The sequence below is a fragment of the Odocoileus virginianus genome, chromosome 3, assembly GCF_023699985.2.
Source record: "Odocoileus virginianus isolate 20LAN1187 ecotype Illinois chromosome 3, Ovbor_1.2, whole genome shotgun sequence".
Classification (NCBI taxonomy): Eukaryota; Metazoa; Chordata; class Mammalia; order Artiodactyla; family Cervidae; genus Odocoileus; species Odocoileus virginianus.
The window spans coordinates 65,004,853-65,149,031 of NC_069676.1; the positions used below are offsets into that span (position 1 = coordinate 65,004,853).

The window sequence follows — 144,179 nt, forward strand, 5'->3', positions numbered from 1 at the left end:
AAACCTCCAAGTGGTTTGATATTTCAGATCCACTTGTTTATCACTAAAGTGAAGTTGTTTAAATCCACTTGTTTATGGAAAAGACAAAAAACAAAGTTTTTTTTAAAGAAATAAAGCAGTTTTTCTATAAGAATGAAGTAAAGTTGTGTCAGGATGTCATTATCTCATCTGTTGTGATCAAGAAGCAATCAATAGCTCAGCTGCCGAGGGGCCCCACTTGGGATTTATTAATAAAAATAGACTAAAAAGCAACTATTGTGAGGAAAAATACAGACAGTAAGTACCTAGAGTTTGTGAGGATTGTCCAAGAGTTTCCACCTGGGCATGGTGAGTCTTCACTGACCTAAACAATTCTCTGAAGACCCTGGGGCATTATGCTCCTGCTGGGGTAAAAGTGACTCTCACCACAGTGGTGAAAGCTGTGCAGCAGCCTCACAAAGATCACTTTGCCCCTCACACTGGGCTTCATTCCCTCACAACATACTCTATCATCAGGGGACTTCTTACTTTCCTTTAGTTACCAGCTAGACATCAGCTGGTGGTTGGCTAAGCCAACTCTCTTGAGAACCAACCTCATAGGAAAGATACACTTCAACTGAATTTGGACTTTATGTCTCCTATCTCCCTTTGCCTGGAACAACAGTGTAATCAATCTATCATTTACAGTAGGTTATTTCTTTATTGGCTTATTAAGAGACACATCCTGTATGCTATTGGCTTGTGAAATTATAATTCTCAGTAAACCTAGATGTCTATCTCTGTGTCCATCTCTCTCTCAATATCTCTTCCTGAATGGGTACACAAGAAATTGGTACCAGTAATTGCTTAAAGTACAGAGTTAGGGGTCAGTGAGAGATTTACTTTTCACTATTTATGTTTTTATATTGTTTGAATAGTATTTTCTTAGGGTATATATATGTAATGAATTCCAAAACGCTTTATAAATCATACAGCATTCTACAATTATTAGGGTTTTACTATTACTAGTATTTACTAAGGCTTCCCAGGTGACACTAGTAGTAAAGAACCCGCCTGCCAATGCAGGAGACATAAGAGACACAACGATTCCTTCCATCCCTGGGTTGGGAAGAGTCCCCTGGAGGAAGGCATGGCAACCTACTCCAGTATTCTTGCCTGGAGCATCCCATGGACAGAGGAGCCTGGTAAGCTATAGTCCATAGGGTCACAAGGAGTTGGACAGGACTGAAGCAACTTGGCATGCTGGCAAGCACCAGCAACAACATCTCAAACATTTAGTCTTTGTGAAAATTTGAATGAGTTAACTTAGTACTACATATGTTAGAATATGAGGCCTTTTTTTTCTTTTTAAAGTCACTCTGGCATATTTAACGACGTTGGAAAAATACTCAAGGTGAAAAATATAAAAATTGTACAAGTGTCTGATTCTAATTTTGTGTGTTCCCCGTGTAAACATAATATATAAAGAGACCGGAAAGAACCATCCACAATGCTTTGGTGGGGAGAAGGGAGACATCGTGTTGATTTTCCTAATTATATTTTCCGATATATACCACATTTTTTACAGCAAATTAACAAATGCTATTTGGAAAGAAAAAAAATCACAATTAAACCTTAAAACTTGGCCAGAAATGAATTTTTTTAAATTTCGTGAGAATGACTTGTTGCAGACCGGAAGGACATATGGCAGCAATCAAGAATAGTACTAAGGGAAGACTGGAACCCTCTTTCCAGGCCCGGAAGTCCATTACAAACTACAAGGAGAGGCAAGCGAGATGCTGGCCTCCACTACGGCTAGAGCGACCACGAAAAGACGCAGGAACTTCCGGGGCGGAGCTCTCTGTCCCTTTCCCTTCCTTGAGGGAAATGTGGGCTGCTGGCACATTGAAAGTTCGCGATTGCTTGGCTGCTACTTCCGTCACTCTGAGACGGTGCTTGAAATTGGGAGCGACTATGGCAAAGAGCAAATTCGAGTACGTGCGGGACTTCGAGGCTGACGACACATGCCTGCCCCACTGCTGGGTGGTGGTACGGCTGGACGGCAGGAATTTCCATCGGTGAGCGAGCTCTGCCCGGGGCTGCGTGCTTCGCAGGCGTTTCCGGTGAACCCGGCCCCTCGGTAGCAGCCCGCAGCTCGTGGTTACCGTGGTAACGCGGCAGCCAATGACTGCGCGGCTTTAAGCATCACGCTATGTGCTGTCTACAACTGGCTTGAACGCGAGTAGTCCGGATAGTTAAAAATGAGACAGGGTGCTCCCCTGGTGAGGAGCTGGCCTGAGGTGTCCATTGGCAAGGCTGTAGTGGAAGAAGTCACTCTTGGGCGCATTATTTCAGCTCTTCAACCGATAGCCAAACTGGTTGTTAGGTATCTTTGAGGGCTTACTGTTCAGCGGCCTGTTTAGGGCTTGCTGTGGGCAACGCTATGCAGAGTATATTCTTGTTTCATTATAAGTAACAGAGCACATGGACTGGATTTAGAGAGAAAAAGTCAGAAAAAAACAAAGTAACAGAAAGATGGGAATTTCTTTAAAAATGCTGCTTTGGTAATGATTACTGTAGTTAAAATTTATTGAGCAGTCCAAGGAACCAGGCATAGTTATGTTTGTTACCTCCCTCTAACCTTCAGGACAATCCTATGAAGTAAATTTATCCCCATTTCACAGAAAAGGGAGTGGAGGATTAGTATATATGTTCTTTTTTCTCAGTTGATCAGAGCTAAAAAAAAAAAAAAAACCCTGGAGTTCTTAACGAAATGGGTTGGGTTGTGGCTCCTAGAATGTTTGGACTCGCAGCACTATTACAGTGTCTTCCTGTATGAACAGCCTGTTTAATCTGTGGTATTACTGACAAGGTCTCTTGCAGCCATGCCCTTTTCCCTTTTCTTTTTCCCATATGAAGGTTTGCTGAGAAACACAGCTTTATAAAACCTAATGACAGCCGTGCTCTTCATCTAATGACCAAATGTGCCCAAACTGTAATGAACGAACTGGAGGATATTGTGATTGCATATGGACAGAGTGATGAGTACAGCTTTGTGTTCAAGCGAAAAAGCAATTGGTTTAAAAGAAGAGCCAGGTAATTCTGTGGCCTAGCTCCTTCAGAAAATTTCCTGCCGGCATCTGGCTTCTGCTTGGGCTTCCCTGGTGGCTCAGCTGGTAAAGAATCTGCCTGCAATGCGGGATACCTGGGTTCAATCCCTGGGTCGGGAAGATCCCCTGGAGAAGGGAAAGGCTAACACTCCAGTATTCTGGCCTGGAGAATTCCTTGGACTATATAGTCTATGAGGTCGCAAAGAGTCGGACAGGACTTGAGTGTCTTTCACTTTCAAGTTTTAATCATAAACTTGCAGACTGTAGTATTTGCAACTGCAGAGTGTGTGTGTGTGTGTCTATATGTGTATATGTACACACACGCACACACATCGATACGCTGATAATGTGTATAGAAGTTTAGACTTGTACTTCCATCTTATGTGGGCATTCTATATGCTTCTTTATTCTTTTTCTTCCATTTCACATCACCTTAGCTTCTAAACTGAACATTAAAACTAGAAACAGAAACTAAACTTTTAAGTAAGGAGGATCTCAATACAAATTAGACAAATCTCATATTTAATTTGGCAGTATGTTGAAACTCTCACAGAAAACAGGTCATGTAATGAATTGGTGTGTTTTTAAAACAGTGGTTCCCCCTCCTCCCAAGACCTGAAGAAAATCCTCTTGAACCTTCAGTTCACATCACATCCTATAGAAAAACATTTGATAATAGTATAACTACTTTATAGGACTAGAAAGAGAGGCAGACTGCATTTTAAATATATAACAAATATTAAAATAGTTTTTCTTGACTCAATTTATATTATCTCTTGGCTCTCCAGACAGTTTGTGTTATCACTGTGTTGCACCCACATACCCTGTCATGGCGTTGAATTAATATCATGTATTTTTTCTTTTCTTGCTCTACCCAACCTACCTTCTGCAAGTAAGTTTATGACTCACGTGGTTTCCCAGTTCGCCTCCAGCTATGTGTTTTATTGGCGGGATTATTTTGAGGACCAGCCCCTTCTGTATCCCCCAGGCTTTGATGGAAGAGTCGTGGTGTATCCTAGCAACCAGACTCTAAAGGACTATCTCAGCTGGCGGCAAGCAGATTGTAAGTGAAACCAAATAAACAGATGTATTAATGGTTACATCACTAGTTTCATTGTATTAGAGGTGATGCTCTGAAATAGTTTTGGTTCATGTGTATTTTGTTTGGAATGCAGTATTTCAGGTTTTTAAAATTAATTGAAAATGTTTGAAAAATTGGGTATTTTATTTAAATATTCCTTATTTTTAGCTTTTTTTTTTTTAATCAGAAGATCTGGCAATACTAAGTCTGTATTTCCACTTAGTATTGGTCAGACCCTGCATAGTGACTTCTGCCTTTATATACACATACACACACACACACATGTGCACACACATGTGCGTGTACACAGGAGCCAGTGTGCCTCAGCCTCTGCTTCTCTGTTTTCCTCTGGTCACCTGCTCTGCTTTCCACACTTAGGTTCATGCTGGCTTTAGTGGGTATTTGAGTTGTGACCTTGCCTTACATGATGAAATATTTGTGAGACTTTTACTCATTTGATGTGTCTTGATTTTTCCAGAAGAATTGGAAAAGAGGTGGGACTAATACAAATCAAATAACTTTGAAAGTATTCCTTAGCTTAATGCACAAGTTAACAGACTTGTGTGAAGCACAGCTGAAACAACAGGATAAAACTGTTAGAAAATAAGTTTTTTTTTCCTGCTTCACTGCTTCCTTGTATATTCCCTGTGTGTGACTTTTGGCAGGCAACTAAATGTTTCTGAGGTCTCTCTACTTTAAAGAGGAGAGAAATTGGGCTCCAGTACTCTTTGAAGGGTGAATATTAAAAAAAGGTTGTATATCCCTACACAGTGTTACTCTGTTTTCCTTGCAGGTCACATCAATAATCTTTATAACACGGTGTTCTGGGCACTTGTGCAGCAGTCTGGCTTAACACCATTACAAGCCCAAGAGAGATTACAGGTATATTGATCTTACTGCATTAAGACTTCAGGGCAGATAGTTAATGATCTCTCGTGACATTTTGCCTTCTTTTTAAGCTCTTAAGTTTTTATAGCTTTGTTTTGAAAAGATAGAAAGATCCCAATAGTAGCATGTCTTCTGCTTGCTTGCTCTGTGACTGTGGGTAAGTTGTTAACCACTCCCTGAGCCTTGGCATCCTCTGCTGGAAAATGGAATTAATGGCTCTGCACTCCCCACACGGTGATGCTTGACTGGAACTGCAATCGGCTGCCCTCTCTACAGGGCACATGGCTCCTCTTTTCTGTCAGCCCCACCTGGCTGCTTCATCATTGTCATTCCCTGCTGGGGACCTGGAGTTTGGGGTTAGGACTCTTGTGTATCAACAAGACTTCAGACTCCGGGGAGTCAAATAATTGTACTCAGATGTTTTTGTTTAATTTTACCTCTCTGCCTTAGTTTTTCATAGGTAGAATGTGGAAAGTAATAGTTCCTACCTTACAGGTTTATAGTGAGAATTTTAAGTGGCATGAGGCATGTAAAACACAGATAGACTAGTGCAAAGCACACTGTAAGTAACTAGTAAATACTTTTATTATTAGATGCTATTTTATTATTAGATGCTACTTGCAGGTAAACTGAAATGAGATGATGTGTTGTAATAACTCCTAATACAATGCCTGGTACATTATAATGACTCAGTAAGTGGTTGTCATTATTAACAACAGTGATAAAGATGTGTAGCAATAATAGGAAGACTGGTAGATGTAGCCTGAGTTTGGAAGCACTGAATTTAGATTTTGATTCTTATTCTTAAGTATAAGAGCACCATTGGCCTTGGAAAATTTACATAATCTTTCTAAGCTTCTGAGCTCTCATCTCTAAAATGGAGATGGTTATGAGGGTCAAATAAAATATACAAACTATCCAGTACACAATCAGTACTCTTAACTATTAGTGCCTGTCTCCATCACAATAGTGATTGACAAAGCCAGTTACTTGCTACAGAAGAGAACTTTATGGATTTTTGTATTTAAATAAGATTTGAACTGCTCTTAAAATTCATTAATACCTATATGATATTTGATGAAATGCTTCCACTTCTTGATTTGTTGCTAGAAGTTTAGATAAGAGAGTGGAATGGATAGGTGGGGCTAGGGGAGAGAAGAGACCTACAAAGCTTTTTATATTTGTTTTTATTTCTTCAGGGAACTCTTGCAGCAGACAAGAATGAGATTTTATTTTCTGAATTCAACATCAACTACAATAATGAGCCACTGATGTATAGGAAGGGGACTGTGTTGATATGGCAGAAGGTAATGCTGTTATGTCTAAGGGAAAACGAAGGTCAGAAAGAAAGCCTGCGCCCAGCCCACACTTTGTCTTTCCTGCTGTCCGTGTGATGATGTGACTCCAGTCACTCGCACAGATTAGACCTTTGCCAAAACGAGATGCTATAGATTATTATTATGGATAATGGCTTTGTCAGTTCATCAGTCAAGTTTGTGATGTGGACTCCCCCCTTCTATAAGTAGAATTGCAGAATTTTAGAATTTATTTTTTTGTGTCATAAACTCTCCCCAAATAAAATCAAACCCCTTTAACAGGTACAGTGCTGATAAGAGAATTTTTGCATTCAAAGAACATTTTTAAAAAATCCCACACTGGACCATTAAATGGCTCACCCATCCCGAGAACTATAATTTGAGGAACTGATGTTGTATGTGAAGGTTCTTTCCCTTACAGAATGTTCGAGAGATTCTCTAGACAGTCATAGTTAACTTAATATTCTGTCTCCTTTCATCTAAATCCTTAATTCTACCAATATTTTCTCTCTGATCCAGCTCCTGGGCATAATGATGTCTCTAAATTTATTTCCTTCTGTCTAAAGTATTTTTTTCTGAAATGAATGTTTTTAAGTATTACGGGAGTAAGTATCCTAAGAGCTCAGGATCTCACTGGCAACTTCAGCTCTTTTATTAGTATTTTTAAAGTATTTGTTCTTTGGACTCGAAGGTGGGAAAGCAGAAATATCTTTAATTCTATGGTTATTGCTCACAAGGAACATAGAGTCCCTTCTGTGTTCCTAAGATCTCCTCTCAAAATAGAGCAGCATAACTGTTTAAAAAGTATTTTTAGTTGTAAAGAAATTCAGGTATGGTAAGATATGTATCTGCCTGAAAATATATATTTGTCAGAGGTATTGGATTGGCTAAAAGTTTATTTGGGTTTTTCGAAAAACCCAAATGGATGTTTTGGCCAACCAAATATATAGCTCACTTCTCCGTCTTCAGTGTCCCAAAGCTACTGTCGAGTGAACAATGTCAATATTTTAACGTTACCTATAGGTGGAGGAAATCACAACAAAAGAAGTTAAGCTGCCAGCAGAAATGGAAGGAAAAAAGATGGCGGTGACCCGGACCAGGACTGTGGTGGTGCCCTTACACTGCAATATCATTGGGGATGCTTTCTGGAAGGAACATCCAGAGATCCTAGATGAAGACAGCTGACCCTTTGCTTTTCAGTCCTGGCGTGCTTAACCATCTCGGCCCCCAAGTCTCCTGACTTTTGGTGGCCCTAGCATCTGTGCCATGCAGGTGTCCCGGGAGTGACATGACTCTGGTTGGGAGGGGAGCGGAGAGAAAAGGGTTGGATGTGGGTGGTATATCTTATTCTGCTTTAAGTGGAACACCTTTTTTGCAGTGTTGAAACATGGTTCCTTTGGTAGAAGTGCATTTTAAAAAAAAATTGCGGTACTATTTTTATAAAGCAAGAACTATGTTATGCCTTGTAGATGAATCATTTTTAGATTGTGGCATGGGTCTTACAAAAACCTGTCAAGCTTTTTTCACCTCTTCTAGAAGATGAGCCCAAACTTCACTGTCGCCGGCTTGTTCTTTACCACAGAATCCAGTGACCTCGGTAACCTCACCTTTAAAGATGAATTGCATTCATCTTTGGCAGACCTGGAGCTAGTATAGGTTGATGCCTTCCCAGTGCCTCTGAATGCAGGAATTCCAGGGCAAACTCAGGGCTTTGTGCCATTATCCAAGTTGGCAACCTGGGCTGAACTAACGAGTTGTAGCTTGGGTGTCCTTGCATAAATATTTTGTGGACTGATTTTGTGGAGTTGTCAGCATGATCCTCATCATCTCACCAGGGGCAGTGATCACAAGGCTGCTTACTCTTTCTCAGGAGAAAGAGAGTTACATGTCTATATGGGAGAAGGAAAACGTGAGAATGAATGAACCAGGAGGAAGATACTCTCTGTCGTCTTGGCACTTCAGTTTTGAACGTCACCTTCCTGTTGGACGTCCTGAAAAAGATTCTCAGGTAGCCTCTGTACAGTAAAACGACGACATTTGACCTGGAGAGCAGAGGGACCAACACTCATCTTTGGGTCACAGGCAGTAGAGGAGCCCTAATGGTTCTACCTGCTGATGTGCAGCCGGGTGAGGAGCCACAGGAAGCGCGTGTTGCTCGTGGCCTCCGAAGTGAGGAGGCAGTGGGGACGGGGTAGAGAACTCACATTTCCTTTTATGTTCATTCCATATTTTAGAGGAAAAAGATTAATTTGGCTCTGTAAAGAATTAATTAAAAGCCCACATCACAGTGCCTGGTCTCACACTGTAGAATTTACAGCCAAGAAAATGTATTTTTGAAAGAGCGATGGCTGGTCTCATCTCACTAATTGACACCCCATCTGTTGATGCCTTTTTTCCCCTCCCTGTTCTCACTCCACGGGAATTGGAGACACGGTTTACAATTGGTAATTGATAAAATTTCTTTGAGAAGAAAAAAAAATAAAGGTTTCAACTCCCTTGGCCTAAATTTTCAGTTTTTTTTTTCATACAAATGCAGTATATGAGTCCAACTTTAATGTGTGAACGTCCTTACATAAGCCAGGCTCACATCCCTTCATCACAGTGGTGGTTCACAGACTTCTGGATGCAAAAATTTACTTGAAATGCTCATTTAAAATGCCAGTTCCAAGCTCTCTCCCCATGAAGTTTGGGATTCAAAGACTTTTGATGGGTGTGGTCAATATGCCACACTTTGGGTAACTAGTCTATACCAAAACCTAGACTCGTACATCGAGGTACACTGTGATAGGCCAAGTGAGGCAGTGAGAGTGTAGCTCTTGATTGGCAAACATAACGGTAAATAAATTACAGCATCCTATATCAAAACAAGTATAGATAAGTAGGTGTTTGTACGAATTTTTTAGACGCCACCCAAGAAAGTTTTGTGTTTTCTGTTGGTGTTATGTGATACTACAAAGGTATCACTTGATATTGTTAGAAGATAGGAGGACATGTGCTTGCTGGTTTGCAGCAGTTTGCAAGAGTGAGGTTTGTCTTGGGGAGGGTGGTTTTGAGCAAAGGAATATCCTGGGTTTAATATTTACACTGTAATCATACCTATTAAGTAATGCTGTCAGAAGCAGTGTTGGATGGGACTTCCCTGGCTGTCCAGTGGTTAAGACTCTGGGTTCCCAGGGCAGAGGACACGTGTTTGATCTTGCATGCTACATGGCCTGCCCCCTTCCCACCCACCCCCCAAGTACTGTTGGCTGGTTTGTCATCTTTATTTTGCAGTATGTCTTTATTCTAAAGTATACTTCACAGTTGTATATTAATTTTCATCCTCTCTTAAGAGACTAGTATTTTCTTGGACTTCCTTTCCAAAGCTTAAGGAAACTTTAAAATATACACGGAAGCCACTAGTATAGAGTTTATGCCAGTGGATTGCCCTTTGGGAGAGTGGTGACAGGAAAGGGATTCTTGTGACCTCTAGGTGACTGGAGACATCTTGGTTCTACTGGTTGAGGGCCTTTGATGTAGACTACACTATTATTTTAACATCAAGAAACAAGGTTCTGCTAAACAGAGGCTCTAAAGTACAGCCAGGTTTTATAAATTTGCCATCCCAGTTGTGGGATCCTCCTTTCCTCCAGGTGCTTAGCAATACTTAGAAGAACAGTGATGGGGAATTTTCTTTAATACTAGCATCTTTCTGGTGTATGTGTAAATTTCTTTTTGCCTAGGTGTAAGAAATACAGTACTAGGGTCCACTCATCATCCTTCACTTTCATTGTACACTTAATGTTAACATTCGTAGAGCATTTATTACACCCCATATGCATATGCATATCTTTCGCTCTTCAGACAGTTTCTTGAAACCGTTTCTAGCAGAGGCAGACACGACTGAATGAACTGAACTGATCATATCTCAAAAGAGAATGTAAAGCTCAGAGAAGCGAAATAGTTGGAGCCCAGGCGTCTGAACTCCAGTGATAATGAGCATAAGAACAAATTGGGACATTCCTTGCCCTCTTCCTGGGCTTCCCTGATAGCTCAGTTGGTAAAGAATCCACCTACAATGCAGGAGACCCCCGTTGGATTCCTGGGTTGGGAAGATTCTCTGCAGAAGGGATAGGCTACCCACTCCAGCATTCTTGGGTTTCCCTTGTGGCTCAGCTGGTAAGGAATCTGCCCACAATGAGGGAGGCCTGGGTTCGATCCCTGGGTTGGGAAGATCCTCTGGAGAAGGGAAAGGCTACCCACTCCAGTATTCTGGCCTGGAGAATTCAGTCCGTGGGGTCGCAAAGTGTCGGACGCGACGCAGCGACTTTCACTTTCACTTTGCCCTCTTGCCACTGCTTCCCGCCAGCTCAAGCTACTAGTAGACCATAATTCCAGAGAACGGAGAAACACCTGGGGAGCTTGTCAAGCTGACGGTCCCGGGCTCCATCCCCACCTGGACTACCAGCAAACACCTAAAGTGATAATGATATTGATGGGAAAACGTGCGTTAACGCAAATGAACCTCTTCCCCCGAACGCTGTTGCGCTCCGAGCCCCGGGCGAAGAGCTGCCGCGCACCACACCCCTGGCGGCGCAGAGCGCAGGCAGACGCTGCCCCCTGGCGGCCGCCCCAGCGCAGTGAGACCCTGCGCCGCGGCTGCGCAGTGACGCCCTCTGGCGGCCCCGCTCCTTCTTCCCATCGGCCTCGGCTTGCGGGCCTTTCAAACATGGAGGAGCGGGAGCGGGGGGCGAGGTCGGCTCGCGCTGGGAGCCCCGCGCGCCCGCCCAGCCCGCGGCTGGATGTCAGCTCTGACAGCTTCGACCCGCTGCTGGCCCTGTATGCGCCCCGCCTGCCTCCCATTCCCTACCCCAACGCGCCCTGCTTCAACAACGTGGCCGAGTACGAGAGCTTCCTCAGGACCGGGTTACGGAGCGGCGGGCGCGGGCGGGCGCGGGGCGCGGCCGCTGGCTCAGGGGGGCCCGCTGCGGCCGCCGGGCCCTCGGGCCGGACCCGCCGCCGCCCGGACGCCCCCGCCCCGGACCCCGAGCGCATCCAGCGCCTCCGCCGCCTCATGGTGGCCAAAGAGGAAGGGGACGAGGCCGCCGAGACGCGGCGGCGGGGTCCGGGTCGGAGCAGGAAGGCGCCGCGCAACGTGCTCACGAGAATGCCCTGTGAGTCCCGCGGGCGGGGCGGGGGCCGGGCCGGCTGTCCGGAAGGCGGCGGCCCTGCAGGCGTGTGCCGGCTGACAGCCGCTCGGCGCGGACCTGTGTGTGTATCAGGGGGAGGGTCTTGGTGAAGGCTGAAGAGATAACCAGCGACCGTGGGGAGGTCAGCTTGAGGAATTCACGGTCTGTATGGGCAGTGAGCGAAGAGTGGCAAGGCTCTAGAGGTAATAAGTAGCCATGGGTAGCGTCTGCTTGGATAACATGCATAAAGGTGATGGGGGCCACAGAAGTGGCCATAGAGGTGATGAGGAACCTGCTGAAATCGGTCTGCAGGAGTGACTGGGGGGTGGGGGGTGCCCGGGGGATTCTGGAGAGGTGGTGAGCCTGGAGACGGGACATCATGGGGAGGATTTGCAGAGGTGATGAAGTCTTGGGGCCACTCATGGTGAGAAGAGGAAGGGCACAGCCAGTATTAGGGGAGGGAGAGTGGTTTGGTCAGTGAGATTTGTGGGTGATGGGACGCAGTATGAGGAAATTGTTCAGATAGCACAGGAGACATAATCTCATGACCTCTGCACATTAAGTGACAGCTTCGTTCTCAGTGCTGTAAGCAGGAAGGGCTGCAGGGTCTTGACATACATATGTTCACTGGAATGCAGCAGGCGCAGAAGGCCACTAAAGGGCAGACACTTTTACAGCCTCTCTGCCGGCTGAGTGCAGGGACTTTTGTCTGTCAGGCTCCTATTACCATATGCACAGGTTATTTTGAGTTCTGAAGGTGTAAATGGCACGAGGGGATTTCTTGCAGCCTCCTAATAGTTCCTTAGAGTAAAGCTATAAATAGCAGAGATTGCTAACGTGTGAATTAGGTCTTGTATAAACGGAATAGAAACAGCCCAGGGTCATATCTTCGTTGTCTGGCAAGCAGTTCTGACATCTGCCCCATGAACACAATGACCTACTTAGCCATTCAGAGCATCTGTATCCTGATAGCTAAATTGTGGCATTATTAAGTCACTGCCTTTGGAATGGAGGGTTTTGCTAAATAAAGGAATATTTTGTTTCTTTCCTAGAAGTGTGTTAAGAGAGCAACATCCTGAAAACCTGGGTGCTGTTAGCGGTGCCTTTGTGATTACAGTGCCAGAGCATCACTGCCTAAGCTAGGGTTTACTCCAGTTTGCTTGCCCAGCAGTGACACAGATTATGCATGTGCCTAAATTAAGAGCAGTTTGGGGGAGCTTATTTTGCCCATAGTTTTTGCCACTATCAGATATTTGAAATGCCTTCCGAGTCTCAGATTGTAACATTTATTTCCATTTTGCCAATTATTGCTTTGCTGCCAAGATTTTCAAGACAAAAGAAGTATTTCTATGTGGTGAGTGGTTTTGGCTTTACCGGTGGAGCACTTTGCCATATTATTAGGATGAAAGAGTGTGAAAGCCAGCTTTATCAACTTTCCACAATTAAATGTATGCCTAGAATCAAAGTCTCAAAATGTGCTCTAGGCACTAAAAATTTTAACCCCACCATTGGAAACATGGTAGAGATGAGTAGATATCATAAAAAATTGATGATCTTCAGGAAGCAAAAAACGTATAGAAGCAGGGGTGAGGATTAGATTTTTTCCACAAAAGAATTCATATAGAAGTCAGCTTTAGGTCTTGCGGTTAAGGAAGGGCATGCTTGACGATAACAGTAATTATTTAAAAATTAGGCTGTTGAGCATGTAATAGATGCTAAATAAGCATGTAATATATGCTAAATTACATATAGCAAAATTCACTCCTCAGGTGAGTAAAATGGTTATGAATTCATCACCACAATCAAGGTATAAATCAAGGAGTTCCCCAGTGATCTAGTGGTTAAGATGCTGCACTTCCTATGCAGGGGACGCAGGTTCAAACCCTGATCAGGAAACTAAGATCCCACATGCTGTGTGGCAAAAAAAATAAAATAGCATGTAAAGTTAAACTTACCATAGGGCCTGGCCCATACTGAGGGCTCAGTAATTGGTGATGATATTGGTGACAGTGATGCTGCTGCTATTGTTGATGTGAAGGAGAGGAGCTTGGAGACTCTTGAAGTGAACCAATAGTATGATGAGGCTCTGGACTGTATTGTTGGTTGTGGAAATAGAAAAGAAAGGTCAGGTCTTAGTTATTGAGAATCTCTTGTCTGGACTTAGTATTGGCTATATGAAGGGAAAAATAAAAGAGTGGGGTTAAAAATGACCTGGATTTGGAAGGCTGTGGCTCAAGGGTAATGGCAGTGGAGAGCGGGATTTGGAAGAATAACTTCTTCAAAGATAAGGCATAGATATAGTTTTAGAAGCCTGGCTCATATCCATTTGGAGTTTGTCACAAATACTGCTGAGAAGAGATTCAGAATGTGCCTTGTGATTCTGAGTGTGGAACTTTTTTTATCTCTTGGGATTTTGCTCTGATAGGTGGTGCCAGTGTTGTATTTTTGATCACATGAGAGGAATATTCCCTGGAGTTACACCTTGTTAAATCTTTGGAAGAAAAAAAAATCAAAAAAGGTACAGATATGAAGGTTGAAAACCTGAGTTTACCATTTGTTTAATTAGAACAAGAGGTTTTTGTTAAGGCATGCTTGTCCATTCTCCCTAATTTGGGGGTGTGTGGGGAGTAATGCCCCTGTTTTCTTCCAAGTTGGAAAAGGAGTGGCCTTTCTAGCCTTTGTGGGACATATGTGTATAGTGGGAAAGAAGAGTGAATGTGGAAGGCAAGTAGAGTAATCTAGGCATTGTGACCAGTTTCTAAGAAATTTAATTATAGGAACTTATTCATTACATGAAACTAGAAGTTACCTAGTCTAATCTCATCTTATGAATGGGGAAACTTGGACTTGTAGAGAAAAAGCTGCTAAGTTCATACAACTAGTTATAATGACCTAAATGTTGTTTATAGTGCTTGATTTGACACCATCTATAACACATATCCAGATGTGTGTATATATACATACTTTAGTATGTCAGAGGTTCAGAGAATTTTAAAATATGGCTAGAGGAGGGATGGATAGTGAAGGTCAGGCCAAAGTTCTCATGTTCCTTTCCAAGGCCACTGTTTCTGACCTCTGCCTTCTTGCTGAATCTTCAATCTGACAAGCTCCTATTTCTCATCTACAAAGTCACTTAATCCAGGAGTATCTTCTTTTATTAACTTATCCCTGCCATCATTTATAAGCCAGTCCATGAGTGAGGGGTAAGGAGGTTAAGAGTAACCACCTTAGGTATCCAAATTGAAGTGCAAGACACTTGTTCTCTTTTATGCTTATACTAAAAATAAGACAGAGATGTTTTTCTTTGTTTACTATCAATGACAATAACTTCCAAAGAACTGTGCTTTTCAGACTTGAGGGGAAGAGTGAGATTGTGTAAATGTGAGTGTGTGTGTATGCATGCATGTGCAGTTTTCTTTAGGGAGGTTTTATGTAGTACAGTCACCATACTGTGATGGCTAAATTAACATGAAATAATAAAAATAAAACTCAGCCTTGCTTTCAAGCTCTGAAAAAAAAAAAAAGAATCCATCATAATAAAGGCTGCAGTTTATAGTCCCAGCATTCCTCACATGAATTGTTACATCTCTTTTTGTATGATGCTTATCAGAGATTTCATAGGAGTCAGCTACTCAGCAGGTGCCTTTACATCAGTGAGGCCTGGAACATAACCAGGCCTCTTCCTCCTCATGTGAAGATGATGTTCGCTGAAACGCTAGTGGCCTAAGAGCATGAGCTTCTGCGTGATGTAGCTTAGACCGAGAGGGCCAAAAAGCCATTCTGTCTTAGACGATTGCATGTGTTTCAGGGCGGATGAGTCACACGGTTCATTTCCCTTAAACCTATGACCAAAGTTCTTGGTTCTTTGGAAGGCTCAAACTGGATATGCAGTTCATGAGATTTATCCTGAAAAAGGTTGTTATACAAGGCAGAGAACTGAGAAGAATCTAGCTGCTGATGTGCACATTTAGTATAGTGTTTTTTTGCCCCCAAAAGTTTTTAAATGATGCTGCCTCTTAGAATCAGAGACATCATAGAAATAGGACATGGAGATAGTGAGACATTTGGTAGCCACGCGGGGGGTTTATGCATGTTCCGGGGGTCTTGTCTCATTTCAGTGCACATTGCCTACCCCTGACATGCTGCCCCCGGACCTTCCTGCTCCTGTGGCGTGGTTGCCAGAGCCATACCATGTTGCCTTGTGTTGCTGGAGATGCTTGGGTGGTCTTGGCTGTTAGTTCTGGGAATGAGAGCAGGTATTCATTCTGTGCTGACGGTTCTTCTTGTTTCAGTGCACGAAGGCAGCCCTCTGGGTGAACTCCATCGCTGTATCCGGGAGGGGGTGAAGGTGAATGTTCACATCCGCACTTTCAAGGGACTTCGGGGCGTCTGTACCGGCTTCCTCGTTGCATTTGACAAGTTCTGGAATATGGTAATTAAGCCTTCCTCAAGGAACTGGAGCACCTCCTAAGGATTAAATCTTTTATATATCTCAAGGACTTTATTCAGCAAAACCTCCAGAATAACTTCCTGGAAGCCCTAGAATCTTTGAACTCGCTAGGACAACAACAAAAAAGTTATTTTTATTGTTTTCCCTGAAGGCAGTGGCTTTCACCTGGGATGATTTTACCTATGCCTCCTTCCCAGGGATATTTGGTAATGTCAGTTTCTGATTGTCACGACTGTGGGATGGAGTACCACCGGCATCTAGTGGGTAGAGGCCAGGGCTGCTGCTGCGCACCCTACAGTCCACAGACTATCGTGCCAACAACAGAGAATTATCTGGTCCAGAATGTTACTAGTGCCAGGGTTGAGAAATCTAGCCTTAAGGAATAATTACTTATTACATCTTTTAGTAATTTTATATTGATTTCTTACCAGTTATTTTTCATTCGTTTAAAAATATTTATTGACTTTCTACTTTGGCTGGGCACATTGTTAGGTACAGAAATTTCAGGAAGGAACTTAAACTACAACTTTTGGAAAGATAGATGAGGATAGAGGGGAAGCAGCCACATTAATAAGCCAGACACTTTGCACGGTGTTCGCTTATGAAGGAGTGTGCCATGCCCCCTCAGTCTTCTAGAGGCTTACTGTCTATTCACGAGACATTTGGAAGAGAAAAAGGACACAGAGCACAACTCCGATACGAGACAGTTCAAATAGGAGCCACCGGGGCTTTGTAGTGTTTCTTTCCATATGATCTTCCGTCGCCAGTTTTTCTTCTCTTTGTGCTTTATCTTCATCTGTGCATGCCCCTTGATTATAGTAGTAGTTGCTAATACTTATTAAGCACTTGCGATATGCCAGATCCTGTACAAAGAACTTTATATATAATAACTCAGTAAATGAGTTGTAAGTCTGTCACTGTTCTATTTCACAAATGAAGTAACTGAGGCTAGTGATTTTGGAAGGTTGGTCCCAAATCACACTCTTAGTAAGTGAAAGGGACTGTAACTTTATCTGTTCTGGCTTCTGAGACTGTGTTTTAAACTGTATGGAGTCATAAAACTTGGATTCAAATCCTAGCTTAACATTTGGTAGTTGTGTAACTCTAGGCAAAGTAATTTCTCTGAGCCTCAGTTTTCTCATTTCTAAAATGTAGGGGGGAAAATGTTTTATTATTGTAAGTTTGCCTTTGAAGGGAAAGATTTAAGAGAATATATTTGACAGTGGTGGCAATAACAATACTGTCAGCTTATGTTTGTAAGATGATTCACACTTTTCAAAGTAATTTCTCATACATGATCTCATTTGATTCTAATGGCTGTCCTCTAAGGTTGATCTTTCATCAATAAGAATTCACCAGCATTTCTGTGTATTACCTTGGTTAGTCGCTTCATTGCTGTCATAAGGCAGAGAGACTGAAAAGGGAAAATCGGGAGTAGTGTTTCTTAAGGTGTGGTCTGAGGCTGTCCTGCATCAAAATCATGGGGTTTCTGGTTAAAACAGAAAGTTCCCAGGTGTACAGAATCAGACTATCTTGGAGAATAGCCTTAGATTTATATTTTGTCACATTATTGACAGGAAGATTTTTTCAGAAATTAATGCCTGTGGTGTTAATACATCTCTGGTCAGTAATGTGTTAATAAGCTTCCTAGATTATTCATGCTCCCTGAAATTTAAGAGCCTCTACCCTGAGTTTGCGATGGACCCTTACCATAAGAGAACCCCATCTTACATGGTCGTAACAGCTTGGTGTTCCTATTCAGAGGGGACCATGTATTACCATTTGTTCCTGCCCAAGAGCTGAGTCACCTGTTTAGTCTGGTATAATTAGATGGTATTCTGCCTTTTAAATTTTTTCCTGAAAGCTATAAAAATAATATTTTGAATGATACCATATTTTTCCTTCCTTTGGTCTCTTTTTCTCTAGGCACTTACTGATGTGGATGAGACCTACCGAAAACCTGTTCTAGGCAAAGCATATGAACGGGATTCTTCATTGACTCTCACCAGGGTAAGCAGTTTCCCCTGACTTTGAGTACCCAGTGTGTTCTCAAGCTAAGGAATTAAGATCATTGAGCCTAGGGATCAGGGTTTCCCAGCAGTAAAGCCCTGTTGCTGTCAACCAGGCATGCTTGGACCAAGATCCTCATTAGTCTGTTCTCATGGATCCAGTGAGCAAAAAATGAGTCTGTATTTCTTACTCGCATATTGTTTGAGCAACAAATTACCTCATCAGGTCTGAATGTCTTTCAGTTTTATACCATAGAAAAAGTGGGTACCTTTTCTCTTGACATACTTACTGATTTATCTGAGTTATGGCTAGAAATAGAAAATTTGTTACTAACTTTTTTAAAATTGCAAAGCAAACAGTCTACAGAGCATGATTAAGGAATCTAGTCTTTCTTTTGTATATTGAAAAAAAGAGATGTTGAAAACTGAAGAGAAGGCTAATACTTGTCATTGCTTTCCTTGCAGCTCTTTGATCGACTAAAACTGCAAGATTCTTCCAAGAAGGAAACAGATTCTAAGTCTGCAGTTGAAGACTCCACTCTCTCCAGATACTCCCAGACATCCACATGGAAGGTGGCCTCGGTGTGGGGAAGAGGAGACACCGACCGGAGTTCACGCAGGCGTTCCCGCTCCATCCCTTCTTCCCTGCAGGCGTCTGCAAGGGAAGAGTCCAGGTCAGAGCTGTCAGGGAGGACTACACGGACAGAAGGGTCCAGTGCGGGGGGTACCTTTTCCAGGGCTACCACCCTTTCCAGGGGCCAGTCCCGTAAGAAAAAGAGAAAGCCCAAAGTGGATTACCAGCAGGTTTTCACTCGACATATAAATCAGATTTTCATTCGAGGCGAGAACGTCCTGCTGGTTCATCTTGCACAGTGACTGGCTCAGCCTCACTTGAGCTTTGGTTTTAGAAATACAATGCATGAATTGCTGCTATGCTGTATCCTAGTATCCCAGTGTAACTCTGAGTTGGAGTGATCCCTCTGGTCCAGCATGTGCAGAGCATAGAGCCAGGCTCGGGCCCTCTGGGAGATGAGGTCCTAAAGGGAAAACAGGGCTTGAGAGGGTGGTGGGTGTTTGCATTAATATCACAGCAAAAGCTGTACAGAGCATGGTATATGCATCTGATTTGGTATTATGGTCTACTGCATACACTCAAACCAAATATAAGATCTTGAATTGGGGAGCATGGTATGAACTGAATTAACTTCACAGACACTATAGCATGGGAAGGAGAAAGCCTCCGCAGGAAGAATGATCTCATTTCTAGAAGCTAGTGCCCTGAGTACTCATGAACTTGTATCTAAGAGTAGCAGTATAAATCACCCCGAGCCCTGCATCCGCACCTTGTAACTAACCTTTAAGTTTCTTTCTTGATCGAGGAATGTACTTTGCTATCTCTTAATATCTGTAAGATATAAGAAGGCTACGCATTTATGTAAGAGTGAAATCTGGGTGGGTGGCATGCTCCAATGAATGATGTGTCTTCATCCCGCTCCATGTTATGGGAAGAAATAGGGGACCTTGTTGTTGGTTTTCCTCTTGCCAGAGGGAGTTTCTGCAGATGGTGTACCAGTTGGGACTGTAGGATGCTCTTGTCCTTCTCTTCTTTCACTTTTGTGGCATGGTGCTAGTGCATGTACCTGCGTATTGCTCCTCTGTGTATAGTGTGACCTGTCCTTTGAGCTTTATAGCAGGAGGCTGTGACTTTCATGACTGGCTGCAAAGAGTTCTGCATGAACTCAAGCATACACACACATCATGTGGCTGAGAGTACCCTTTCTGGGCAGGGCTGGCCCTGTCCTGAGTGTCTTTCAGGATGGTTTTCCATGAAACCGGGGTGGAGTTTTATTCCCTTGTGTCAGGCCAAAGAGGTTCTCACAAAGTACAACAGCGGTGTCTCTAAGGGACACGTTACTCAGCCCGGCTTGAGTAACCGAACACCAGACCACCTGCTACTATTTCTACTTGAATTATATGCTTTTTCAATCACCAGTGCAAAGTAGACTATATCTCGACACAGACTGTTAGGCAATATTGACCTTTTGTTTTGTTAGTTTATGTTAGGTTTTATTTTAGATATCTTACATTCAAAGTGAGAATGAGAAATAGCTCACTAGTTAAAATGTTTGAAAAGAAAAACTTCTTCTGCTGTATTTGTTGTGTAACTTAAATGAGCCTTCTGAGAAGCAGGTGAGTCACGCTCAGAGAGTTGGGCTGGGACTCCTGGGCCTTCATCTGGCTGGGCCTCTGGCTCTTCATGGAGTGAGAGGAGAGCAGAGTAACCCCTCTGTGCCTCAGGTTTTCCCCACCAGACACCTACCTCACAGGGGTACTGAGGAAAAGACTCTGGGGAAGGCGTTTTACAGTCTTTTAGCATATGTAAGTGCCATGAGTAATCTTTACTCACTCTGTTTCATTGCTTGCTAGAAGTTCACTGTCTCATGAGCAGAGTAGGTGCTATATAGTATAAGAACATAATCTCTGTAGGTGTTAACAGTTATGATCTTCTTGTCATCAGAAGGCAGTGACATCTTCAGGAACTACTTTCCATGTTCCATTCCTTTCTTCTAAGGGACAATGGAAGTTCTCAGAAGAATATCTTTAGTGAAAGAAAAGTAACAATTTTTTTGCTGCTCTCCCACATCCCAGCCCCCACTCTTTTCTGGTTGTGATGAGAGGGAATTCCCCTGCACTTTTTGGGGGGTTTATATGCCAGCACTGAAGGAAGGATGTGAATCTAAAAATAGCACATCCTTGAAAGGGAATCTGTGGAAGTTGTTTTATTTGATTTTGTTTCAAAGTGGGTTTTAAATATACTCTTTAGAACCAGATGAGATGCACTAAACATTTAGAAAGGTTCTAGTTTACACATGCAAGTGAACACTTATCTTTGGACACTGCCAGTCTGAATCTTTTTAAGTAGTATGTTCTAAAATCAGTCATCTTGTTAATCGTCAGGTACCCCACCTTTACCGGTCTCCCCTGTTTGACTGTCCCCATCTGTCTGTCTGTTATGTCCCTCAGCTGGAAGCTGTAATAGTTACTAGATGTTCGCAATAAAGGAGAAATTAATCAGTGTCCATTGATTGTAGTGCCTGATTAAATCTAACCTTATTTTAAACACATGCCTATTTCCTTGTTTACATATGATTTTCATGTATCCACATAACGATTGATTTACTGCTTTTCTGCCCAACAATTATGGCTCTAAAAATTATTTTAAACCTGTGTGCGATCTGTCTTGCGTGCCCATACCCACCCCCCCATTTATTGGTTTGGACAGTGATTCTGGGATGAGTACTGTCTAGTAAATGTGATGTTTTGTACAAAACATGATAATCATTATTTTAGAGAAGTAAATTTTAAAAATTATTGCCTTTTCTTTATTATTGGAGAAATTTTTCAAAACGAAGGAAAAATATATTCTAAAAATGTGTATGCTGCTCAAAAATGTGATCATCTAGGACATTTTTAACAAATTGCTATGGAAATAACTGAAGTCTTCCTCAGGAGAAGGCAAGGAAAGAAAAAGGGGAAGTAACAACCAGAACGGTAGATTTCTGGAGGCCCCCCATCAGCTCACCAAGGGGGCCCTAAACAGCTGATATACACCACAACTGGCTTCTGGTATTCTCCAGGGATTTGAGATTGAGTCTCTAGTTCTTATTTTTTTTAACATTGAACTGAAGTTCTTCAGAGTAATCTCTAGAGAAGTGTTCCTGTTTTCAGGGCAGACCTATGAACTTGTTGAGGTCTTCTCAGGGGTATCCAAGTTTGTTAGAAAGTAACACGGGACTGAGAGATGGAAGGTGTGGCTTCACCCCCAGGACGATTTCATGGGCCATTATTTGTACACAGAGTTGGTTCTACTGCTTCACCACTAGGAGAGGCTGCACTTTAGGTTGTTTGTGCTGGTATTTAGGAAGTATTTCTGCTTTCTTTCAGAGACCAGTTATGATAGAGGTGGGCTGTTTGTGAGATGGTTAGCTAGAGTTGTCAGTGGCAGGTGGCCTTAGACCAGTTGATTCCTCCTTCTGCATGGTGCATGTCAAGTCAGAAAACCTAGAAGCTGTTATCATTAAGGTCAAGATGCATAGGAGTCCTTGCTAGAGTCGTTAGTGAATGAAGAAGGGCTTTACCTATCCTCATGGTGAAAAGGTCCAGGAGTACCTTTAGAGAGTATCAGTCCCAGCCTCAGAAGCCTTATACAAACCTAGGTGTACTGCTTGTACCCCTTGAGAAGGAACCTAACGATGCAGAATGGATATTTGTATTTCTGTTTGTACTATTTTCATAGCAGCAGACATGGGCAAAATCATGAAATAGAATCTGTTCTGTAAATTAGTTTTTTAAATTTTCTCCTATTTTTGCCTTTAGGAACAAATTTAAATTATTCAAAGACAGCTAGCTGTCACTGGTGCTGCCCCAAAGCTTTCTAATCCTTTATATATTTTTATGAATGAAATGGTTGCTGTGGGAAGACCAAGATTCATCTAAGAGTGTCATGGTATAAACAGAATGGTTTGCAGTTGTTTGAATTTTACTTTTCCTATGCCAGATATAGAATGCAGTCGACCCCTTTTCAGTAGCTTCTGTTCATCAGCTTGTGTGTTTCTGGGTAGCAACTCCCAGAAGGCTTTTCTTAGTGTTTGTGAAGAAAGAAAATCTCATTGAGGCCTGTGTTGCAAAGGTGGGTGGTCTGTCATTACTTCCCGGCAAATTGAGTTGATGGATTTAAGATAAGCCTTTTGGGGTTCCTCCATCGTTTCCTGGGCTTTGAGGAAAGGGTGGGCCTCCTTTACTCATGGTGTTTTGAGTGTGTTTCAAATGTTTGTAAGTTCTCTTGCACGCCTCTAATAAAAATGAAAGCTGTCTGTCAAGACATGGCTTTGGATGGTTTGGAGATCTAGGAGGGGAAAAAAGAAGTACACCTGAGACCTTCAGTTGGTCTTTTATTTATTTAGAATAAAAAGTAGTTTGATAAGCTACCAGAGCTAGTGCTTCTTTAGAAACATTCTCTGAAGAGATAGGAACTGTCCCACAGGAAAGCTATAAAAGCTATTCCCAGTACATTGCAATTGCTTTTGATTTTTAATCCTTTGGAGCAAATGTCTGATGTTATGTTTTTAGAGCTGTGGGGGGAAAATGTTCTTTAACAAAAATTTAGGGGTGTTACTGAAACAATGACTGGCTGAATTATGTGTGAGCTAAGCTCTAGGGCAGCTGTCCAGTTCTTTTTCTGTTGTCCTGACAGTAAAGCAGATAGTAAGCGATGTCTTGAAAAGTGATTTGCTTATTCCAACCTGACATCTAAAGGCATTAGCCTCCTATTTGGCAGCCCTGGGGAAACCCCTCCACACCATGACTTATTACCTTGTTTTTTAGACAAGACTAAACCTGGATGACTCTGTGTATTAATAGTTTCACTCTTCATATACCAGCTGCTACAAGAAAAACCATGACTTTTAATCTTGTCTTAAAATTACTCCTCATTGTTAAATTCACCTAAACCCTTCCTGTGTATGAAGGGTTGCTGCTAGTAATGTCAGTTTGCAATGTTCTGCTTTCGGTATTTGTCATATGGGAGTCTGGAGACTGTAATAAATATGATTATCTTAATAAACTGGCTGCTTTGTCTCTGCTAATTGAGGAGGGATGGGTGGAGAGGAGGTGGCAGGGGAGCCTGTTACCCATGAAGACACCCATCTAGAAAGTTAACACATCACAAGCCTTCTGCAGTCTCATTGTTGTAACCTTGTGCCTTTTCTTTAGTAAAGTACGCATATCTAGATCATTATCCTCCAAGTTTATTTGAAGTTCACACTTAGAAAAGGAACTTGGCCCACGTTTGTGAATTCTCTTCTCTAAGCCCCAAGCAATGGTCATTGCCCTGTGAATTTATCCTACCTAATAGCTCACTGGTGTTAATCCACTCTCTTCACGACCTGCTGAGATCACCATTGACTCAGCTCCCCGTGGAGGATTTTACCACATCTCACTGATTGACACACTTCCAGGAATATCTGAATTTGCCACCGGCTCCTCTGTGCACATACAGAAAGTTGATCTGCCCAGAGATTTGCCACATTGATTACTTGACATCCTCTGTGTGCTTCTAGCCCTGAGTCACCTGAATAAGATGGACAAACAAAAATGACATTGATTCTTAGAGGGGGGAACCTCAAGGTAACTGTCAAGACCCAATTCCCTGCTTTCAAAGGATCCGTTAAGTTGGGCACAGTTGACATACAGGAAGTTTGTAGCCATCACAGTGGAGAAAAGAGAAGCAAGACCCTCAAGCTCCAGTCCTGGCACTTGCTTGTTTGTTTTACATCTCAAAGACTTGTGATTAAATAAAAATGTCCTCATTAATCAAAATAAAGTCAGAAGAGTCTGCTAGCTTGACCTACAAAATGCACAGTGGTGGTTAAATACTGGCAGGGAGTGGAGGCCAGTGGAATGAGATTTATCATGTTACTCTCCTCTTGCTTTCTGGATGGCAGTGGCAAAGAGAAACAAGTGCTTTCTCCAGCCCCGTTTTCTCCTTGGACAGGAGTGAAGGGTATGTCAGTCTGCTCAGCTACCACTAGATGGCAGTAGCTTAAAGAGAACTGCTGAAGTGAAGACTCCTAGAAGGACCTGAGGCTCCGGATCTCCAGTTACTCTACCATTTACTGTTAAACATTCACCAGTCTGAACCGAGATAATCAAGGAAAAGCAAACTGTAATCAACCCAAGTGGCAATACAACCGTCTCTTACCACTGCTGAGTTTCCATAATGTGAAGCTAAGGAAGCCTGACGGCAGCCATCAGCCAGTGAAAGTGCCTAAGGAACGGAGAAACGGCAGAGTGTCCACTATTTTAGGGAGTCTGTTGCTATTCTCACGTGGTGGAGTTCCTCATTTCTTCTCAGACTGCTGTCAACTCCACCTGGCCCCTTCCCGCCTGCTGGCGGGAGATTACTTCAGGAAAACTGACTTGATTCCCCTATTTCTCAGCTGCTGTCTCGCTTTTGGAAACAATTCACTTTCTCCCAGTGTTAATGCCTGATGCTCCTTTATGAGACAGGTTGCATTTCTCTTGTGATTCCACAACCAGAATAAAACCTCCAGACCAAGGCTGCAAGCAAGGAAAATTTCTAATAGACACGGAAAAGTGTGGTGTTTTAGGCTGTGCACTGGGAGCAGGAGAAATAGGTGGGAAGTGCTGGTAAATCTCCCAGCACTTCACATCAGGGCCTTCAAAAGACCACGTTCTCTCTCCATCAAGGAATAATTTCCCAGCAGCCTATGGTGAAGAGGAATATACAAGTGCCAAACCTACTACATACGTTACCTTGTTCAGAAAAAACCACAGCAATGGGGAGATTTTATCCCCAATATGTGTGAGAGGGAACTGGAACAGATTAAATAAGTTACCAACATCTCCCCTGGTAATAAATGGCAAATTTGGGATCTGTCTCTCTGACTCTTAAGTTTGTTGCTAGCCAGTTGTACCTTAAACATATCAAATTTCTCCGGCATTGAATAGGAAGCTTTGAGGACAAGTGGAGTTAATCCCCTTAGATTAATCAGAAACCAGAGAGCTGATTTAAACTAAGAGCTTTTGGTTTTTCACATGTCTAGTTCCTTTTGCCCAGTTCTTTGGCTGAAAGTGGACATGTCCGTGGGGCTTCGTGGCTCGCAGAACAGACTGTGGCGGTGGGCACCCCCAGGGTAGTGGTGCAGCTATGGTAAGAGTGGCTGCCAAATGAGGACCATGTGGTATTTCGTTTCACCTACCAGTTGGTATGGCTCTGGAAGTGCCAAAGGTTTTTATCAACCTTGTTAAAAAGCAGGTGGGGAAGCTAGTGATCTTTCCCAAGTCCTCAGAATGCATGTAGAAAGCCTACCACCCCTTTCTTTCCAGTGTTCTCCAAAACCTGCTAAGAATGCTTTCTGTAGGTCTTGACTTATTCATCTTATTTAAAAACAAAACAAAACAAAACAAAACTTTTCTCAGTGCTAAACTCTGGATGTGCTAAAGCAGGAGAAAAGGATTAGCTGAAGGCCTATAGTATTCCTAGAAAGATTGGCAAGCTGTCTTGTAAAATTTCCCTTCAACTGGATGATGTGTTAAGTTTCCAGAATATGACAATCCTAGAAGGAGCCCTTATCTTAGATGCTCACTAGTGGTTTTTAAACCTCAGTTTCCTCATCTCTAAAATAGGGATAATACCACCTATCTTATAGGGTTGGTGACAAAGTGCTCAGCCCAGACGGCAAGATTTAGTGTCATTTATGCTATGATAAGCTTGCTGTGTGACGCTTAGCTGCTTTGTTCACTTCCCTGTGCTTGTGTTTCTCGTCCTGAGACCAGGCAAACAAGTGGACGCAGCACAATGCTGTCATCCTTTTTTTCCTAGCACACAGACCTTGAAAGATTGTTCCCAGGCTTCCTGAGTTCTCAGCACCTCCTCAGTTGTTTCTCCCTAGATTAAAACTTGAGCATATCATCAACTTCTTCACCGCTGGGAGAGTGTTGTGTTCCCCCAGGAATGACATTGGGCTCCATGGGACATTCATTAGTTGGGGTTACAAGAGAACCACAGGGCACTGGAATGGTAATTTCCTACATGCGACCCCAGTGACCCAGAGGGAGCTAGCTCAGCTGGTCTGAGCATGTGGTTAATGAGGGAAGGGTCATGGTTTCACTCCTGTGTGGGCCAATTAGTGTCACGTGGAAAAGCACACTCTTGGGGCCCCAGGCAGCAGCTTTACACTCTGGCACTGGTCTCCAGGATGACTGTATGGCCATCATCGCTATCAGAAGCCCAACCCCAAACGTACATCTTCCTTATTATTACATAGCCCATGGTTTCCAAGACTTGGGTCATTTGCAGAGCATCTCCATGATTTTTCCATTATCCCAAGCAGACCACTGTATTTTTATTTATCTGATGTTTTTCTACACATTGCCTCACTTTTTAGCTAATACTTAAAAGGAAGCTGTGCGTTACTACCATCAATGCAAATTAGGGAAATTTGCCTTAAATTGAAAGTACACATAAAAATAAATAGGCAGTAATTGAAATTATTATTATTATTTTCCCCCCCACTGGGAATTTTTATTTTTTTATTTTTTTTATTTCTTTTTTTTTTTCCATTTATTTTTATTAGTTGGAGGCTAATTACTTTACAACATTGCAGTGGTTTTTGTCATACATTGAAATGAATTAGCCATGGATTTACATGTATTCCCCATCCCGGTCCCCCCTCCCACCTCCCTCTCCACCCGATCCCTCTGGGTCTTCCCAGTGCACCAGGCCCGAGCACTTGTCTCATGCATCCAACCTGGGCTCAGTAATTGAAATTAAACTGTTTATATTCAGATTATAGGCAAAGACCTCCTGAGCCACAAGTGATCGATATCCTCCCATGTGTTAATAAATGCATGGATATAAACTGCATGTCTTACATAATAAACATATTGTTCTGTAATAAAATGGCCAAGTCAGCCAAAACAATATTCTAACAATTGCTTCCATGGGAAAAGTTGGGATCAGTGACTAGGGAGTTTCATACTTGAAGTGATGAAATTATTCTTGCAGGAATTTCAGCAGCAAAGGTCTTTCTAATAGTCTTTCTAATAGCCATAAATGTGTAACTATAAAATCTATAGTCTGAACCAATCTGGGGTTTAATTTATATCCAGTTCTTGCGCAAAGTCATGGCTTTTGTTCACACTCTCCACTGGCACTATCATTAACACCGTGCTTCTTACACATCCTTATCATTATCACCCGTTTTATGATAAACAAAGCACAAAGCTGCAAAGCAGATGTCTTGACTGCACAACATCTTTCTTCCCCTCCAGTCATGAGCCAGTGCACGCTGATCTCCCCAGTCAGCCAGTTCCTTATGGAGATCAAGATGTAACCAATAGTGGTGCTAGTAATAAAAATGTATTCCTTAATTAATTGAACATGTTACATCCAATCCAGTTATGAAAATGTGCACTGGAGGACAAATACACATAAAAGGACACACAGCAACACACATGGGCCTCTTCAGGGTTGAGAGGGAGCCTGGCCACTTCCATTATTTGAGGCTCCCAATGCATTTAAAAAGTAAAGAAATATCAAAGAGTTGTAAATGTGTACATTTGTAAACTTTGGGTTGAATGATGGACAGCTTCCAGTCCTCTGTGGACCTATGAGAGGGAGCATAGTCTCATTGGGAGAAAATCCCAGTCTGTGTGTGAGTTCTTTGAGTGTGAAGTCCCAAGTCCCTGCCCCAAGGTCCGGAGATGAGCCCCACCAGGAATCTTTTCTCATACAAAGATCTGGGTTCAAATATACCATAAGGCAGAGCATAACATTTTAGCCACGTGGAAACATGAAGCTATCAGGGACATAGAAGGGTTGGAAAGTGAATAGCTTTCTCTTTCTTATATCTTCATTACTTTGTGGATTCTTACTGCGACCACTTGTGTTACTTCAGTGCCATTTGGGTCTTCCCACTTGGGTAGGTTTCTCATCATCCTTAGAAAGCCCTGAATTAGTAGCAAAAGGGCCAGACCATTTTATAAGGGCCAGAAGACTTACTTAGATTTGTTGTTTAGTCACTCAGTCGTATCTGACTCTTTGTGACCACATGGACTGCAGCATACCAGGCTTTCCTGTCCTTCACCATCTCCCAGAGTTTGCTTAAACTCATGTCCATTGAGTTGGTGATGCCATGCAACCATCTCATCCTTGTGCCCTTCTCTTCTTACCTTCAATCTTTCCCTGCATCAAGGTCTCTTCTAATAAGTCAGCTGTGCGCATCAGATGGCCAAAGTATTGGAGCTTCAGCTTCAACATCAGTCCTTCCAATGAATATTCATGACTAATTTCCTTTAGAGTTGACTGGCTTGATCTCCTTGCAGTCCAAGGGACTCTCAAGAGTCTTCTCCAACACCACAGTTCAAAAAACATCAATTCATTTGCAGTCAGCCTTCTTAATGGCCCAACTCTTACATCCATACATGACTACTAGAAAAACTTAGATTAGAAAATCAAAACATAAGAAATGGGAATGCAGTATATCAGCTTTCTTCCACTGTATGTGGATCCACTGACTACTTTAACCACAAGAACTACTTTTAATGACTGCACGTGCACGTACACACACGCACGCGCACACACACACACACACACACACACACACACACGCAGACTCATAGTAAAGAGAAAGTAGACGCCTCCATGCCAGGAACATCTATAAAGTTCTCATTGCATGATTTTTGCCGGATCAGTAAGACTTTGTGACTGGGGAGTGTTACATGAAATAGTGTGAAAATAGTATTTCCTTAAGACTGATCTATTAGGATTCCATTTGTATGGCCTTGTTCTAAGACTGATGCTTGCTATATGCTCATTGTTTCTGAGGGCAGAAAGCAATTAGTTCATTTGAAACTCCATGTTATGCATCTGAGGCCTATGGTCTCTTTCCTACCCTCGCCCGGTCCAGTTGTCTTAGCAAGGCATTTCACTCCTCCTCCCTATCCCCAGAGTTCATCTGAACACAACTGTTGCTCCATGAAAAGTATTTTGGCAGAAGCTGCTCTGTCCTGGGCTGACTAAGAGTCATCTGTCCTGACTGGCTCACAACTATTTTATTTTTAGAAAATTATATATATATATATATATATATATATATATATATATAGAGAGAGAGAGAGAGAGAGAGAGAGAGTCACATTAATATACCCTTAAATATTAATGTATGTCATTTTAATAGAGACCAACATTATGACACCAAACCAAGAGTCAAATGGAGATTCCAACTCTGAAATGGTTGGGAAAAGCTGTTTTAAACCCTCTCATGGCAGAGGAAGCACAGAGAAGGATTCTGAATGTTTACTTCTAGATCTACCATCCATATTATTCCTTCCAGGATGTGACCCTCAGTGATCATACTTCAAATCTAGGCTCTCTTGCATTAAGTGAGTATTCAAAACTGAATGCTAACTCTTTATTTTGAAAAAATTTCAACAAGGGCCTAGAAGATCTATCTCAGGTCACAGATCTTATCAGGAAGTAACATGCCTGGGGACTTTCTGCACAGGACTGCCCAGATGGTAAGCTGTGGCACCTTGACTCATATAATTTGAAGCCTTCTCAGTTCTTGGAACCTGTGGGCCAGTCACTTCCAGCCACAAGCATTAATGGCTCTATCAGGGTGGCTGAATGGAAAAAGGTACAAAGGTGTGGCCCATGGCTATATGAACATCAAATCTGACAGGCCCAGTGACATCTGGATTGTTATGCTCCCCGTCAGGGAGCTGAATGCAGCAACTCAGAGGTGGCTTCACATCTCAAAGCCAGTGGTATCTGTTTGCCACTGCCCATCATGAGGACAAAGGCATAGGTTAGCTACCGAAAGAGTTGGTGTTCCAGGTGTCCCAGATGCCAGCGCCAGCTACATTACTTGAAGGGCTCCCTGAAAAATGAACAAACATGTGGGGCTCCAGATTCAAAATTCATTTCAAGATGGTGACCACAGAGCATTCAACCAAGCACAAGGGCCTTCTAAGTGTGGGGCCCCGTGCAGGGGCACAGGTTGCACGTGAAGCGAGCCCTGAAGGAAGTGGGGCGCCAGGCCAGGGTGGAGACAGCTGGGAGCTCCACAGGAGTGCGGAGGGGCGGGGCCTTCCTGGCAGGCACAGCGCTGCCTCTGTCTTCACACATGTTGGATTCTTTCTTCTGTTGGTAACTGACGTGCCCTTTCAGTGGTATCTAAGCTAGCTGTGCTTAGTAACTATTCTAACTTTGCGTGACTGGTGTACAAATTAAAGCATTATCATTATTTTAAAATACTTTGAGAAAGTTCCTAAAGATTTTAAATTCATTCACACAATCTCAGGGAATTTCGACAGTGCAATTGTCAATGTAAGGGAAAAAACTGTTAGATTCTTTAAATATGACTCAAACGATGTAAAAAAATTTTGGAAGAGTTTCAGAAAGTTTTTTACTTTCATTTATATCACCTGTGTGAACAAAGTTTATTGTTAGTAATGACTACCAAGAATTTGAAGAGACCATGATTAGAAAGTCTTGATTAAATTAAAGTCTTCATCAGGAATTGCTATTTCAAGCATAAAATCTGATATTAAAAAACTATATTCATAAAAAACAAATGCAAAATTTTCATTAAAAATTAAAGAGATTATTTTTTAGAAATTTCACACAAATTCACTATTTAATATCTTCCCTAAATTTTGAATTTTATTTTCTTATAATTATATAGTAAAAAGAGTAATGAAGGCTTTTGCCAAGTCCCATAGAGATGCCCAAGTCTCTCCACATTTACCCTAGGGTGTGCTTTAAAATATTATCATTTCCCCATGTGTGCTATGAAGCAAAAAATGGGAGAAGGGGCAATCTAGCCAGCAGTTCTCTCAAGGAGTCTGAAGCGAGTCATTTGCTTTTGCCCACTGGTGGTAATAGAGGCTATGAGGATTGACTTTAAAAGTCAGGGCATGAAACAGGATCCACACATAGTGACAACCAACAGTAATTCATAGAGCTGTTGAAGACATGAGACACTGCATGTCAGGTGCTCAGAATAGAGCCTGGAACATAGAAAATACTCAGTGAATGGCATTTACTCTTAGCTGGCACCTTAGATAACTAGTAAGTTGACAAATTCTGTTGACTTTGTATCTACAATGCCTTAGCTCTGTTCTTTGTTCTTATTGTACAGTTGCTAAGTCATGTGACTCTGTGACCTCATGGACTGCAGCATACCAGGCTTCCCTGCCTTTCACTATCTCTCAGAGTTTGCTCAAACTCATGTCCATTGAATCGGTGATGCCATCCAACCATCTCATACTCTGTCTCGACTTTCCCCTCCTGCCCTCAATCTTCCCCATAATCAGGATCTTTTCCAATGAATCAACTCTTCGCATCAGATGGCCAAAGTATTGGAGCTTCACTATCAGTCCTTCCAATGAATATTCAAGGTTGATTTCCTTTAGGATTGACTGCTTTGATCTTGCTATCCAGAGGCTTCTAAGGAATCTTCTCTAGCACCACAGTTTGAAAGCATCAGTTCTTCTGTGCTCAACCTTCCTTATGGTCCAATTGTCACATCCATACATGGCTACTGGAAAACCAAAGCTTTTACTAGATGGACCTTTGTTGGCAAAGTGATGTCTCAGCTTTTGAATATACTGTCTAGGTTTGTCATAGTTTTTCTATCAAGGAGCAAGCATCTTTTAATTTTATGGGTGCAGTAACCATCTGCAGTGATTTTGCAGCCCAAGAAAATAAAATCTGTCACTGTTTCCATTTTTTCCCCATCTATTTGCCATGAAGTGATGGGACCAGATGTCATGATCTTCATTTTTTGAATGTTGAGTTTTAAGTTAGCCTTTTCTCTTTCTTGTTTCACCTTCATCAAGAGGTTCCTTTGCTTTCTGTCATTAGGGTGGTATCACCTGCATATCTGAGGTTGTTGATATTTCACATGGCAATCTTGATTCCAGCTTGTGAGTCATCCAGCCTGGCATTTCTCATGATGTATTCTGCATCTAAGTTAAATAAGCAAGGTGATAATATACAGCCTTGATGTACTTATTTCCCAATTCTGAACCAGTCTGTTCCATATCCAGTTCTAACTGTTGATTCTTGACCTGCATACACGTTTCTCAGGAGGCAGGTAAGGTGGTCTGGTATTCCCATCTTTTGAAGAATTTTCCACAGTTTGTTGTGATCCACACGGTCGAAGGCTTTAGTGTAGTCAATGAAGCAGAAGTAGATGTTTTTATGGAATTCTTTTGCTTTTTTCTGTGATCCAAAAAATGTGGCAATTTGATCTCTGCTTTTTCTAAATCCAGCTTGTAGATCTGGAAGTTCTTGGTTCATGCATGTACTGTTGAAACCTAGCTTGAAGGATTTTGAGCATTACCTTTCTAGCATGTGAAATGAGCTAAATAATTGTAGGGTAGTTTGACCATTCTTTGGCATTGCCCTTTTTGGGAGTTGGAATGAAAACTGACCTTTTCCAATACTCCAAAACCTTCCAATACTTCCAAAACTCCAATTGTTTAGTTTCCTAAATTTGCTGGCATATTGAGTGCATCACTTTAACAGCATCATCTTTTAGGATTTGAAATAGCTCAGCTGGAATTCTGTCACGTCCACTAGCTTTGCTTGTAGTAGTGCTTCCTAAGGTCCACTTGACTTCACACTCCAGGATGTCTGGCCTGGGTGACTTTACTTTCCATTTCTCTTGTTCCACAGTACCATGTTCAGCATTTTATCACTGCTCATCTGACAGTTGTATTTGCCTCTTAATTTGTCTTTTAGCTTCCATCATCTTCATTTTTGAACCCTCTGGTTCAGTTAAGACACTTTAAGCAGCAAGTAACAGAATATCCAACTCAAGTGTGTTCTTCCACATATTCAGTTCATTTCAGTCGCTCAGTCGTGTCCAACTCTTTGTGACCCCATGAACTGCAGCACGCCAGGCCTCCCTGTCCATCACCAACTCCCAGAGTCCACCCAAATCCATGTCCATTGAGTTGGTGATGCCATCCAAGCATCTCATACTCTGTCATCCCCTTCTCTTCCTGCCCTCAATCTTTCCCAACATCAGGGTCTTTTTAAATGAGTCAGCTCTTTGCATCAGGTAGCCAAAGTACCAGAGTTTCAGCTTCAACATCAGTCCTTCCAATGAACACCCAGGACTGATCTCCTTTAGGGTGGACTGGTTGGATCTCCTTGCAGTCCATTTTTAAGATGTCCAAAGTTTCCAGAGTCAGTTCAGCAATTCAACAATATTAGGCCTCAGTTTTAGGGAATGTGTTCATGTGTGTGTGTGGCTTTGTTTCTTTTGTCTTTCCCCTCGTGGTCTCAGTTTGGCTGCTATAGCTCCAAGCAGCACCACTACTCATGCTAACATCCAAAAGTATTGTGTACCTCCTTATCCTTTCTGGAAATTTCTTCCAGAAAGGCTCTTCAAGTTCCTCAGAACACATCTACCTTAAACCAATCATAGGCAAAGGGCAATGGGATTGCAGCAATTGGTTTAGATTTCTCATCATTTATCCCTAGGCCTTGGCCTGCTTTCCTTGAGCATAGTACTAGTCCCATACTCAAACAGAACTGGGATTCCGATAGCCAGGAAGGAATGGCAGCTGTTGAGTAAATAACCAGCATTTTCAGCCAGTCCTTCCTACGTGCCTCTGGCAGGTTCATCAGGGATTTCCTGCTTGAACAAGAGCTCCCAGCAGGCCATTTGCCTGGAATTAAGTCTTTGGTCCCTAATCTAGCCGCTGAGGTCAGATGTTACTAGCAAAATGCCCTTGGAGCATCCTATACTTTTCCTTCATAACTCCTTATCACCTATTGTAATTAAACATGAATTTAGGGAAGTTTTTGACTAGTATCTCTGCCCAACTAACTCTAGAATATAAATGCCATTAGGACCAGATGTGTTTTGCTTACCCTTATACTCAATACCTAGCAATTCTTGGACAATTCATTCTTGAGTGAATGAATGCCTATACCTGTCAAAAGGGAGCAAGCAATTTAAACAGCTAGATATTTAGTCTAGCAAAAACAGGTTTCTACCTAGCTATCAAAAGAGGTTGAAAGAATTTGGTACCTCAGCATCACCAACATTTTGTTAAAGGACTAATTGCCAAGCCCCTTGTGCACGTGGGACCATTAGTAATTCTGTGGCTATGCAAATTAAAACAGTGATGTATGATTTATAGCTTTAATAACATTCTGAAGGCTCTTAAATTTTAATCACTTGCAACATCCTTTTTAATATTCAATTACTTTATTAACTAATTAGGTCACTTGCTGAAAAAGCACATAAGGCTTGTGCTATTTTAATATCAGCTGAGCCTCACAAAATACCTTTGAAATGGTGCAAATGGTTTATTTATTTTAAACAGATCATTAAGATGCTATAATTAATAAACCAATTATGAAAAAAGGCCTGATAGTGATAGATGCACAAGTACGATAGCACTGTCCAATGGATTAGTCATTTTTATCCACATACATCAAGGGGCTAAACTTAAATGAAAACCCACTGTAAAAAGTGCCTTCCTAAATAATTAACTGTGCAATGACTGATAACCATATCACGGCAAACCTGACTTGAGGCTTGTTCGTTACACAAACCTGTAATGCGTACTTTGGTTTCATCTAATGACACTTGCGATGGAAAATCCATGGCACGCTAAGCTCGGTGTTTCTTGATTACTTACAAGGGCTTAATTTGCAGACAGAGCTGGGCATTTCACGACTTATCAGTGCTTTGGAGTGAGCTGAGCCTCCCAGAGGAGAATCAGGAGACATATGCAGGTTTGGCGGCATCCCTGGGTATTGATTTCCCAGCACCGTGTTAAGGTCTTCAAAGCAAACAGTGTGAACAAAGAAAGCTGAGGCCATGCCTGTGGGGGTTCTTCACCCAGTATTCTCAAAGGAGACCATGCATGGATCATAGCTCTAAGCCTGCTTGTCAAAGGCACAGAGATGTTGGGGCTATGGCTGAGGACAGGTAGGAAGCAGCTTGGAGGCTTGGAATCAAGTTTTATTTCTAGGATCAGGGTGAGGCAAAAGGAACCAGTTCCTTGAACTGGTTTGGGAAAGCATGCTGGCAAATCCTAGAGACCAGGTGATCTTTCTGACTTGTTGTTGTTTAGTCACTAAGTCGTATCCGACTCTTTGTGATCCCATGCACCGTGGCACGTCAGGCTCCTCTGTCCTTGACTATCTCTCAAAGTTTGTCCAAATTCGTGTCCATTGAGTCGGTGATGCCATCTAGCCATCTCATCCTCTGCCACCTCCTTCTCCTTTTGCCTTCAATCTTTCCCAGCATCAGGGTCTTTTTCCAGCTAACAGCAATATAATAACAAAACCATAATAACCATCATGTACTGAGTCCTTTCTATCTACTTTATAAACACTATTGATTGCCTGTATCATCTGTTGGCTATTTCAGGGTATTTGTTGAGTCAACATTTATTTACTGAGCACCTCCTGGGACCAGGCGCTGTTCTCAGCACTGGAGATCTTGGGATGAACTGGATAGACAAGTCCCTTGCTCTCATGGTGCTCACATTCTATTAGGGAAGAGAAACAAAAACCATACAGCACAAGGAAACAAAGTATAAACAGCCACTTTAGCCAATGCAAAGTGCTAGTGAAAAGGCCAATCAGAAGATGGGAGATAGTAATGGCAGTGACTGAGGCAGCTTCTTGTGACTGATTCGTCAGGGAAGGCCTCTCTGGCAAATGGACGGGAGGGTCTTGGCCAACAGAGTTTGTTCGCTCTCCTCCCCCACCAACTCCCACTCCCAGTTTCACCAGTTGTTAAGGACAATGGGACATGGCATTATTATGCTGCCATCATTAGCATCGCCATTCTTTTTGCAGGTTCAGGCTCTTTTTTGCAGTCAGACCCCAATATGAACTTGTGTGCATTTTATTGTTAGTGTTTATGTTGGTAGGTGAAAACTACAGAGAGAGAGATTTCTCTTCCCTTATGTCTTCCTGCCAATGTCATGCTCTGCAAATGGTTACAGCTATGTTTTATGAATTTCCAGCCTGTTTTAGCACCTATATGATGTGTTGATGAAACTTTAAAATATTCATAAATTTCCACATTGTCCCATGGATGCTAAATTCTTTGGGAAGAGCAACATAGCCCAAACAATGATGTGGGTGCGGCTCAAATACATGGAGGAACTATCATCCTGCCTGGGGCCCTAAGGGAAGACCTCAAAAAGAACCCCTATAATCTCTGTCCATTATAAATTTAAACAGTGTTCTAGCAAAGTGGGATCTTAGCTTGTGAACCACTGGGCTTTTTAAAAATATATATATATCCATGAGGACCAATATGTACCTGACTCCCAGCACCAGCTCAATTTATCTCTTAGAGGTATGTTGAGGACATAATTTTTGAGTAAGATAAGAAGAAGTTTAACATAAGCAGACCCCTATATTAGTGAACAATCACTTTGGTGGGTGAAGTTCTGTTGGAATCAAATGAGACTTTATTCTTTTCCTCTTTTCCAACCCACAAATGGATGCGAATCATGAATATAAGTGAAGGGAGTATACTAGGGATACTCTGTATCAAGGAAGAGAAACTGTGAATTTTGCAATGAACTTGGACAAGAAAAAGCCAGTTCTATATCTCTTTCTTGTCCTTCAAGGAGACTAGAAAGTCTTTTCAGAAGTCTTCACAAAAGTTTCTATTTTACATTCTCATTGATTTCTCTACCTATCACATGGTTCAAAATAATTTTTTAAATTTTTGTTCCATTTAATCACTAGTATTATAACAGCACTATAATCTGTATGTCATCGCAAATGTCTGTGTCTGCCACATTGAGTATTAATAGATCTTTTCTAAGAAAATGGATTACTATAAATTATTTTATAGAAAGATTAACTCTGAGTTATAGATGAATACTAGGAAGATTTGGGAACCCAGTCCATTTGTGGCTTAGGTCTTCTTTCTTTTTTGAAATTTGGAGCTGGAGCAAGATGGTTGCATTTTGAGATCTCCAAAGGACTGTATCAGGGTTTCCCTGGTAACTCAGTAAAGTATCTGCCTGCAATGCAAGAGACCCTGATTTGATTCCTGGGTTGGGAAAGATCCCCTGGAGAAGGGATAGGCTACCCACTCCAATATTCTTGGGTTTGCCTTGTGGCTCAGCTGGTAAAGAATCCGCATGCAATGTGGGAGAGCTGGGTTCGATCCCTGGGTTGAGAAGATCCCCTGGAGAAGGTAAAGGCTACCCTCTCCAGTATTCTGGCCTGGAGACTATATATAGTCCATGGGGTGGCAAAATGTCAGACATGACTGAGTGACTTTCACTTTCACTTTTCAAGGACTGTAAGAAATAGCCTATGATCCTTCCCATGTGAGGGCTGCCTCTTGGACACACATGTTTAATCAAGGGTGGTGTCTTCAGGGTTTTCTACCCTCGTGCACTCAGGGATAGATAGGGGAGAGAGCAAGAGTGCCTAGAGCAAACAGTTCACAAACACACCAGTAGTGCAAGTCTTAGTCTTAACAACCCCTTTATCACATTTGGTAGTAATCACACTTTTTTAATTGAACATCCTATTCATAAATGGTGTTTAGTGTCCCACCCCAAAATATGTACAATTATAAAATAGACATCTGCTCTATTGTCAGTCTACATATTAATCATTAGTAAAATTATTTTTCTATATTTTAGACATGATAAATACAAATAGATACTCCATTCTTGTCATGCCTCACGGATCCTCTGGCATTAACCTGGGCCTGTGTGAACTTACCTTTGAAGATCACTGCTCTGAACAATTGAGGTAACTTTAGGTAAATGAATAAGTGTTCTTGAATACATGTGCCTTATGTTGATGGGGAAGAGATCCACTGCTAGGAGCACCTTAAGAACATTTTGGGCTTTTCTTGCATGAGAATCTGGATGGAAAATGCGTTAAATAGGACACTCTGGCCTTTGACCTTCCCTGGAGTTTCTCTTGGGATCAGTGATCAAAGCTTTGAAAAGAGATGTGCAGTTATTTCATATGCCAATGTCTCCTCGAGTTCTGCCCCACTCATATTACCATCATAATTTTTACCTTGTCAAAGTACCATGGTATTGTTATTTTAGGAATAGTTGTGTTTAAATTTTCTCATTTTCACTTAAATTCAAAAAGATATTTTATATCACTGTCATAAATGGGAAGTCAACTTCACGTGCCATAAATAGTGAGAAATTAAAAAAAGGAAAAAAAAGCATGTAATTATTAAAAGTTTTCAAAACCACAATGAGATATCACCTCACACCTATAAGAATGGCTATTACCAAAATGATACAAGACAACAAGTGTTGTCGAGGATATGGAGAAAAGTGAACCCTTGTGCACCTTTGGTGGGAATGTAAATTGGTATAGCCACTATGGAAAAGAGTATGCAGGTTCCTCAGAAAATTAAGAATAGAACTACTGTACAGAATTCTACTTCTGGTTTATATCCAAAGGAAATGAAAGCAGGATATAAAAGAGATAGCTGCACTCCCAAGTACACTGCAATATTATTTACAATAGCCAAGATATGGAAACAACCTAAGTGTCTGTCAATGGATAAAAGTAGATAAAGATATGGAATATATGTACAACAGAATATTATTCATCCATAAGAAAGATGGAAATCTTGCCATTGGTGAAAGCATGGATGGAGCATAAGGGCATTATGCTAGGTGAAATAAGTCAGACAGAGGAAGACAAATACTGCATGTTATCACTTGTAGTGGAACAAAAAAAAGTCAAACTCATGCAAACAAAAAGTAGAAAAGTGGCTGAAAGGTGAGAGAAATAGGGAAAGATTGGTAAAAGAGTACAAACTTTTGCCTGTAAGATGAATAAGTTCTGAGGATATGATGTAAAACATGGTGACTGCAGTTTATAACTGAAGTTGCTTACACAATACTGAAATATAGTATAACTGAAGTTGCTTACATAGTAAAACTTAAATGGTCTCATCCAAAAAAAAAAGTATATGAGGTGATAGATGTGTTAATGAAGTAGGTGAGGGAATCCTTTCACAATGTAAACGTGTGTCAATCAAATCGTTATAGTGAACATATTAAATATTATACAGTTTTGTCAATTATACCTCAGTAAACCTCTGTTACCTTTTATTACCTCAATAAAGCTGGGGGGAAAGCCTTTAAAAATGTCCCTTCCCCCCAAAGAAGAAAGAATTTCCACATGCTACCCCAAATCACCAAACCAACCCAAACAAACAGAAAATCCAAAGCACCACGTGTTGGGGTATTGCCTTAAGCTATTTAAAAATTAACTGTGAGGGCTTCCCTGGTGGTACAGAGTGCCTGAAGAACTATGGACAGAATTTCATAACATTGTACAGGAGGCAGTGATCAAAATGATCCCTAAGAAAAAGAACTGCAAAAAAGGCAAAATGGGTTAGCTGAGGAGGCCTTACAAATAGCTGAGAAAAGAAGACAAGCAAGAGGCAAAGGAGAAAAGGAAAGATATACCCATCTGAATGCAGAGTTCTGAAGAATAGCAAGGAGAGATAAGAAAGCCTTCTTAAGGCTTTCAATGCAAAGAAATAGAGGAAAACAATAGACTGGGAAAGACTAGAGAGCTCTTCAAGAAAATTAGAGATACCAAGGGAACATTTCATGCAAAGATGGGCACAATAAAGGACAGAAATGGCATGGATCTAACAGAAGCAGAATATATTGAAAAGAGGTGGCAAGAATAAACAGAAGAACTATACAAAAAATATCTTAAAGACCTAGATAACCACAATGGTGTGATCATTCACTTGGAGCCAGACATCTTGGAGTGCAAAATTAAGTGGGCCTTAGGAAGCATCACTATGAACAAAGCTAATGGAGATGATGGAATTCCAGTTGAGCTATTTCAAATCCTAAAAGATAATGCTGTTACAGTGCTGCGCTCAATATGCCAGCAAATTTAGAAAACTCAGCAGTGGCCACAGAACTGGAAAAGGTCAGTTTTCATTCCAATCCCAAAGAAGGGTAATGCCAAAGAATGCCCAAACTGCCACACAATTGCACTCATTTCAGATGCTAACAAAGTAATGCTCAAAATTCTCCAAGTGAGGATTCAACAGTACGTGAACCAAGAAGGTTGAGATGTTACAGCTGGGTTTAGAAAAGTCAGAGGAACCAGAGATCAAATTGCCAACACCTGTTGGATCATAGAAAAAGCAAGAGAATTCCAGAAAAACATCTACTTCAGCTTCATTGACTACCCTAAAGCCTTTGACTGTTGGATCACAATAAACTGTTGAAAATTCTGAAAGAGATGGGAATACCAGACCATCTTACCTGTCTCCTGTGAAACCTGTATGCAGGTCAAGAAGCAACAGTTAGAACTGGACATGGAACAACAGACTGGTTCAAAATTGGGAAAGGAGTTAAGAATTACATCAAGGCTGCATATTTTCACCCTGTTTATTTTATTTATATGCAGAGTACACCATGCGAAATTCTGGACTGGATGAAGCACGAGCTGGAATCAAGGTTGCTGGGAGAAACATCAATAACCTCAGATATGCAGATGACATCACCCTTAGACAGAAAGCAAAGAGGAACTAAAGAACCTCTTGATGAAAGTGAAAGAGGAAAGTGAAAAACTGGTTTAAAATTAACATTCAAAAAACTAAGATCATGGCATCTGGTTCCATCACTTCATGGCAGATGGGGGAAAAATGGAAACAGTGACAGACTTTTTTTCTTGGGCTCCAGAATCACTGCAGATAATGACTGTAGCCATGCAATTAAAAGATGCTTGTTCCTTAGAAAGAAAGCTGTGTCTCATGCATCCAACCTGGGCTGGTGATCTGTTTCACCCTTGATAGTATATTTGTTTCAGTGCTGTTCTCTTTGGTGCACTGGGATGACCCAGAGGGACAGGATGGGGAGGGAGGCGGGAGGGGGGATCGGGATGGGGAACACATGTAAATCCATGGCTGATTCATGTCAATGTATGGCAAAAACCACTACAATATTGTAAAGTAATTAGCCTCCAACTAATAAAAATAAATGAAAAAAAAAAAAAAGAATGAAAGCTATGACCAACCTAGACAGTATATTAAACAGCAGAGACATTACTTTGCTGACAAAGGTCCATTTAGTCAAAGCTATGGTTTTTCCAGTAGTCATGTATGGATGTGATAGTTGGACCATAAAGAAGGCTGACTGCCAAAGAATTGATGCTTTTGAACTGTGGTGTTGGAGAAGATCCTTGAGAGTCCCTTGGACTGCAAGGAGATCAAACCAGTCAATCCTAAAGGAAATCAACCCTGAATATTCATTGGAATGACTGTTGCTGAAGCTGAAGCTCCAATACCTTGGCCACCTGATGTGAAGAGCTGACTCATTGGAAAAGACCCTGATGCTGTGAAGGATTGAAGGCAGGAAGAGAAGGGGACGACAGGGGATGAGATGATTGGATGGCATGACTGACTCAATGGACTTGAGTTTGAGCAAGCTCCAGGAGATGGTGAAGGACAGCCTGGCGTGCTGCAGTCCATGGGGTTGCAAGGAGTCAGACACAGCTGAGCAGCTGAACAACAACAACGATGGATAAGAATCTGCCTGCCAATGTAGCAGACACATGTTCCATCCCTGATCTGAGAAGATCCCACACGCCACAGAGCATCTAAAGCCCGTGAGCCACAACTGCTGAAACTTGTGTGCCAGGAGCCTGAGGTCCACAGCAAGAGAAGGCCATGCACCACAGTGAAGGGTAGCCCCCACTCATTGCAACTAGAAAAACCCTGCACAGCGACGAAAACCCAGTGCAACCAAGAATAAATAAATAATTTTTTTAAAAAACAGTTAATATATTTTGAAGACTTTCCTTTAATTGGTTTTGCTGGCTCTCTTGACATGTGTAATCATGCAACAGATTATATCCTGAGCTCCACGAGATGTTTTCCTCTTCCGTTTGGAAGCTGTGAACTGTGCAGGGTGTAGCACTGTGTGCTGAGGTTCTCAGGCTGCTTCTAGCTCTGCCACTGATTGCTGTGCTGTGTGCCACAGGCCCTCGTTTCCCCAGTCGTCCCCTGACCTGAGTCACTGAGAAGTCTGTGTTCTCAGCTCTGTCAGTGTCAGTGGTTGTCCTCCCATATCATAGGTTTCTGGTGTTTTTTTTTTTTTTAAAAAAGATCTCATCTGGTGTTAGTGGTGTTAACAATTTGAGATTCAAATTGTATGTTCTCTGGAAATACTCAGTCTCAGTTTTTTTCCTAGCTCTGTCAAGAAAGTTATAGGACCTTAGTTTCTCCTTCTGGAAAAGGAAGCTAGCCTAGTGCCACTGAAATATGATGGGCAGAAGAGTCCTTTGTTTTCTGGGTGTGGGGGGGAAGTATGCTGCACAGAGGAGGAAGAACCAACCTGTATAACAACCAACACCCAGATGGCTTGAGTTCTGGCAGCCTAGCTGTGACGTCTCCTCAGGGCTGCGTCCTTAGTGCCCTGGGCAGTGAGTCAGCAGGGCCCGAATGCTCAACACAGCCACTGTTTTGGAGGGAGGACAGCTGATCAAGCACAGGTCAAGGCAGCATGTGGGAAGCAACTTCAAGGGCAGCTCTAAGGGGCCACATGCCACACCTCTAGCAGGCTGGGAGTTAGAACAGCTGCCAGGACCGGGGGCCATTTTCTTCAACTCTGCTGAGCCCCTGTTTGCTCCTAACCTGGAAAATGAGGCCCACACTGTGGATTTGTGTGTTGTTTCCTTAGCACATGATAAAGAGTATGGGCTCTTCTCCGACCCTTTCTTCTTTGAGCATGTTTGGCCTGGAAGAGATGGTGAGAGGCCCAAGTTCGCTGTTTCCTTGGCTGGGTTCAGTTTCCACCTGAATCTTTGAGTGTGTCGTAGTGTTTAAAGACTCAGGTTCACACAATTACACTCCACTTTACATATATTTTATTATGTGCTGTATGTAACTTTACATGTTTATGCATATATAGTTGTGTAGGCTTATATACACAAATCCATGACAACTTAAGGGATTTTCAAGGGCAATTCTAGCACTACCCAATATCTGTCATATTCCTGCTTCTACAATCAAACCCAACACAAGCTGTAACTTCCTTGTATAATAATTTCAACTGACAGGACCTCATGGGAATTCAGTGGGAGAATGCCCCAAAACTTTTTAGCATAATGCCTGGCACATAGATGATCATAAAGGTTAATAGAACCTTGATTGTAATATTATTATTTTCCACCCAGAGAGGGAACTATCAGTTGTAAGTGCCTGCTCTGTTGTTGTTATTGATACAATTATCCAAGGAAAGAGACTGATAACTTCCCCTAAGTTCCTCAGTCTTCACAGAGAAGTATGATGGGTATTTCAAGGTGAAGGCCTCCAGGATCCCAGTTCAGTGATGGGAGAACAGGTGCTGAGTGTGCCTGCACTTCAGAGCGGTTTCCCTTGATTGGTGCATGTGAGCAGAGCAGAGCCAGTTCGCTGTGGATAGAATCTGGAAAGGTAGCCTGTAGTTAGTTAGATGGCCTTGAATATCTAGACTTGATTCCATTGGGAATGTTATGAGTGAAGAAAGATGCATAAGATTTCTGAAATGAAGGGAAGATTAGAAACATAGAAACCAGTTAGGAAACTGTTACAAGGTGTTTGTGAAAGTCCTTTTGAAATCAAATGAGAATGGTGGCAGAGGGAATGGAAAAGATGTTAGTTGCTTCAGAGCCATGTTAATCCCATGTATTTCCTGAGCAGATCTTGTATGTTTTATTGTTCTTTTTAGCTATGGAGAGTTATATAGTCTCATCTTTTCAAAGTTTTTGATGTTTTTTTCCATCCAATAACAAATTTTGAAAATTCCTTTTAAAGTATAAAATACGTAATTTTGAAAGCTACAATAGGAATTTAAATAATGAGTTAGAATTACTGAAGAATTTGATCAACCATAGCACTGATGGCTGATTCCTGAGAATGCACCTGGGAAGCCCATAGAAAAATCCCCAGCATGGGGCCCATACTTGCCAGATAACAATAAAAATATAACATATAGCCTTGGCAGAGAAAAATACCATCCTCTCAGATTGCACTCCTAACTGAAACCAACTGAACCTGTTATCTGCCACCAAACAGTTTTGGAACATGATACGGTAAAGGGGGAAAAAAGAATAGTAAAAGGAGGTTGCCTCACACATATGTTACAAGGGGTGAATGAATATTACTATTTACATGTTCTGAGTTTAAGCTATTTGTTAGTGTTTAAGATATGCAGTTGTACATACGAGATGCATGATAATTTCTTAGGAAAATTTTTCTTTAAAAACAAAAATTTGTTTTGTCATTTTTGTATTGAAAATGCTACAAGTATAATTACATCTGCTTGATAGTATGGCATTAGAATTCCTTCAAATAAATGTCTCCCCTCCCATTCAGAATTAGAGATTATTATTGCATATCCAAATATATGATTTCCTACTAGTTTGTGACATAGAATATTATCATAGTTACATGAACAATACAACCTGTTCTTCCCTTCTAAACCACTTCCCTTTATCACTGAAGTTTTTGGTATTTGCCTTTGCATCTGTAATGTGAACATATTAAATGGGGTGGTAGATGTGGTGTCAATTTTTATTTTAGTTTTGGAGGGAAATGGATCTTACATTCCTACAAATAATGTAATAATTTTTGTGTAAGATTTCAAGGTAATGTTTTATTTAACAAAGGAGTTGCTTGCACAACTGAGAGATTACAGACTTTTACATTTGTATTTGATACTATGGGTTCTTTCAAAGACAACCAAAATTCTTGATTTGTGACAGAATACCTCATTTGTAATAAAACACTTTCCTGGCATAGGGAATGAGTAGGTCTTAATTCCCATTTTTATACTTATTCCCATGGTATGCATTTTCATTTATTTTCCAGTCATGAAATGAGAAAAAAATAAAAATAAACAGAATAAAGTCTAATGGCTTTCTTCTTGAAAAGACCAAGGGCAGAAAATGGAACCCAGTCAAGGGCCCCATATCAAGGTAAGATGAACCAAAATCCAAAATAAACAAAATGACACTTCCTAAAAATTAAACTCAGAATTATTACATGATCCAATAATTTCACTTCTGAGTATATACCTAAAAGAATTGAAAGCAGGAACTCAAACAGATATTTGTGTACCCATGTTCATAGCAGCATTATTCACAACAACCAGTAAGTGGAAACAGTGTATGTTTAACTAACAGGCACAATTTCATTCCATTTAAGGCTGACTAATATTCTATTGTGTATACATACTTTTAGAGCAACAACAACTAAAAGTATGTGCACAAAATAGAATATTATTCAGCCTTGAAAGGAATGAAATTCTGACATACTTTAAACTTTGGATGAACTTTAAGACATGCTGAGTGAAATAAGTCAGACACAAAAGGACACATACTGTATGAATCCATTTATATCAGGTCTCTAGAGTAGTCAAATTCAGACAGAAAATAGAATGGTGGTTTCCAGGGGCTGAGGTAAGGGGCAAGTGGGGAGTTAGTGTTTAATGAATACACAGTTTCAGTTGGGGAAGATGGAAAAGTTCTAGAGATGGATGGTGATGATGGCTGCATGATAATGTGAATGTATCTAAGCCATAGAACTGTACACTTTAAAGTGATGAAAATCACAAATTTGATGTTATTTTACCACATTTATACACATAAGTTCACCACATTATACACATAAAATATATTATGTATTTTTTTTACCACAGTTTAAAAAGATGAGCCAAATAAAATAGAGAAGATAGTTGAATTGAATTTATGAGAATTTCCAATTTTCCTAATTGCCCTTAATATTTTCCCAAATGTATATATAAGCAAGTACTTCAGTGAAAACAGAATGATGGGTAGACATTTAGTTGTGAAAATGCAAGTTCTCTTAGGTCTAATATCCCCTCATCTAGGATATAATCTCAAACAAGTTTTTCATGCATATATCCCTCAAGAAATCTCATTAATAAACTAGGGAAGTATGGTCCTGATCACACAACTATTGGATGGGTGCACCACTTACTTGAGGGTCTCATTTAGATTGGTTATCAATAGCTGACTCCTACCTGCATGGGGAGTGAGGGTTGCCTTTGAGGGATCCAGCAGTTCCCAAGTTACCTGCAGACATATAGCATTTCCATTCTAAATAGTTTCTAATTCACTTGAAGTCCATCTTGTATCAACTTGAGCCTGATATTTCCTGCCTTTCCCATTTGGAAAAGCAAAGGCTTTCCCTGCCTTTCCTTGTTTAATTTTATTTGTTTTTGGCTGTGCTGGGTCTTCATTGCTGTGTGGGCCTTTCTCTAGATGTAGTGAGCAGGGGCTACTCTCTAGCCCCTAGTTGTTTCTTGTTGCAGAACACGGGCATGCGGGCTTCGGTAGTTGCTGGTGTGCAGGCTCAGTAGTCGTGGTTCCTCGGCTTTAGGGAACAGGCTCAGTGGTTGTGGTGCTTAGTTGAGCATGTGAGGTCTTCCTGGACCAGGGGTCAAACCTATGTCTCCTGTACTGGCAGGTGGGTTCTTCACCACTGAGCCACCAGGAAAGCCCAAGACTCCTTTGCTTTAAGAGTCTTGGCAAATGTGTGGTTCAGTAGAACACAATGGAAGACGTTTTTGAAGCATAGACATTGTAAGCCTCAAATCAGGCACTCAGGAGAAAGAAGTAGTACTTAAAAGTGTGGCCACCAGTTTGGAGAGAGTGTTAGCATGAGTATAGAGCTACAAAGACATGAGTAGCTAACAGTGGATTGTTAACCTCCCAAACTCGATTCAATGTGACAGTGACACTTCACAGCACATTGCATCCAATCTCATTTGAAGCTGACAAAGATTGTTTCTGCTTTACATCTATTGGTTTATTAATGGTCTACAGCCTCTTAAGCAGATGCATATTCATTAGGTAGCCAGCTGTTAGGAGGTTCCCAGATGTCGAATGTAACTCTGTCTTGGAACATTTTTTTTTTCCTTATCATGAAACAAAGTAATTGAGGCCTTATTAAAGAACTAGTTAATTACTAAAGCGATACCTTATGGCACCCTTTTTATCATTCAAATTTGAGAGCTCTTGGGATATCTAAAATTTGGAGAAGAGACAGCATTTAAGAGCCAATCTTTATTATATAATAGTAAATATATATAGGCAAATATTTTACATGTGGAGATAATACATATGTACTTTTCCATGTGGGAGAAGTTAAAAGTAAGTGAAACGTTCCTAATAACTGAAAAATTTCAACTACAGTATCCTTTTCTTTGTTTAATTAGGTCCAAAGGACAACACTGATAAGCCTACTAAATTAATTAAAGTTACATTAATATTTCTTTTATCTAACCATATCACTTTCCTATAAAAGATAACTTGAAAAATGGGTCTTTGTGTAACATGCTGCACTTATGCTTTCATTGAAGCTCCTATTTTTTCTGTCAAAAATAAGATAGTTCAATTACTGGCAAGCAAACTAGGATTTTCAAATTGCCAAGTATTTCTAAAGCCCTTTATAGCAGTCTATATATATAGGGAGAGAGACTGTGCCATATCTATCTATCTATCTATCTATCTATCTATGATTGTGTTAAGTTGTTGATCTCTTAATTTCAAATGCATTTAAAAACCCTGCATTTGTACTCTCCTCCTTTCATGTTAACTGTTTTTGATGTCATATTTTACATCTAATTGTTTTATGTATCCCTTAGCTGCTTATTGTGGATATATTTTACTACTATATAGTAGTATTATATATATATATATATATATATATATATATAGTATAGCATATATATTTTACTATATATAGTATATATTTTACTACTTTTGTATATTTTACTATATTTTGTATATTTTATATATACAAATATATTTGTATATATTTATTTATTTGTATTTGTATTATATATATTTGTATAAATATATTTATATTTATTTATTTGTACATTTATATATACAAATATATTTATATATATTTTACTACTTTTGTATATTTTACTATATATAGTATATATTTTACTACTATATAGTAATATTGTATATAGTATATATATATATACACATAGTATATATATATAGTATAGTATATATATTTTACTATATATAGTATGTATTTTACTACTTTTGTCTCGTAATCTCCCTACTTAGCTTTGTGAATGGATGCTTTCCTACCTTTACTGTATGTTCACCTGTACCAGTGAGCCTTTTCAGTTTGTAATTTTCTTATTTCTAGTTGTGACAGTTTCTTTTTTGCCTAGAGAAGTTTCTTTAACATTTGTTGTAAAGCTGGTTTGGTGGTGCTGAACTCTTTTAGCTTTTGCTTATCTGTAAATCTTTTGATTTCTCCATCAATTTTGAAAGAAAACCTTGCTGGGTAAAGTATTCTTGGTTCTCAGCTTTTCACCCTTCATCACTTCAAACATTTTACCACTCTGGCTGGACTACAGAATTTCTGTTGAAAAATCAGCTGATAGCCTTATGGGGGGTTCCCTTGTGTGTTATTTGCTGCTTCTCCCTTGCTGCTTTTAATATATAATTTTTGTCATTTTGATTATGATATGTCGTGGTGTGTTCCATTTTGGGTTAATTCTATGTGGGACTCTTCGCTTCCTAGACTTGGGTGACCATTTCCTTTCCCAAGTTATAGATGTTTTTAGCTATTATGTCTTCAAATATCTTCTTAGACCCTTTATCTCCCTCTTCTCCTTTTGGGACCCCTATGATATGAATATTAGTGTACTTGATGTTGTCCCAGAGGTTTCTTAAACTGTTCTCATTTCTTTTCATTTTTACTTTTTTCTGATCAGCAGCAGTGATGTCCACTACTCTGTCTTCCAGCTTGTTGATTCATTTCTCTGTGTCATTTACTCTGCTGTTACATCTTTCTAGTGTATTTTTCCTTTCAGTTACCACATTCTTCATCTCTGGGCTTTTAAAAACTTCTTTGTGCATCCATTCTTCTTCTGAATTCTTTGATCATTTTTAGATCATTACTCTGAACTCTTTCTCAGGTAGATTGCCTATCTCCACTTCACTTAGTTCTTCTGGGGGTTTTTCTTGTTTTTTCACCTGGAACATATTCCTCTGTCACCTCATTTTGTCTGAGTTGCTCTTTGTTTTATTTATGTCTGTGGTTAGTTATGTTTCTTGACCTTGGAAAAGTGGTCCTCTATAGGAAGTGTCTTATGCATCCCAGCAGTGCACTCCCCTCTGGTCACCCAAGCTAAATGCTCTAGAGGTTCTGTCTAAGAGGGATGTGTGGGACCTTCTATGTGGCGACTGACCCACCCACCATGTGGGTGGTCTGGTAGGCCTGGCTGGCCCCTCACCTGATTGGTTGCCAGGCCCTGCTTTGTGTGGTTGCTGCTGGCTAGAAGGGTCTGGTCACTAGGCAGCTGACTTTTAAACCCTAGGAGGCCCTGGGGCTAGTGCTAACTCACTGGTGGGTGAAGACAGGGTTCAGAAGAAGACTCTAGGGCTGTTGCTCACCCATAGGTGAGCTAGTGCCAGACTACTGTTGGCAGGCAGAGCTGGGTCCGTGAGTCTGGCTGCAGGGCTCGGGGATCCCAGAGCTAGTGTCAGATCACTGAGGGTGGGATAAAGCCGGGGGGGAGGCGGGGGTGGGGTGGGGAGGGCTGGTTCCTGGCACACATTTGGGTATGGGGTCTGGGGTGTCCTGAAGCTTTTTGTTGGCATGCTAGTGGACAGGGTCAGGGACCAGCTGGTCCCAGGGCAGGGTCTGGCCTGCTCTGGGTGGACAGGGTCTGCAGGCTGTGGGATTGTGGTTTTATTGTGCCTGGTGTCTGCCCCCTGGTGGGTGAGGCTGATCCAGAGGCTAGTGCAGGCTTCCTGGAGGGCAGGGCTGGTGCCTGGCCACTGTTGGGTGGAACTGAATCTCAGTCCTCTAGTGGGCAGCAGTGTGTCTAGGGGGCAGATCTGGAGGTGGCTGTGGGCTTGGAAAGTCTTTAGACAGATTGTCTGTTGATGGGTGGAGCTGTGTCTGGTCTGGTCCCACTCACTCTCTTCCTCTTTTTCCCTTCCTTCCTTCCTTCATCTTACTAAATTGTACATGGATCTATATAATCCTTTCCAGTGGTCAAGGACTCCTGCCAATATTCAGCTGGTGCTCTGCAAGATCTTCTGCATCTGAAGATGTATTCCTGATGCATCGTGGAAAGAGATATGCTCCACATCCACCTACTCCTCGGCCATCTTGCTTCCCCCTCCAGGGTCTTTCTACTCTGGCATCTTGGCCTCTGAATGTCTCCAAATGCCCTATAAACATCCTGTTCTATAGATGTCAATTCAGATAGTCCCTTAAGAGCACCTTAAATCTAGAAAATCCATTTCTACTTTTATTTGGTGACTGAGCATCTCAATTCTATTTCACAAATGCAAGGATCACAGGAGTTAATTAAAAACTGCCAAGAGCACATAATCTTTAGAAAACATTGCAGTGCTCTTTTTGGAAATGGATTCCCTAAACAAGTAATCCAGGGCCATCCAACTGTACTGTGGCTTGTTCTTTATATCTCTTCCTATCCCTTGAGGAGCCTTTGTGTTATGTTATTCCAAATCTATTGGGATTTCCTGCCTTTGAGGTTTGGTTAATGTCCTACACAAGTTATATCACTATTTCTACAAAAGAAGTGAAGGTTTTACTCTTTAGAAGAGATTAGTTTTTATTTGCTCTGTGGCTTATATCCTGCTGGTAACCTTTAGAAAATATAAATAGATTTCAGTGCTTACTTAAAAAACATAGTAGTTAACAACCAGTTACTAGCTGTTAATAACCATTTACTAGCTGTCTACTACATATGGCATCTGGCCCAGTGTGGTCAGAGATCAGGGATATACAAGAAAAACCGATAGTATCTCTGTAGGATATGACAATCTTCAGATTAAAAGGTCTGAAATATTAATAGAGGAGTAATGTGGGATAGTGGAATAAAATTGGATTTAGATTCCAAAAACCTATCCTAGGAGATGTGGTTTCAGTCATAGCTTTGCTCTCTTGGAGCCTGTTTCCTCATCTTTAACAAGGAGATAATAACTGTTTTACCTTCTTAGCTTAGGACTATTATGAGTATCAAGGAGGAAATGACTATGAAGCCATTCTGTAAACTAATATGCAAATACAGGTTATGACTATTTGAAATACTCAGCTGGTCTTTGTAAATGCCCCTGAGATACCAAAATCCATATCGTTCACATATAAATTCACTATTAATGTATTTCTGATTCAACAATAAGTATCAAACTATTGCCATACAATTTGCCACTCAGGTTTTTAAAGTGAGCCCTATGATACTATGTAATGACTTATATGGGAAAAGAATGTAAAAAAAAAATAGACATATGTATATGTATAACTGATTGACCTTGCTGTAAAGCAGAAGCTAACACAACATTATAAAACAACTATACTCCAATGAAAAATTTAAAAATAAATAAAGTGAACCCTGTGACAACCATGGCAATGAAAACAGGCTAGGGCTTCAGAATATACTATCTCTGGTGGTCATAGTTCCCCTCTGAGGAACTTTTGAGGAAAGTAAAGTAATTACTTACTTCAGCCCTCAAAGCACCAATTATTTTTTAAAACTTTTAAATGCTTTAGCATAGATCATTAAAAGATTATAAAGTGTACATTTTTAAAAGTAGGGATTTGTGACTTTTTAAAATTGAGGTATAGTTGATTTACTGCTGTATAGCAAATTGATTCAGTTATACGGATATGACTGAGTGATTGAATTGAACTGAACATTTAAAAATATATATATATATTCTTTTCCATTATGGTTTATGATAGAATAGCGGGAGACCAGGGATCGATCCCTGAGTCAGGAAGATCCCGTGAAGGGAATGGCAACCCACTCCAGTTTTGTTGCCTGGCGAAATCCATGGACAGAGGAGCCTGGTGGGCTACAGTCATGGGGTTGCAAACAGTCGGACATGACTGTGCGACTAAGACTAGACTAGACTATTGAATATAGTTCTCTGTGCTAGGACCTTGTTGTTTATCCATTCTACATATAAAAGTTTACGTCTGATGACTCCAACCTCCCGCTCTATCCCACCCCCTCCCTCTTGGCAACCACCATTCTGTTCTCTGTGATTCTGTTTCTGCTTCATGGAAAGGCTCATTTATGTCATATTTTAGATTCCACATATCATGGTATTTGTCTTTCTCTTTCTGACTAACTTCACTTAGTATGATAATCTTTAGTTGCATCCATGTTGCTACAAATGAAATTGTTTCATTCCTTTTTATGGCTGAGTGATATTCCATTATATATGTGTATATATACACACATATATTTATATATACCACATCTTCTTTACCCATTCATCTGTTGATGGATATCCATATCTTGGCTGTTGTGAATGGTGCTGTTATGAACATAAGGGTGTGTATATCTTTTTGAATTATATATTTGTCTAGATATATGCCCAGGAGTGGGATTGCTGGATCATATGGTAATTCTATTTAGTTTTCTGAGGAACCTCCATACTGTTTTTCACAGTGACTGCACCAACTTACCTTCCCACCAACAGTGTAGGAGGGTTTCCTTATCTTCATACCCTTGCCAGCATTTGTTATTTGTAGAGTTTTTAATGGCAGCCATTCTGATCAGTGTGAGGTGGTACCTCATCATAGTTTTGGTTTGCATCTCTCTAATAATTAGCCATGTTGAGCATCTTTTCATGAGTCTCTTGGCCATCTGTATTTCTTTTCTGGAGAAATGTCTATTTAGGTCTTCTGCCCATTTTTATATTGGTTGTTTTCTTTTTTTCTTTTTTTATATTGGTTGTTTTCTTTGTTGTTGAGTTGTATGAGCTGTTTGTATATTTTGAAAATTAAGCCCTTATCTGTCAACATCACTTTCTAATATTTTCTCCCATTCTGTAGGTTCTCTTTTTGTTTATGGTTTCCCTTGCTGCTGAAAACCTTGCAAGTTTGATTAGGTCCCATTTTTGTTTGTTTTTCTATTGCCTTGCCTTGGGAGATTTACCGAAGAAAATATTGGTGCCGTTAATGTCAGAGAATATTTTGCCTGTGTTCTCTTCTTATGTTTAAGTCTTTAAGCCATTTTGAGTTTGTTTTTGTGTGGTGAGAGGGTGTGCTCTAAATTCATTGATTTACATGTGGCTGTCCAGCTTCCCCAACACCACTTGCCAAAGAGACTTTTTCCTATTGCCTCGTTTGTTGAAGATTAATTGACGGTAGGTATGTAGGTTTATTTGTGGGCTCTCTATTCTGTTCCATTGATCCATATGTCTATTTTCCTGCCAATATCATGTTGTTTTGATTACTGTAGTTTTGAGTAGTCTGAAGTCTGGGAAGGTTATGCCTCCTGCTTTGTTCTTTTTCTTCAGGATTGCTTTGGCAATTCTGGGTCTTTTGTGGTTCCATATGAATTTTAGGATTTTTTTCTAGTTCTATGAAAAATGTCATAGATAACTTGACAGGTAGATAGATGGCCCAAAGCACCTGTCACCATGTCCTTGCTTATCTCCCCAATCCCTCTCCTTTTATATGGAGCTCTAGATACACCCTTCTAAACTTCTGATGTTACTTGTCTACTTGGAGTTTTCACATGTGTAGTTCATAGGGCTGCCTCCCTCTCATTATTCTTCAGATCTCTCCATGAATAAACATATGGAAGAAAATGTGGTTGTCGTTCTCTGGTTAAGTGGCTCATTATCATATTGCAGTCTTGTTTCCCAGCTGGATGGGTTTGGACTTTCTACAGTTCTATCATGACTGTTTTGGGACTGTTTTCTTTGATTTAATTTTTAATGAGTCTAAGTGAAATATCATGAAAAAAAAATCTAGGAGTACTTGAACACAGTCTACTACCTAATACTTTAGCTACATTTTAGAAAATACAGTCCAATAAAACTGGTTTATAAATTACCAGACACAAAAGATCAACTCAGAGACCTTCAGCTTTGACCCATTTTACTCTTTCTTCTCAAAGGATGGTTGAACCTTGAAAGAAGGCTCAAAAGTTTCATAATTCACTAAGCACTCAACACTCAGTCTCTCAGTCTAAGCTTTCCTAAAAAACATAGGTTGGGTAAGAAACTTACTTCTTCATAATTATAAGAAGCTAGTAAATATAAACTATGTATCAGAAGAAATAATCTAAAAATCTGAGCAAAAGCTCTGGTGTCACCAATTTTTAATATTCAGGGTCCAGAGAGCAATTTCATGACAAGCATTTTACTTGTGACTAAAGTGAAAGGCAAAACTAAATTCTTTGTACCTCAAGCAGATCACCTTAGAATAAATCAAGTAAATGGATACATAGTTACCAGGAAATACCTATTAATTCTCAACAGATAGCAGCAGTTCCCAAGTGTGGCCAGAGGACCACTGGAAAGCCCTGAGACCCATTCAGGGGACCTATGAGGTTCCACCTTTTCCAACCACTTATTCCTGAGGCTGGATTTTTTTCGTGTATTTCCACCAAATCAACATGGTGTAACAGACTGAATGCAGAAGCAGGTAAGAGAATCCAGCTGTTTCATTAAGCCAGGTAATAAAGAGAAATGTAAAACAATGCCACTCTCCCACAAATTTTATTTTGAAAAACATATTTTTCAATAAAAGTGTAATTTGGCAGATAATGGGCTTGTTACTGTGAAACCAATTGATGTTTTTAAAGGTTTCTCAGTTTTTTAAAAATGTTTTTAAGAAATATTTTATTTGTATCTATTTTTGGCTCAGCTGGGTCTTCATAGCTGCGTGTGGGCTTTCTCTAGCTTGGTGCCTGGGAGCTACTCTTTGTTGAGGTGCGCAGACTTTTCACTGTTGGCTTCTCTTGTTGCAGAGCAGGGCTTTTGCGGCACGTGGGCTCAGTAGTTGCGCTGTGTGGGCTCTAGGGCATGCGGGCTTCCATAGTTGTGGCTCATGGGCTTTAGAGCACAGGCTCAGTAGTTGTGACTCAGGGGCTTAATTGCATGTGGGATCTTCCCAGACCAGGGATGGAACACATGCCCCCTGCATTGGCAGGTGGATTCTTACTGTGCCACCAGCAAAGTCCCTAAAGTTTCTCAGTTTTATTTCAAATATAGTTAATATCATTAGATATGACCCACATAAACAAAAGCTCTTTGGGGTCTTCATTCATTAATGGCATTAAAGGTGTCCTGAGGTCAAGCTACTCTATACACCAACTGTAAGCACTTTTATCTCAAAAAGAATGTCCTTGGAGCATATAAAGAATAGATGCAAGATGGACAGTTAAGAAAATCAAATGGAAATGTAAGGTTCCATAGTCCAGGACTCCATTATTTAATGTAATGACACTTTATTGAATTATGTTTGCCAATCAGAACTTTCAAATCCATCCATCCCAAGTCCCTGGGAAACTATAAACATTTGAATTGGCTGCATGCTGATTCCCCACGTACTGGGGTAAGCCAGGGCAGTGTGACAGGGTGCCAGGAGTTACTTATGCCTATGAAAACAGTGCATTAGCAAGGTTGCCACTATAATAGGAGGAAGACACTTAAGAATTAAAGTTATAATGAGGTAAAAGTACACACAAAATTCTTCTATGTTTTTTTTTTTAAGTCTTTATATCAGATTGCTTCTCTGGGTGTTCGAAGAATAGTAAGATCTTAGTCAACAAAATTGCAAATAGTCAGTAGAAAAGTTGAGATCTCTGCACTAATGCAGTTAAGTAGGAGTCAATACATTAACAAAACAGCTCATTTACAATTTTCTTGTTAAAAAGAATTAAATGCAGGCAAATAGGAAAATCCTCAGAAATCAACTTGGTCTCTCAGGCTTTAATTTTTATTTTTGGTTGTACTGGATCTTCGTTGTTCTATGTCGGCTTTTCATTGAGGTGGCTTCTCGTTGAGCACAGACTCGAGCGTGGGTTTCCGTAGCTGCAGCACACAGGCTCAGTAGTTGAAGCTTCTGTGCTTGAGTGCAGGCTCAGGAACTGTGCGGTACCAATCGAGTCACTCCCTGGCATGTGGAATCCTCCCAGGCCAGGGATTGAACTGTTGTCCCCAGCATTGGCAGGCAGATTCTATCCACTGTGCCACCAGGGTAAGTCCTTCTCATGCTTTCTTGAAAAGTGGAAGTGTTAGTTGCTCAGTCGTGTCCGACTCTTTGTAACCCCACGGACTGTAGCCTGCCAGGCTCCTCTGTCCATGGCATTCTCCAGGCAAGAATACTGGAGTGGGATGCCGTTTCCTTAACTACACTCATATTCTAGGAATATGAAGTTTTGGGGTTTGACATATAGGTTAAAATGACATGTGGTGAAACGGTTGGCACAGTGACTGGCGCATAAAAGTTCCTGACATTTAAGCACATTTAAATAATAAAAACGAGACGCAGAGAAAACATTTACAAACATTTACAGTATATATGCCAGTGCTGCTGATCTCACCATTTAATTACCCAACACTTTCCAATTTTAAGTTCATTTTAGAAAAAAATATGAGGGCCCAGAAAAGTCAGATGAATTGATCAAGGTGTCACACAGAAAGTGAGAGGTTGAAATAGGATTAGATCTGCTTCCAAGCCCATGCTCTTTCTACAGTGCAGTGCTGTCTCCTAGGAGAGCATACAAAGCCAGTTTGTTTCAGAAATCTATTCACTGTTAAGGTATGTTCTGTGCTCAGGACAGTTAGCTTTATTTCACTATTTCATAAATATTTGAGAAAAAAAAAGTATTAACCCTTTCCTCCAAAATATAAGTAACTATAGGCCTCAATTTATTAGTGACTAGCCCCTAACCAATATAATTATGGATATCATTCAGGCAATTTATTAAAATTTAAAAAAAGTAAACATCCAAAGTACTGTACAAGAACACTGTATACATTTATGGTTCCTGAAGATCATAACAGAGAAGTAAAAAACATCTGAATATGGAAAAAAAGTGAGTCTGGAATGGCAGTGGAGAGTCACACAAGTGTACGTAAACTGCCAAGAACAAGAACGAATTCTCCTTCACTCCCCCAAATATTAAGCAAATATTCAGAGATAAATTGATAAATAAAAATAAACTGAATGGAACCCCAATGAGGCAAGTTTTGTTTTCCTTTCATGGGCTCTGAAACAAAAACTACTAGTAAAACAGCAAACTGTATGTTGAGACACAGTAATAACTGAGGTAGGGGCTCACTTCTGTCTTTAGAAATACAACACTGGAAGAAGCCATAGTACAGAAAATGCTTGAGTTAAATCTCAGTTTTATTAAAAAAAATTTTTTAAACACAAAAGTTTAGAAACAAACTATTTCTTTTAAGGACCGTATATATTTGAGAAGGTGATGCTATACTTTTCAATTTAAAGAAAAAATTCATGATTACAGATTTCAAATATCAGTGAAGATACTCTTCATGCTGCTTCCAGAGCCCAGTTTGATTGCTCTGAAGTAACAGCACTTGAAAGCTCCTATTCTTTGAAACTAATTTAAACACATTGAATTGTTGAAAGATTAAAAACCACAGTCAGCTAATTACACTCTCTCTCATCTCTTATTCAGCAAATGAATCACTTTTCATTACTGCTTAGCAGAAGTACATGAATTTCTGCCTAATTAGAAATGTTGTAGATGGAACATTAGCAAAAATGGAGCGGGTCAGGATATCTTTGCTGCTTCATTTTTAATTCCTAACAGTAGAGTCTGATAGGAAGGAATAGAGAAGTCATTAAATAATTTTAAATTATTTATAAAAATTACTTTACCCAAATTATAATTATTTTTTCCCCAAACGGTCTCAAATGTCTAACATAATGAAAGAAAAAGCAGTTCAACATTGATTTTAATGAACATTTTAATGTTATGTATAACAGAACTTTATGAATACAATGGAAACAAAGTTTCATCAATTTAAAAAATTTCAACACAAAGTGGGGAGGTAATAATTTGATACCTGTATTATAGTATTCATTTTAAAAAATATTCCCAGCTTGAGGGTGAAACAATTTTGCATTCCAAACTCTAGAATCATGATTTTCATGTGAGCTTAATGCAGAATTACAGCAAGAAAACAAAAACATTTTAATTAATTTCCTTTATTTGCATTAAGTCAATAAAATCTTTGACTGCTACAGGTCTCCTTTAATAATATAGATATTTAACTTGCCTCTATTGGAACCATATTGCTAATGCCATATTATATACACTCAAAACCAAAACAAAACAATACTGTATAAAATCTAAAAGCCAACATTGTTGAGTTCTTACATTTATATTTAAGGTCTTAATGAATTTTCACCTTTTCAATTTTTTTTAAAAGACACCAAAAAAAATAAATATTTTTCTCTTTTGACTGTTCCTGACTATTACTCCAGTGGCTACAGGGATAAACATGGAAGGGAAGTCTTGCCAAGTTAATCACTGCAAAGTGTAAATAACGACTGCTAAAAACAAAAATACTGGAGGTTTTTTTTCTTTTAAAGGAAACCATAGAGCAGTCCCCCAAAAAATATTTTTTCTAGTTCTGCACAGGATAATTATAGCAGAAGAAATGGGAAAAGTCCCATAGCTGTTACCAATTGCTTAAAGAGGTTTAGAGGTTTTGTTACAATAAAAATTTGGATAGTATAATAGCAGTGTTGTTGGAACATTAGCAAAAGTATATACATTCCAGTTACCTTTGATTTAGCCATAATCACATATGTATGCCTTTTTTGGACAAAAATATATATTTTTATAAAAAACTGATCATCCAACTTTAATGATTTCATATATGGACTCAAGAGTGGTAGTAAAAGGAACAGACCCAATTGTGACAAGGTGATTCAGGGACAGAAAAATCAAGTTCTTCAGGAAAAGAAAAGTATAAAACTAGAGATTCAAACACGTTTATTCAGCCCTATTCTAGTCTTCCCACATATTATGATATTAAAATTGGCTCTTCAATTTATAAAGGCTTTCCACGATCTCACTACCCCATTTGTGGTCTCACTGGAAAAATGTTTCAGACTGCCTTTATCTGAAGTGCCCTTGCCTGGCCATCTAAAATACTAGACATTTCACTTTTATAAAACAGCCTTTTTGGCTCTTAATGTAGGTTTATTTTAATTAACTGATAAAAGAAAGGGGAATTGATTAGCATTTTCCATCCCAACATCACCTATCTACACCGCTAAAAATCCTTCACTCAATCTGTTCCTTTATATTCTCTTATTTGCTAAAGTTGGCGAAATTTGCAAAGGCATCTTGCTTGGGTTGCACAGTTCCAGAAGTCATGGCTAAGTTGGGCATGCCCATTCCCATTGTGCCTGTCAGGCCCATCCCTGTAGTTGACATCCCTATGTTCATATTCATGCCCATCATGCTCTGGTTCATCATTGGACTATTTCCAAGAGGGGCCATTCCCATGGTGCCAGTCATCACATTGGGCATGCTCATAGGCATGGGTCCCCCCATCAAAGGATTAGTTTGAGGCCGGACAGGAAGCATGTTCGATGGAGAACTGAGGTTTACAGCTCCGAAACTTTGGGTCATCATATTCATAGGCTGTTGCATATCTAACAGAAGAAGAGAGACAAAAGAACTTTACCATTCTGAATTCTTAGATTTATAGAGCAGAAAAATAATACAATCTTCCTGACCATCAATACTTGTAAGCCCCAATAAAATTACTTCATAGTGATTTTATAAGAGAAGTCAATTGTCAATTAACTTGTATTGATTACTCTTGAGAAATATTCAGTGGCTGTCAGCTCTGGTTTCCCTAAGATGTAGAAACAGTAAGAGTGGCCTGAGGGGAAAACATCAGGTAATTTAAAATCATTCCTATAAAATCTATTATTGAATCCAACCTAACAGGTTGTCAAGAGCTATTGTGTATCAAAACCTTTAAAAAGGTTTTATCCTTTGACTTGCTCTATTTTTAGAACATCATACTAAGGGTAAAAAATCACAGGTACAAAGATTTACACAAAATCGTGGAGTTATTTATAGCAGAAAGCTGGAAACAATGGAAATAGAGGAACTGCACAGTAATATGATGCATAACTATAAAGATTCAAAAATCATACTTTCTTAAGAATATTCAACATTGAAAAAACAACAATTTAATGTTGAATGTGAACTCCAAGAACTCCAAGAAATAAAGTATAGACATAATGCTCTCAAGCATTAAAAATGCGATTAGCAAAGATGGTATGTGAAGAAATATCAATTAATGGTGATTATCCCTGGATTATGGAGTTCAGATGAGTTTTGTTTCCTTGACATATCTGCCTATGTTAAAAACAGTATTTTTTATTTTAGGGATCAGGCTCCCAAAACTCACCATCATACAATAAGTGTTATCATGCTAAGACCAGAATACAAAGCAATTTAATGTGGCAGGAGGGATACCAGGTCTTATGTGAAAAAAATCTTAACGTGAACACAAGGCTGCCTTCAGTACGTTTTGAAGTAGTCCTGGCATAAGGGCAAAGGATTACAAATACAAAAACAAATGGATGTCTTGCAGTAACTTACTCTGTTGTTGAATCATGGTATTGAGTGATGGCTGCTGGGGTTTGGAAGGCTGCATACCAGGTAGTAAGTTGTCCAGGCTGATGTTTACACTGGGGTCAGACCAAGTAGAGGGCAGGGTTTTGCTGACTGACTTCTGGACCATATCTGTATTCTGATTATAGAGAGGATTAGGCTTCTGCAGCACTGTGCTAACATTTTGCAAAGGCTGGAAAATAGAAACATGCTCTAAAAATTAAGTATCTTATCTATAAAGATTATTAAATGGCAATTTAATCACAATAACTCCAAATACTGATATATACTAGACTTCATAATAAACTTCTGAAACTTTTAATGTTCTATATTAAGGTCTTTAATACCCTTCCTGTACCACTAGCCTCCCATAATATTCCTCCTGAAGTTCAAATCATATTTGGAGGAAAAACTAAGATATTTACATTAACAATTATCCTCCTATCACCCCAAGTCTAGAAGCCACCAACTCAAGGTAACTACTAACTTCAGGTTGGTACAACTTTAAGGAAATATACAAGTGGAAATTTATTCTTACAAAATGAAATTCAGGGTATAAGTTCTCATGCTAAAAGAAAAAAAAAAAAAGCAAAACTATCAAGACAGCAAATTATACTCCAGAAAACCCAACTGACATATCCTTGCTCCATGTACATTTCTATTGCCTAAAGTGAGCAACACTAGTGGAACTTGCTATAATATGGACCAATTCAGGAGGAGAAATGCAGGAAAAAGAAGCAGAGATACTTGGTAATTATACCAGAATAACTGCAACAAGAACAGAAAAAGGGAAAGAAATAGGAGTAGGAGGAATAATTTAAAATGGACCAATGCAAAGAATCACAACACAGATGCAATTAAGATTGTAAATAAGTAGACTGGCTTTATGATGAGACCGTACGACAGAAACGCTATAAGGAATAAACTAGCTTGGGCTTGTTCAGTTCAATTTAATGGTACAATGGTACTGGTATGGCTTTTATGTCCTTTGTTTTTAATAGTAGGTCTAATATCTGTTATACAGATCAGTCACCTTTCTGTTTCTTCTGTCTCTTCCTTCATCCTAACACCCTGAAGAAGATAATCTACACATTCAAGTGAATAATTAGCATCATAAGCAAATATTCTGAATAGCCTGAGTCAAAAATAGCAAGTTCCTGGTACAACTCAGACAAATATGCACTTGTTTTAATTCTAAATGAGTATTAGGTGATTTAGATTTAATTTTTAGAAGTGGATTAAAAAGTTTCTATTCAGTTGTTTTTCTTTATGAGAGCTGAAAGCCTATTTAAACATTATGTATAGGAGGCCCAGAATAGGGGAGAACATTATTTTAGAGAATAATCTTCTGTATTAGCAATATATCTCTATTCCTTCTTCTTGAAAACTTTTTTAAACTATTAAATACCAATTATTTGTTCAATAAAATTTTCAGCAAATGCCTCCTCTGTGCAAGGCATCACACTTGGCTTTGCATGGACAGCCAGATGGGTGAGAAAGCCTTGCCCTGGAGAACCAAATGATTATTTCAGGGGAAAGGGCACAAGGTAAATGCAATGTACAAAAGTAATCTTATGTATCCCATACTTATTTTTCTGTTTTATGCTCATCTTCCATTAGATTAATCGCAGCACCTCAAAAATGATAAATTACCATTCCCAAGGGAGGCAGGTCACTTACCTGTGATCTTGACATGGGCAAACCCAGCCCTACAGTGTTGGTGCTCATCATGGAGAAATTCATGCTCTGGGAAGATGTCATGGTTGCCTGTGATGAGCCCATAAGATCAAACAGGTCTGAAGAATTTGAGGCAGCTGGAGGTGGGCCTAAAGCTGGTTGTGAGCTACTGACAAGCTCTACAGCTGGCTGTGAGGCACTGCCGAAGAGCTCGCCACTGGCAGCAACAGGGACTGACGGGGCTTGGTTGAAGGCACTCCAATCACCAAAGTCTCCATTCCCACTTGTTGCTGTTACTGAGAAAGAAAGGATGATAAGGGTAAAAAAGTTTCTGAAATGCCCAGAACAAATGTAACAATCTACCAACTGAAACAAATTAGAGCTGATCTGTGCCCATCCAAATTAGCATCTGTAGGTACCATCTCCATCTGGACATTATTTTTTCTTATGAATATTCCATGAGTGTTACTTAACAAGGTGGCAAAGAAAAAATAAAAACTTCCACATATAAAGTAAAATCCATCTCTGGCCATTGGCAGGTCTAAGGTGACACCAAGAAATGATTGAAACCAAAACTTTCCTTCAACCTAAGCATGCATATCAACTATGTTTCTACCTAAATTAATACGAACTAGCCTGAGCTCCTCTCAAAACAAGAACAAAACTCTAAACTGGTTAAACCCTTTGCTGGGAGGGTTCATTCATTATTTGTAAAGGGTCAAAGAGAAACAAGCTATGATTTATACCATCTCATGGAAATAAAACCCCAAATTCATTAAAAAATGAAACAAAAATGCAATGAAATTAAGAGTAGGACTAGTAAATTTCTGTAAGAAGTTCTCACCCATTTGGCCATGCTTCCACTTACAATACAGAGGCTACAGGGAGCCATGATATCATAACCTTAGAAAACTGCTCACTTCAAATGGAACTGTTCAATCTATTTAAGTTAAAAAGTGGGGCAAGTCTTAAGAGGGGAACTCATGCTAATATTTTTTTTAAAAGGAACAAAACTGTCACTATGCTTCAAAGTATAGTAAGTTTAAGAATTTAATGTATTTAATAATATAAAAATTAATAGATTAATTAATAGACTGAAATATTTAAGAGAATGGACTCTGTCCCTAACTGGCTGTGTGGCCCTACTTAATCTTCTCTGTGCCTTACCTTTGGATTGAACCTGTGCCCCCTGCAGTGGAAGCGCAGAGTCTTAACCACTGGACAGCCAGGCAAGCTCCCTGTGCCTTACTTTTTTAAAAATCTAAGTTGAGAAGATTAAATAACTTAATATATAGTAAATGCCATTTAAGGTTTGTTATTGTTACTTTGGATTAATTGTGAAAAGACAGAGGTGAGCTCAAGTGTCACTCTTTCCTTCAGGCATGCCATATAAAAGTTTAAGTCAAGCTTCTATAAATTCTGCATACAATATTAAGTTTTTAGAACACAATAAAGTCAAGTTATACTTAAAAAATTTTTTTTAGTCTATACAAAATAAACAAACCTTACTTCAAGGGACAAAGAGATACATATGAATTAATAGAAGTTGAAAAAAGCAAAGGTGAAGAAAGAGCTACATGTAAACTGTCATCTGAAAGCAAATAGTATGCAGTTCCAAGTTAATTAACACCATTTCTTTGCTTTCTATCTTCACTTACAACTTGGAAATACATTTTGTCTAGCCTAAAAGGTAAGCAACCACTACAATACTGTACCTCATTATGCTGAATATCAAAAGAGAACAATAACATTAAGTCTTTTACAATTATATTCTTCTATTACCATATTATATTATAAGCACACTCAAAAGAGAAAATAATTCATTAGAAACCCCAAGCTCTACCAACAATTTAATGTAAGAACTGGGCTAATATTCATTACCTCAGGGTTTTGCTAAAACATGTCTTTGATCTTCTTTACAAAAACAACTGAATTAAGAGTTTTACAATTAGTTCTATATATTAAACAATTTAAATTAATTTAAGGACAACTGCTGGATAAAGGTAAACTGTATGCTGATTTTCTATCTGCCTGATCTAGAAAACAGAGTAAGAATGGAAACTGGGGCAAAATGTGTTGCCCCTTCTGAAAACTTTATCTGAAATGATTAATCATGAGAGGAAGAGATTTCTAGTGAGGCATATATTGTTCAGAAATGATTAATCATTGTTGCAACAGTTTCAGCCCCTTGCGTAATAGTGATCAGGTTATATTAATCACATGCATACAGATGAAGAGATGCATCACTTACCAACATTAACATATTTGAATTATTTGCATAGTAGGCAACTTTATATACATAAAAACTTTTGAGAATTACACCAGCAGCCTGTAAAACTGGGGCAGTGTTTATTTTCCACTTTGATTTGCCTAAAGTAAGGTATTAACGTTTAGAAGTCATAGTTAACACTTTTAAAATGAAGCACTTCATCACTCCACAATGCTAATTTCTGGGAAATACTTGGAATTTATACGAGTTGTCCAAATAACCCAACTCACATTAAAAACTATGCAACTTTCTTCCTAAATCCTCACAAACCTAAAGTAGCTGTTACTAAATATAAATTTTAATCCAATTAATAATGGGGACATACAACTCTACTTAAAATAAGACTAAGTTAAATATTTTCTCCTTGCCTCACCTCATGTTTATGATTTTTATATGTAAATTTTTTCTTATCTCTCACATTTGAGACTGACCAGATTTTATAGAAAAAACAAACATTAGAACCAACACTTTACAACCTAAGAGACACTTAATAAAGAACTTAAGATTCCATTCTACACATTTCTATAGACATTATAAAGAACCATGACAAGAAGCATTATTCCCAATCTTAGAAAGGTGGAGGCTCATATAATAAAGTATATGGCAGAGGCAGTAAGATAAAACATATTAATAAAAAAGAGGAAAAATACAAGCCCTTCACTCAATCCACGATGTTTAAGTCTGTATTTTGCTTAGATGTTAGCAATTTTTTGCCATTAAAAAAAAAAAATTGAGGGTCTAATTGATATGTAACATTCTGTTAGTTTCAGGTAGACAACATAATGATTTGATCTTTACAAATACTGTGAATGGATCACAGCAAATCTAGGGTATTTCAAAATTTCTTATTGAACTAACACGGAATGAGGAAGTTTTATTTTCCTCACATTCAAGGATATGTCAAAATGAAGTTCAGTTATTTTTCATAAAAATTCTTTTATGAAAAGAATTTCTAAATTTCAAAGAAATGAATTCTGGCAAAATAGTCTGCCCAATTCCAATGTCCCTGAAATTCATTCAAGAAAATCATTAATATTTTCTTTTGCTAAGATGAGATTTATATTTATTCACACTCCTGCCCACCTACTCCCACACACTTTCTCCATCCAAAGAAAACTAAACAAGAGTCACTTATGAGTGAGGAGAATTTTATTTAGGTGTACCTGAGTAGTTTGCAATGAAATTAATTCACTGGGCACATTTAGGTTACTAGCCTAATACAATACCTTTGTGAATAAATTCTTTGATAATTGGGAATTACAAATACTACAAGTAGAAAAATGGCCAAAAGAAGCAGATAGGGAATAGGGTGGGGAAGAGCTGTTTTGGTAACCTTTTCACTGCCTCTAGATTTCTGGCCAGTCAAATCATATCATACCTTGGGAAGGGAAGTTGCCTGAAGCAGCAGCTGAGCCAAAGTCAGCAAATCCTCCAAATAAATCAGCTGAGCCTCCTAGAAATTAAATATGAGGGACAAATTGTTAGGACCACAGCTCAATTGATAGCAGTTTTATTAGGAAGCTATTTTAGCACAGTACTCAAAAATTACTCAATATATTAGACCCCAAGACCTATCATAAAAGCTAGTTAGCTGATCTAGCTTTTTATGCCACCATGTTCCCTTTAAGCTATCACTGACTCTCTTAACATCCTCAGTTCTATATCTACTGATTGATACAACTGTTATTAAAGTTATCCCTTACTTACACTTCACAAACCTAATATAGGCATACAGTTTATCTGGCTAATCACACCCTTTATAAGAATCTTCAATGGATGCTAAAACCTGGGAAACATGTTTCTGGGTAATAAGATAATAAGATGATATTCTCAAATCATCACCCTACAGATTATTTATAAATAAAAAGGGATGAAGCTATTTTTACAATGAAGAAATTAGATGGATATCATCTTAAACAATGTCAGGTGCTCAAACTTAATGTCACTAATAATTGGAGAAAATAGTACTCATAGGCCTTCTAATGTAAGGGACTAAAAAAAGAGATCATCACCAATGTAGAAAGTCTTTCCCAAAATATTTAACCAGAATCCAATCATGAGGAATAAATCAGACAAATACAAACTGAGGGACATTCTGCAAAACAACCCTCCAGACTTTTCAGAACATGTCATCATAAAAGACAAAAATGACTGGGACCACTCCAGATTAAAGAAGCCTAAAGGAACATGACAAGTAAATGAAATGCATGAAATGATGTAACTGAGATACCAGGGAAATGTGAATATGGTCTATTATACAGTAATACTGTTTTAATGTTAAATTCCAGAAGTATGATCATTATGATTATGATGGAAAATGTCCTTGTTGTAAGGAGACATACACTCAAGTATTTTAGGGTAAAATGTCACAATGCTTATAATTCTCTCTCAGTGTATAATAAGAAAAAAAAAAAAACTAGAAAGAGAAAGAAAATGTGACACATTTTCTGCAGCTTGACATTAAAAAAAATAGAAACAGGAAAAAACCAAACTTGAAGCTGATCTGCATAGAAGTCAGTTTTAGTAACTACAGGAAAAAGAATGAATGCAATGATTTAGGTGGACTTTCTTCCTCCTACTATTGCAAATACTTGCATTTTTAATATTTGAAAAAATAGTAGCTTTTTGCTACTTCCAGACTGGTGTTTCTAAAGAGGTGAGATTCATATCGTAAGGCTACAGGTCAATCTCTGCTTGCATAACATCACATTCTCATACAAATTTTCACTTGTAAACACTTCCTAAGTAAGAATATTTACTTTTATGTATAATTTGAACAGTAACATTGTTAAATTTTATATTCCACTTCTCAATTCAGTTACCAAGGAAATAGCAATAGTCAATGGATTTAAACCTTAAATAGCTGTCCTTGTTTTTTGTTTGTCCTTAAAGATTTCACCTCTTAAAAGAGTCACAACCTTAGAAATTTAGAGCGGCAGTTCAATTATAGTGCTTTTAGTGTTATGTGAACATTATATAGGTTACATCACAGCTGCTTAGCCTGCAGTGCTTAGAAACTAGCCAGGTGGGACTGGAACATCTGGGCTGCACTCAAACACCACCAGGGACAGCTTCCAACATCTGGTGCCATTTCTGAATTGTCTTATCACTGCAAGACATTCTGCCCCATCTGCTACACTCAACTGGGTTAATTAAACTAGAACCATCGCCCCTTCTTAATAAATGGCCAGCAATAATAAAAGGAACAAATCAGTTTCTGATACATGTATACTTGGTATTTCTTTTTAGTGCACATTTACTATAGTCAACTATCAGCAGGTCTAACGAATTCTTCATTTCTTCACCTCATAACAGATGCACATATTCACATATATACCCATTCACCATGAACTAACTTCCATGAAGGCCGAGGTTCTCTACTCTGAGCAACAATTACAGCTCACATGTCAACTTTTGCTCTATCCAAAGATAAATATCACAATGGTTTCTCTCTAAAGGTACATATGTCATAATATATATAAAAGATGATGGTTACAAAAGATCAGTGAGCTATATTTTTAAACTATATAAACAAGCACATATGATCCAAGTACATACAGTTAGGTAACAGAAAGATAATCTTTTATTATAGCATTAAGGGATTATTAAAAGAAAGAAAACTGGGGATTATTTTCATTTTCTTCATCTAAGCAGTGAATAGATATCAATATGTAATTTATTAAGCCAAATAAGTCAGGGATTTTCAAATCTTATCCAGTCCAGGCTACAAAGAAAATTCATGCTGTGAAGAAAAGCACTGAATAATGTGAAATCGTAACTTCACACTGGTGACATATTTTATTTTTGTCACATCCTGAATTTAAGATTTCAAGTGAGAATCTGTTTTAGTTATTCTACTGCTCTACCTTCTAACACCTAAACTAAAATTATACTCTGTTCATAATGTGTCTACAGCAAATATTATTTTCTCCAACCATACTATCGGGAATTTAATTTCAAATATGACTAATTTAAGAACACTGGAAGGGAAAGAGTAGAAACACACATATAAATATTTTACAGATAGAAGCCACCTTTCCTTGAAAGGGATTTAACTTTTCTCCATCTTTTGAAATACTGCAGATTATGTTTCTATTTATGTTTTACATAATGTGATCCTCAACTTTGGAAACTATCTCAGAAATTAAAAATCTCTTATTTCATTTAGAAAAGCTTCTCACTCTGAGAAGGGACTATCCATACCTATATGTGTGATGTTATGCATACCAATGCTTAAATTTAACAAAATTTCTATATTTAAGCATTTTTCTAGATAACATCTATCTAAGGGAATTTAAATAAGAATAATCTACCAAAAATTGCTGCATGGGGAAGACTGCTAAATTTCACAATAAGAGCTATCCTTCAAGATTCCCACATGAGAGGTGTCGTTATAAATGAACCATTTCCATCTGCCTTTTCAGGGCAAAAGGAGGTTATTTACAGTCACCAGCTGGGAACATGTATTTCCAAAGCAATACTGTGAACAGAAAAAACATAGCTGAACTAGACAGTGCTTTAACTACAAATGAACATTTTCTTTAACAAAGAATTTAATATAGATTATATTATGAAAACTTTTGCAAGAGGAATTTTAATAAATACAAGATGAAAATGCAAAAAATTATGAATATATGATGAATAACTAATATAAGTTTTTTTAAAAAATAAGGATAAACAACCCCATTAAAAAAAAAAAAAGGACAAAGGAAATGAACAGACAAGTTACAACTGGCATATAAAACATGAAGAGTTTCAAATTCAGTCATCAAACACAGGCAAAATAAAATGAAATATTTTTCTCCTTACCAAAATGCAATATTTTCAAAGATATCATTTCACTACTCTTATAACAGAGAAAAGTTTGGAAACAAAACCTAATGTCCAAAAAATAAGATGCTGACCAGTCAAGTAAATTACAGCATATTTAGATAATGTTAAGATTATAAGGGAATTAAAGGTCTGCATATATCAACTATCGTTAAAGAATGGTCATGTGATTTTAAGTGAAAAATAAATTACAAAAATTGTAATAATAATAAAAATCTTTATCTAAGGAGCCTGAAAAAGATTTGAAAGATAATGCTTAAATATACTGACTTGATTATATAGAATATATAAAATAAGAATATTCACCCCAATTATTAACAGTTAACTTTATCTCAGTTACAGTGAATCACTTTTTTCCATAAAATTTCTAAAATGAGCATACATTACTTTTAATTAGTGAAAACAGAATATGGTAAAACATTTTATTTTTAATAAACTTGGTTTAAACTAGAGACAACTCCCATAGAATTCGAATATTTAAATTGGTTTGTAACAACCAGTAACTTGGCTATAACAAGGTAGTTCATATCCATGTAAATATCCTCAACTAACTAACTGGATACAGAGCAACAGGTTCAAATGTATATATAGTGAAGATTTTTGATTTGATGTATGTTAATCTTATATACTTTTTAAATTCAAAACATACTGCAAGCTTTGTAAAGTCTTTCCATTTTCTCTTCAACCTCATTAATTGTACTAGAAATAACTTAGAGTAGTATGTTAATCAAGACCTAAATTCATTAATTACAAAAGGGACAAAGGAGACAACGTAAACTTTTAGGATAAGATATACTAAAAAATGAAACAGAATGATTCTTGGCATTATATTTGTAATTGGCTTATTTTCTAAATACAGTAAATATACCATACATAAAAGTCATCAAAATATCATTTGAGTACAGACCTTAAAAGAACATCACCAGAGTGGGATATTTATCAAGACAGTCTCAAATAAATCTTGATAAATGGGTTTCATATGTGTATTTTTAAACTTGGTTGATATTCCACAATGATTTTACCACATAATACTTCTAAAGATGCTAACAAGAAGGATGTAACCACACATAAAAAAAGAAAATCCATTTTCTCCAAGGAGATATTTTTCTGGTGAGTGGTACAGAAGTCATATTTGCTTAGGTTTACAGTTCATGCCCATATTACTTGCATGATGGCACCATTATAAACATAGGCACATCTGGTAAATGACACCCAAATGGCATACCAAACAGCAATGCTAGTATAGTAGATTCTTTAAGACTTTCTCATATATAGGTGTTATAGATTTAAAATACAATTTTTTTTTCTACTGCTGAATTCAATTTAAAATGTTTTACTACTAAAAATATTTAAATAGAAATTCATGGTAATGAAATTCATCTTATTGAATGGAGGGGGTTCTGCACAAACTGGTTAAACAAACTGTTTCAAATAGAAGAGAACTGTAAAAAGTAATTAGGTTGTCAACCCACTATCAGATGGTTTTTAGAAAATATTAAAATAAAAAATTAAGACAAGAAATATTTCGGATTTCATTCAGACTTTGTCTCAATTACTGTATTAATATTAACTGCTACTTCTATTTAATTAGTCAATCTACTGTTAGCACTGGAAAAGAAAAACAACTCAAAGGATTCTTGCCAAGCAAAGGAAGCATGTTGGTATTTAGTAATTCTCTCTGTTCAAAGCAATCCTGATAACACCAAGGAAAAGTTAGATTCACTCATCTGACCCTCCTAGTTAATTCTTCTCTGATTGCTCCATTCAAACTTTCCACAGATGCATCAAAGGGGCTTTTAAATATTTCATACCAGGAAGTCCAAAATAGTTGATATTCTGTGACACTAAGTCTCTATTATATGATTACATGCTAACTACCAGTTAATACTACAGTTAAAATCTTCAGCATACAAAAAGACAGCACATAAATTGTTAAACAACTAATGTGGTTGTTTGTAACTTTGGGCATGACAGTTCAATAGAGTTTAAAGAATACTTTTAGGAACAGTTATAGTTATAGAAAGAGATTGGGAATTGAAGAATCTCAGAAATTGGTTTGAACCAAACACCCTAGTAAGTCAACACCCAATCTAAGAATTAATTTTATGGTAGTAGGTAAGGAGTGGGAGAAAATAATCCCACTATAAATTATTAAAATAAATTAATCACATGTAGTAAACTATCAATGAGAAGTAATTTTCATCATAAATGTCCACTTAAACTCTAATGTAAATTTTAAAATAAGTTTTGAAAAACCATTACACACTAGAAACAACAGATTTACTTTGACATTATTTCTATGCCTATCTTGCCAGTTATATTTTAATGTGAAATGAACTTTAAACAAAGTTTTATTTATTAAGCTATTTTGACTTATAGTAGTTTATTATGACTCCACAATCCTCAAATGCAACTCTAAAATACCAATTTTCTTGAAAACAACTTATAGGGGATAAGTTAAAAAAAAAAAAAAAACTACCACACATTAAATAAAATTGAAGAAATCATTGAACTTCTCTGTGAGAAAATCATGGTGAATGGACTATTATTCTTTTGATATAGAGCCCTCTTAAAATATGTAAGATAGTTACACACTTTCACAGAATGCGCCTTTCCTCTGTATGTCTGTAACTATTTGCGACTCTTTACTAAGCATTATATCAATGTTCAAGCACCCAGGCCAGTGTCTGGTTCAATAAATGTTTACTGAATAAATGAATGAAAAGTGTAAATGAACTCTAGGCATGGTTAATTTGAGAATATGAAAAGACAGTGAAATGAGAAGAGCAGTATATTTCACTTATAGAGAAAGCAAAGGGACCCCAAATACTCAGTTCTAAGGAAATTGAGAGATTACTGAATTATCAAATACTTAAGTACTCGTTTTCCTTATTTTAGGCAATTAAACATTTCCTCCTAAAAAATGCTTAAGGCTCATTAATTTCACTTTAAGAGTAAATCTACTGTAAGAAAAATTTTTTAAACATTTTCATTCCATCTCTTATTTACCAGTAAAAAAAATTTACTCTGAAACCAACAAAAAGCCGACGTCGAAGCTTACCTGTTGATTGGCTGGTGCCATCAAACAGATCGACAAGGTCACCAGATGACTTGCTGCTAGGCACTGAAGTCTGGAAACAGACACAGAACTAATAAGCTTAGGAAACTAATTTCTACTATTTAAAAAAAAATCTGCTCTACTCATCTCTAATTCTCAACTTAGACACAAAAACCTGTAATTATCTGAATAAAGGTAGATTTCCTTTACTGAAAAAAGAAAAGTGAACTTGAATCCCTTTAAAGAGGTATTTTTAAGTAATTCTATTCCTAACTTACACTCCTCTTTCCCCTAACTCCTTTCTTTTCTGAAATCAGATGAGTTTGGCCTGGCCACTACTCCTGGGTTACTTTCTCAATTCTTTTCTTACTGTATTTCACTACCTAAAAAGATACCTTCCAGATCCCACGCAAATATTAATGCAGAATCATTTGAGAAGCATACACACATACACACACACACATATTTTATATATATATATTCATACACATTTACATATACATATATATGCCCAGCTTCATCACAATATGCTGAATCATAATTGCCCAGGGTGGGATCCTGGTCTGTAATGTCTTACAAAGCTCCTTTGATAATTTCAATGTGTAAGAATGTCTGAGATCTACTGGATTGGAGGCCAAGATCCTATCCAACTCTAAAATTTTAAGACTCTGTGAAATTTAGCAACACTGTTTGTATATCATGTTTGTCAGTATAATTCTATATTGGTTTGATATAGCTTGACATATATATTTAGTTTCCAAATGAAACTGTGGGCCTAGAGTTGTAATGTAATTTCTCTCTTCTCCATAGTCCTAAACACTCGAATACATAGGTCCAACATGTTCAATACAAACACTCTAAATTAGAACAAAAGTGCTGGCAACAGGGACACACTGTAAATTAAGTAGGCATGTTAATTGAGGTTTGAAGATTAAAACACTGTATACTGTGGTTCAAAAAGGCCTTGAAATTCAAAGATATCTGAAGTGGTTGAGTAACTTTTCAAGAACTTCAGAGTTCAAAACATCTGTTCGGCAGTAAAAGAAAGTCAAAAAGCTTATACTACAAATATAAAATATTTTTGGTGTGACATACATTCAGGCTGTACAACAAATTGATATTTAAAATCTTTTAAGATGAAAAAAGTTTCAGTTTATTGTTTAAAAAAAATATACAGGTTGAATGATTTTCCTCATGCAACCTTAAATGAATTCTCCATATGACAACCATCATGTATTGGGGTTTTAATTATGACTACCAAATCTTAGAGAGTCATCAGTAAACTAACTGTATTCATAGCAGGGGAAAGCTAAGACCACAACGAAATAACAGTGCCATTTCCCCCTTTTAACTGCAACTAAAGTTTAGTTATAATTTTGAATTTTGAGGTTTTCATCAAATCTATAAAAAGGACAATATGAGGGAAACACCAGAAAATATTTGGGAAAAGTTGACACAGTTCTTGCCACTAAGTAGGACTAGCTTTATTTTTAGAGCCACCTGCAATTCACAGAATACATTAGCAAAATATTTTCCGTACGCTACATTTGATGAGAAGATACAAACTGGGAGAACACTAGCAGGGGTACAGTAACAAAACTACTATTTAGCCTTTCGGGGTAAACCTCCCTCTTTGGCAGATTTCTGCCCAAAAGTCTAGCTTGCAGTCAGGTATCTGGCAAGTGGATTTCATTTCTTTGGTGGAAAAAAAAAGTGATGACAGTACATGAAGTAATGCTGCTACTGATCAATACTGACCACAAAGCAAATTAACCTCCCATCACAGGCACCATCCCTGTATTAAATAAGAGCATTTCCCCTATATATCAACTTGTCATATATACACACTGTCATTTCTTACAACTTCCAAACACTACCATGTTTTCCTTAATGAATCTGGCACTTGGTATCAGTGGTAGTGTCTAGTAGGAAATAAAGGCACTACATTCTGATTCACAACTTTTCCCAAATGAACCAAGAGTGTCATTACTATTTTTCACAGAAAGTGCATAGATAATCATTCAGCAACTGGACAGGTTTCTTCCTCCAAAGAGATTTCTTATTATTAATGACTGAATAATATATGCCAGATGATCTATAATTAATAAGATTACCTAGAAATGCCTGAGACTGCTAATGCAATAAATCTAAAAGTACTTTTTTAAGAATAAAATTGTGTATAATGTGTAACCTCGTGCCGTTCCCACCTTAAGTGAAGACTGAGGTGTGTGAGCTGAAGCATTCTGATCTGGACTTGCTTTGTCCCCCGTGTAATGCGCTGCTGCGCCGAGATCAATGGTCTTGGAAGGGTTTGCTGTGCGCTTGTGTCTTGTGGTGGTGGTCTCGGTGGCCTGTGTGATATGGATATGCTTTGTCGTCACAGTCTCCTCTTCATCTTTGAATTCACCTTTGGGAGATCTGCCTCTTCTTGCTTTCTTTTCCTCATCACTGTCACTAAAAGATATTAAAAATGAAGGAAAATAATAAGACAAGGGATTATTTTTAAATGGAGCCTTCAGTGATTTGAGTTAAAGAATTTCAAATGCAGTCACTCCAAAATTCTGTACTTTGACTTATTTGACATGATCAAGACAATGTTATCTAAGCTATCTGAATATCATATGTGTGCACTGGGGAGGGGAAGTAGGAACCCATCAAATTCCCCAGGTAAGACTAAATCACTGCTACCAAAAAGCATTTACATAAATGTGTACAAATAAAAAAAGCCTGAAATAATTCAGGTGATTATTATTATAGATTTAAAGTTTAATTAAAAAATAAAATAGCACAATTATTATCCTATCAGAATCAACTAATGAGACCCTGGGAGCTCAAACAACTGTAATGGATTTTGTGTTATTTATATAAGATAATTCTGTCAGTGACTCCCATATACTAAGCAAATATATAATAAAATACTATAATTTCAATGGATATCTTCTAAATATCATCCTATCTGAATTCAAATGATTAAACTCTCATCTGTAAATGCAGAAAAAGGAGATAATGCACTTTACAACAACTGTGCTCTATTTTATAGAATCAGGAGATCAAACTTTTACAAAACTATGAAAACTGTTCTACAGAAAATTTAAATGTATTTTAAATGTTTTGAAATAATTTTTTCCAGCACATTAAAAAAAAAACAAACTTCTTTTCCTTAACAGTGTGAAAGTAAAAAAATAAAAATACAGAATGAGTAAAAAACTGCATATTTCATATGCCACGAATTAAAAACGTCAGCAATAATGTATTCTCCAGTAACGACATATTGAGGGTTTTTTTCCTGGTGCAAGACAGAGAGAAATTACCTAAAATATGTTCCATTACCTTTATTTCTTAATTTTAGAGTAGGTGGTTTAAATTATAAATATTCTGAAATAAAGTACTTAAAATCCTCATATAAGTATTATTACTGATGCAAATTAACTAAGACTAAAGCAATTTCTACTTAAATATAAATCAATTTGGAGCCTGTATAAATCAAGAATCAAGAAGAATGACTTCTCACACTGAGTAAAGGGGTTAAATGTGTTTTTATCTACAAGCATTTTAAGGAATCTACTAGTTCTGATTAAGTATTCAAAAGCCCTTGTCACTAACTTCTCAGCAACAAATGACCTAAAGATTCCCATCATCAGTCCTGTATCTAAAACTGAAATTTCTTACCTTTCTCATGTTCAATTTGATTCAAGTGCAAAATAACTTCTTTACAAGGTGAGAACAGAAACCTGACTAGCACACAATGAAATGGAAGCTTCATATATGATCAGTGTTCAAGAATTTCTAAATCTAATGATGAACGAAAAGTATGAAATTCTAATAACAAATGCCAAAGAGGTCCCATGCAACTTTGTCTAAAAATCCATTCTTCTCTCACAAATACTCCAAGATATAAAGTCCCTAGTGTGCTCTTTAGTTGCTAAAACAAACAACACATACTGAATTTTCACTCTTTTAAACCTGAATACTCTATATAAAAGATTTAGGAACTCTAACAGATCCTGTCTTAGAGGCAAATGTAAAAAAAAAAAAAAAAAAATCAAGGGAGAAACAGAAAAAGAAAGAATAGGAAGACAAAGCAAAACAAAGAAACACTGAGTGTGGAGGGCAAAGAGAAAGTAATAGAACGAGAATGTACATAGTTAAATCTGTTAACAGCCTACCTACCTGATTGTCATACTTCTTTAGGATATAGCAAGAGAGTATATGGCCATTGTGTTTTCTAAATCAAACCAAAAATGTAAATGCTAATGCCACAAGAACACTAATGAGGGAAAAATACCACAGAGTATTTGAAGTAGGCATCATTTTCCAAAGTTCAATTATTTATTATTACTATATGCATATACTTTCAGTATAAAAGAGTTAGAAATCTAGTTGTAAAATATATTCAAACTATTAAAAATAAATTCTGGTTCTTCAAAGATCATATTCCATAAATAGACAGGAATTCCATAGATGAACCTTAATAGTTTCAAAATTGTATTTTTATTTCTTTTTAATGACCCCTAATCTGAACTGTCAAAGAGTTTTTTTAATAAGAGAAAAAGAGATGGTACTTAAGTTAAATGAACTCACTTGAAGTTGTGGTTGCATCTCTGTGTAACTATAGGCAAGTTCCACACAGATGACTGGGCCTCAGGTTTTACTTCCAAAAATAAGGGTAAAATCCTTGCTCTAGACTACCTACTAGCAATATGGTGAGACACAAATGACAAAGATCTTATAAAACTTGCTTTGCAAATTAAATGCTATATATATTACCCTCTTAACTGGCAGAAAGACTAATTAATAGCTATACTAATAGGTAAGAACAAAAAGTGAATGCTAAGAAGTTCCAAGTACTATTTTATGTAAAACTAAATACAAATACCCCATCAGAAAATAAAATCTATAAAAATACAGGTGATACGTGAAGATATTTTAGCTCAAAAATCAATCTGGATTTTTTTTTTCTGGTATACAGTGACACAGAATCTAAATGAAATGTCACAGAAAGAATTAAATTTCAAATCCCTTAACTTCTGTTTTAAACCTAGTATACTAAACTTCATTATCCCTCAGCAATACCTTAGGTCCCTGGATCATCAGATGCTTAAGTACAAAATAAACCATCAAAGTTCTTACTGGAAAAAAAAAATCCAATTAAATAGCCTGAATAAAAACATAGGAAATGTGATCAAATTTAGAAATAAATGGACATAGAGAAGGAAAATGTGCCAATACTAAGTGCAAACAATGTCTGATCTAGCATCTTACAAACAGCTACACTGTGTCTATATGTACACACACACACAATATATGCCTACGTCAGCATATACGGAAACTGGAACAACAGAGAAAATCTGCATGCCCTGGGAACTGCCTGGTCATTCAGTGGTCAGGACTCGGCACTTCCGCTGCCACGGCCCGGGTTCAGTCCTTGCTTGGGGAACTAGCATAGTGTGTCCCAGTGCAAGGGCAACAGTTCACAAACTACTCCATATTTTCACACAGGCACTTTTAGGGGCGTGAAACTACTCTACGTGGTTCTGTAATGGTGGATACTATGCATTTGTCAACTGTACAACACAGTGAACCCTAATGCAAACTCAAGAGTTTAGTTAACAATACTGGTTATCAATTGTTAATAAATGTACAGACGAATGCAAGATGTTAGTAACAGGAGAAAGTGTGTGTGTGTGTGTGTGTGTGTGTGTGTGTGTGTGTGTGTGTGTGAGCGCACGCTTGTAGTCAGAGAGGTGGGGTTATGTGGCAGCTCCCTGTAGTTTAGGCACAATTTTTCTATGAAACTAAAAGTACTCTAAAAAATAAAATCCATTAAATAAACAAACAACAAAAGCTGAATTTCAGATAATGTCAACACTCAAACAAAAAAACCCAAGACCCAACTGCATAAATTTAGTACCCTTTCTGAGAGACCCAGGAGACAAAGTGTTAATACCTGCATCTTTCTGGAGAGTCTTCTCTATCTTTCCTCCGGAACTTGCTGATGGTGTCATCAATTGTGCTTCCAATTTTATCACTCAGTTCACCTAATTTATCACTGAATGGAAAAGCACTCTTGTTTTTATCCCACTCCTCATCCCATTTTGATTTGGGCTCAGGATCATATCTTTCACCTATGTAAAGCATTAAAAAGAGAAGTGATTCTAAGGACATTACATTCAAAAGGGGTCTATAGTCCTTATTTCTGAAGGTTTCCTCATAATAAAATAAGTTTCCAAAGGAAAACAGTAAGCTCCCACAGTGCTGAATCAACACAATTACAGCAAGGCACAGCATGTAGTGCCAGTCATTAAGTGGCAGGAATGCAGATTCAAAAGCTTTTGTTTATGAAAACTTACACAACCTTAATGCAAAGCACAGCATATCCGGAAGTTCTTAAGGGCTGCTGAAAGGAGTAGAAGAAAATACAAAAACCAACACAGGCTGTATAAGCAAAAGAGAAATGGAAATCTTTTTGTTTTTATGTGGTTTTGTGGGGTTTTCTGTTTGTTTGGCCATGAGGCATGTGGGATCTTAGTTCCCTGACCAGGGATGGAACCTGCACTCCTGCAATGGAAGGGCAGAGTCTTAACCACTGGACTGCCTGGGAAGTCTTGAAATCTTTTTATTTTTACAGAAGTCACTTATTGCATTATATTTCATTCTCATCTCTTAATGGTTTTTCAATTATTAGAAAAGTATCTGGACAGCAACAATCTCTTAAAAGACACAAACTATAGGAAACACTATTCTGAATGCTACATATCTCAATATAAAGACTCATAACTGTCATTCTTTACTATCAAAACTAGAAAAATAAATGTATTTCATCGCCTGGGAAAGCACCTTTCAATTATTTTAAAAAGAAAAGAATATTCTAACTACCAAAAACTATACAGACTAGAATGATGAAATATGCTCAAGCGGTTCATAACAGTGATGATCTATTCAAACACCAAGTCCAAACATATGTTGGGACTGGCAAAACCTAGGGAGCCTCTGTGTGAATTTGTGAATTGAGTCAGTAGATCACTGGCAGCAGAAAAAAGCCCCCAAATCTGTTTTAGTCCTTGTCCTTGACGGCCTAGAGGAGAGATAGGAATTGTAGGCACTAACTGGAACCTTTTCCATTTCCACGTCCAAACTTAAGAGCCAAGAGTAAAATGTTGGAGAAATCACATGAGGCTAAAAAGAAGAAAAGACTGAAAACTAAGGTAGGGTGCAGAGAAAAAGGAAAGACCAATGAGAAACAGCAAAATAATCCCAAAGTGGATAATTGAGCTTTTATTTTAAAAGTTGGTTAATAAGTTTGAATGGCATACACGCCCACTGGAGACTGAACAAAACCATTTTGTTGAATTACTAAGTAAAACTACAGAGCAAAATTTTCTGTAAGAGTTTGAGGATTTAAAAATATGTCTACTAAATCTGAAAGTGGTCACCAACTTAAAGAGAACATGACAAAATGTTTTCTAAACAAAATTTAAGTCAGGATGGTATTATAAAAGCAAATAGCTTTCCAACAATGTATATGTACACTTCAGTAACAATGTGATGAACCAGGCATTGAAAAAAACAAGTTTACAGGAAAAAATGAAAAAAGCACATGAAAACTAAACTGATTAGCATGGTAAGCATCATACTAAGGAAGTGTCAAAGAGACTGCATATTGGTAAGACATTTTCTAATGTCAAAATGAAAACCATGTAAAATAATTAAAGTTGACTACTTAAGTCTCTGAATAATACATATAGCATTAAAAACAACTTACAAAAGAAGCTATGCAGATACACAGGACACTGAATTCTATCTCTAACGCAAATGCTGTAATTAGTTCACTCTGAAGTCTAAAAAAACTTTTTCAATTGTCTAAATGCATCTAATTATATATGGTGCTGATTTAAAAAAGGACTACTAGCAAGTAGAATGAGGAAAGGAGTGACAAATAGCTATTTCGGCTAAAAACCACATTGATCTGCTAAAGCCACCTTGAAAAATCTAGAGTATCTATTGAATATGTGGGTAAAAAATTAAAAGACTTCTTACTTCCCTAAACAAGAACTCCAAAACATACTTATGTGATTTATTTAAGAGAAACATTTTTGCCAATTCAAGAACTGACATGTGATATCAGACATGAAATGAATTTTTCTGCCATTAGAAACATTAGCCTATTAAGTGCAGTACTTTTTCATTAATGGCAAGAAAAGCAGAGGAGCAAAAGAGTGAAGATATTTTGTAGATACTCACAAAGTAAGAAACAGAAGATTTTTACATGTTTAAAATGAAGAATCACGAGATTTCAGTGAAATTCAAATATAAAAAACAGCTATGGTTGTGGGTGGTTAAAGAGTTCCAATATGCAGCTGCTAAGGATACAAAGCACTGGTCAGTCCCTTACACAAAATGGCAAGGGACTCTCAGCACTCAGAAGACAGAAGGAGTCCAAAGAACATGCTGTGAAACAAAGTTCTTACTTTCTGTATCTGTTTCAAGCACCTACCTAGTGACCCATTTTAGGAAAACTATATTATACATTAAAAATAAACATGAGAGATGAATGTTCCAGCTGTCCTTAAATACATTAAGAACATATATGTGACAGGCCTAGATGAAAAATTGATGGTACTGTTACCTTTTTCCACATCAAATTAACACAGTGCTTAATTAAGGAAGGGAATTAAGGATGGACTAACTTGCAGCTCTATTTTTAACCAAAAATATAACTAAACTGGTTTCAAATTAGCAGAATGAATCTCCTGATCAAACTTCTTTTTAATGCTCTAAATGGTTAAGTTAGCGGAATCCATTTCTTCTTAGAATGTGAACTCCAAGAGGAAAGGACATATATCTATTTTATTCTTTGTATGTCAACTCAAAGTTTGGTCATTTAATAATGCTTAATAATTAAAATAATATTCTTGAACTACAAAAGTAAAAAAATAGATTCACAGGATCCAAAGGAAAACAAAATGAATATTACATATGTCTTAGTATCATATATATTCAAAATAGCATTTTTGTCTTCTGTGATTCTTAAAATATACCCAAGAAGCTAAACTGATGTTCAGGTGCTCATCTGTCTTTGATACTCACTGTATCTGAATCCTCCAACACTGTCTGAGGAAACCCCAACATATTTGTCTTTGTTCTTCTTGGCTTTCTTTCGCTCTTCACGAAGCCTGTCATCATCCTGGGCAAATTCAACCAATTCTTTCACCTTCTGGCGAATATTTATACCTTGATCCTTGCCATGCTCATCTGTGAGGATGGTAAGGGAGAAACAAAACCTTAAGAATTCAGTTAATATGTATTAAACTTTTTAACACACACACAAAGACATGAAAATTTCAATGTAACAAACCACCTTCAATATTTTTAAATTAATAAAAAGAAGCAAACTGTGTTACTGAATTTTGTCATTTCCTCATCAAATCCGAAGTCTTGAGATGCAATTCTGGCTTATAAGAGAAATGAACTAAAAAGGACCACAGATAATGGTGCTATGCAAAATCAATTAAAGATCCATTAAAAAGGATTACTAACAATAACCATGCAAAAATGGACTAATATCCAAAAATGTTATTTTCTCTTTCTATAGTATTTTAACAAAACAAAATCTACATTTTAATGACTGAAAAGCACCTAAATGCCTTCCTCTCCCCAATACAAGTTTGGAAACACTAATTACCAGGATTTAGTATAGCTGAAAAACTGAAATTTTAAAATGCTTTCAACTGGGGTACACTACAAAATGAAATGTGGTTCATTCTGTGTCCTCTTTCACATTCAGAACACACTCTGGCCCTGCTGCCTTTGCACAGTAAATATTATTTGGTGGGAGGAAAAAAACCCCAGCTTCAAACAGATGTGTGTGTTTTGGAGCTCTAACCTTTTTTTCCCATATGATTAAAGCTATTCCTTTATGGACACCACAGGGGACCAGTCTCCAGTGCATATTTTAATATAAACCCGAACACTCATGTTGTGTTGGTTCTGTTGTTATTAGCCAGTCTTTTCTGCAAGTTCTTGTCTTCACTAATTAATACTCTAGGGCCCCACGTCTTGGATTCTGCACTCGTCACACAACCAGCAACAGTCACATTCTAATTAGAGCAGAGAAGCTTCTAAGCTGGTTCAGGTGACTGACAACTCCAACTACTGTTTTAATTTGCTTATAAGGTTTTTCTATTGCTCACCTACAAAGTGGTAATTTTCCAGGGATCGCAAATCATAAATGTGTTCTCTGGCACTTGTAACAACACGCTCTGATCCATTCCTTATGAGGTAAGCTAGGAGCAGCAATGACTGTAAAAATACAAAGCACCAAATGATTTAACGAAATAAATTCTGGTAGAGCTCTGGTAAATAGCTTAAAAAAAAAATACTAACAGCAAATAAATAATGTGTGTGTGTGTGTGTGTGTGTGTGTGTGTGTGTGGCGGAGGGGGAGAGGGCATTCTTTACCATACATTAGACTTTAAGTACATTTAAAACCTCATATTTTCAATTGAGAGTTCCTTACACCAAGCATAATAAATAATTATAAACTGTCCACTGGATACATGTGTCAAAAGATTTAAAAAATTAGATGTTAGGAAATATCTGAATGTATGATATAAATGAACACTAAGCTTTCAGAAAGCTGATTCAGTTTTACTGTTAGAAACATTAGTTTTAAGAAAATAATTATTTGGTAATTATATGATCTCACAGCACTTTTCCAGATAAAATTTAACTTGGGAGGTTTGTGATGTGGCTTTTGTTTAAAAAACTTGCTGCTGACAAATATGAGAAAAAAACATTAAGAACTTCTTTTTGAGGTGATGAAAAATGTTCTGATTTAGACAGTAGTAACAATGCACAACTTTGTGAATGCACTAAAAATCACTGAATTATGAATTCTGAACTTTGGAACAAACCTCACATAAAAATGATTAGACCTACAAAAATCTAGTTAGGCTGGAGAATTGAGGGACAAAAAACCCTTATCTGACCAGGAATTTATTCTCTAAATAAGTAGTTTACTCTAGAATTATTAAAACAAAACCCTCTAATTATAAAAAATTAATTTATACGAATTTAAACTATTTCATCACTACTACTGTACAAGCTAAAGAAATGACAGTTAATGTTTTCAGAAACAAACAACATCAAAAACATGGAACTAAATAAAGCCACTAATTTTTAACGCTGAAAGCCAGAAATGTTACTTTTAAAGTTTCATATATGAATATTATAATGATATTTTGGAAAGCATAAAAAACTTTCCAAGCAGCAAGAAAATATAGCGGAGGTGGCAGAACCGATTACTATCTTGTTTAGAATTCTACACTATATGATGAGATCAGAATTAAATGAAAGGAATCTAACAGAAGAGTACATATCTGCAAGTCTTAAAATGTTAGAATTTTAATGATTTAGAATTTATTATATTTAAAAATAACACATTTCTGGTGCACAATAATACTACTGGAAAATTTTTATGTAGAGATGACAAATGATATTAGAGGGTGGTTTTTTTATCTTAAATGCTCAAACACTAAACATAGATACTACCATAGATTCATTACTTTCGATATGCACAAATATATGAACAGCTATTTATGGTGACTAAAAAACACAACTCAAATACCAAATCAATTTTTTATCTGTTTCAGAATATTCTATTCTAGGATTCAATGTCCATCATAATCACTTATGTATGTACACATGTCAAGTAATAAATACAGACTAATACCCATACCTTATAAACTCTTCTCCAATTTTTTTTGTTGTCTTTTAACATTCGTGACCAAAGCATGTTCATAAGTTCTGGAAATTGTTCATACATAAAGGTAGCCCTGAAAAAAGAATAGTTTTCCTCAAGAGTTTGTAGTATGTTGATTTTGACAGTAGATGGCAGGCTTGTTCTAAGTTATTGTATTTTCCTAAAGAGCTTTAAAAAATAAGGTTAATTCAAAAAAAAAATGTAGATATGGTACCTTAAAAATGTCTATTTTATATAGTACATAGCATGTTAAATCCCACTAACTAATATCTATTTCATAAGCCCTTCATTCAGTGGCACAGTCAGCTAGATGTTTATCAGGAAAAAATTTTCCTAGTTTTAAGTCATTTTATATGCATTTGTCAAAATGTTACACAGTTAAGCTACAGAAAGTCTCTAAACTTCATTGAAAAGGAAAAATTTTGTTTTACTTTATTGAGCTAATATTTAGGAGGAATGGATCCTCATATAAAATTTCCTGCACTGATATCTGAATGATTTATATGCAAAATTTATTATATCTGAAAGTTGAACAGTTTAAAACTGAAAGCAAATTTCACATTTCTGGGTAAAGATAGTTGCATTCTTTCTGCACTGCTGAGTCAAATTATCACTTACTTGGCAATCTCTCCCATGAGTTGCCCAGAAGGTCCCCAAGGATCGTCATTCGTTGCTTCTCGAACCTTAGACTCGATCTCTGAATAATTCATAACCACATTGGTGCTGAAGACAAAAAAAATGCACGCACATACGCACAAAGATTAGCATCAAAACTGAGAAACACATGAAAACTTAATAATGACACTACTGGATGTCCTAATGAGATACCTCTACAGGGTGGGAAAGAAAACATCTTTTGTGCACAAGCTACCCTTAGGACACTATATAACACATTTAAGTCATCTTTAGGAAGATTTTACTATTCCATTAGCCTTTAAGAATATAAATGAGAGATTACATTAGAGCTGGCATAAGTCCAGTAGAAAATGGCTTTAGGTCAAATTAAAAAGGAAATTGAACATGCTAAAATCTATTATAAAACTAACTTGTCAGTTTGCTGACCAGACCTGGTTTACATTCAGTCTTAGGTTCCCTGTTTACAGAAATTCTTTAAGTTACAGAGCAAAATTATATAGAAGCTGAATGTTATTTATATTGTATTTAAATTAAAACACAATAAAAAATCAAACATAACACTAAGGATGTCTAGAATCACTATGAATTTTAACTGTAATCCTTGCCTTTTTTCATTTACTGTACCACATACATTTTCTATGTCACTATACTATGTCACTGTAACCCTTACTTTTAATGGCTACATAATATTCCATCAGAAGACTGTATGACAATGTATTTAACTTTCACTTAAGACTTCATCAGTGGTCTAAAACATGTTCTAGGAGTCAGAGAGATCTGACTACAATTATTTTGTGATCTTTAGCAAAATTGTTTTACTTCTATTATTGTTTCCTTAAACGTAAAGATGGGAATAAGGAGGAATACTATTTACTACCTCAAAGAGTAACATATCAAATGGTATACCATGGTACAGTGTCTAGCAAATATCCCCTATTGGAATTTTAAAATATTAAGTAATATTTTTATAAGAACTAATATTGAAAAAAAGCACCTTACAATTAAGATATGAGATGGCAAAACATCTGGTTGTTAAAAAAGAATTTCTCATGCTTATATGGATTTAAGAATTCAAAGACATTCTGAGGAATAAATACGTTGAGAATGTGACATACTGTAGTAGTGCTCATTTGACACAGAGAGCTCCAATTATTACAGAAAAAAAAATTATTTTAACAGATGCCTGTGAATTTGGTAATTCAAATCGTCCACTTAAAATTGAGTTTTAGCAATAGTCAAAAAGTGAGAATTTGCTAACTGTTATGGGTTTCCCTGGTGGCTCAGACAGTAAAGAAGCTGCCTGTGATGCAGGAGACCCTAGTTCAATCCCTGGGTTGGGAAGATTCCCTGGAGAAGGGAATGGCTACCCACTCTAGTATTCCTGCCTTGGAGAAACGATTCCCATGACAGAGGGGCCTGGTGGGCTACAGTTCACGGGGTCACAGAGTCAGACACGACTGAACAACTAAACATGATGTGACGATGACATTAGTTATATCTACCCCACTTTTGTTATATGGTTTTTCAGTTATCAAAAAAGTTCTACGTTTTAAGTAAGGAAGGTTTGTTAATAACTGGCACTCAAATCTCTCGCATATAAACTTCAAATTTATTACAAATACTTCAATTAATAAACAGTATTAGTTCAAATCTTAAAGGAACCATTATGCATAAATGACTTGCCAAATCACAAAACTAATCTGGCTTCTAGGTTTACATTCAGAATTCAGTCCTATTAAGGTAGAAAAGTGAAATTTTATTACTTTCTTTCAAATCTCAGAGAAAGCTACACTAGTTTGATAACATAAATACAAATTATTTCCCTAGCACTAAAATAAATCCATGGTCTCTATTGCCTCTTTAAAATTTAAGACTATTAATGAATGGATTTTTTATAAAAACCCAGTAATCATTCTGTTGGCAATTTTATGTATAAATATAAAGAGATAACTTTTTTCCTAATTTGTGCTAACAGTGGAACCAAAATAAAATCAAGGCAGCCAATGGCATATCTGCAATTTAAGCTGACACAAAATAACAGATTTCAAAATGCTTTTGTTTATCTTACTGGTTGAAGAATGCATGGGTTAGGCAGTTAATAGTGTCAAAATGCAGTGTGGGAATGAACAATAGCAATTAGGATTATAATTCATTCAAGCATTTCATGACCAAGAAAGCACTTGAAATTGTTTGCACTGTTTAATTTGTTGAAGAACGAGATGAAAAGAGTTAATCTCTAGTCCATGTACATGAAATATTTTTACAAGAGCCTTCATAAATGCTGCAGCTTTCAGAACACTACTTTCCTTGTTCAAGTTACAAAAGCCCGTGGGTCAAATGAGAAAGGTCCTGTTTCCCTAACCCTTCACAAGATCCTTAACTGAAGGCCTGTGTGTGTGAGCGCTGTGTGTTTAAGAGGAAGAGGTGGCAGAGAGCCAATAGCTTAAGAATCTCCTATTTCCTTGGTTGAAAAACAATGGGAACTATGTAAAAGGACAACTTGCTATTAGAACACACTCACAATATAAAATGGCAACAATATGAAAAACTAGGGCAACAATAGTAACAAAAGGTAACAAAGTTAGAAAACTCCAGAAAAGTATCAGGCTCTGTTTTGAAAACATTTTCCAATGAAAACCATTGCTTTCCAGAAACTGAAACCACTCAGGATGAGATCTAATAGCATCAGGAATTCCAAAATGAAGTATTTTAAAGCTGCACTTAATTCAGGAACAAAGGTAAACTAAAACAAAACAACACTGTATAGTTTGACCTTATTCCAGATTATTTAAAAATAATTATTTCTAAAAAGGTAAAAATAGCATTTTGATCCTTCCCGTCCCATGTTTTCTATTGCCCCCAATCCACACCCTGCCCATAATTCTAGTGACCTTTTTAAGAAAGGAGAATAACTCCCCCCTTTCTCCCATAAATGAAAAGTTAAAAAAAAAAAAAAATCATGCCCAGATGTGAAAGGAAAACACAGCTAGCTTAATTCCTAAAACTTCTTATGACTGACACAAATGTTTTAAGAATGGATAATTCAGACACTAGAGGGGGATCTCTCATCAGTTTTTTAAAATACTGAAAATTCAGACAAAGGTTGAGGATCCGCTCTGCAAACAAAATCACAGGAAATTACCAGGGAATGACCAGAGTGAAGAACATAAGCTGCTGCTCATGTGCTGAAGATTTTTACCTTAAAGCAATACAGAACTACTGCTTTTTTGTAAGGATAAAACCCACAACTGCAATCAAACCACTTACACACTTTCACATTTGCTCCTTATAACATCCCTGCAATAGATACAAGACTACCAATCCCCAAGAGGAGTACTTAACTCTGAACAACCCAGCACTACACTCAATCACTGGATTTTCAATGCCAACTACTAAAAGTTGCACCCTCAAGTCCTCTACATACACTTCTATGGCTATATGAACACAGTCAATATTCAACTAAGGTCTGATTATTCAATTTGTAAATAATTAGTGTTCATTTTGGCCCTCCTCTTTATTCCCCATTTTCTGCTTATTTCACTGGTCCCTACTGATAAAATATCACGTTATTTTACTTGGTAATAGTTTTGGTCCAGGTTTTAGAGGCAAAATTGGTTGAAAGTAAAAGCTAAAATGGAGTTTTGACCTATAGATGGTCAATGATTTTTCTAATGTCCTTAAAGAATAATCAGTAAAATAACAGACAAGAAAAAACTTCGTCTTATGATATTTTTTTCCTGCCAAAAATTCAAGAATATTCTTTGCTAAAACAAAACTACAAACCAAGAGAAAAGGTAAAGTATAGGTATAATCCAGTCCTAACTGCTAACAAAGGATAATGAAAATTGAAACTTATTTAGTAAAAAAGTCTTTTTCCTAGCCTGCTTGTTAATTTTGCATTTTGAAAAAAATGAAATCAAATGGGTCCATATTTTTAATAGTTTCTTTTTGTTTCAAAGTTATCATAGAGACTATTCATTCTGAGTTCAGGAGAAAATATTTAGCAGTATTTTCTATTAGACGGTTTTCAATTTGTGTTTTTTCATACGAACATCCACACTTACAGACACAAGAGAGTCAGAAAACAGAGGCAAGAGACAAGAGACAAACACAGCATTCAAAGTAATGGTTTTAAATAATGGGTTTTTTTTTCCTTCAAACTATTTTCTTTTCCCTGTATTTTCAAAATTTCCCCCATGAATATTATATTGTAAGAAAGGGGAAAGTATTAAAATGCCAGTAAGAATACAAATGAGTACTATATCATCATTAGCAACATTTTAACTATTAATAGGCAAATAAGCATCATGGTAGATCAAATGAGTATTATTTATACTTCCAATGTCCGACTGAGTGACTGAACTGAACTGAACTCAACTGAATGTCTTATTATTATCAGGCTAATAATTGCAGTAAACTAGTAACTACACATATGTATGTATAAATACTAAAATATGTATACCAAATGCTACCTGTGTAAAACCACAGGGATCAGCTTAGGTACCTAATATTGAAATTAACTTGCTTAAAAAAACACTGTATTAGGGAAGAATGATTCTAGACATTAAAATCTATATTTAAAAGTGACTTCTCAATCTTAATGCCACAGATTTCAGAATATACTTTTATGGTATAGGTAAAATTATCATGCTCCCTCTAAAATATTAATCTTTTAAAAACTTATTAAAAACAGTAACATACCCTTATAAAATAAACACTGAAAAAAGACAGTTGTCTCAGGTAACAAAGTTACTTAAGCCAGGAAAATCTGTTCCTTTTTAAAAACGTTTCTAACCAAAATAGCAGGGAAATAATTTTAAGAATACTTGCTCTGAAAGCTAGATAATGGACCATGTGACATTATTTTTCATCAGGGGATGGATGATGGTCTTTACTACATTACCCTTATTTGCAAGCTGAACAATTATAGGTTTAATACTCATATTTTAAAACCAAGTTAGATGTTACTACAGTAACATCAAATTTATGGTTTCAAATGGTATCAAATTTATGGTCAATAACCAAGAAGTCTAGTACTCCTAAATTCAACAAATACATAACTTTCATTTTTATCAAAAAACCTTAATGTATAGAAATGGGGAGGGGAGGTGGGAAAATTGGTTCATCTGCTTGGCTGGGTATTTGCTACCCATTTAAAAAAAAAAAAAGGCAAGCCCTTTCTGAATCTGAAAATGAAACACAAAGCATGGATAATGTCCTAATGCAAGTAATGGTTCAGTACAGGAGTTAATGCTGCTAAAGCCAATGTTATCATCTTTGATTACATAACATCTTAGTTATAAAATAGCTACAATGCTAAAACAAAGACAAAAACTACACTTCTCCCTCCATAGCATAAGAAAACTAGTAAATTAACTATTGAAAGCTACAGAAGAAACAAAATAACAAACCCAATGCTTGCCACTTTCTCTTCAGCGCTGCCAATGCTAGCAAAAGTCCCTCTATCAAAAAATAATTTAAAAATTTGAGAGAGGAGGAAAGAAAAAATATTTAATAGCATCTCCTTAGTAGAGAAGTTTAAACAAACTTACACTCAGGATGAAATGACTAGTAAATAGCAATAGATGTCCAAACTGTTAGGGTTTCGAATTCTAATTAAATGTAGCCCATTTTCTACTATGCCATAATGCTGTAGAATCAGATAATTAATAATATCACCAAAGCTAAAAGTCTACTAGTTAATATAGTTTATATGTATGATGACAGCACAAGTTATGCTACAAAAAGAACTAAATGCTGAATTAATATTTTAAAAAATATATTCTTGGTCATGGAAATTATATTTCCTTTGGTTTTACTAAAATTAAATACAAACTAACCAGGTGAAAAGGAGGAAACCAATGTACCCCTCTCTTGAACATACATATTCTTAAAAGCAATGTAAAGAAAACATCAGTTTAAATAGGAAATAACTGAGATTGAAGACATCTAAAATCTGAGGCTCTCTTAACCATGCTTCCACAGTAACAAGATTTCAGAAAAGAATAACCAAGCTACTTTTTAAAAAATTACCTTATATCAATCCACTTCCACTTATAAGTATGTACTGACAGTATGCTCATGTGCATATTATTTATGACCACTTATTTACACAGAGGACTATGCTGATTATGTACCTTCTGTTTTCCTTTTCACTTTTCAAGAGAAGAATGTTAAAATGCTAAAATATTTAACCTGCTAGTTTTAAAAGTAATCAACAAGAATAAGAGGCACTGAAATATTATATCTCATTCTTTGGCTCTCACAGTCAAGAAACATTAAAACCAAATAAATATTAAATAGCAATTTACCAGGTTTTATTGAGGGAGGAAGGGAGTCCCATAATCATTTTTAAAGCTTCTAACTTTAAAAATAATTCTGGATACTTAAAGATCAAGTTATGAAGATCATATAATAGCCAGATACTGAATACATTTTAAAAATATGGCAAAGGCAGAAAAACTAAGCCCAAAACTCAAGCAGCCTGCCTACATGACATTAAAACCACAGAAAGTGTTATTAATGTTCAAAAACACCATATTAATTATTTTCTCTCCACATATTACTAGGTGATAGAAAAATTGTTGTTCAGCCGCTCAGTCACGTTGTGAGCCCATGGACTGCAGCATGCCAGGCTTCCTTGTCCTTCATTATCTCCCAGAGCTTGCTCAAACTCATGTCCATTGAGTCAGTGATGCCATCCAACCATATCATCCTCTGTCTTCTCCTTCTCCTCCCACCTTCAATCTTTATTGGCATCAGGGTCTTTTCCAATGAGTCAGTTCTTCGCATCAGGTGGCCAAAGTATTGGGAGTTTCAGCTTCAACATCAGTCCCTCCAATGAACATTCAGGATTGATTTCCTGTAGGACTTACTGGTTTGATCTCCTTGCAGTCCAAGGGACTCTCAAGAGTCTTTTCAACACCACAGTTCAAAAGCATCAATTCTTTGGTGCTCAGCTTTCTTTATGGCCCAACTCTCACATCCATACATGACTACTGGAAAAACCATAGCTTTGACTAGATGGACCTTTGTTGGCAAAGTAGTATCTCTGGCTTTTTAAAATGCTGTCAAGGTTTGTCATAGTTGTTTTTGCAAGGAGCAAGCATCTTTTCATTTCATGGCTGCAGTCACCATCTGCAGTGATTTTGGAGCCCGAGAAAATAAAGTTTCCATCGTTTCCCCATCTAATTGCCATGAAGTGATGGGGCCAGATGCCATTATCTTCTGCCATTATCTTCATTTTTTTAATACTGAGTTTTAATAGAAAAGTACCCCTGATATACTTTTAAAAATTCTAATTGTTTTAAGTTTTAAGAAAATTAAGGACTAAATACTTTTTAATCAAAATCTATTATTACATCAACGCTACTACCAAATCCTTTGATGCATTCTGAGTGATGCTGGCCTTCAATTTCAATAACAGTTCAGACCAGTACTATTATGGGGTTGGAAAACTGAACTACAGAATTTTAATCACCTGTGGTGTTTTCCTATTACTGAACACTAATAGATACAGCTCAATATTCTTGTAATCTTAACTCAAAATTTTATACTGCATTTGTACTATGTACAGATAAAGTGGAAGGATAAATTCTACAAAACTATTTTCCATAGAAGTATCTTTCATTTCAGTGGTGGGGTGGGGGTGGGGGTGGGGGTGGGGGTGGGGGTGGGGGGAGGGCGGGGAGTAGAATGAACAGAGAACAAATGAAGCATTACTTTGAAGGTAGAAGAAGCTATAGGAATAAACCCCTAAGACTGTTGAAAGATAAACTGAAGACCTTTGTGTATAAAAATGCAGACTCTTGACAATCTCCCAAATTCAATCAAGAATTAAAGCATCCTCTGTATATTATACTTCCTCAATACAAGATAACCAATATTTTAATTAACCAAATTATATTTCTTAGGTAAGCAACTTTTGCATGGCAGAACATGTTCCATAAATTTCTACTGATTCCATATAGATTTGATTGTGTCATCAATCCAAGGTGCCACCAAACCCAATGCGTTCCTCTTTAATATGTGTAAAACTTCTATTTCCTGTCTGTGAATTTTATAAGGCTCTGCCACATTCAATACCAGTACTAAACACAAGCTTTCTGTGAGTCGTTTTTCACAAAAAAGCTAAGGTGTTACCACAGCCCAAGAGTTGGAATACAACAAATCTACGCTGCAAGATGAATACCAGTGACTGACTTAGCTAAGTGACTAGTTTCCACACATGCAAGTCAGATTTGGATCATAACAAAATTAAACATTATTTCCTGTTAACAAATCCTCTTTAAGAAGAGTTTAAAAACTCAAAACTCTGAACAGAAAAATCTATCAAGACTCTACTGTACTTTAGAAAGAACGGTCACAACAGTAGGAAATGTAATGCAAAAAAAATTAATCTAAGAACTTTTATCAGTAACTGATACTAACCAATTTATAACGTACTTTCTCTTTTAATCTCTAAAAACACCCATTAGAGATTTTCAGTATTCCAAATGATATCTTTATCTAAAGATTACAAGCTCAAAACCAGCATTCCAAAGCCACACAATTTCACAATGTGTGTTAAAAAAAAACTTGGTTCCTTGCTTTGGTAAATTTACTGAACATTCCATGAAAATTTCCAGTATTGATTCAGTATCAGTTTGCATAAGCCAAAACGAACCAGACCCACATCTAATATTTCTGAGATTTCTGATTTTTTCATCATTTAAGTGTAAAGTGATCCTAACATGTAACTAGTAGAAATAATAAATCTTACTGATTTCCTCCCCCCACAAAAGAAAAACACAGAAAAATCATTATTCTATGGTTTATGCAGAATTCAAGGTCAGGAAAGGGCAAAGTCATTAAAGAAGCCAACATTCCAAATTTAGTTTCAAATAGCAAACTTTGTACCAGACTAGAATGTATAAATAAATTGATCACTGGAAAGATAAAAACTTAACAGAAGCAGTAACTAAAATACCTCATTTTATATGAAAGATCATTAAATATTTATAGTCCAACATAAAGTCTTTTGGGAAACACATTAGAAACCACATATAATTTGACTTCAATGCCTCAAAAAAATATAGGAATTGATCCAAAAAAAAAAAAAAACCTTAAATTGAGAATTGGGATGGTAATTGGATTTCTGCCCCTGAGAGTCTGTCATTTAATTCTTTTTTCCAAAATGTACCACCCCTTCAACACTACTAGTGTGATAAACTGGCAACTTTTCAAGGAAGTAGTTTGGTAATGTATGTAACAGATGTGCAAAGGAAAACTATATGGATCAGATAAGTCAAGAAAAACATTCTGATGTCCACAACTAAATTATGACCTGTAGGAGGAAGAAACTATAAAACTATTTCCCTTCCCGTACAACTTCAGAGGTCAGCAATACCAAATTAAATAATCCATTTGATGGCAGCCCATATTCAGACATTAAAATGGGCTTGGGCTTTGACGACTCTAGGAACTGGTCCAAAACACAAGGCCACACTAGAGGAAAACATTGTACAAACACTAATTTTCACAATCTGCTTCATCTCTTATGGCTATTTTGTAGAAAATATGTATAGTAATTGACCAGTAATTTATTAGAAATGAATAGGGCCCATATCTTATCTCTGATCCCTGGACAAACCACTTATGTGTCTCAGCTACCTAACCTGAAAGGTAGTTCCTATGTATTACTGAGATTAAATTGAATGACATGTAAGGCATTTTTTTTTTTAATTAAATTTTTTTTTTTTATTAGTTGGAGGCTAATTACCTTACAACATTGCAGTGGTTTTTGTCATACATTGAAATGAATTAGCCATGGATTTACATGTATTCCCCATCCTGGTCCCCCCTCCCACTTCCCTCTCCACCCGATCCCTCTGGGTCTTCCCAGTGCACCAGGCCCGAGCACTTGTCTCATGCATCCAACCTGGGCTGGTGATCTGTTTCACCCTAGATAATATACATGTTTCGATGCTGTTCTCTTGAAACATCCCACCCTCGCCTTCTCCCACAGAGTCCACACAAGTCTGTTCTATACATCTGAGTCCCTTTTTCTGTTTTGCATATAGGGTTATTGTTACCATCTTTCTAAATTCCATATATATGTGTTAGTATACTGTAATGGTCTTTATCTTTCTGGCTTCACTCTGTATAATGGGCTCCAGTTTCATCCATCTCATTAGAACTGATTCAAATGAATTCTTTTTAATGGCTGAGTAATATTCCATGGTGTATATGTACCACAGCTTCCTCATCCATTCATCTGCTGGTGGGCATCTAGGTTGCTTCCATGTCCTGGCTATTATAAACAGTGCTGCGATGAACATTGGGGTGCATGTGTCTCTTTCAGATCTGGTTTCCTCGGTGTGTATGCCCAGAAGTGGGATTGCTGGGTCATATGGCAGTTCTATTTCCAGCTTTTTAAGAAATCTCCACACTGTTTTCCATAGTGGCTGTACTAATTTGCATTCCCACCAACAGTGTAAGAGGGTTCCCTTTTCTCCACACCCTCTCCAGCATTTATTGCTTGTAGACTTTTGGATAGCAGCCATCCTGACTGGCGTGTAATGGTTACCTCATTGTGGTTTTGATTTGCATTTCTCTGATAATGAGTGAGGTGGAGCATCTTTTCATGTGTTTTTTTTGCCATCTGTATGTCTTCCTTGGAGAAATGTCTGTTTAGTTCTTTGGCCCATTTTTTGATTTGGTCATTTATTTTTCTGGAGTTGAGCTGGAGGAGTTGCTTGTATATTTTTGAAATTAATCCTTTGTCTGTTGCTTCGTTTGCTATTATTTTCTCCCAATCTGAGGGCTGTCTTTTCACCTTGCTTATAGTTTCCTTTGTTGTGCAAAAGCTTTTAAGTTTCATTAGGTCCCATTTGTTTATTTTTGCTTTTGTTTCTAAAATTCTGGGATGTGGGTCATAGAGGATCCTGCTGTGATTTATGTCGGAGAGTGTTTTGCCTATGTTCTCCTCTAGGAGTTTTATAGTTTCTGGTCTTACATTTAGATCTTTAATTCATTTTGAGTTTATTTTTGTGTATGGTTTTAGAAAGTGTTCTAGTTTCATTCTTTTCCAAGTGGTTGACCAGTTTTCCCAGCACCACTTGTTAAAGAGGTTGTCTTTTTATCCTTGCCTCCTTTGTCGAAGATAAGGTGGCCACAGGTTCGTGGATTTATCTCTGGGCTTTCTATTCTGTTCCATTGATCTATATTTCTGTCTTTGTGCCAGTACCATACTGTCTTGATGACTGTGGCTTTGTAGTATAGTCTGAAGTCAGGCAGGTTGATTCCTCCAGTTCCATTCTTCTTTCTCAGGATTACTTTGGCTATTCGAGGTTTTTTGTATTTCCATACAAATTGTGAAATTATTTGTTCTAGTTCTGTGAAAAATACTGTTGGTAGTTTGATGGGGATTGCATTGAATCGATAGATTGCTTTGGGTAGTATAGCCATTTTGACAATATTGATTCTTCCAATCCATGAACACAGTATATTTCTCCATCTGTTTGTGTCCTCTTTGATTTCTTTCATCAGTGTTTTGTAGTTTTATATGTATAGGTCTTTTGTTTCTTTAGGTAGATATACTCCTAAGTATTTTATTCTTTTTGTTGCAATGGTGAATGGTATCATTTCCTTAATTTCTCTTTCTGTTTCATGTAAGGCATTTAGCACACATGGTTATTTTTCTGCCAGTATTTATCATTTTTAGTTTGAAGACACTCTTTATATGGCCCCTTAGAATATACTGAATTAATACTTATTACTTACCTATGCTATTCATTGTTGTGGAACTTTACAGTCAAGGTAACTGGCAGCCTATCTGATCCACAGTATGCATGTTGAAATGAAGAGTTCAAAGACATAACTACACTTCAAGGCAGGATGACTATTATTTAAAAGTGGCCAAAGATCTGGAAATGAGTTTCTCTAAGGGACAGGACAAGTATCAATACAAGCCATTTTACAAATAGAGTTTGTATTTTGAAGTTCACTCTCTTTAATCTCAGTACCACCAACCATGTGCTAGGGTTTTATTTTACATTAAGCAGCAATTTCTCCTGTAGTGGTAATATGATATCATCTGATAATGTCTTTAACATTTTTTGGGATTTACTAAACTAACTCATCTGTATCAGCTACTAGAGTCAGACATCCCAAAAGCAAATTATATGAAAAACAACATGTTTGGGTTATTATAAAAAGAAACTTTCTCAGCATGAAGTTTATATCTACAATTTAGATACTGGAAGTCGTAGAATTTTAAGCTTTCAAAATGCCAAAAACACAGTCCATGTAATTGATTCCATGAAGTGTCTACCTCAACAAAGGATGTTAGAAAAGCCAAGACAACCAGTTTCTCCATTCGGTTTCCTATGTAACAGCACAAATTATTATCCTAGAAAGTGTCTGGATATTCACAGGTCTTACATGGAAGCCATTCTCTCTAGCACAAGTGCTGCTAACACGAACTAGACAGCAGATGATAGGATTAGAGAAAAGCTTTCCCAACATAGGCTAGTCCCATGATGCTACAAATTATTATTTCCAGAGAGGCACTCTGGCAGCAATAAGATTTGAGGAGGGTGGCAAAATTGAAGACTTTTATTGTGTGTGGTTCAGGAAAGCAGAATGAGAAGCTGCTCCCAAAATGTTGCAGCAGTGTGCTTGGAACAACACAGCAACAGAACAGGCAGAGGGAGCCACCACTAGGCAATTCTTCCCTTCATTGCCTTAAGAAAGAAGCTCTCAGAATACAAAATTGTATGAACACTAACTACTACCAACTATATAAAAATACGTGTGCATGCAGACAAAGCCTAAAGTAAAAAAGCCCATAAAAAGTGTTGGGGTGGAGGCACACATTTAAAATTTCATTTATACAATGAAAAAAAAACTAATTTTGGGGGGAAGAAAAATAGTGCTTGTACATACAACTTCTTTACACTTGCTAGGGAAGTGCCCGCAGGCGGCTGATTTAATTCTGCCGAAGATCGGCTTCCACTCCTCTGGTTCAGCAGCCTGTGTGCTGCATCAACGCCCGGTGTGCACAGAGAAAAGCTTTCTGAAAAGACAGCTATGGATAGAAGACAGAAGTATCAAGTTCCTCTTGGCCCCATGGCTCCTGAAGGATACTGCTGCCTCGAAAGGAGCCTGTTCCCAAGCAATGAATGCAAGCCCCAACCCGAAACCATTTTCTATTTCTAGCTGACTTTTTTTTTTTCCCTTTAACACATATCTCTGTAACTGTTAAGATTTTCTGTTTTTATTTTCTTCTGAAACAGTACTCTAGTGTTTTGCAAAAAATACTCTGGGAGACATTAATAGGTGTTATGTGAGAAATGTGTTCCATGGTGAGGTTTAGGAAATGTTACATAAAACAAAGGCAACTTTATTACTGCAACACTTCTTGGAGACTTTACTATTCTCATGTGCATTATGAGTCTCCAAGAGGAGACTATATTAAATATTTCTAAAACTTTGGGGACAACATACCTTTTCCCTGGAGCATTTTGTAAGTGTCCCAAGAAACCCATTGCAATGTATTTTTTTTAAATGGCCCTTTTCCCCCAAACTTCTAAAAATATTGTCAGCTGATACCTTTTATCTTACCATTGTTTTTACTTTTTATTATTTCTCATTTTTAACTTAATGAATAGCTTTTCCTTTAATCTTTTATGTTTTTAAACTGTTGGTTGGCTTTCAGCCTTTTACCTTGCTTTACTTCTTACCTAGTTTTATCATACTAAAAAAAACCACAAAACACCTTGATTGATCTTTATTGTTAATGTTAAGTTTTCTTTTTCTTTTTTCAATATGGCCACGTCATGCAGCTTGAGGGATCTTAGTTCTCTGACCAGGGATCAAACCATGGCCCCAGCAGTGAAAACACCAAGTGCTAACCACTAGACCACCAGGGAACTCCCTCAATATTATTTTAAGTCTCATCTGTTTTATTCTTTTTGAACCCTTTCTGCATTGGGTTTTTAAAATGTTTAAAACTTTATTCCAACCTCTCCAAAGTTTTTACTTTATTTTAGCTTTAATTTTTAATTTCTTAATCTTCATTTGATAACCATGTTAAATATCTTATTTAAATATTTTTATTAGTTAAATAAAGTTAAATATCTTTATTTCCTGCATATTTTACTTATTTTATGATATTTTATAATGCAGAGCTAAACAAAAAGAAACACAGCAAAGAGCTCAGGAAAAGAGATGGATAACCTCTCCCCACAGGCCTTACTCTCACACTAGTAGCTGCTTTTCTAGGCTCCCTCATGCAGACTTAACATTTTTCACAAGGATCAATACCCATATGAGATACCCCAATAGTCCCAAAAGTGGAAAAAATGACTCTTCTTACAAATTAGAGCTGCTTTTTAACAAAATGTCTCTATGTATTTTAAGAGGTAGCAACACGGAGGCAGCTTCACCATTTTTCACCCTGATACATGATCTCAGGGCACATGATAAAAGCTGGGCAGGCTGGGTGCAGTTGTTGGGATGTTTTGACTTATCTTTGGGAGTCTCTTCCCACAGTGCCTACTTCCTATTAATTTCCAAAACCTGTTCATTCTGCATTAAAAATATAGGTACTCACCTCCAGCCTAGACTCCTACAAAAGCATTTAATAATCTCTCCAATCCAGGTGTATTATCCTTTCATTCATCCTCTAAAGCAAAACAGATTTATCTTCCTAGTGTTTAGTGTTGGTCATGTTAGCTTACCACAAACTCATTAAATCCATCTTCCCGTGAAACATCTTCCTCCTCCTGTACAGTGAACTGTACCATCCAGGGTTACAGTTTGAACATCACTATTGACTACTTCTCTCCCCTCTTCAAGCCAGCATCCAATCCATTCCCGGACCTTTTCAACTCCATTTTCTAAGTATCTCTCAAATATGTCCATCTACTTCTCCCACATGCACCTCCACTACCTTAGTCCAGCGTGACCATCATTTCTCACAGGGATTATTGCCAACAACCATGTAACTAGTCTGCTTCCCATCTATCTCCCAACAGGTTCGAGCCAAAGTGAACTCCTGCTGAAATACAAATCCTATCTATTTGACCTCCCATTTTAAACCCAGCAAAGATTTCCTTATTACTTTCAAGATGAAGTCCACAATCCTTCATATGAGATACCAACTTATTTTTTCAGTCCCACCACTGCCATTCTCTCCAGGTCTTTGCACATACTTTCTTTTGGTTTTTAAATCCTCTGCCTATCCATCCCACCGCCCCCCCCCCCCACCTAATTCCCACCTTATCAGATTTTAGCTTAAATATTACTTCTTCCAATAAATCTTCTTTCAACTTTGGGGAACTGCCTAGATGCTCTACATAGCAAAGAATGTGCTTTCTATTACCTTGAACTAAAACAAAAACTAGGGCACTATATAATGGGCATGTTTGTTCTTTTCTCACCTTCTAGACTGAAAACATCCAGAGGACACAAATTTGTCTTTCTCACTTAAGAACCTCAGTACCTGGAACAGGTTTAGTGACAGCAGATGTTTAGTAAATATTTATTGAGTAACTGAGATTATAATTCTTAAATATTTTCTTTCCTCTGACTAAAAAAGTCCTAATTGACTTTTGATAGTAGTCCTCAACCAGTCTCTCCAGCCTTTTCTCCCACTACTTCTGTTTCATTTACTTTATGAGATAATCATATTGTATTATTAGCTGAAATTTAAGCATGCTTCCCTGGTGGCTCAGTGGTAAAGAAGCCACCTCCAATGCAGGAGACATGGGTTCGATCCCTGGGTCAGGCAGAACCCCTGGAGAAGGGAATGGTAACTCACTCCAGTATTCTTGCCTAGGTAATTCCAAGGACAAGAGGAGCCTGTGGGCTATAGTCCATGGGGTTGCAAAGAGTCAGACACGACTAAGCAACTAACACTTCACTTCACTTTCTTACCTGACTAACTGTTCACTCCTGGAATCCCCACCTCTTCTTTCAGTTAAAATCAACCCTAGTTTTAAACAAAGATGCAGAAATGAAGTCTTCCTGACTTTTTCTAATCCATAATTTTCCTTTCCTATGAAGAAATAAACATTACATTTATAACCCTGATGAATTGTATTCTGCCTTGTACAACAGCTATAACTGAGTTTAATTTCCTTAATATGTTTAAAAAGCAAGTAGAGTTGACTACTTGAGGACTCTGTTTATTTCCTCACCAAAATATATTTTCAACACCAAAATCAATATTCATAGCACTTTCACGGTCATTTGTGAACAGTGTGCAGCACACTCTGAGTTATCTTACAGTCCCAGATGAGGTCACGAAGGTGATGCTCTTGTTTCAGTTCTCATACTGTAAACACATGTCCTTTCTCTGGTTTACTCAGTGCCGTATTTTTTCACATCTTTATGATTTCTCTTGATCTTGTTGTTTAACATGGCCCCCAAGCTGAATGCTGAAGTGCTGTCTAGTGTTTCCAAGAGGTTATGATGTGCCTTATAGAAAAAACATCTTCATATAAGACGTGTAATGTAGTTGGCCCTGGGTTCAATGTTAATGAATCAACAATATATGTAATAAAGAAGGCATCTTTAAACAGAAATACACATAAAACATGGTTACACACTAACTGGTTGATGAAAATGTTGTTATCAGAGGCCCACAGGAACCTAATCCTGTATTTCCTCTAAGAACAAAGATTCAGTGTTTGCAGTAACTTTTAAAAACATAACTACTTCAATTAATCAGTACTGTGTATTATGCATTTTTGCTTCCCTCTCAGTACCTAACAATGGATGCCTCACATAAAATGGGATACTTAATAACTGACCAGTGAATACATAAATGAAATCTATGATCTCTTGGTAACAGAGAGTAACAGGGGGGGGGGTGGAAGATAAGGACGTTGAGATTAAGATATGAATAGAGAGGACTAAAATAAACACCCACTGACCAACATATACACAAACAGAATGACATGAGAAGTAACACCCTCACAAAATTTCTTTTTAAAGAGCCGTCACAGGTGTTTCAATCCCAGGCTTTTTGGAGTCACAGTCAGAAAGATTTGTTAATTTATTATAAGCCCTAAAATTAGCTTACTGACCCCCAGCAAAGACTTTAAAAGGTAAGATACCTTGGCCTAAGAGTTCTGTGTCCCATATAAATATATGAAAAGCTAAACATGAAATTTAAGGCTAAAAATTTTTTGTTAAATCTCTTACTCATGCTCAGTATCAACTATGAATTTGAAAGCATCATGGATTTCACTTCTCCAGATGCTGGAATTCTAATATACAAGCCTCCCTTTGCATGGCATCTTGTTAACTGAAACTCCTACATATTGGACCAGGCTTTCACTTTGCACAATCTAGTACCACAGAAGAACAAAGCAAAGCAAAGACTGTATAACAGTAATTCTCATGTATGCCTTCCAAAGTAACACAAATAAGAGGCAAACACACATATCATATTGCACACTTTACATTCTATTCCATAACTGTTATGCTATAATCATGATTTAAACCAGTGCCCCTTTCTACTCAATGTCCCTACCTCAACCTCCAATCCATTATTCAACTCAGCACCAAGAGTAAGGTACACAGATGGGATTACGTCACTCCTTTGCTTATCAAAATCCCACTGCTTAATATACTTACATCCAAACTCCATGCAATGACCTACAAATCCCTGAACCTACCGTTCTTCTTCTACATGCTCCTACAATACTGTTCTCGAATATTCTCACCAGCTCCTTCCTTATTTGCTCACTCCATGAGTAAAACACTCCAAGAATAAAACACTCTTCCTTTACTCTGTGTGCTCTAAACTCTTTACAGACACCACATCCTCAAAAAGGCCTGCTGCTGCTGCTAAGTCGCTTCAGTCGTGTCCGACTCTCTGTGACCCCATAGACGGCAGCCCACCAGGCTCCTACGTCCCTGGGATTCTCCAGGCAAGAACACTGGAGTGGGTTGCCATTTCCTTCTCCAACGCGTGCATGCATGCTAAGTCACTTCAGTCGTGTCCAACTCTATGCGACCCTATGGACAGCAGCCCACCAGGCGCCTCTGTCCACAGGATTCTCTAGGCAAGAATACTGGAGTGGGTTGCCATGTCCTTCTCCAAAAAGGCCTACTATCACCACCCTAAATGAAACAGCCCCATTCACCATTCTCTACTTCAGTCCCTTTTCTTCATAACACTCGAAAAACGTTAATTATTTTGCTTCCTTTTTCTTTTTAGTTATCTCTCCCCACCTAAACTTGCTTACAACAGTACTTTAAGTATCTGAAAGAGTTTCAAATGCTCAGTGAACAGTCATTCTAAGTGAATGAATGCATGCACACATGCTAAGTCACTTCAGTCGTGTCTGACTCTGTGCAACCCTATTGACTGTAGCAGGCCAGGCTCCTCTGTCCATGGGATTCTCTAGGCAAGAATACTGCAGTGGGTGGCCATGCCCTACTCCAAGGATCTTCCCTACTTAAGGATTGAACCTGCATCTTTCTTAAGCCTCCTGCTGGCAGGCGGGTTCTTCACCACTAGCGCCACCTGGGAAGCCCTTGTAAGTGAATAAGCCAGGTTATCCTGTGGCTTCCCTGCAACCTTTAGTGTACTTCATTCTCCTAGTCATATGGGTAATCTGACATGAGAAGCAGACCTATAATTTGAGTTTTCTTTATTAAGAGATTATCTAAGTATTAAGAATATATAACATTCATTAAAAGATTATCACCATTTATTCTAAAAAACTCATATCTGAAAAGTGTTATCATTCTAGGAATGTTTCTTCTGTGTTGCCAGAATGCCTCTGTATCTCTGCCCCTTTGTCCCCTCTAACCATCTCTTTCTGAAAATAAAGTGATGGATCTTCAGCCAAAAAAAAAAAAAAAAAATCCATGGCTAATTCATATCAATGTATAACAAAAACTACTGTAATGATGTAAAGTAATTAGCCTCCAACTAATAAAAATTAAAAAAAAAAAAAAACTTATCAGTCTTTAATTATAGTTATTGTTTTCAGCTTATTCCTTATGTATCTCAACATAGCCAAAGAGAGATTACCTATGTTAAATTTCAACACCAGGGCTAGATCTCCAGCAAATTTCTCAAGTTCTTTTAACTCTTCATGTTCATATTACTTGTATTTGTTTCAATTATTTAATATTATGTAATCTTGCTGCTTTTTACATTTATATATACAAAGTTAATTTGTTAATTGTTCAGAAAATGAGATTCTCAACATATGACCAATTCTTTCCAATTTAGGTCAGAAGGATTTCATATTCCAAATGAGTTATCTATTTGGTTTGGGGGTAAAGTAGGAATTAAGTTTATACTTAAGATAGATATCCTAAGATTACCTACAGAAAATTAGTCTTCAATACTTATTTCCACAAATGTCACAAACAAGTATTTTATATTTGCTTGCTAAATAAAGTGCCAACATTCAGCACTCTAATTAGAATAGTACTGCCATAATTAAGTGAGACTTAAATTACTCAGTAATCAGCTGCTAGTATAAACAATTCAAAAGCCAAACAGGAATTTAGTACGTGAATTACAGGTTGTAACATGAAATACCATTAGGAAAAGTACATTCTAGAGGGCATTTTATTGACATAATCACATTATCTATAATATACATACCTGTACAGAAAATGCTTTGCTATTTGTCTTTTCACACTTAAGTGATTTACAGAAAGCAAATTACATTGTTGGTAAGAGAATGGCAATGTAGCACCCTTCACAAATCTTAATTATCTTAAGGTTTAAAAATATGAAACAAAAATGTAAAACCTTAATTATTCAAAAGAAAAATACCACCACTGCACTTCCAAAGAGGTCTTTATCCCATGTGCCAACTCTTTTACTGTAGGTGTTCCTACACATAGGAAATTCTAGCAACATCTTAACTGTGACAGAAAAATCTCTCTAGTCCACCATACATTTCTTTTAAAAATGTGTCCCACTGCTAAAAACAACCAAAACCAGGGATCCTTGCAGAAATCGCCAACTCCAGGGCTGAAGTAGTGAAAAGACAGGATAAGCTTGAAACAGCTTGTGCCAGAATGTAAGAAAGTGCTCAGAAAAGTAAAAGAGCATGACAAATATAATCATTCCTCCATTAAAGCATTAAAGAGTTTTAATAGAGTGAACATTGTATGTTATGCTTTTAGATACAGAATGCATCAATTTTAATGTAAAGGAAGTTTACAGTTAAAACATGAAATTTAGGCTCACCTGATTTTTTTATAATTAACGTCATTTCATTTCATAATTAAGTTACAGTAAAAAGGAACAATTAGTAATATAATGTATGCAAATCTTATTCTTTTGGTACATCAACCATCCCACCCCTTGCCTCAACCATGTTAGCATGTCAAGCAATCTTATTCATTATTCATATGAGTAAAAAATCCTAAAAAAAAAAAAAAGTCCTAAAGGTTAAACATTTCAAGCAACTAATAGGCCAATCACAGACTCAATGACTCTATAGGATTATTCTAGTTACAAAGTGTTCATGAAAAATAGTAATCTATTATTATTTTTAATGACAAAAGTTAATAAAAGCTAGTAAAATGTCACATCGAGATACAACAGTAATATTCTATTCATGACTCTGAATAACTACAGCACAGATTCCTACTTGCCAGAATAACTTTTAGTGAAATATTCAGCATAAAACATTTATTTGAAAATTGTTCTGGAAATACCAATCATTACAAACTCAACTACGTATGTTATGACACACATTATCAATGCAAGCACAAGTTTCTCAAATGCCATTTCTAATAAATTTTGAAAGCATATGCTCCTGAGGTCCCTATTTTTTTAAGTACAGGAATATTATTCCTATTAAAAAACCAGAAACAGTCCTACGCTGTACTTAAAGCAGCTTCAGACTTGCATTGTTTTATGTACAAGTTTACTTGGTTTTTTGTTTGTTTTGTGTACAAGTTTACTTGTGAAACTATCTTTCCTATTGCTGACAGCTGCTTAAGGTCACTTAAATAGGTTATGCAGTAAATCAGTTTCTTCTCAAAAAAGAAAGGACAGTGTGATGTCTATCTTTATCAAGAGATGTGCATGTTAAACTGGTTTCAGAAGCAAATAAAATATCCCAGGGTATTAAAAAATGGATACAGCATAAGAATTATTAGCATTATACATCCCGATTCCAGTTTTTACAGGTACAATAAAATAGTAGCTACTACAATAACTTTAATAGTAAAAATTTTGTTAAAGGGGTTTAAAGTTTATTAAAAAGTTTTGCCAACTTTTAAATTCCTACTCTTTGGAACTAATTTAAGGTGTGAGTTTTTGTTCACCTTTATCTTTTAATTTTGGAGAAGGAAATGGCAACCCACTCCAGTGTTCTTGCCTGGAGAATGCCAGGGACGGGGGAGCCTGGTGGGCTGCCATCTATGGGGTTGCACAGAGTCGGACACGGCTGAAGTGACTTAGCAGCAGCAGCAGCATGACTAAACAAGACCAAAGAACCAGAATTTATTGATAACACAATGTAAACATTTTTATAATATATTATCTCACTTAATTCTAACAGTCCCAGAAGGTAGTAGATCTTATCCCCATTCTATACAGAAATGTACAAAGTCTCTTGACAAGTCTTCCCTCAAATTACTCCTTCCACTCCTCATTTAAAAACAAAATTGAAACTCAACGAAGTTAGCTCAGCTTGGGCATACTCATAGCAAATTATCTTTTAAAATATATATGTGGCAACCTATTTAAAATATCCTAGTTAAGATAATTTTATTAACAGTATTGGGCTTCCCTCATGATTCAGTGGTAAAGAATCCACCTGCCAGTGCAGAGGATGCAGGTTCAACTCCCCGTTGGGAAGATCCCCTGGAGAAGAAAATGGCAACCTACTCCAGTATTCTTGCCTGGGAAATCCCATGGAGGATGGAGCCTGGTGGGTTACATACAGTCCATGGGGTCGCAAAACAGTCAGACACAACTTAGTGATTAAACAACAATTATTAACTGTATTATGAGACTCCTTCAGGAAAATTATGTAAAAGAAAGCACCAAAACTAGTTAAGCTTAAAGAAAAGCATAAAACCCTTCTAAGAGGAGAAAATGATGAAACATCCTACACTGGGACAATATGTGAAAACTACACTTTTGTAGACACAAATGCTTGACATTGTACAATTTGACCACATCACTTATAGGTATTTCCACTTCTGTGATTAGGTTCAGATATACTGCCTAATATCAAACACTAACTGAAAGAATATAAGAAATCCTATGAATAGAATGAGAAATCCTGCACCTCAGCGGTGATAGTTTGAGTTTATAGAACTACCTGTAAGTGAACTCTAATACTTGATATTTTTAAATTTTAAGTGTTATTTAAAATTTTTAAATTAAGTCAGCAATATTTTCTCCCACTTTCATCCATGATTAAACTTAGATTTATCTAAGATCGATTAAACTTAGATTTACTCAAATGACTTTCAAATCCCAAAAACCAGACTCAACTTTTCTGACATTAAAAAAATTGTTCCCAGAACCTTACTACTAAAATTTTGAAACCTATATAATTTATTTCCCCTCAAACTCTCAAACAAACAAAGACCATCAAACACCTGTACTTTACTTAATCTGGACTATCTGGGGATAGAAGGGGAACTTTCTTTTGAAACAGAACGTTTCTGAGACAGTATCACTGATGTCATCCCCTGCCTGGAACCACTCGGCAGGAGGTTCTTATTAGCAACCACATCATTTGACCTGTGTTTCAGATGTTTCATTCTATGTTTAATACCTTATTTGGCCTTATCGTCCTTTCAGCAGATACACATTTGTGAAACATCAGGATTTATCTATTTCACTAAGCTTTTGCTCAGACTTAATTGTTCTTTCCATTCCCTGAATTGCTACAGTATTTATACCTATACCACAAATTTGGCTATCATACCATCTTATATTATTCTGTCTTTTTCATGTGCTTATCATGTGCATCCATGTAACAGAACCACAAGCCGCACTGAACCGTAAGGTACGTCACTCAGCTTACAGTGCTATACAGTGCTCATGGGAGATGTTTAATGAGCACTCACCAAAGGATCCCTATAAGATTAGTAAGAATATCAGTCATGTATTTTCAGTTATTGTATACCTTTTAGATATTTACAACCTAAGGCCATCGTCCTTGGATAGGCACATACTGAACTAAGAAAAAGTATTTTCAAACTACCCAATTTAAGCTGAGTGTAAGAAAAGTTGGGAAACTTTGGACATAAATCAGGGATTAATACAACACAGCACTACAGGCACAGCTAACTGACATAATATAAAGATCAAATAACTGAGGGAAATTTATTAAAGCTGTGGAAGCTGATTACAGGGTAATTTTGAACCTATGATACAGCTTATGACTGTCATGAACTTTTTTTTAGTATTAATTACAATAAGTAAGCTCATTATAATAGCTAAGATTTCCTTTTCCACTGACAAAAACAACTGTTTGCTTCTTGATCATTGAAGGGCATCCTACTTATAGACAATATTCAGAGGCTAGAAAAATTTTCTTTTATGATCAGTATATATAGGGGAAAAAAGAATAAATACTTATTGAATTTGATTCAGAAGCTTATAAACTTCTTCCAAGTAATTTTTAACTGGTTTAAGGCATTCACCAGTAATTCACCTTTATTACAGTAATGTCTTGTACAAGTCAGCAAAAACTGTGAAACATATGTTCTAAAAGCAGACACTAGATTTAAATCTAGATTCTATTTTCTAGATGTGTTATTTCAGGCAAGTTTCTGGACTTCTCTGTGGCCAATTTTCTCAACCACAAATTAATATTAGTAATGCTGTCACTACTGTTACTGGCACATGGCAAATACTCAATAATGATTTATTAGAAGTATCTGGACTTGCCCTCAAGAGGCTTACATCCCAGAGGCAGCAGATGGACAGATGTAAATAAAAGTAGCAGAAGTGGCTTGTGCGGAAATAATAGCAGAACAGCTTGTGTGAACGCAGGCATTTTATCAGACTGACACAGAACAGTGAGGGAGAGTGGTGGTAGATGAGGTCAGAGAGCAGCAGAGCTAGACCACGGAGAGGCTGGTAAGCAGCAAAATAGAAAGTGGCTGGAGAGTTATAAACTAATGTGACTTAAACAGTTTTAAAGAATCACCCTTGTTGCTGTGTGCAGATTACAGGATTAAAATTTTTATTTGGCTTCATAAGAAATGAGCCACACTTCAGAAACCCATTCAGTACCAAACTTATAACTATAAACCAAACATATCATACCATTATGGTTTAACTATTAAAGTTTTAATCATACAACCTTAAGTCACTTTTAAAAATTACAAGTGATGAATGTTCTTTAATGATTTACTAATATTACATCAAAACAAATAGCAAGAAAAATTGAATTTTCAATGTGTATCTTCTTTCTATTACAAAAATAAAGGCTATCTAAGGGGATTCCCTGGTGGGCTAGTGGTTAGCACTCCACGCTTTCACTGAGAGGGTCTGATTCAAGGCCTGGTGGGAAAACTGAGATCCCACAAGCCACAATGGGTACAGCCAAAGAGAAAAACAAAAGCAGGGCCAGGGTGGGGTGGTCGCCGGTATCTAGATGAGAAGTTTTTTTTTTTTTTTTGACTGAAAAATTTTACCTCATGAGTTTGTATGGAAGTTATAAAAAGTTGGGCTTCCCTTGTGGCTCAGCTGGTAAAGAATCTGCCTGCAACGCAGGAGACCTAAGTTTGCTCCCTGGGTTGGGAAGATCCTCTGGAGAAGAGAAAGGCTACCCACTCCAGTATTCTGGCTTGGAGAATTTCATGGACTCTATACTCCATGGGGTCGCAAAGAGTTGGACAAGACTGAGTGACTTTCACTATAAAAAATTGTTCATAATTAGAATTATGTATAACTTATTCTCCAGGTGTGTGCATGTGTGATCAGTTGTATCTAACTCTTTGAGACTCCATGGACTACAGCCAGCCAGGCTCCTCTGTCCATGGAATTTTCCAGGCAAAGAATACTGGAGTGGGTTGCCATTTCCTTCTCCAGGGGATCTTCCCAACCCAGGGATCAAAACTTACTCTCCTGAGAATTTATAAACTAAGCAAAATTCCTATGTCAAAAGAAGACACTCCAAAACAGGGACAACTGGACTTAAGTACAAAACACACCTGGCTATTGTTGCACATTAACAAAATTATTCATATTTAATAATTCATTAGCTAGATCTAGCCACAGTCATGAGGAGCTATCAACTGGTTCCAATGTGGGAATGCATTATGTTACTCTACCTATATTTAATTTTCTGGATGATTTCTTACCAACTTGGGACAGTGTATCGAAAAACTGGAAAGCACACTGTAACGTGTTTTCCTTGTAAATATGTGTTCACTCAGTTGTGTCTGACTCTTCACAACCCCATGGGGGCTGCAGCCCACCAGGCTCCTCTGTCCATGGGATTTCCCAGGAAAGAATACTGGAGTGTGTTACCATTTCCTTCTCCAGGGGATCTTCCCAACCCAGGGATTGATCCCATGCCTTCTCCATCTCCTGCATTGGCAGACAGGTTCCTTATCCACTGAGCCACCTGGGAAGCCCCCTTTCTTCTATATACTGCTCATCTACTATCAGAGATTATGAATTGGGTATCACATTTTAGAGTTACTTTTCTTGATTCTGTTCAGTTTCTTTAAGGATAGACTGTCCACTTCAATTTGCCTTCATAAATCTTTATGTATTTTAGAAGAAATATTTTATATTAGCAGCATCTTTAAAACCTTGAGAAATACAAAACAAGCTGAAAAAAAATTAGCAGATGGAAATTGCAATATGTCTTTCTAAAGACTTTATTACTCAACGTGTCTTTCAAAAGAGTTTCTGTAATATGCTTTACAATATTAAAGGCAATTGTGATTTGCTAAACACAATACAAGGCACACATAACAGAGATATTTTTATGAGTTCTATGGGTTGCTTAATGTGTCTATTTAGGTGAATACACATTGAAAATAATGATTTATAGATTAGGACACAGTTCTTATACACTTGTAAATAATTTAGTTTGACATTTTCTTTATTCCTTCAAAGACCATATTCTTTTGATTTTTTTCTACGTTATAAATTGTTCTAAATTATTTTGTGCTTTGCACAATAATAGTAGCATTTCAAGAGTTTATGTCAAGCACTATGCGAAGTGTTTCACATAAATTTAACCCTCACAAGAACTCAGTAAAACAAAATACCATCCTATTTTATAGATGGGGAAGTTTGGAGATATTGTCCTAATCCCCAGGATCACTATTTCATAGAGATGAACCTAAGATTTCAATCCAGTTCTGATCTCTGAACCACAAACTTCTTCCCAGATTCACTCAACACCAGATGGAAGTGCCTAAATATAAGACAGTGCATACAGCTAGCAAAGTAATATAAAAATATATACAGGGACTAGCATACATAATTAGACTTAACAGTGAAAGGTCATAAGAAGTGACACCTTAAAAAAAAAAAAAGAATAGTTAAGTATACTGTCCCAGAATGTTAGGTATTGTCAGCTAAGACTAAAAAGAACTAATCTTTATACATAAGACTCATTAAAAGTACTACAAATGTACTTTGACTCTATGAAGCAGTCCTGTTGTCCCCAAAATTGGAATTTGAATTTATCAAGTGAGTAGATACAATTACTAAATTGCAGGACATATAGATGTTAGAGAAACAAACAACCCTATGGGAACCAATTAACAAAATCCAAACTGAAGAAAGTACAAAAAACTTAATTTCTTCAACAAATAAACAATAAGAGTGGAAAAAGAAGACCGGGATTGAACCTACACAAAAAGAGAATCAAAAGATACACCCACCAACTCAGAGCAACATCAAAGAGGAATCATGAGGTAAATGAGAAGGGAATGATGACTGAATATTCGATATAACGTAATCACCTTTTTAAAAAGGTATGATAATGATATTATAATAAAAAAAAGATGACTCTTTACCTTTTGGAGATTGATACAAATGAAATGATACATTATCTTGAATTTGCTTCAAAATAATATGGAGTGGGGATTGTCGGCAGAAACACAGATAAACCAAAAAGATGACTCTTTACCTTTTGGAGATTGATACAAATGAAATGATACATTGTCTTGAATTTGCTTCAAAATAATATGGAGTGGGGATTGTCGGCAGAAACACAGATAAACCAAGACTAGCCAAACTTTGAAGCTAGGTCTGTGTAAGCAGGGATTCACTACCTCTATTTTTGGATCTATTTGAAATTTTCCAAAATAAAAACCCAAAATTAAATTCCAATTAGATCTAAATATGAAACATAAAATAAAATTTCTTCACGATTAAAAAAGTTACATAAGCTGTCTATACTCTTCCTTTTTTTCTTAAAGGAGATATTAAATAAACATTGGAAATAAGAAAATAACACAAGAGCACAGAAAAAGGGTCAACTATGGAGCCATACTGTAAAACCTAGGAGTATTAGTTAGAGGTACTTAAAATTAAAAAAGCCAAATACTTTTAGTGGATGTATCAGTAAACAGATGAAAAACTACTTAAAAACACTAGGGCATAGGAAAATATAAGAGGTAGCTAAGAGCTTTTAAAAAGCACCTTAGCAATAGTACTAACTAGACTAAAGTACAGAAAAATCACTCCTAAGATACGCTTGCAAAAGAGAAAACTCATCTTTTTTTGGAATTAAATTCTTAGTATTTACTTGTGTCCAGTTACTAGAAGAGAGGAAGAAAGGATAATGAATTTACTGTTTCAGCAATAACAACTGGTTTAAAGAAAAGTTGATATGGTGAGACTAGAAAGCGGAAAACACCTTTGTTTTCAAGTTCTAAGAAGCAAACTGAACAGAGATTTACTGGTAAGACAGGGAAATTAGGGGGAACACATCTGAGGACTGAAAGGGAAAACCAATGATAAGTTCAAGTTGTAGCATATCTGTAGTGGCAAATTTTTTTAAAGACAGGTATTGTATTTTTCAAGTCCAGAAAATACAGTACTATTCCAATAAATAACAAATGTATTATCTGGTGAAATAACTGAATGAAATATTTTCTATTAAAAGGGAAGGGTTCTCCTTCTGGGGTCAGCTAGACTAGAATAGAAATCTGCACAATTCTATTATGTTATGCAAACATTTAGAAGTTAAAAACATGCAAATACACCAACAAAAATCATCTTAAAGGGAAAAAAATGCAAGCTATGCTTAAGAGAATAACTTAAAATGGACAATCTATAGCAACTGATAGCGCTGTTTGAATCACTATCTTAAAAAGAATAAGGGCCACTGATGAAATAGATTTACCATTAATATTACTCCTCGCATGAAAGAGAAGGATTAGCTGGCCTTGAACAGTAAGTAGTAGTAAGTGGTTTGATTCACCACTACCAGGTTACCTTCACTGCATTTCCAAAATTTGAAGAAGACAACAGAACTGCAGCAACTTTCAGTTTATACCAAAAATGGGATAACAAAATAAAAAAGTGCTCAATTTTATTTCAGCATCACATGAAGGGAGGCAGGTCAAAGGATGACAATGGTCAAGCTAGTCCCAGTCAGTGGGAGTGGTGCCACTTATCCTTTCCTGCCACAGCTCCCTTTAATGCAACTTGAGTACATGTGGGAGGAAACTGGCACTCCAAGCTCTGGTGAGCTTTTGGTTTTATCTGCCTTTCCTCAGTTCCACAATGTCCTGCAAAACAGAGGCATTTAATACCACGAGCAGGTTCAAAACTTGTGAAAAGTATCTCCCTAACCCTCCGTGAAAGTTTTCAAAATCTCAAAAGTCAATATTTAAAATATATCATCACACTTAAGAACTGCCATCATACTGGATCTAACAGTGCTTCAGAGGACACAAGAGCACATTTTTCCTTCTGAAGTAAACTTCATTGGGTAGGGATATATACTAAATAAAAGTCCTAATTTTCCAGAGTCATGGATTGCACTTATTTATTGCATAAGGCAATTAAATATAACATTTATTGATTGTCACATAAAAAAATTGTCTTTTCAGCTGCAACTGTCTCTGGTGGATAATGACTTTCTAAAATTTATCTGCTGTTAAGAAATACTTATTCCATTTTTCCTCCCGACAGAAATTTATATCTCCAAAATGCCAACAAGGCTGGAAAGTCATTCTAGTACAATCCCATCATTTTAAAGAAAAGGAATCCAAGCTCTGGAGAGTCATTATTCTGCCTCAAATTATACATATGGCTAATTTAAAAAGCAGTATCAGAATGTGAACCCAGGTCTCCCCAAACCTCTAGCCAGTGCTATATCATATAAGACCTCATTTCTATTCAACACAGCTCTCAGAGCAGTCCTTTATCACTTTATTGTGTCCTCTTTTGCAAGTTTCCTCATCACCTTATCCCCTTGATAACCTGAATAGCTGTTCTATGGATCTGTTTCACTTCCATTATGGCAATTTAAGATGAACAGTCTAAATGGGCATAATGCCACAGGTACTGGTTTTGTAAAATGTTTGTATTTGGGGTGGAAGAACTAATTTCTTTTCTGTCAGTGAAAGATGAAAATTAAGTACTCATCAGTAAAATAACCTCATGTTCTAATCCTAACATGTGTCAGACACCACTTAAAGTTTTAAAAAAAGTCCTTGGTGGCAACATTCTTACATGTTCTTGAGTAACTTGGTTTAAGTTTCCATTCTTTTTAAAATTTTTTAAGATACTTATTTATTTGGCTGCAGGTAGTCTCAGTTGCTGCATGTGGGATCTAGTTCTCTGACCAGGGATGGAACCCAGCCAGTACAGCTGGGCCCCCTGTACTGAAGCCCCAAGTCTTTTGTCACTGGACCACCAGGGAAATCCCCAGGTTTCCATTCTATTTCCGTGGTGAAAAGGAAGACTGAAGTTATTTTTCAACAGCAGTTCTTCCATTAGATTGACTTGATAGCTACTTATGTGACAAATTTAATCTGAGGTACTTGAAACTTAGTAACAAAGTTGAGAAAAACAACATGAAAAGAACAAGAGCAAGAATATTGATTTGATTTGTCTCCTGAAAAAGTGCACCTTGTCTTCAAATTTTTGAGTACCACAAATTTAGTCCCCTAAGGTAAGAAGGTGCTTTTTTAGTGATTTTTCTTCCACCGACCTCTGGTTAAGAAATAGTTTTGTAGAGATTTTTGGATCTTCAGAGACATAAGCTGGTATCCTTTACACCATATATTAAAAAACAACCAATAAACTTGGATTAAAAAAAAACAAAAAAATGATTTTATTTTTACCTTTGGAAAGCAAAGGATATATAAATAGCAAAACAAAACCAAAATAAAGGACTGCGGACTTAATGGTCAAATAAATGGTTGACAAAGCAAAACCACCAAATCACTTTTCAAACATGGAGCTTTTCTCTTAATGAATTTTAATACTACTCTTGTAGAACATGTGCTATAATTATCAAAAGCATACTGATCTAAACTTATTGCATTATGGCCTTTATATGCTATTTAAGTCCTTCGCCCTTAATTCTCACAACATTCTAAGGTAAATATCCATCACTATTTTCATATTTCACCTGAGAAAACTGGGACACTTCAAGGTTAAGTAATTTGCCAAGGTTACAGAGCTTGAATCCAGCTCTGCAGGTTCAGAAATCTGTGCTCCTTAGGCACTCTACTGCATGCTCGGTAGCACAGAAAACTTGAAAAATACAGTCAAACTCTATCTGATGCATTATCCAAGCCACTGAATTTTTTCTTATTGAAGTATAATTGATTTATAATATTAGTTTCAGGTGTACAAACAGTAATTTGATAATTTAACAGATTGTACTGTTTAAAGTTATTATAAAATGGTAGCTGTATTTCCTATGCTGTACATTATATGCTTGGATCTAATTTATTTTATCCATAGAAGTTTACAATAAGTTATTTTTTGGGGGGTCAAGAAAGCCAAGAATTTGCCATCCTCACTTCCTGATTTTAGGATGAGTGGCACAAATGAGCTGTTTTTGCCATTACACTTATTACATTATCACTAAAACCTGAAAAGAAGGGGACTAGTTAAATTCTTAAACTTTACTTCCTGCTGTCCGAGAAGACCTTACTTAACCACTGTTATAATCTATATGATACACGCAATGTAAGTGTTAAGGTTTCCCTAGGGTAGTAAGATACTAAAGTGATCACTTAAAGAATATCAGCTATGCATTACTCATTTTACCTGTCAGTGTACTTACAAGTAGATCAACAGGATATAAACCTGGGCTGTTACCTTCTTTAGGAGACATTTCTTGTTAATTCATTGATTAATTAAACCAAATGGAACAAACGGCCCTCCAAAAATGAAATGTAGTGAAAAAGGAAAGGAATCACAGTAAGTTACACGGTGATCTACTCTCACTAGTGTTAGAAAAGCAAAGGAGAGAGTCTGAGTAACTTCAGTCTGACCACAATGGCCACTTGTTACACCTACCACCCACTACAATACCTCAGGCTCATTAGGAATTAAAAGAAGCTCAGCAAGGTAAAGGACACATCCCAACCAGGCCTAAGGTCTCTACAACACAGGCTGAGGAGCACAGGGAGCCACTGAAATAAGTTCCCCCACCCTCAAGCTTTCACTGCTGCCCAGGAAGCAAAAACCAAAAGCCAGGGGCCAAGACAGTTCTCCGGCCAGGGCAGTGACCCTGCTCGAGACAACCCTGCCTCCGCCCCCGATCAAAGTGTCCGCGCCTAGAGGGGTGGGGTAGTTGCAGGGTGAGGAAGGCCTGGATAGGAGATAAGGAGACTAAGATGTTTCGACAGAGAAAAGGTCCCTTCGATTGGCGGATCGAGACGCGGCCCCGAACAAGAAGAGAGTCGCCCGCCGCCATGATAGGGCCGGCCCATCTGGGGGGCGTGACGCGGACGGCCCCGAGCGCAGAACCGGCTCCCCTTTCCCCCCGCCCCTCCCCCGCGTGGGCCTCGGTCACAACTGCCCCCCAATACTCACGCTTTGTCCACCAGCTCCCGCACCTTCCACATGTTCAACATCTTGCCCGAGCGGGCCGGGCTTCTACCTCCCTCTCCTGTACCCCACGGACTCCAGAACACTTCCGCGCCGGGGCAGATCCAGGCCGGGGTCGCTGCCGCCGCCGCCGCCACCCGCCACCTCAAACTCCCCCAGTCAGCTCCTTCTCTTGCCACAGCCGCGGCGCCGCCAGTGACACGTCGAGACGCCGGGGCAGAGGCGCTGCGTGGAGCGGAAGTGCCTGACTTTCCGCCCGCTGCGCGCGGGGCACGCTGGGACTTGTAGTTCTCTCTGCGCCAAATTAGGCTGAAAGTTTCAGAGGTAAGGTAAAGTTAGGACTCTTCGGTAAAAGAGCTCTCCGGATTCTCCGCACCGCTACGCAGTAGTCATTATGAATGTGAAAGTTGGGCCATAAGGAAAGCTGAGAGACGAAGAATGATCCTTTTGAACTGTGGTGTTGGAGAAGACCCTTGAGATTCCCTTGGACTGCAAGGAGATCCAACTAGTCCATCCTAAAGGAGATTAGTTCTGAATGTTCATTGGAAGGACTGATGCTGAAACTGAAATTACAATACTTTGGCCACCTGATGCGAAGAACTGACTCATTAGAAAAGACCCTGATGCTGGGAAAGATTGAAGACGGGAGGAGAAGGGGACAACAGAGGATGAGACGGTTGGGTGGCGTCACCAACTCGATAGACATGAGTTTGCACAAGCTCCAGGAGTTGGTGAAGTACAGGGAAGCGTGGTGTGCTGTAGTCGATGACGTCGCAAAGAGTCGGACACGACTGAGTGGCTGAGCAAGAACAACAACAGTGGACAGAGGACCCTGCCAGGCTGCAGTCCGTAGGATCTCAGAGTCGGAAACGACTGAAGTGGCAGCATGCACATGATGACTGTAAGAAGTCTAATTGGCATATGTACTCCTCATTGACAGAAGTAATTCTGTATTTGGTTCCAATGTCCAAATACACTTCCTTCCCTGTGCTTTAGTTTCCATCCTTGTAAATTGAAAAGGTTGTATCTTAAAACCTATTCCATTTTAATCCTACCATACAGTGCTCTTGTATTTAGACAGATACTTGATATCCTTGTTAGATACTTACTGTAAAGTTCAGAACCTCAGTTCACATTCCATGGGAAATTGTAGAAAAACAACACTACAACATTACAACGGGCCCAAGAACCTGACAGGTGTATATTCCCAAAGTGTAGATATACACCTACACTGCATTCATCGTTTTATTGCAATGATTATTGTCACTTTATTTTTCACTTACTCATTTTTTGACAATGTTCATGTTAGAGCCACAAACACTCTTAAAGTTCATTTAGTCAAACTGCTTAAATTTTACAGTTCTTTACATTCTACAAATTTTTATTGAACATTTTCTACGTGCCAGGAGTGGGGAGAAGGAGAAGGGGACGACAGAGGATGAGATGGTTGGATGGTATCACCAACTCAATGGACATGAGTTTGAGTAAATGCAATGAGTTGATGATGGACAGGGAGGCCTGGTGAGCTACAGTCCATGGGGTCGCAAAGAGTTGGACACAACTGAGTGACTGAACTGAACTGAACTGAAGGAGTACCAGCTGGGAAGAAGACAGGCAAGGCCTCAGCTCTCTTGGATCTTAAAGGTCTTTGGAGGAAAACATAGTAATCAAGGGAACATTTAAGATAATTGCTGATGGAAAGTGCTTGAAGAAAACAGAAGATAATGTTATAGAAAATGATGTTAGAGGAAAATAGAATATTTAGGGCCTCTTTGAGGACATTTTTTTTTAGGGAGGAGGTAGGATCTTAGTTCCCCCACCTGGGATTGAACCCACCCCCCTGCAGTGGATGCATGGGAAGTCCCCTGAGGGCATTTTATTTAAGCTGAAACTTGAATGATAAAAAGGAAATGGCAAAAAAATATATTTTTTTAATCTGCAAGAAAAGAAGTTCTGTTGACTGATTCACAAAGGAGATGTGAAATTGATTGATGCTAGTCATGAAGCTAGGTAAAAATGATCCCAAATCAAGAATCTAGAGCACCTGACTCCTTAGTTCTTCAGGTCAAATCAGTTCCTCATACTGCATCCACTACATAACTGGAAGGAGCTCTGGAAGATTTCCTGAGAAATCTTTATACAGGTTCAAAAGCAACAGTTAGAGCTGGACATGCAACAACAGACTGGTTCCAAATCAGGAAAGGAGTATGCCAAGACTGTATATTGCCACCCTACTTATTTAACTTATATACAGGATACATCATGCGAAATGCTGGGCTGGATGAAGCACAAGCTAGAATCAAGATTTCCAGGAGAAATATCAATAACCTCAGATATGCAGATGACACCACCCTTATGGCAGAAAGTGAAGAACTAAAGAGCCCTTTTGATGAAAGTGAAAGAGGGGAATGAAAAAGTTGGCTAAAAACTCAACATTTGGAACACTAAGATTATGGCCAACGTTCAGAAAACTAACATCATGGCATCCAGTCCCATCACTTCATGGCAAATAGATGGGGAAAATGGGGAAACAGTGGCTGACTTTATTTTTCTGAGCTCCAAAATCACTGCAGGTGGTGATTGCAGCCGTGAAATTAAAAGACACTTACTCCTTGGAAGGAAAGTTATGACCAACCTAGACAGCATATTAAAAAGCAGAGACATTGCTTTGTCAACAAAGGTCTGGCTAGTCAAGGCTCTGGTTTTTCCAGTGGTCATGTATGGATGTGAGAGTTGGACTATAAAGCGGAGCGCTGAAGAATTGATGCTTTTGAACTGTGGTGTTGGAGAAGACTCTTGAGAGTCCCTTGGACTGCAAGGAGATCCAACAAGTCCATCCTAAAGGAGATCAGGCCTGGGTGTTCATTGGAAGGACTGATGCTGAAGCTGAAACTCCAATACTTTGGCCACCTGATGTGAAGAACTGACTCAGTTGAAAAGTTCCTGATGCTGGGAAAGATTGAGGGCAGGAGGAGAAGGGGACGACAGAGGATGAGATGGCTGGATGGCATCACCGACTTGATGGACATGGGTTTGGGTGGACTCAGGGAGTTGGTGATGGACAGGGAGGCCTGGCATGCTGTGGTTCATGGGGTTGCAAAGAGTCAGACACGACTGAGCAACTGAACTGAACTGAACTGAAGATCATGGCATCTGGTCCCATCACTTCATGGCAAATAGATGGGGAAACAGTGGAAACAGGGACAGACTTTATATTTTGGGGTTCCAAAATCACTGCAGGTGGTAACTACAGCCATGAAATTAAAAGATGCTTATTCCTTAGAAGAAAAGCTATGACCAACGTAGAAGCATATTAAAAAGCAGAGACATTACTTTGCCAAAAAAGGTTCGTCTAGTCAAAGCTATGGTTTTCCCGTAGTCATGTATGGATGTGAGAGTTGGACCATAAAGAAAGCTGAGCACTGAAAAACTGATGCTTTTGAAATGTGGTGCTGGAGAAGACTCTTGAAGAGTCCCTTGGACTGCAAGGAGATCCAACCAGTCCATCCTAAAGGAAATCAGTCCTGAATGTTCATTGGAAGGGCTGATGTTGAAGCTCAAAATCCAAAACTTTGGCCAGCTGATGCAAAGAACTGACTCATTGGAAAAGACCCTGATGCTGGGAAAGATTGAAAGTGGGAGGAGAAGGGGAAGGCAGAGGATGAGATGGTTGGATGACATCACCGACTTGATGGACATGAGTTTGAGCAAGCTCTGGGAGTTGGTGATGGACAGGGAAGCCTGGCATGCTGCAGTCCATGGGGTCGCAAAGAGTCGGGCAGGAGTGACTGAACTGACTGACTGAGCGCTAGAAGAGCTTTCAGTAAGACTGCAGGATTTCACCAAGACAAGTGGAAAGAATTGCCAGGCAAAAAAATATAAAAAGCAGAAATCAGGTCAAAACTGTCTGAGAGCTTTGTCAAGATAGGAGTGCTCAGGCCGGCAGAAGTAAAGTGAGTTAAGAGGTGGGTGGGGAGGTGCAGGTAAAGAGACGGGCAGAGAAATAGGGCTTTCAAGTGAGAATTTTGTGTTTCACGTTGAGTGGACTGTCCAGCTCAAGATTCAAAGAGTGGAATGTGGCCAGGGAAGATAAGAAAGAGAAACTGCTTTCCATAAATAAGAGCTCAGCAAGTTAACTTTCAAACAAGCAGGTCCAGGGTACACCAGCAGAAAGAGCCTGGCATGAAAATAACTGCCTTCCCCGCCCTAGGCCTGTTTACACATTCATAGTAATTCATGATCAGCTTCACCAGAGTTACCCAGTGAGTACAATACTGTTACCTGCTTTGCCTGCTCCGATAACAAGTTTGAAAGTGTCTAGACTTATTCCAATGTTGTCACCTGTGGTCTGTTCACAGTTGACCAGTGCCATCTAGAATGTAACACCAGAAAACCTGCCTGTCTACCGTGGATTCAAAAGAGCCTTTAATAGAAGAACCAGACAAGGAGAGTTTGTTAAAAAGTGGTCCGGTCTCCAAAGACTAATCATTTGCATTTTAACAAAGTGTTCCATTTTTACCCTTTATCTTGCAAGTTTGAGAGCAGTTTCCATAGTAACATGGTTGTGGCAATTTAAATGTGTCCACAGTAGAAAAATAAACAAGAAAATGTCCCACCTACTCCTCTTCAGGAAAACATATTTTTTACTAAATGGACTTTTAGTGAGGCCAAACCAGCACAAGGTTTGAAAGCAAATGTACTCAGCAGTGTTACTTCTGTGTGAGGAGCAACTGTAGGTATGCTTATCTCCAATGGCTGGCTCCTTGGCGTGTCCTTCAGAGGAATTTAATTCTTAGTACAGGGCTGCGGCAGCCATGGGAAGGCACCTCCCAGATCTTTCTTCAAGAGAACCCGTTGAGGGGAGTGTGGAAGGCCAACAGCTCCAGCAGCCACTTCTGCGTCTTGGGAAGGAGGCACAGCATTTATGCCAAGGCTGTGCTGTCAATGGGCTACTCCCAGGCAATGACTGAGCAAGGTGTTCTGGAGCCAGCCAATGCAAGACTCCTCTGCTGGGCCAACAGTTGCCTTCGGCTCCCCCACCCTCCCCACCCCACCTGGCCCAGATTTCCTCAGTTTTGCTGCAACTGGATGGATTATCTTCCAGCCCAATCTTTCTTCCTTCTCCTTTCTCCCTTAACAGAACTTCTTGTAGCCTGAGACTCTTCCCATGTACTCTTGTTCCTTCTTCCATTTATCCTTTAATAAATCTCTAATCTACACTTCTAATCCCAGGTTGGCTTCTGCTTCTTGCAGTATCCAAACTGAAACAAGAGGCAAAGAGTTATACCTTGGTTTCAGTATTTGACCCAGTGCCTGTTGTTTTTGATCACACACAACTGCTCTTCTCTAGAAGTCAAGATACTTGGTTTCTGATATTAATATGAGGGTTGCCACAAGAGCTAGGCAGATTATGTATTGTACAACCCCAGGGCCCCATTTATATGTAGTACTGTGAACTGTCAGTCAGTTAACCACAGAGAGAAAGTAAAAAATAGTGATTCAAGAGTGCAGGTTCTGTACTCAAATAAACCTAGGTCCAAATTCTGTATCTGCTATTCAGTAGCTTGGTCATTCTGGTTAAGTAAATTCGTAAAGCATAGAGGTTGTGAATTAGATCTCTGGAGCCAGATTGCCTGGGTTTGAATCTTAGTTTTGCTACTTACTAGCTGTAAATCGGAGAAGGAAATGGCAACCCACTCCAGTGTTCTTGCCTGGAGAATCCCAGGGACGGAGGAGCCTGGTGGACTGCCGTCTATGGGGTTGCACAGAGTCGAACACAACTGAAGCGACTTAGCAGCAGCTGTAAATATATGATCTTGGAATTATTTGATGTCTCACATAGCTCAGTTGGTAAAGAATCTGCCTACAATGCTGGAGACCTGGGTTCAGTTCCTGGGTTAGGAAGATCCCCTGGAGAATGAAATAGCAACCCATTCCAGTATTCTTGCCTGGAAAATCCCATGGACAGAGGAGCCTGGCAGGCTACAGTCCACTGGGTTGCAAGAGTTGGACATGACTTAAAGTGTTATCTTTTCTTTTCTGTGACTTAGTTTTCTTATCATAATGGGGAATAATAGAAACTCATCTTAAAAGCTTTCTCAAACAATTAAATAAGCTAATGTTTAAAAATAACTTAGAATAAAATCTAACACAAAATAAACACTCAGTAAATGTTAGTGATCCTGCTGCTACTTGGGCTTCCCAGGTGTTGCTTGTGGTAAAAAAAAAAAACCTGCCTGCCAATGCAGGAGATGTAAGAGACCCGGGTTCAATCTCTGGGTCAGGGAGACCCCTGGAGAAGGGCATGGCAACCCACTCCAGTATTGCATGGAGAATCCCATGGACAGAGGAGCCTGGTGGGCTATGGTCCATAGGGTTGCAAAGAGTCAGACACAACTGAAGTGACCTATCACAGCACACTGCCACTATTAATACTATTACTGCTGCTAGTAATTATATTAATCTGCAAAATTTATTCAATATTACAAGTATTTAGTAAGCTCCTACTGTGTTCTACACACTGTGCTAGGTGGTGAGGTGGTGGGCACATAGTCAGACATAAAACAGACATATTAAACAAGCAAATAGATTTGGTAAACATAGTAAATTCAAAGTGATATGCTGAGGATTGAATGAGGTAATACATATAACTCATTTCACATTGTGTCCTGCATGCAGTGAGTCCTCACTAAATTCTACCTTGTCATTATTATCAGTCTGTTATGTGGATCTCTGGCTTCCCTGGTGGCTCAGATGGTAAAGAATCTGCTTGCAATGCAGAAGACCCAGGTTTGATCCCTGGGTTGTGAAGATCCCCTGGAGAGGTAATGGCATCCCATTCCAGTATTCTTGCCTGGAGAATTCCATGGACCGAGGAGCCTGGCGGGGTACAGTCCATGGGGTCGCAAAGAGTCAGATAGGACCAAGCGATTAACACTTTCACTTTTTTTACTTATGTGGCCCTCAACTTTTTCCTTATAATGAGGGTTTGGTCTATCAGAGTATCCTATGCCTAACTAGACATCAGAATCCCTGCACAGCTTTCAAATTTCAGGTTCTCTTTCTTAACTTTTGAGTTCCTGATTCAGTGGGTGTATTCCCTATAATTTTGATCACAAATAACAGAAACTCTGAAAACCAGCTTAAGCAGAGTAAGAGAATTTATTGACCCAGGAGACAGAGGAGTTCAGAGATAGAATTTGCAGGATCTTAGCAAATACGGTCAGAACTCTCTCTGATTTTCATGTCCCTTTATTGCAGTTAAGTTTCTTCTAGTTGGCAGGAAATAGGGTATTAGCTTGTGGAGAATAGGTTCCATTTTTTTGGGTTAGGCAACCAATGGGAAGGAAACACTTTAGTCTTTCATCCACTGAGTCTAATAGCACAGTGAATGACTGGCCCAATTTGGATCACGTACCTATCTTGCTGCCATGCATTGTGCGATCGCTAGCCCTAGGAGAGCTGTGTAGAGTGAGAACCGAAAAGCTCTCTGAAGAAGCTGAAGAAAGCCATTGTTGTTTACATAGACAAAAGCAATAGTTGTTAACTACTATAAGTCTAAGGCAGGGTCTGCATGAATGCGTGCGTGCTCAGTTGCTCAGTGGTGTCCAATTCTTTGCGACCCACCTGTACTGTGGTCCACCGGGTTCCTCTGTCCATGGGATTTTCCAGGCATGAATCTGCAATTAAAAGAACTTCGTAAGTGATTTTCCCAGGATTTGGGATGCCTTGGGTTAGATGACACAGGCACTTTCTAGATCTGATTTTTTAAAAAATTTGGTCTTCATTCCCGAAAAGTTGGGTTGTGGAGAACAAAAGAGGAAAGAATGCCATGGAGGATAACTGAAAAGAAAGGGAGGCAGTGAAGAAGGAAGGAGTTAAGTGGAGCCACAACGTCATGCAGTAGGTAAGCGGGTAGCAGGGCATGCCCTCGCCAACTCTGTGTTCTGATCTTCTTGGCTGAAATTCAGTTTCCTTTGAGGGCTGTCAGCAGGGCTCACGTGGACCTATTCAGAGACCCTGGTAGCTGCTCTAAAGGGCTAACACATTCCAAATCCTTCTACAAGAGTGTGCAGGTGCTGGCAGTAGTGAGAAGGAGGCAGAGGTGCTCTTGGAATCATTTTCCTGTCTTCTGGGGTGCTCTCGCTCCTTCTGTCCCCTCACCACAGGTGAGGCCAGAGTAAGTGCACTGTTTCTAGTGGCTGGATCTCTGAAAACTCTATTCATAGGAAGCCAAGGTGCCATCAATGAAGCAACTATGTAGCTCATGACTGTGGGAACTTATCTGGCTGTCAAGTCAGATTCAGGAGTGACTGGTGTGGATATCAGAAAGGATGGACTGGCTGGTTTCTGAGGCAGAGTCTTTCTGGATAAAGTCAAATGTCCTGGGAAAGCCCCCATATGTCCAGACTTCACAGGAGACATTGCTGGTCCTTAAATTCTTGTCACTTCAGCAAAAGAATTGTGCTTTAGGAAGAGCTCACTGGAGTGGACACCAAGAGTCCAACTGACAAACTGCTGCTCTTTAATAAACAGAATGAATGTGGCTAAAGACTGGGAGTAGGGCAAGAGGTGAGTCAGCACAAGTCATTCCTTTCTGGTAGGAAAGAGTTGACATTTGGTGTTTATTGGGCATCATGTGCAGTGGGGTTAAACGGATAACTAAAACATGTTGTTATCCAAGGGGATTATAGTCTAATATGGAAGAAAGACTCATAAACAAATAAGCAAAAGCACTGAAAAGTATTTATGAGGCAGTATAATGAGGGAGGGGCAGGGAGGAAGGGCAGGGCACTATCTAAGGTATCGGTAGAATTTGGTTTACACCGTAAAGTTGTGTGATATTGACTAAATTCCTGGTGCCCTTGTTGGAAAACAGGGCTGAAAAAAGTCCCTGACTTGCAGGGTTGTTGTAGGCGGTGAATGAGATCAGTTCAGTTCAGCTCAGTCACTCAGTTGTGTCCGACTCTTTGCAACCCCATGGACTGCAGCATGCCAGGCCTCCCTGTCCAACACCAGCTCCTGGAGCTTGCTCAAACTCATGTCCATTGAGTCAGTGATGCCGTCCAACCATCTCATCCTGTCATCCCCTTCTCCTCCCGCCTTCAGTCTTTCCCAGCATCAGGGTCTTTTCAAATGAGTCAGTTCTTTGCATCAGGTGGCCAAAGTATTGGAGTTTCAGCTTCAGCATCAGTCCCTCCAGTGAACATTCAGGACTGATTTCCTTTAGGATGGACTGGTTGTATCTGCTTGCAATCCAAGGCCTCTCAAGAGTCTTCTCCAACACCACAGTTCAAAAGCATCAATTCTTCTGTGCTCAGCTTTATTTATAGTCCAACTCTCACATCCATACATGACTACTGGGAAAACCATAGCCTTGACTAGATGGACCTTTGTTTGCAAAGTAATGAACCTGCTTTTTAATGTGCTGTCTAGGTTGGTTATAACTTTTCTTCCAAGGAATAAGCGTCTTTTAATTTTATGGCTGTAGTTACCATCTGCAGTGATTTTGGAGCCCCAAAAAATAAAGTCTGTCATTGTTTCCACTGTTTCCCCATCTATTTGCATGAAGTGATGGGACCAGATGCCATGATCTTAGTTTTTTTGAATATTGAGCTTTAAGCCAACTTTTTCACTCTTCTCTCTCTCTCACTTTGATCAAGAGGCTCTTTAGTTCTTCTTCACTTTCTGCCATCAGGGTGGTGTCATCTGCATATCTGAGGTTATTGATATTTCTTCCAGCAATCTTGATTCCAGCTTGTGCTTCATCCAGTCCAGCATTTTGCATGATGTACTCTGCATATAAGTTAAATAAGCAGGGTGACAATATACAGCCTTGACGTGGAACCAGTCTGTTGTTCCATGTCCAGTTCTAACTGTTGCTTCCTGACATGCATACAGATTTCTCAAGAGGCAGGTCAGGTGGTCTGGTATTCCCATCTCTTTAAGAATTTTCCACAGTTTGTTGTGATCCATACAGTCAAAGGCTTTGGCATGGTCAATAAAGCAGATCATTCTGTCATTTTTGAGATTGCATCCAAGTACTGCATTTCAGACTCTTTTGTTGACTATGATGGCTATTCCATTTCTTCTAAGGGATTCTTGCCTACAGTAGTAGATATAATAGTCATCTGAGTTAAATTCACCCATTCCAGTTCATTTTAGTTAGCTGATTCCTAAAATGTCGATGTTCACTCTTGCCATCTTCTGTTTGACCACTTCCAATTTGCCTTGGTATGTGCACCTAACATTCCAGGTTTCTATGCAATATTGCTCTTTACAGCATCAGACTTTGCTTCTATCACCAGTCACCCCCACAACTGGGTGTTGTTTTTTCTTTGGCCCCCATCTCTTCATTCTTCCTGGAGTTATTTCTCCACTGATCTCCAGTAGCATATTGGGCACCTACCAACCTGGAGATTTCATCTTTCAGGGTCCTATCTTTTTGCCTTTTCATATTGTTCACAGAGTTCTCAAGACAAGAATACTGAAGTGGTTTGCCATTCCCTTCTCCAGTGGACCACGTTTTGTCAGAACTCTCCACCATGACTTGTCCATCTTGAGTGGCCCTACATGGCTCATAGTTTCACTGAGTTAGACAAGGCTCTGGTCCATATGATCAGATTGGTTAGTTTTCTGTGATTGTGGCTTTGAGTCTGTTTGCCCTCTGATGGAGAAGGATAAGAGACTTATGGAAGCTTCCTGATGGGAGAGACTGACTGAGGGGGAAACTGGGTCTTGTTCTGATGGGTGGGGCCATGCTCAGTAAATCTTTAATACAATTTTCTGTTGATGGGTGAAGCTGTGTTCCCTCCCTGCTATTTACCTGGGTGAATGAGATGGTATACATTAAATTCCTAGCATACTGATTGACATGTAACATTAAATAAGATCTGTCTCTGGTGGCTCAGAGGTTAAAGTGTCTGCCTACAATTCGGGAGACCTTGGGTGGGTTCGATCCCTGGGTCGGGAAGATCCCCTGGAGAAGGAAATGGCAACCCACTCCAGTATTCTTGCCTGGAGAATCCCGTGGATGGAGGAGCCTGGTGGGCTACATTAGTCCATGGGGTCACAAAGAGTCGGACACAACTGAGCAACTTCACTTCACATCATTGCTACACTGTTAGTTTCCAGAGATCATGGGTGATGTGGACAGGGTACTAGAACAGGTTCATTAAGTCTTAAGATAAATATGCATTGATATTTGGGCATTTATCCCATTGCCAAGAACTGTACTGTGAAAACAGACACAAATTCCTGTTCTCACGAAATTTAGTCTGAGGGAGTAGATGGATGTTAAAGAAATCATTCCTTGATAAATCTGTCATTGTATGTGATAAAGAATAGGTAGGAGAAAAGAACAGGGTGGTCACAGGTAAAAGATCCCCTGTTCTACAACTAAAACCTGGTGCAGTCAAATAAATTAATTAAATAAATAAATATTTTTTAAAAAGAAAAGGAAAAAAAAACAAAACAAGGCGCTATGAGAGAATGTAATGGTGGTGTTTCCTTCAGTTTGGATAGAGAAAAGGGCCAGTTAAGACCTCTCTGGGAATGAGACATTTAAAGTGAATGTGAAAATACAATTTTGAGTTAATGAGGTGGAGAGGGGAAGAGTACTCCAGACAGAAAGAACAGCCTGTGCCCAGGCCCAAGGCAGCATGCAGCTTGGCTTGTTTCTGGATGTGAAAGAAGGCCCAGTGGTGGGAGCGGGGACAGAAGAGTGATCAGAGATGAGCCGAGGAGGTGAGCAAGACTGTGTTGGTGATTTTCTGGCTCAACTCATTTTCCATGGATTTCTCTGCTTTGCCCTGTGCCTTCCTGACCTCTGTGGAGTTCCTCACCTGCATTCTCATATGTCAAGTTAAGAACATGGCCTTTTAGATTTCTATCTGTGGTGCAGAAGAAAGTACAAACATGCTATAGTCACTTCCTTGTCACTGTATCTTCTTCCTGCTACAGCCCCGTTTCTCTGCTCTCTTTAAAGGTTGTCTTCTTCTCAAACAGGCTCCTTGTTGTTGCTTCCCAAGTCACAGTGGATCACTTCTTCCTTCTCAAAAGCGCCTTCTCCCTTAGCTTTCATGACCCCTTAGTCTTTTAGGCCTACACATCGGCTACTTCAGGACTCCTCTGTTCCTCTTCCTGGCTTGAGATGCTGGAGGGTTCCTCGTTCTCTCGCACTGCCACCACTGACCTTAATTACCTCTCACCTGAACTACTGCAAATGCCTCCTAATTTATTCCTCCAAGATCTTTTCAATTCTTATATCAAACCATGTTACTACTTGCATTGTAGTAACTACTTCATTGGCTTACCATGACACTTAGAATCCAAACTTGAACTGTAAGAGACGCATCTCTAGTCCAAACAGCCATATCCTAGAGGAAATACTGATACTCTGACCCTCCTATGGGTTAAAACTTGAGGCCACTTCTAAGAAAAAGGGCGATGGTGGACCATGGGTTTAGCAGGTACCCCTAAAATCTGTCATTAATGGTGTAGCAGTGCCCTTTTATTAACACTTTAAAAAAAGTATTTATTCTAGCCAATCCTTCCTAGAATAGGTCTTCATTGTTATTGACTGGATTTTTGTAGCATTCTGGACTTTCAGTTTAAGTTTGGAAAGTTACCAAGCTTTAGTTCAGTTTGTTTATAAACTCTCCCTTGCAGTAGGGTTACTTCTGCTACTCTTTTTCTTGATGTATTGGTTTGACTCGGTTCTTCTTTTTCATGCTAAGTATCTATTCTGGTGGCACCTTGTTATTATAGAAAAGGAGTGTTATGAGTTTTGTTTTGTTTGATTTGCAAGAAGTTTCCGATTATGGAAGCTGCTTTTCCTGTGTGTTAGCAGTTCTCTTAAATTATCATTTGAATCTGAAGGCTTCTCGTGGGTGTTATCTAAATCGAGTTCCTGTTGGGCAAGTATAGCATTAGAATTTCCTCATCTTTGATGATTCATCCTGAAAAGTAGTGGGTTACTGGTCTGGCCTGGGAAGCCTAAGAACTGACAGATAGATGCAAACACCTATTGGGAGGGGAGGGAGTAGACAAAAAAGTAGCAATGATTATTATCTTTTTGAAGTACAGATTCATTTTCTTTCTTCAAAGTTTTCATTGGAAATGTTTTTATTGTTTTTTTAATTTTCAATAGTAAAATATGTTCTTGCATCCTTATATATCTATCATTTGAATCAGTAATTCAAATACTAAGTATATATCCAAGAGAAATGGAAATCTATGTCAAAATTCTTGTGCAGCAGAGAACTATATTCAATATCCTTTGAGAAACTATAATAGAGAAGAATATAAAAAAGGATGTATGTATATGTATAACTGAATCACTTCTCTGTATAGCAGATAGTAACATAACATTGTAAATCAACTATACTTTAATAAAAAAATTATTGTGTAAGAATGTTCACAGCAGGTTTATTCACAATAGTCAAAATCTAGAAACAACCCAAATGTTCATTAGCAGGATATGGACAAATTGTAATATACCATTTGAATGGATTACAACTTAGCAATAAAAAGAAATGAACTACAAATATATATAACAATCTAGATGAATCTCATAGACACAGCAGTGAACAAAAGAAGCCAGACACAAAAATGTATGAACCCATTTATGTAAAATTCTAGAACAGTTTAAGTTAATCTAAAGTGAAATAAATTAGGTCTGGTTGCCTAAGGTGAAAAGAAGGGTGGGGACAGGAGAATTAAAAATGAAAGTGACATATACTCAACAAGTGAAACAATCCAAAAATACATAAAGGAAATTTAATCCTTTTCCATTTGCTTTCACCCACTAAGGTAATCTTGTTAAAGCATGATAGGTATTTTTCTATACTGTCTCCATGTTCATATAAGCAAATTTATGTACACATATGTAAGTTTTGCTTTAGGATCATGCTATACATGATGCTTTCTTTTTAAAATATCTGCTTAATAGTATATTATAAATATCCCTCCAGTTCAACAAATACAGATCTAGCTTATTCTTTTTAATACAAGTGTGATTCCTTGTGAATCACACTTAATGTGAATGTCCCATAATTTATTGAACCATTTTCTTATTGGTGGATAATCAGGTTGTTCCTACTTTTTATTTTTGCCACTGTAAACAGTATTGCAATAAAATAGATCTTTGTACATCCATCTTTACATATGGTGGTTAGAATAGATTCTCAAAGTGGGGCCAGGGAAAGATATGTTGCTTTTTTTTTTTTTTTAATTTAAGGATGTTGGCAAATTGTGTACCAAAGAGAGGACAGCAGTTCTTATTCTCACCAAGCAATATATCGAAAAGCTCACTTTGTCACATCCTCATCAGCACTAGATGTTGTTGCTCTTTACAATTTTTGCCAGTTGTATTGATAAAAATATGTTGCCTTAATTTCAAATTACTTCTAACTGTGGGAAAAAGAATATGCTTTAATACCTTATATAAAAGTCCCTTTCAACTTCTCTCCCATTTTTAAGTCCTGGTTCTTCTTGGGCAGTATGGCTCACACCCATCAAAGTTGTACTTTCAAGACTTCCCTGGTGGTCCAGGGGATAAGAATCCACCTGCCACTGGAGGGGACATGGGTTCAATCCCTGGTTCGGGAAGATTCCGCATGCCACAAGAGACTAAAGCCCACACACCACAACAACTGAGCCTGAGTGCCTAAAGCCTGTGTTCTGCACAAGAGAAGCCCCGCGATGAGGGGTCTGTGCACCGCAACAAAGTGTAGCCCCTGCTCACCACAACCAGAGAAAGCCAGAGAGCAGCAACTGAGACCCAGTATAACCGAAATAAATAAATGAACTTTAAAAATCATACTTTCAGATATATTGGGAGATGAGAGGAAGCACACATGGCAGGGAAGGAGCTGTTCCCATTCTTTCTGTTTTTCTTCTACTTCTAATATCCAGCCCAGTGGGACAAATGAAATGAGTGCTATATCCAGAGATATGAAAGCAATTCCAAGCTGCAGCTCTGTGGCCCAGGGCAGAGACACCACTCTTTCTGGTGAAACAGAACTCAAAGGGGTTTATTTCAAGAGGATGAAGTCAATGAACCATTCATGGAGTCAAGGTCAGGGTTAAGGGGATTAATAAGGATGTCGAGTATTTGGGACTAGCAGCAGTGAGGACCCATTACTATCAGTTTCAGTAGTCTGTTGCTGTATAGCAGACTGCCCACAACTTGTTAACTTAAAAAAATAACCACCATTTATTTGCTTATAGTTATTCAGTTTGAGTAGGGATTGGTAGAAATGGCTTATCTCCGCTCTCTACTTGATAGAGTTGGCTGGGGAAATTCACCTGGAGCTGAGTGCGGGTCCAAGATGGGTGCATTCATACATCTGTTGCCTCTGTGCTGGAGTGGCTGGACTGGTGAGTGTTGGACTAGGCCTATCTCTTTTCTCTCCTTATTAGCACTCTCCTAATAAGCCTGAGTGCTTATTGGGTATCTGGGTCCCAGAAAAGTCAAAGTGGAAGCTGCCGGGCCTCTTAAGGACTTAGCCCAGAATTGACAGAGCATAACATTTGCCACATTTTTCTGATCAAAGCAAGTCAAAAGGCAAGTCCAGTTTCAAGGGGAGGTGAACTAGATACTACCTATTAAGAGGAGGGTCAGTATGAACATAAAAGGTTGAGATGAATCATTGGTAACTATCTTCTCAGATAATCTTCCTTTCTTCCTTGGTGGCTCAGATGGTAAAGAATCTGCCTGCAATGCAGGAGACCCAGGTTCAATCTCTGGGTCAGGAAGATCCCCTGGAGGAGGAAATGGCAGCCTACTCCAGTATTCTTTCCTGGGAAAGCTCATGGACAGAGGGACCTGACAAGCCTCACTCCCTGGAACTGCAGAGTTGGACACAAGTGAGCAACTAACTTTTTCAGATAATTTACCACATGTGCTTTGGTATAAAAAGTCAGAGGAGGAAAGTAGAATTTCCAATGAGACCTGGCACTGTGGAGAAAGTCTATTTTACAGGAGATGTAGTAGCTGAAATCTGCCAGAACTGTAGGGCTGAGGGAGAAGAAATACCCGGATCTCTCTCTTCTTGCTGCCTGTTTCCTGCTTGTAAAAGGGAATCTGGTTTGTAGCATCCACAGACATGCACCCCACCTCTCCAGAAGCAGATCAGAAAAGGCTATTGAATAGACTGGGGATGGGAGGGCCCTTGAAGACAAACAGAACACTTTTTATTATCCATTTTTCATATTAGAATATGAGTTTAATCAATGGAGAAGAACATCTATCTTGATCATGATGGATTCCCTGGGTCTAAGAAGTATCTGGCACCTCAGTAAAATATGTTGAATGAATTGAGTTCATTTATCTGAGAAGGAGTCATAAACTTGACCTTGCCTCTTTCTGATACTGCAGAGGAAACATCTGAAAGATGGCAAGATGGAGGTTAATGAGAAATGAGATCAGCTTTGTCCAAAGACTGTAGCTTCACTTTGGGGCTGGTCATGGTATAAGCATGATGCAGATTTCCTAGAGACTGATGTGGAGTGCTCCTAGAATACTTTTAGAGTCTTAACAGCCAAACTGACCTCCCTGGTGGATTTCTGAACATTATTCTTTTCTTACTGGGTTCCCTGATGATGGTTTTCATGACTGCTAAGTCATTTCAGTCGTGTTCAACTCTGCAAATCTATGAACTGTAGCCTGCCAGGCTTCTCTGTTCATGGGATTCTCCAGGCATGAATACTGGAGTGGGTTGCCATGCCCTCCTCCAGGGGATCTTCCCAACTCAGGAATCAAACCTGCCTCTCTTAAGTCTCCTGCATTAGCTGGCAACTTCTTTACCACTAGTGCCACCTGGGAAGCCCCAGGTGATGGGTTTAGATTCCATGAATTAAGTGATTTATTTGTTTTCCTTAATGTAGCACCTATAAGAAGCTGGATGTTATTTTTTTAAATTGAGATATAATTCACGTGGCATAATATTTGGTCTTCTAACATAGGAATTCAGTGATTTTTAGCACGTTCACATTTGTTGCTGTTGTTCAGTCGTGTCTGACTCTTTGCGACCCCGTGGACTGCAGCACACCAGACTTCTCTGTCTTTCACTATCTCCTGAAGTTTGCTCAAACTCATGTACTTTGAGTCAATGGTGCCATCCAACCATTTCATCCTCTGTTGCCTGCTTCTCCTCGTGCCTTCAATCTTTCCCAGCATCAGGGTCTTTTCCAATGAGTCGGTTCTTTGCGTCAGGTGGCCAGAGTATTGGAGCTTCAGCTTCAACACCAGTCCTTCCAATGAATATTCAGGGTTGATTTCCTTTAGGATTGACTGGTCTGATCTTCTTGCTGTCCAAGAGAATCTCAAGAGTCTTCTCTTGAGAAGCATCAATTGAAAGCATCAATTTTTCGGGGCTCAGCCTTCTTTATGGTCCAATTGCCATATCCATACATGACTACTGGAAAACCACGGCTTTGACTATCCAAACCTTTGTTGGAAAAGTGATATCTCTGCTTTTTAATACACCATCTAGGTTTGTCATAGCTTTTCTTCCAAGGAGCAAGCATCTTCTAATTTTATGGCTGCAGTCACTGTCAGTAGTGATTTTGGAGCTCAAGAAAATAGTCTGTCACTGTTTCCATTGTTTCCCCATCTATTTGCCATGAAGTAATGGGACCAGATACCATGACCTTAGTTTTTTGAATGTTTAGTTTAAGCCAGTTTTTTCATTCTCCTCTTTCACCTTCATCAAGAGGCTCTTTAGTTCCTCTTTGCTTTCAGCTATTAGGGTGGTGTCATCTGCATATCTGAGGTTATTGATATTTCTCCTGGCAATCTTGATTCCAGCTTGTGCTTCATGCTGCCTAGCATTTCACATGATGTACTCTGCATATAAGTAAAATAAGTAGGGTGACAATATACAACCTTAATGTCCTTTCCCTATTTGGAACCAGTCTGTTGTTCCATGTCCAGTTTCTAACTATTGCTTCCTGACCTGCATACAGATTTCTCAAGAGGCAGGTCAGGTGGTCTGGTATTCCCATCTCTTTAAAAATTTTCCATAGTTTGTTGTGATCTACACAGTCAAAGGCTTTAAAAGCATAGTCAATAAAGCAGAAATAGATGTTTTTCTGCCTTGCTTTTTCTATGATCCAACAGATGTTGGCAATTTGATCTTTGGTTCCTCTGCCTTTTCTAAATCCAGCTAGAACATCTGGAAGTTCCTGGTTCACGTATTGCTGAAACTTAGCTTGAAGGGTTTTGAACATTACCGTCCTAGCATGTGAAATGAGTGCAATTGTGCAGTAGTTTGAGCATTCTTTGGCACTGTCCTTCTTTGGGATTGGAATGAAAACTGACTTTTTCCAGTCCTGTGGCCACTGCTGAGTTTTTCAAGTTTGCTGATATATTGAGTGCAGCACTTTAACGGCATCATCTTTAGGATTTGAAATAGCTCAGCTGGAATTCCATTACCTCCACTAGCTTTGTTCGTAGTGATGCTTCCTAAGGCCCACTTGACTTCACTCTTTAGGATGTCTGGCTCTAGTCCATTGATCACACCATCGTGGTTATCCACATCATTAAGAACTTTTTTTGTACAGTTCTTCTGTGTATTCTTGCCACCTCTTCTTAATATCTTTTGCTTCTCTTAGTTCCTTTCCGTTTCTGTCCTTTATTGTGCCCATTTTTGGATGAAATGTTCCCTTGGTATCTCTAATTTTCTTGAAGAGATCTCTAGTCTTTCCCATTCTATTGTTTTCCTCTATTTCTTTGCATATTCACATCCCATTGTGTAATTCCTGAACATTATCATTAAACTATCATATGTTATGATATATATATACACATATATATGTTATGATATAACATATGATAGCATAATAAATATGTTATCATACTTATTAGCAGTCACTTACCATCTCCCTCTCCTCCCAGCCCCTGGCAACCACTAATATACTTTCTGTCTCCATGCATTTGCCTATTGTGCACATCTTATATAAATGGAATCATGTGATATGTGACCTTTTGTGTCTGGCTTCTTAAACTAAGCATGATATTTTCAAGGTTCATTCATTTATGGCATATATCAGTTCTTCATTTCTCTTTCATGGCTGAATATTATTCTATTGTATGAATATGCCATATTTTTTATATTTATACATCAGTTGATGTAAATTCTTTCTGCTTTTTTGGCTACTTTGAATAATTGTAATGTGAACATTTGTGTACAACCTTTTGTGTGCACATATGTTAATTTCCTGAGTATAAACCCAGGAGCAGAATTGCTGAGTCACGTGATACTTTTCTGTTTATCTTTTTGAGAAACTGACAGAGTATTTTCCAAAATGGCTGCACTAGTTTACATTCCTACCAGCAATGTATGGAGGGTTTGTCCACATTCTCTTTCAGTCTTGATTATAGCCATCCTAGTAGGTACAAAGTGGTACCTACTTTGTGGAGGTACCATCCAAAGTGGTACCTCGTTGTGGTTTTGATTTGTGTTTCCCTGGTGGCTAATTATGTTGAACATCCTTTTATGTGCTTAAGTACCATTGTTTATCTTTTCTGAAGAATTATGTATTCATTGAATTTTTAGTCTTTTTATGGTTAAGCTGTAAGATTTCTTTGTATATTCTAGATAGAAGTCAAACGACTTCTATCATTAGATAGATGATTTGCAAATGATTTGCAAATACTTTCTCCCATTCTATGCATTGTCTTTTTACTTTCTTGATATTGGTCCTCTGAAGCACAACATTTAAAAATTTTGATGAAGTCCAATTTATCAATGTCTTCTTTGGTTACTTGTCCTTTTGGTGCTGATTCTAAGAAAGTATTGGTTATTCCAGGGTCCCAAAGCTCTCCCTCTGTATTTTCTTCTAAGAGTTTTGTAGTTTTAGTTCTTAGATTCAGGCCCTTGATTAATTTTGAGGTAATTTTGTATAATGATGTAGGGCCCAGTTTCATTCTTCATGTGCGAATATCCAGTTGTCCCAGCATCACTTGTTGAAAATATTATTCTTTCCCTAATGACATATTTTAGTTGATTGATGGTAACTCTCAGGAGTTATTCCTAATGTCAATAATAATAATAATATCTAGAATTATTTTTTTGCTGGTTCCTAGTTTCCATGAGGAATTTTTGTCTCCTCCAATTTGAGTACATTTCTTTCAGAGGTCATTCCAGGATCTCAGACTTGTATTCTTTTTTCCCCATGTCTACCTTTAAATTTTTATTTTATTGTTTTCTGGGGTATAGTTGCTTTACAATTTTGTGTTAGTTTTTGCTGTACAGTGAAGTCAATCAGTTATACACATAAATATATCCACTCTATTTTAGATTTTTTTCCCATTTAGATCACCACAGATCATTGATTAGAGTTTCCCATGCTATACAGCATGTTCTCATTAGTTATCTATTTTATTCATCGGAGTGTATATATGTCAGACTTGTATTCTTGATTAACACACTGCTGAACCCACTAATGGAAGTGGCTGAGGAAAGACAATGATGTAAGTTCTAGGCCGAGTCTGAAAGCCCAAGAGCCAGGAGTTCTGATGTCGTGGGCAGGAGAAGAAGGATATTCCAACTCACAGGCAGAGATAGCAAATTCACCCTTCCTCCACTTTTTTGTTTTATTTGGGTCCTCGACAGATTGGGTAGTGTCCACCACACTGAGGAGGGCCATCCGCTTTACTCAGTTTATCAATTCAAGCGTTCACCTCTTCTGGAAACACCCTCAGAGACACTCACAGAAGCAGTGTTTTACCAGCTATCTGGGCATTCTTTAGCCCAGTCAAGTTGATGCATAAGATTAACCATCACAAGGATTAAATGAGTTTTAATAGATACCTATAGAACTATACATTAGGGGAATAACTGAAATGCTTTACAGATATAAAGAAGGCAAATGTCAGTGCTTTGGCAAGAGTTGGACTAGGCTGTCTGAAAGCAAGCTTTGCACTTTAATTAGCTGGGTGACCTTGTCCAATCACTTAAAATTTCAATTTCCTGTTCTATTGAATGCAAGTAATAATGCCAAGTCTAATGCCTTTCTGCATTATTGTGAGACTGAAACAATGTAGTTGGTGTAAAAGTGCTTTGGAGAACTTATTATTCTGTGCATTGCTTTCATTCTAAAAACTGACCTTGAATTGTTTATCGTACTAAGTTATCCCTGTGTTTAGAGCCAGCCCTAAATAATGTTACCATAATAAAACATTAACATGAGATTTCTTACCACTTAGCTGGGTAAGGGCCAAGCCCTGGTACTTACCTTAGAGAAAGTAGTTACACAGCATTTATTAACAACCAAGCCCTCAAGGATCTCTCAAATACTTTTGGTGCTGGGGTAAAATGTAACTGAGTAATACCAACCACAGTCTTTTACTGATGTCTTACAATACAGAGGAAATATGTTTTTTAAAAAAGTCTCAGACGACCTTATTTATATTGTGGTTGGGCTGGAAGACCTAAGCCTTCATACCCTCACTGACATACTTCCTATCCACCCCAGACAGTTATGGAGAGGAAGATGGTTTGCCTAAGGAAACCATACTGAGGGGAGGGGGCAGTGAACCCAAGCAAGGAACCACGGTAATTCAGAGCACTAACTCCAGTGTTGAGAAAGATACGTTTGCAAATTATGAAACATTTTAGTATGGTTCTTTGTAACCCTATGGAGTGGTTTAGACTTAACTGCCTCTGATGATGAATGTTAAGCTTAGGGAGATACAGGTAGATTTGACAGTTATTGACAGGCCAAGATAGATGATCTTTAACTGTCACCTATCATGTCAGAGAGACACCAAAGAGGGCTGGACACCCAGAGTACTGACATCCCGTTCCCCAACAGCCCGCCTCCTCGACTTCTGAGTGTTATGCCAGACAGTGTAACTCAGAATTTGAGATATTTTCTCTAGTGGCAACCCACTCCAATATTCTTGCCTGGAAATTTCCGTGGACAGGGGAGCCTGGCAGGCTACAGTCTGCGGGGTCGCCAAGAGTCAGACATGACTCAGCACGAACACACTCCCTAGTGGAAAGGCTGGGGAAGAGGTGTGACCCTGGGTCAAGAACAGTCCCTGTAAGGAAAGGTGGAGTGTTCGAGAGACTGGTAGAGAAGACAGCTGTTTTCTCATATGAGAATATGAGGGTCCAGAAACAGCGATAGGATCTGGGGGGTTTCCAGGAAGGAAATTCCCTTTATTAAGTGTTTAACTTTAGATGCTTTTCCTTTTAACCACAGACAGCCGTAGTTAGTATTTAGTTTTATACTATTTCCCTCACACTCTGTAATTCCCTTTGGCTTCTGCCAACTCTTCAGTCAAGTTTGATATACAGCTTCTTATCATCTGTGCCTCAATTTCCTTATCTGTAAATGGAGATAATATCTACCTCTTAGGTGAGGATGAAATCAATTAATACATGTTAATTAACATGCTAATTAACAAGTTAAATTAGGATACCAAGCAGCATTTGGCTCATAGAAATGCTTGGTATATGTACACTGTTGTGACTGTTATTGCCGTACCTTCTCCTCTTCCTCTTCTCGGAGGCCTTTCAGATATCCAAAGAGGCCAGAACAACTTCCATTTTTTGAGGCTGCTGTTGTATTAAAACACAAGGAAATTACAAAATATGATTGCAAAATATTGGTATGCTTTAAACATTTACATATCACAAATTAGTGCTTTGCAACACACACATGCAAAATATAAGCAATGAAACTGCGCTCTTAACAGGGTAATTACCTGGTATACAAATTGCACACTATGGATGCTGTAGCTCAGGAATTGGATACAAGCCTAAAGCTGAAAGGCAAGGCAAACATCGGTATCTCCCAGTCCTGTCAGCCTTTTTCTATCTATATATGTAACCCCACTTAGAAAAGTCTGTAAAGGAAAACAGTCCTTTCATAAGTGAGATGTCAGACCAAAAGGCCTCTATGTACCCCTGTACTCCCAATTCTTTGTGTTCAATTCGAGGCAGATTCATAAAGGGAAAGTAAAGTCTCTCTTTCCCCAGACCCCTCCCATCACCTTTGCAGATAAAGAAGTGGCCAGAGAATAAGCAGCTTGAAGGAGCAGTCAAGCACATGATTCTAGAAGGGACAAATCATTAGTGTCCACCTCCACTTGAACTCTTTCCCTAACCTTCATGAGGGAGATAAAAATCTAGGGTGAGAGAGAAACTGACATTCTACTAGTTTGAGTAATGCCTGGTTGTGTAGACTCACGGGTGAGCCAGGCTTCAGCTTCAAGGGCTGATCCTTTCACTGCTACCTGTCTTGATGGAGATCTTTTAAAAATGGAGTCTACTTCCCTGTGTTATTAAAAAGAGTGTGGTGAAATTAAAAACGGAACCAAAGCATACTCTACAAATGAAAAAGATGGATGCCATTTTATTTGAGATAACGTGCATATGAATCATGTCTGAAGAGTTTTATTTTGGCAGAAAGAAATACCAAGAAACTTATAGCATAAGATAAAGAATGCACATATATTTTTCAAACTATCTCGGTTTTCTTTATACTTTTCAAATTGGTGTTATAGCTCTATGTATATTACTATGAAGGTAAAAAAAAAAGGCTTGGTATTCATTACTGTAAAAATGAGCCTGCAGGAACTTCCCTGTTGATCCAGTGGCTAACAATCCTTGCTCCCAATGCAGAGGGCTTGGGTTTGACCCCTGATCAGGGAACTAGATCCCACATACCGCCATTAAGAGTTTGCATGCCGCAGCTAAAGATCCTGCATGCTGCAACTAAGAGCTGGCACAGCCTAATAAATAAATACATAAATTTAAAAAATGAACCTGCAGAAGAAATATGACTATAAACATTTCTTTTGTATGAGGGCCATTTAGTGTGCTTAAAAAAAAAAGAGAGAGTACAAATAGAGGACAAAGCAAGAGAAGCTCTTAAAACACATTTCCATAAGAGCAAAGAAAGAAAACAAAGTTTTATTTCCAGATAATAAAAGACCACTCCCTCTTGACTCAAGTTTTGGCCTTTATCTCATTCTCTTTTGAACCCCAGAGGCAGAGTGGTGTAAAGGAAAGGGGATATACATAGTAGATCTAAGTCCTGGGTGCTGGTTTGTCTCAGGTCCTTACCAGCTTATGGTTTCAGGCATCTCTGAATCTTGGAATCCCTATTTGTAAAATGACCCAATATGTCCCCTGCTCCAGGAATATTATAAAAATGAAAAGCAGTAGAAATTTGTGACTATGCATGTAGATGGATGATGTTGCCTAGTCCTTGTCCTGAAATCTTTCTATTACTCAGCAAAGGGCAGTTGCTGTCATGTGTTAGTCGCATTTTATTTCCAGTTGCTTCCCTTAGTGTGTTGATCTTCCCTGTTTCCATCTCAGTTATTTGGCTCTTGCCCAGTGGGATACATGGTATGTCCACCCATTCATTCATTCATTTACAGTTTGCTTTATACGCCTTTAATTATGGAACACTTAAAACATACCCAGAAGTAGAGAGCATGGTATTCATCACCCAGTTATGAGCATTAATTCATTGCTGCTCTGTGTACTTCCTTCCCCACTGAATTATTTTAAAATGGGTCCCTGACATCATATCCCAGGTGGTGAAGTGGTAAAGAATCTGCCTGCCAATTCAGGAGACACAAAAGAAATGTGTTCGATTCCTGGGTTGGGAAGGTCCCTTGGAGTAGGAAATGGCAACCCACTGTGGTATTCATGCCTGGAAAATCCCATAGACAGAGGAGCCTGGTGAGCTACAGTCCATGGGGTCGAAAAGAGTAGGGCAGGACTGAGCACATACTCACTTGATACCTTATTAAGTAAATAAGTAAATTCAGTCCCTCAGTGTGTCTGACTCTTTTTAACCCCATGGACTGCAGCATGCCAGGCTTCCCTGTCCATCACCAACTCCCAGAGCTTGCTCAAACTCATGTCCTTTGAGTCAGTGATGGCATCCAACCATCTCATCCTCTGTTGTCCCCTTCTCCTCCTGCCTTCAATCTTTCCCAGGATCAGGGTCTTTTCCAATGAGTCAGTTCTTCGCATTAGGTGGCCAAAGTATTGGAGCTTCAGCTTCAGCATCAGTCCTTCCAATGAATATTCAGGACTAATTTCTTTAGGATTGACTGAATCTACTGACATGACATGAATCTAATGAATCTAACGTCATGACACATGAATTGTTTTAAAAACATAACCACAGTAATTATCACAGCTAAAAACAATTCCTTAATAATGTAAAAAAATCTCAGAATTGGTTAATATTAAAATTTCCCAAGGACAAAGAGGTCCTTTAAAAAATTGCTTGGTTTAATTGAGATCCATAGGAGGCACATTGATAGCATTTGATTCATGTATTTCTTAGGTCTCTGACACTCTATGGGTACCTTTCTTCCTCTTTTCTTTTGTCTTTGCAATTTATTTGTTGCAGAAGTAAGTCAGTTGGAGTTTTCCAAATTCTGAATGTTGCAGATTATGTGTGTGTGTGTTGTGTCACTCAGTTGCGACACCATGGACTGTAGCCTGCCAGGCTCCTCTGTCTATGGAATTCTCTAGGCAAGAATACTGGAGTGGGTTGCCATTTCCTTCTCCAGGGGATCTTCCTGACCCAGGGATCAAACCCAGGTCTCCTGCATTGAAGGCAAATGCTTTACCGTGAGCAACTAGGGAAGCCCCTTTCCATTATATTGTTTAACATGTTTCTCTTCTCCTTATATTCACTGTAAACTGGTATATTTCCTGTAAAGTAGAGGTTTGATCTAATTCAGATTCTAGTTTTTGGGAAGAATATGTTGTGGATATTGTTAGGGGCTGAATTATGTCTCCCCCAAATTTGTATGTTGACATCATAATCCCCAGTACCTCAGAATGTGAACTGTTCTTGGAGATAGGATCCTTAAAGAGGTGATTTAGTTAAAATGAGGTCATTAACCTGGGCTCTAATCCAATATGACTGGTGTCCTTAGAAGAAGAGGAAATTTGGAAAAAAGACAGTTTCAGAGGGAAAACTGTAAGAAAACCTAAGATGGACCATCTACAAGTCCAAGTGAGAGGCCTTAGAAGAAATTAACCCTGCTGAGACCTGGATTTCACCCTTCTAGCCTCTAGAACTGTGTGAAAATGAGTATCTTTTGCTTCAACCACTCAGGTTATGTTTCTTTGTTTAGACAGCCCTAGAAAACTAACACACGTGGTGTTGGGAATTTCCATCATGAGGCACATAGTGAGAGGTTGTCTTTCTCTGTGGTGATATAAGCTGACATTGATGATTATTAACTAGTATTATTTCATTCAGAGTTTGCAAAAACGGTCACATTCTGATTTGATCCTTACTTCATGCAACTGGAATTTTTTCTAAAGAGAAATGTTTCCTTCATCAGTTGTTTGGAAACCCTAAGAACAAAAATCTGTGCTTGATTTTCTTTGTGTTTACCAGTATTTAGAATACTGAGTTGGTTCCCTGGCATCTTTCAAAAATGCTTTTTTAAAAAAAAGGAACTCATGAAGTTTAATACTTTTGACTTGTTTGAATTAATTACAGCTGTTATTCTTTTTAATGTTCAAATTATTTCAACTTTGTCCAAGAGGAGCTTTTTCACTATGGTTCCTGAGTCCTTCTGATGCAACACCAGACTTCTTTAATTGCTTCCTTGCTTTTTATTATGACAAGATACCCAAGCTTGTCTTTTACATTTTTTGCTCCAACCTCAAGTCGAACATTTCTCCAAGGAAACGGTATTTAGAGACCCACGATCTGAAGATTAGCAGTGCTCATTGTTATTGGAGTTGTTATTGTTTTTATGATATTTCGGTGGAGAGATCTTGGCCATACTTTTTTTTTTAAAGAAGAAAAGACATCATGAGTTCATGATAATACAAAATTTATTATTACAGAGTATTACATAATTTCTTTGATTTTCATAGTATTTGTATTTATTTTTTTCTAATTGAAAATATTGGTGCCTAA

General features: G+C 38.3%; 3 protein-coding genes across 10 annotated transcripts; 2 read left to right on the forward strand and 1 right to left on the reverse strand.

The window, feature by feature from the left end:
* The first annotated feature begins 1,806 nt into the window (after positions 1-1,806).
* On the forward strand, positions 1,807-8,859 carry THG1L (tRNA-histidine guanylyltransferase 1 like). 4 transcript variants are annotated; one of them, XM_020891425.2, is made up of 6 exons: positions 1,807-2,036; positions 2,878-3,054; positions 3,962-4,131; positions 4,943-5,031; positions 6,237-6,344; positions 7,377-8,859. In XM_020891425.2, the coding sequence occupies exons 1-6, from the start codon at positions 1,846-1,848 to the stop codon at positions 7,536-7,538; spliced, it is 897 nt and encodes a 298-aa protein (XP_020747084.2). In that variant the 5' UTR covers positions 1,807-1,845; the 3' UTR covers positions 7,539-8,859. The 4 variants fall into 4 exon arrangements, with proteins under 4 accessions (XP_020747084.2, XP_020747085.1, XP_020747087.1 ...); XM_020891426.2 differs by lacking the exon at positions 1,807-2,036 and adding an exon at positions 2,063-2,344; XM_020891428.2 differs by lacking the exon at positions 1,807-2,036 and having other exon boundaries at positions 2,886-3,054; positions 4,057-4,131.
* A 2,188-nt stretch (positions 8,860-11,047) lies between these two features.
* Positions 11,048-58,986, forward strand: LSM11 (LSM11, U7 small nuclear RNA associated). 4 transcript variants are annotated; one of them, XR_011486952.1, is made up of 7 exons: positions 11,048-11,506; positions 15,814-15,953; positions 17,898-17,981; positions 18,446-18,654; positions 38,222-38,343; positions 45,442-45,548; positions 54,882-58,986. XR_011486952.1 is itself a non-coding variant. In XM_070465718.1 (5 exons), exons 1-5 carry the CDS (start codon positions 11,062-11,064, stop codon positions 54,883-54,885), a joined length of 882 nt encoding a protein of 293 aa, XP_070321819.1. In that variant the 5' UTR covers positions 11,048-11,061; the 3' UTR covers positions 54,886-58,986. The 4 variants fall into 4 exon arrangements, 3 of the variants coding, with proteins under 3 accessions (XP_070321819.1, XP_070321818.1, XP_020747088.2); XM_070465718.1 differs by lacking the exons at positions 38,222-38,343; positions 45,442-45,548; XM_070465717.1 differs by lacking the exons at positions 45,442-45,548; positions 54,882-58,986 and having other exon boundaries at positions 38,222-39,670.
* On the reverse strand, positions 58,329-117,456 carry CLINT1 (clathrin interactor 1). Of its 2 annotated transcripts, none has more exons than XM_020891430.2 (12): positions 117,237-117,456; positions 85,238-85,342; positions 84,596-84,692; positions 83,049-83,157; positions 81,946-82,110; positions 78,806-78,983; positions 75,066-75,312; positions 72,862-72,931; positions 66,349-66,423; positions 62,705-62,997; positions 61,013-61,217; positions 58,329-60,048 (listed from the first exon to the last, which is right to left on the reverse strand). In XM_020891430.2, exons 1-12 carry the CDS (start codon positions 117,275-117,277, stop codon positions 59,702-59,704), a joined length of 1,932 nt encoding a protein of 643 aa, XP_020747089.1. In that variant the 5' UTR covers positions 117,278-117,456; the 3' UTR covers positions 58,329-59,701. The 2 variants fall into 2 exon arrangements, with proteins under 2 accessions (XP_020747089.1, XP_020747090.1); XM_020891431.2 differs by having other exon boundaries at positions 61,013-61,163; positions 117,237-117,455.
* Between the last annotated feature and the right edge of the window lie 26,723 nt (positions 117,457-144,179).

Bases quoted from the DNA above. Each gene is read 5' to 3' on its own strand.
- THG1L (XM_020891425.2), top strand. From the start codon at position 1,846: ATGTGGGCTGCTGGCACATTGAAAGTTCGCGATTGCTTGGCTGCTACT. The intron at 4,132-4,942 runs GTAAGTGAAACC...TTTTCCTTGCAG, and splicing joins CAGCTGGCGGCAAGCAGATT to GTCACATCAATAATCTTTAT. The intron at 5,032-6,236 runs GTATATTGATCT...TTATTTCTTCAG, and splicing joins AAGCCCAAGAGAGATTACAG to GGAACTCTTGCAGCAGACAA.
- CLINT1 (XM_020891430.2), bottom strand. From the start codon at position 117,277: ATGTTGAACATGTGGAAGGTGCGGGAGCTGGTGGACAAAGC. The intron at 85,343-117,236 runs GTGAGTATTGGG...TTTTGTCTTCAG, and splicing joins CGGGAGCTGGTGGACAAAGC to CACCAATGTGGTTATGAATT. The intron at 82,111-83,048 runs GTGAGCAATAGA...CCATCCTCACAG, and splicing joins GGAAAATTACCACTTTGTAG to ATGAGCATGGCAAGGATCAA.
- LSM11 (XM_020891429.2), top strand. From the start codon at position 11,062: ATGGAGGAGCGGGAGCGGGGGGCGAGGTCGGCTCGCGCTGGGAGCCCC. The intron at 15,954-17,897 runs GTAATTAAGCCT...CTTTTTCTCTAG, and splicing joins TTGACAAGTTCTGGAATATG to GCACTTACTGATGTGGATGA. The intron at 17,982-18,445 runs GTAAGCAGTTTC...CTTTCCTTGCAG, and splicing joins CTTCATTGACTCTCACCAGG to CTCTTTGATCGACTAAAACT.